General features: G+C 42.2%; 3 protein-coding genes across 4 annotated transcripts in view; all 3 read left to right on the top strand.

Annotated features, from left to right (window-relative positions):
• The window catches only part of MSANTD3 (Myb/SANT DNA binding domain containing 3), a 24,527-nt gene extending 8,355 nt beyond the window's left edge, over nucleotides 1–16,172 (top strand). For both annotated transcript variants that reach the window (XM_058672572.1, XM_058672573.1), the window contains exons 2-3: nucleotides 4,892–5,342; nucleotides 15,012–16,172. In XM_058672572.1, coding sequence (XP_058528555.1) covers nucleotides 4,925–5,342; nucleotides 15,012–15,421 — 828 coding nt within the window. In that variant the 5' untranslated portion in view covers nucleotides 4,892–4,924 and the 3' untranslated portion in view covers nucleotides 15,422–16,172. The remainder of the gene's footprint in view (nucleotides 1–4,891; nucleotides 5,343–15,011) is intronic.
• Nucleotides 16,173–43,771: 27,599 nt separating this feature from the next.
• Nucleotides 43,772–128,018, top strand: TMEFF1 (transmembrane protein with EGF like and two follistatin like domains 1). The gene is made up of 10 exons (XM_004580951.3): nucleotides 43,772–44,389; nucleotides 69,873–69,982; nucleotides 78,640–78,769; nucleotides 83,487–83,513; nucleotides 85,566–85,662; nucleotides 105,694–105,842; nucleotides 107,514–107,579; nucleotides 115,078–115,201; nucleotides 123,323–123,481; nucleotides 127,858–128,018. The coding sequence occupies exons 1-10, from the start codon at nucleotides 44,185–44,187 to the stop codon at nucleotides 127,940–127,942; spliced, it is 1,152 nt and encodes a 383-aa protein (XP_004581008.1). The 5' UTR covers nucleotides 43,772–44,184; the 3' UTR covers nucleotides 127,943–128,018.
• Nucleotides 128,019–129,223: 1,205 nt separating this feature from the next.
• CAVIN4 (caveolae associated protein 4) lies at nucleotides 129,224–136,882 on the top strand. Its single transcript, XM_004580949.3, has 2 exons — nucleotides 129,224–129,858; nucleotides 135,838–136,882. The coding sequence occupies exons 1-2, from the start codon at nucleotides 129,451–129,453 to the stop codon at nucleotides 136,516–136,518; spliced, it is 1,089 nt and encodes a 362-aa protein (XP_004581006.2). The 5' UTR covers nucleotides 129,224–129,450; the 3' UTR covers nucleotides 136,519–136,882.
• The last annotated feature ends 7,297 nt before the right edge of the window (nucleotides 136,883–144,179 follow it).

Raw genomic sequence — 144,179 nt, 5'->3', positions numbered from 1 at the left:
TTCTGTGCATTTTTACCCCTACGTTATAAAGTGTGTGTTTTCATGACACGTTTGCTCGGGGACCCACCTGTGAGAGTCACTGGACTGCCTGTTGGACCACAGCTGTCCTGAAGAATGTATGTAGCCACTGTGTGGCAGGACGGTGTACCAGGAGGACAGGCGCTGTGGAGCAGAGCTGGGGAAGCGGCTCGTGCGGCAGGGAAGGCTTGTTCTGTTGTTGCCTGTCAGCGCTTACGGACACTGCGGAATGGTTTTCAGCTCAAAGATGCCTGCTAGCCTCCAAGTGTTGGTTAGGAAGCTTTGCCCAGGAGGTCTTTTCGTTGGGTTAAGGAACTGAAGGTGCTGAAACAGACTGGCAACACTGCCCTGGGATGTGGCCCATTTGAAGGCTCCCGGCTCTCACCAAAGTTAACTTCCCAAGCATTCCTTGCTAGCAGATCTGCGGCTGAACTCATTTCAGAGCTCTGATGAGGGTGAGAGAGGCCCACCTTTTGTGGAGCTATGGGCTGTAGGTTTGCGGAGAGAAGGTGATGGAGGCAAGGGGAAGCAGGAAGAGAGGAGGAGCACGTGGAGCAGGCACAGCACCTCCTCAGCCGTTCCAACCCCAGGACCTTCCCTGGCTGACAGCTGGAGTACTCCTTAACTGACGTGACAGCAGCATTGGTGCAGAGGCGCCCACCAGGTCTGAAATCAGAGAGCTAGACAGAGTGGAGGTCACAGGCATTGGAGTCAAGATCTGAGCCTGAATCCTGGTTCTGCTGCTTTGTGTTTTGTGACCACAGCAAGTTGCTGAGCCTCAGTGTTCCTGTCTGAGAAATGGGAATTAAACAGCGTGCATCCTGAGCCTGTTGAGAACCCTTAGGGAGCGCCTGAAGTCCCTTGGCTGATGCCAGAATCACTTTATAGCCCTGCAGATGCAGCCACATGGCCCAGGGAGGCCTGCTGTTCTACGAAATTAAGCAGAGTAAATTGGTAACTGTGGATTTACTTAGCTAGTGATTAAATAACCGTTTAGTTAATAGGCAATTAATGGTCCCCCAGGTGTTGGTAATTTTGAATATTTGCTTTTGAAAGTAGTTGTATAATTTCTTCTGGTAATTTTTTTTTTAACAGAAAATATTGCAGGGAAGCTAATGGTGCTCTCAGGGGCTTCCTTTGGGAGGATTAAATGATGTAGTGCATATTAAGCATGTGGCATAGTGTCTAACTCACAATAAGGGCTCCATAAAAGTTATTTGCTGTTTCATTATTGCTATTACTACTTTGAGCTTCAACTGGCCTGTTTTAGCGCAGGTTCCTTGGTGGAATTCAGGCTCCCCACCAAGTCCACCACCATCTGGTGGCAGCTAGAGGCACTGCACATGTTGTGAAGGAGAATCACTAAATAGTTAGGAATTAATTCCACGAGGTTTTGACCCCACTCGAGCACACAGGGACTTTGTTCTTTACAGAACATCCTATTTGCCTGAGCACTGGAATTCATGTATCATTAGACAAGGAGGTGACTTTTTTTTGTTTTAACCTCCGTAACTGACATAGAATAAAGAAGTGTCTTTAGCAGCAAGAGTAAAGCAGGTGAGGAATGGACATGCTCGGGTGCTGTTGTAGAAATGTAAATGTGACACTTTCTTATACCAGAGGGATTGGTGATATAACCTAAGTCTTGAGTGTTTGCGACAACCATTCTGCTTCTAGGAACTTCTCTTAAATAATCAACATACAGTTATAAAGTAGCACTGCATATAAATGAAAAAAATAGGACATAATTAGTTTTTGATCTTTGAATCAAAATTCTGAATCCTTATAGCAGTGGTTCCAGGCAAGAATCGGGGCACAGGGAAAGTGTGTGCATTGTCATCTTGTGGGGGCAGGGGTGTTGGGCTGGACCAGTTGGGGCATCATCTATTTTGGGAGTTTGTGCAGTTTCAGGAGATTCAGTGCACCTGTTGTGCACTGAAGAAATGAAAGTTGGGCATGGATACTTGGGCAAAGATAGCGTAGACGTAATTAGAATGTACCGTGTTTGTGTATGTGTGTGTGCATGAATTTCAATTTGGGGAACCCCAACTTCAGGGAACAGAGGTCTTGATGATGGTGAGTATTTCTGGAGTGAGTATGATTACTGGTCTTTTATCGCAAGCAGATCAAAGCACAGGCCTGGGAATATAGGCATGCAGGGACACAACTCCAAAGGTAAACGTCTCTTCATTTAGCTTGGCTGAGGGTCTGCTGGCTGAATCATCTTGACGAAATGTGTCAAGCTCTGGGAACTTGATGGTGCTGTATGAATGTGAAGTGGGGTAGCTAGTCTGTGGAGATGGTGCTCACACTAGGACTTTGATCTAACCATAACTTTCAGGATGAGGCAGTGCATAGTGGATGACTGAATAGTTTCTATTGCCCTCCTGGAAAGCTGGTACTCTGTGACTTCAGTTTCGAGGCCCTTGGGTCTGTCTAGGCTCCCTCAGCCCTGGTAGGTGTATTTCAGCCATTATGTATAACAGAAACCCGTCACTTACCCCTCACGCCTTCCCCAGGTATAGGATCTGAATAGCTGACTTGTAATGGTGTGCTTTTTAAATAAATGTACCATACATTTCAAAGTCACAGCCTCTTTTCTCCCAAACTTGTAATGATGAACATTTTCAAGTGTACACAAAAATTATGAAAGTAATCTGCTGAAATGTTATAAACCCATCCCACGTGATATTTGGCTACTTAAACCCTTCTCAAGTTGGTTCCTGATTCTTTTGTCAAGTGGACTTCTTTGGCATCATCATTATCTGTATGCCTGCCTGTTGGCTTTTGCAACTCTGAGAGGCCATTTCCGATAAGGGGTAGGTGGTATGCTCACTTCATTGCTGCGTCAGTGTTAGTCACGTGTCTGAGAGATGCCTTTTACAGGAAGCCTCCTGTGATTGGACGATGTCAAGTTCCAAATGCAAGTGGATTTCAGACACTTCCATTGAGTAAGACTTTTTTTTTTTTAAAGATTTTATTATTATTGGAAAGCCGGACATACAGAGAGGAGGAGAGACAGAGAGGAAGATCTTCCATCCGATGATTCACTCCCCATGTGAGCCGCAACGGGTTGGTGCGAGCCGAACCGATGCCGGGAACCTGGAACCTCTTCCAGGTCTCCCACACGGGTGCAGGGTCCCAATGCATTGGGCCATCCTCGACTGCTTTCCCAGGCCACAAGCAGGGAGCTGGATGGGAAGTGGAGCAGCCGGGACTAGAACCGGCACCCATATGGGACCCCGGGGCATTCAAGGCGAGGACCTCAGCCGCTAGGCCACGCCGCCAGGCCCCATGGAGTAAGACTTTTATTGTGCCCCTAATGTGGACTGGGAACAGAGGGGCATGATCCCAGTGACTTAGGGGAATCATAGTTGAGTAGTGCAGAGCCACCCCAAGGTGAGAGCCCAAGAGATAGTTGTGGAATGGTGTTAACCCCAGACGCTGCTAGAGTACTGCAGGTTGTGGACTTGTAAGTTGCCATCTGGGAGATTTTGGGCAGTCAACTTTATTTGTCCTTCTGGCCTTTGGGATCCCTCAAGAGTAAAGAGGAGTGTAGGACTGGAGTTCTGAGTGCCCAAGACTCTTTACTTCTTTTTTTTTTTTTAAAGATTTATTTATTTTTATTACAAAGTCAGACATACAGAGAGGAGGAGAGACAGAGAGGAAGATCCTCCATCCGATGCTTCACTCCCCAAGTGAGCCGCAACGGCCAGTACTGCACCGGTCTGAAGCCAGGAACCAGGAACCTTTTCCAGGAGGAACCAGGAACCTCCTCCAGGTCTCCCACGTGGGTGCAGGGTCCCAACGCCTTGGGCCATCCTCAACTGCTTTCCCAGGCCACAAGCAGGGAGCTGGATGGGAAGTGGAGCTGCCGGGATTAGAACCGGCACCCATATGGGATCCCAGCATGTTCAAGGCGAGGACTTTAGCCGCTAGGCCACGCTGCCGGGCCCCCCTTTACTTCTGAAATTATGTAGTTTGTATACTTTTAAAAATGGCCATGGGACGGATGTCATGGTGCAGTGAGTTGAGCCACTGTCCACAGCGTTTGCATCCTACATGGGTGCCTGCTCAAGTGCCAGCTGCTCCATGTCTGATCCAGCTCCCTACTGATGCATCTAGAAAAGCAGCAGAAAATGGCCCAAATACTTGTACTGCTGCACCGATGTGGGAGACCTGGATTAAGCTCCTGGCTCCTGCTTCAGCCTGGCCCAGGCCTGACTGTTGACATTGGGAGAGTAAACTAGTGGATGGAGAGTGTCCTCTGACTCTCTCTAACTCTTGTGGGGAAAAAATTGGCCCTAATACCTGAGGGATCACAGATTGCAACCCCTCACTTTATGAAGCAGCTGTGGTTGTTGCAGGAGCCTGACCTATTCAAGGTCATAGGCATTGTGATGGAAATGTTGGTGGTGTTTGCATCATCTGTTCTATTTGATGACCCAATGCCAAGAGTGCTTCTCTTGTCTTCAGCTGTGACAAAAATGTGAGAAGACTATTTGGCTCCAAAGCTGTGTAACATTATGCTTATGGGAATAACTAATTCCCCAACATTAAGTGGAAAGAAAGTAAAAAATGAGAGTTCCACATACATATTCAACTTTTTTTTTCTGTTACATGCTAGGTAGTCACAATATGGCCGAGACAAAGGATGTACTGAAAGTCTACTTTGGAGTAAAACCTCATTCCTAGCAGAGTTCAAGATCTTTTCCTGAGACTGTTCTAACTCAGCATGAATGGAAGAGCAAGTACCATACCAGAGGAAAGACTCAAGTCAGGAATCAGACCTCTGGGACTCACTAACCTTTTTTTTTTTTTTTTTTTTTTTGGCTAGGACTTGGTAATGATTATTTCAAACTTCTTTTTACAGGATAGCAAAGGGCCAGGAGAAATCTAGTGGAAAATGCAAAACAACGAAATCATAAAACCTGCCAAATACTTCTCCGAATTGGAAAAGAGCATCTTGTTGGCTTTGGTAGAAAAGTACAAATATGTGCTGGAGTGTAAGAAGAGCGACGCGCGCACTATCGCCCTCAAGCAGCGCACCTGGCAGGCGCTGGCCCATGAGTACAACTCCCAGCCCAGCGTGTCCCTGCGGGATTTCAAACAGCTGAAGAAGTGCTGGGAGAACATCAAGGCTCGGACCAAAAAAATTATGGCCCACGAAAGGAGGGAGAAGGTGAAACGGAGTGTGAGCCCGCTGTTAGGCGCCCACGTCCTGGGAAAGGAGAAGATGGCTAGCATGTTGCCGGAGCAGCTCTACTTCCTGCAGAGCCCTCCTGAGGAGGAGCTAGAGTACCGTGCAGATGCTGCAGCTCCAGGTACAGGGACCCCAGGTCCTACGCATGTGCCCCTTGGGACCTCCTTCATAGGCCCCCGGGCCCTGGGAATGCACCCCTCAGGCACCTTCTTCACATGTGCCCCTCACGGACCTCCTTCCCCATTTCATTGTTTAGATCCCTCATTTAGAGGAGTTTCCCAGAAGAGAAGCTTTCGTATCAGATTTGGTTTTCCTGTTTCAAAATCTCAGGATTATCCAGAACATTCAAAGCCAAATAGCACATAAAAACGAAAGTGCTGGTTTAATTCCTCATGATATCTTGAAATTATAGATTATCATTGAAACAGAAAATATGGAGTTATGTTAGTGGAGTAGTTACTAAGGAGATACTGCTTATCTTGGCCTGGCTCAAATATAGGAAAGAGAGTTTGGTGAGGGTTTATATTCATTCGATCTTTTCCCAAAAACTGCATTTGGAGGGGGCCGTGTTATTGTCTTAAGCCACTTAGAAAACTTTATTGAATGAGTGAAGATGTTCATACTTAAAAAGAAGCAGAGAGATTAGTATAGCAAATACCCGAACAATATTTACACAGATTAAAAAGCAGTATTTTTTACCCATTTCAAACATTGGGATGTACAGTTCTGGCTTGTAGTGTCTCAAGGATCTTGGAAGAACTAACTTGAATGTACTTCTGTTGAAGAGAAGGAAAGATGCCCTATGTAATGTTCAGGGAAGGAACAGACTCAGTTAGCCATGGATGCAGTGATAGGGTGTCCCAGATGCAAACTGAAGAGCTGTTGTAGTATCTGGGCAAAGGGCAGATGGAGGTGCACACCAGAAAAGCTGTGATCATCTCTGCCTCTTGAAACAGGAGGTGGGCAGTTCATGTAAAGAGTCAGTGCAGATTGCAGAGAGTCCCCCTGCTTAGGAGAGGTCTGTCATCACCCAGTTCCTCTCCATCTTTGCTGGCCCTGGAGCCATTGGGTCACTGTATGGCAGTGTAGGGAGGAAGTGGTGGGTGGGTTAGTGGGGCTGCTTTTACCTTGCCTCTGTTCCTGGGAGATGTTGCTGAGGAATATACTCATGTCTGCTGCTTTTAGTTCATTGTGCGTGCGCATCCAGAGTCTGGATTGTTCCATATGGATCTCATTAAGTCTTAGATGACAGATTTAATTTCCCCATTTTCAAATGTTAGGATAGAATCTAGAAAGTTCATCCCACAGGTTTTTTTTAGCTGCTTTCTTTTTGGAAGAAATGATAGCACTCATTTTTTCTCTTACAGCCTACAGATTTCTAGAAAGTAGGGAATCAATTTTGATTCTTGAAGTCCTTCTTGTAGTGACATTAGCTAGCGACTCACTTGTGAGAGGATCTCTTCTCAACAGGGTGTTTCTGTCTGACATAGCAGAGTTCCCTGTCCACAGGTGATCATCAAAACAAACCCAGTGTTGCCTGCTGTCACTTCCAGCTCCAATCTGGAGAGCAGGAGAGAACTTCAGTGCTGTGTTGGTCAGAAAATGTGACCATGGTAATGGGTTAACCCCAGAAGGGAAAGTGTGGAACTCCTTCCAACAAATCAGTACAACTCCAAGACTGTCTTGTCTCACTCATCCTCAATTTCAGCTTTCTTTCAAGAAAAAAAACAAACAAACTGGAATTGTCAAGCATTCCTCCTGGGATTTGATATTTGATGGGGAAATGATTGCAAATCTGCTGTAGGTGAAAGCCCGCACTACATTTACTGTACTTAACGTCTGGACTGTGTGTGCATGCTTGTGTACTTTCGTATTTCTAATAGCATGCTGTCCAGTACAGGAGCCACAGGCCACCTAAAGTTAATAAACACTCAAAGGCATGTAGGTAGACCGGACAGAGGTGTGCTGTTGCACACACCACATTTTGAAGAAAAAAAGCTGTTAAATATCTCATTAACTATTTTATATTGTGTATATGTTTAAATTATAATATTTTGGATATGTTGGATTAAAATTAATTTAACCTGTTCCTTTCATTTTTTTGGTATGGCTATGAGAGCATTTTTTTAAATTTAAGATTCATTTTATTTGAAAGGCCAAGTGACAGAGAGGAAAGGAAAGACAAAGATTGTCCATCTGCTTATTCCCAATGACTGAAACAGCTAGGGTTCGGGCTGGGCCAGGCTGAAGCCAGGAGTCTGAAATTTGGTTGGTTCTGCTACATGATTGGCAGGGAGCCAAGTACTTGGGTCATCTTCCACTGACTTCCCAGGCACGTTAGCAGGAAGCTAGATTGGAAGCAGAGCAGCAAGGGTTCAAACCAGGGTACTTCTATGAGATTCTGGTATCACAAACAGAGGCTTAACCCATTGCACCACAATACTGGTCTCTTCAAGAACATTTTAAATGACTATATGACTTATTATATTTATTTATTAGATTGAAACTTTATTTGAAGGACACAGAGAGACAAGTAAGAGAGTTCTTGCATTTCTTGACATATTCCTATGACAGCTAGGGTGAGGCCACATCAGGCCAATGTAAGGTTGAAGCTGGAAACCAGGCATCCAATCCAGGTTTTCCAGTTGGTAGCAGGGACCCAACTACTTGATCCTTCACCAGGCCTTCCAGGGTGTGCCTTAGCAGGAAGCTGCAATCAGGAGTGGAGTGGGTTTCAAACTCAGGCATCCCAAATGCAGGTGTGCCAAGCAGCATCTTAACTGCGAGGTCAGACTCAGCCCAGGATTTTCTGTTGGGCAGTGGTATTGTTCTAGCAGTCAGAGATATGATTGAGAAATGTTATACAAGGTGGAGTCTGTTGGTATTCTGCTGCTTTCTGGGGTGACCTGGTCTCTACTGGGTCATCTTCATCACCATCCCCTGCGGGTTTCTTATCTTTGTCACTGATGTTCTCAAAACGTGCATTTCAGCACAGGAGTCTGGAAGTTTAAGTTAGGAATGTATTTGCGAACACTCAGTGTTTGCCCTATAAATACACTAAGACAGATCACACCTGGCAGATTTTATGATCTGTGATCATTTGGCTTTGACTCATGTGTTTCATTACCTTTAAGGAATAGGTATGCAGCGCATACAAGGGAAACCATCACGATTTGCCAAGAGGACAGGAAGGTCAAATGCATTTAAGGAAATAAAGCTTGCACATATCACTGAGAACTTACATTTCATTTTGTATTCTGTTATTTCTATACTATAAAGCCATAATTGAATAATATGAACATGTTCTACTAAATTCCATTATTATTGCTGTTTAATTCAGTTCCACTCTTTGGGTTGGTGACTTAGATACCAAAGGGTGAGTTGTATTTCCAGTGGCCTGGCTTTCCTGGGCTCTGAACACCTCCTCATTTGTGCAAGCTATATTATGTGTCCCTGTTTATCCCCAGTTTCATTCTCTTCCCCTATTCCTAAATTATTCCAGCATGCTTGTGTGTTCTCTCACTTTTTCTATGCATGTATTTTTAAGTTACACAGATTAAAATTATGCTATAGATAACCTTTAAAGAAGATTTATTTATGTGAAAGGTAGAATGAGAGAGAGAGAGATCGTCCATCCACTGATTTTTACTCCCAAAATGTCTGCACCGGCTAGAGCTGCACCGCACTGCAGCCAGGAGCCCCATCAGAGGTTTCCACACAGGTAGCAGGAGCCCAGGTATTTGGACCATAATCTGCTGTCTCCCAGGCACATTCCCAGCAAACTGGGTCAAAAGTGGAGTTGAGGGCCCTGCGTGGTACCCTAGTGGCTGAAGTCCTTGGCTTGCACGTGCCGGGATCCATATGGACTCCTGTTCGTATCTTGGCTGCTCCACTCCACATCATTTCCCTGCTTGCAGCCTGGGAAAGCAATCAAGGATGGACCAGAGCCTTGGGACCCTACACCTACATGGGAGACCTGGAAGAGGCTCCTGGCTTTGGATTGACTTAGCTCTGGCCGTTGTGGCCACTTGGGGAGTAAGTCAATGGACAGAAGATCTTTGTCTCTCCTCCTCTCTGTTTATCTCTTTTTCCAATAAAAATAAATAAATCTTTTTTAAAAAATCTTAAAAAAAAAAAGTGGAGTTAAAGGCCTGGCGCGGTAGCCTAGTCGCTAAAGTCCTCACCTTTCATATGCCAGGATCCCATTTGGCTGCTGGTTCCAATTCTGGCTGCTCTGCTTCCCATCCAATTCTCTGCTTGTAGCCTAGGAATGCAGTCAAGGATGGTCCAATACCTTGGGTGCCTGCACCTGTGTGCAGGTGAGACCTGGAGGAAGCTCCTGGCTCTTGGCTTCAGCTCAGTTCTGGCCGCTGCGGCCACTTGGGGAGTGAACCAGCAGATGCTAGATCATTTTGTGTGTCTCTCCTCTCTCTGTAAATCTGACTTTGCAATAAACATAAATAAGTCTTTAAAAAACAAAAACAAAGAAGTAAGTTGAGACTCCATTACAGGCATTCCAACATGGAATGTCGGCATGTTAGACACAGGATCAGCCTACTGCACAATGAGACCTGCCCCTAAATATTTTTTAGAGAAACAACAGAAAGATTTCCCATTTGTGGGTTCACTGGCCGAAATGGCTGCATCAGCCGGAGCTGAGCTAAACCTAAACCAGAAACCAGGAACTTCTGCTGGGTCTCCCATGTGGGCTCATGGACCCAAGGATTTGGGCCGTCCTCTACTGCTTTCCTAGGTCATAAGCATGGAGGTGGATTAGAAGCAGAGCGTCTGGAACACGAAGCAGTGCCCATGTGGGATGCCGGCATTTAAAAGTAGAGGATTTGCCTGTTGAACCACAGCACTGGCTCCCTTAGAAATAATTTTTAGATCAGTTCTCACTGTAGTGTGTAAATCTAATCTGCTTCCTTTATTGCATAATCTTCAATAGTGTGCATCTACCACATCATGTTCATTTCTTCACAGTCCTCTTTCCTGTATTCTACTGAGAAGAGCTGGGGTTTCACCTTTATTTAGTTTACATTCTATTCCTGTCCATGGTTTAGCTGGTTTGCTGTGCCGCTACTGAACTTACTCAAATTGCGCAAGTGAAGCAATGATACCTTGACTGGGTTCTCAGTCCCAGGAAAGCCATGAGGCCTTCCTCCTGTTTTGTATAAAATTGAATTGTTTCTATTTTGAGTGGCTCTGATTGAATGGTGTGTGTATGTGTGCAGGAAGCTGCTGTTCCCATCTGTTTTTTTTCAATTAAGAGAAAGTTCTTTTATCTGAACCCTGGCCTCTTTTCCTTGGAGATAATGTTTGTGTGAAATGTAATTATTAAATCAAGCCTCTCTGGTTTTGAGCACAAACTTCTGCCAGTCTTTGTAACAGGCATGGTTCTTTTTCTTTTAAAATATTTATGTTGATAGGCCCGGTGCAGTAGCCTAACGGCTAAAGTCCTCAGCTTACACATGCTGGGATCCCATATGGGCACTGGTTTGTGTCCTGCCAGCCCTGCTTCCCATCCAGCTCCCTGCTTGTGGCCTGGGAAAGCAATTGAGGATGGCCCAGTGCCTTGGGACCCTGCACCCACTTGGGAGAACCGGAGGAATCTCCTGGCTCCTGGCTTCAGATTTGCTCAGCTCCAACCATTTTGGCCACTTGAGGAATTGAATCAATGGATGGAAGATCTTCTTCTCTGTCTCTCTTCCTCTCTGCAAATCTGACTTTCCAGTAAAAATCTTTAAAAAAGAAAAAAATTTGGAGCATACATCCCTTCTTTTGTAAAAAAAAAAACAACAACAACTTGTTTTTAATGTGTGAGTAAGTAGAGCTCCCATATGCTGGTTTTATTCCCCAGTGCCTGTTACAGAGCTGGCAACTCAATGCAGGTCCCCCATGTTGGTAGGAACCAGCTGCCTGAGCTATCACTTGCTGCCTCCCAGGGGGCTAGAATGGAGCTAGAACTGAAACCCATGCCCTCCTATAGGGAATGTGGCATCTCAACCTTTGTACCAGATGCCCACTTCAGAATATACAGCCATATACAGCCATATTCTTTTTTTTTTTAATTTAATTTTTTTTAAAGATTTATTTTATTTTTATTACAAAGTCAGATATGCTGAGAGGAGGAGAGATAGAGAGGAAGTGGAGCTGCCGGGATTAGAACCAGCGGCCATATGGGATCAAGGCAAGGACCTTAGCCACTAGGCCACGCCACTAAGCCCTACAGCCATATTCTTAATATTTGTTTGTGTGGTGGAGTCAGCTTCAAGGCTGCATTTTCAGGTGTATAAGTGATTAGCTAAACAAGTGGAATCATGGGAGGTGAGACTAATTGAGCTTTGATCTTGGAGTCACGAAAGCCTGGGATTAGAATTCTGTTTCAGTTAGCTAAATGACCTTAGCTATTAAATTGGAGTTTCTGTAATAATATCTCCTTCAAAGGTGTTTTCAGTTTTTATTTGGCAGGCAGAGTTAGAGAGAGAGAGAGATTGAGGGATAGAGATCTCTCTGCTGGTTTATTCCCAAGTGGTTGCAATGACTGGGAGTAGACTAGACAAAGCCAGGAGCCAGGAGCTTCTAGGTCTCCCACATGGGTGCCGGGGCTCAAACGTTTGTGCCATCTGCTGCTGTTTTCCAAGTAGTATTAACAGGAAGATGGATGGAAAGTGAAGCAGTTGGGACTCAACTAGAGACTGGGATTTTTTAATGCAGTTTAACCTGCTTCACCACAGTGCTGGCCCTCAAAAGGTGATTGTAACTATTGGATGAGGTAATTTTTTTTAAAGAAAGCATTAGCCTCGTCATTGGTTAACTTATCAGAACACGATGACCATCAGCAGCATCGGTAAAGCCAGGGATTATTGAGAAATTGGGGGAGAGAGCAGCATTGGGAGGAGATAAATTTTAAAGGCACAAAGGAATTTCCAGAACTATTTCCTGGAACGAAATCAGAGAAAAGAGATCCAGAAATAACTGAAACATATCCAGTCTTCCAAAGAGACATTGTTCAGATGGAAAGCCAGACAGGAAGCAGGTGAGGTAATGCTCTTTGCAACTGGCCTCACTGCTGAGTGTCCACATTCCCATGCCATCCCTTCCCCGTGCCATTGTTGTGCACCTGGGTTCCACATGCAAAACTGTGCTTCCTCCAGAGTTGGGCTATGTTGGGAGGGATGTAACCCACTGCAGCCAGGTCATTCCCGGTGTGTTTTTTGCATGCCTAGAGCTCTCCTGACCTCAGTGCTGGGTTCAGCAGCAGGCTGCCCCTGTCTATAGGGAACTCAGACACTTGAGCAAGGAGCAGCTTAACTGGCAGATTTTTTTTTGTTTTTGTTTTTAAAGATTTATTTATTTTTATTGAAAAGTCAGATATACAGAGAGGAGGAGAGACAGAGAGGAAGATCTTCCATCTGCTGATTCACTCCCCAAGCGGCCGCATTGGCTGGAGGTGTGCTGATCCAAAGCCAGGAGCCAGGAGCTCTTCCAGGTCTCCCTTGCGGGTGCAGGGTCCCAAGGCTTTGGGCCATCCTTGACTGCTTTCCCAGGCCACAAGCAGGGAGCTGGATGGGAAGCAGGGCTGCTGGGATTAGAACTGGTGCCCATATGGGATCCTAGTGCATGCAAGGCAAGGACTTTAGCTGCTAAGTCACCGTGCCAGATCCTTTTCGTTTCATATACATATGAAAGCATGAGTTAGAGAGAGGAAAAGATGGAACCTTTCATCTGCTGGTACAGTCTTCACCTGGCTGTAAGAGCCAGCACTGAGCAGGACTGAAGCCAGCAGTCAGGACCCTCATTCACTTCTCCCACTTGGTTAACAGGGACCCAAGCACATGGACTGTCTTCTGCTTTTCCCAGGCACATTAGTAGGGAGTTGGGTTGGAAGTGGGAGCAGCTGGGACATGACTCTGTGCCCACAAAGGATGCTGATATTAAAGGTGGCAGCTTTTTACCAACTTTACCACAGTGTTGGCACTCAAACCACTTGTTTTAACAAGTGCTCTGCTGGAGGTAGGCTCAGGAGGCAATGGGAATGGGAAGGAAAAATAGGGAGTTGAGGCTGGAGCTGTTGAGGTTGGGAAAGATGGTGCTGTGATGTAGATTTGTTTTTTGTTAAGCTTCTATTCCAAAAGAATAGAAGGTTGTGGTTTTTTTTTCCCTAAGTCTTAATTAGGGACTGGTTATGGTTGTTACCTTATAACCCTTGAAGTGAAATTATTTTAACAGTGGCCATTTTCCTTTTATTAACCAGTATTCCGAATTTGGTTCTCCCAGTAGCCATTAACATTCCTGGTATCCCATCTTCCAGAATAATCTAGTGGTCGTAATAATGTAATTAACCCTTTTAATGAATAGGTATTATTTTTCCCTATGGAGAAGATTCTCATTATTGAAAAGTTACAGCTTCTCAAGAAAGCTTGGGAGTCAGCGATAAGACTGTATGTTTCCTTAAGGAAACTCCCTCTTTGACAATAATGTCACTGCCCTGTAAGAATATCAGTGCAAGTGGAGTACCTAGCCAAGGCAGCATCTTTGTGCATCCATATGCTCTCTCCCCTTTATAGTCAAGGACTCAGCAAACACTATCCCCAGGTATCTACTGTGTGCCTGACTAAGTACTTGGTACCCCAGACTTCAGGAGATGGATAAGCCATGGTATGTGTTAAGTGCTATGAGAGAAGATTATGTCCAGAAGCAGAGAGCTGAGCTCTCAGAGCAAGTGGCATCAGTCCTGAAGAGGAGTTAGGTAGGACGTTGAAAAAGGGGGATTAGGATGAGTGGGGAGACCAAGAGCCCAACTTCCAGCTGAGGAACAGTGAGATACAGAATTTCAAAAAGAAGTATGAATTTTCAAAGAATGTGATAGTATTAAGTAGGACTGAACGGCTCATATGGCAGATTTAAGAATAAGATGAGGAAGCTAAAGGAAGATAGGAACCAAGTAATGGGGTGACCTAGGGTGAATTCAGAACAGAGCCAGAGATAGGAACCCAGGGGGGAATATGAAAACTGGACAGGTAGGTGAGGTAGGAGCCTAGGTTCTTCAAGGGAGACTTGAGAAGGAGCAGTCTGAGAGAAAGGCGACAACAGAAACTCAGAAAGCAATGGAGGAAAGAAAAGTCAGGAAGGATTCTGATGAGCCAGAGAGAGGTTAAATAAGGTGGAGAGAGTCCTTGGGGGTCTAGTATTGACCTCAGATGGCAGTAGTGGAGGTAGCAAGGGAAGAGAAATGGCATGTGTGGACGTGAAGCCACAGAGTGCAGTCTCATCTTGCAAGGCAGACTTTTAAGGAGACGGCTGTGCAGGGTAACCGGGAGCCCCGCTGGAACTCTGGCAGAGACTGAGCAGACGTGTTCATCGCTGACCTGAGACGGACACAGGGTGATCAGATGGACCAAGAACTTCCACACTGCCGTCCTTGCAGCTGTGTGGTCTTCAGCTTGTTGGAGGTGCGCACATCTCAAGGGTAGAATTCCTGTCAACATTAACGCGGTCTCGGATTCTTGACACACACAGTCTCTGAACAGTGTTCCCATAGTTTGTGATTCTAGACATGTTACACTGAAACCCTTTCTCATTGTCTCTGACGGGAAAATTGCTTTTGACTTAATGGGATTTTCAAACTCAGGTGTGGCAAGGGTGCCTGGAGACATGAAGCCCAAAGCAGACACTGTCGTGGCTACATCCCATAATGAGGGACCCTGTCATTTAAAGTAGGATTGGTTTTTTTTTTTTTTCTCTGCCTGTAAAGTCTTTGAACATGTTTTCTGCTACTGTTTTTCAGAATCATTTGCTGTTTCAAATAGAGAACTGTGCGATGATGAGAAAGAGTTCATACATTTTCCAGTATGTGAGGGGACCTCTCAACCTGAACCCTCGTGTTCAGCTGTCAGAATAACAGCCAATAAAAACTACAGGAGCAAAACCTCTCAGGAAGGTGCTTTAAAAAAGATGCATGAGGAAGAACACCATCAACAAATGTCCATCTTACAGCTGCAACTGATACAAATGAATGAGGTGCATGTGGCCAAAATCCAACAGATAGAGCGAGAGTGTGAGATGGCAGAGGAGGAGCACAGGATAAAAATGGAAGTTCTCAATAAAAAGAAGATGTATTGGGAAAGAAAACTACAAACTTTTACTAAGGAGTGGCCTGTTTCCTCATTTAACCGGCCCTTTCCCAATTCACCCTGAGACCTTGGGGATGGCTCCCTGGTGGGCAAAGTCTGGAACTGAACTTGTGGTCAGTAACCTGTAACAGAGCTACAACTAGGAAACTTAGATTGGTAGTAGTCACTTATTTAAGAATACATTCAGGTAAACAGCTGCACCCCATGTACCCCTGAAGTGGCCAAGAAACTGTTAGAGTCTTTGAAAAATTATCACTATGAGTGCTATAATTCTGAATGTAATGTCTCTTAATTAGAATTCATAAAAGAACTGTGTGTGAGTTGTTTTTTTTTTTTTTTTTTTTAAGAAAGCAAGTTGATTGTAAAGGAGTGTGGCTGATTTTTTTTTTTTTTTTTTAAAGAAGTAAAAACAGACAAGAGAACTTTTGTATCCAAACGAATGTCCTCCTGTTGAAAGTGGTTGTCCTGGAGTCCACGAGTCTCCCGTGGCGATGGCGTTACTCAGAAATTGCTAGAGGTCTTTAGAAAAACCTCCATGAGTGCTGCAGCATCGTTTTTCATTTTTTTCAGCGTCATTGTCTGAGTGTGAATTTTCTGTTTTCAAACAGCCCAGCAGCATTTGGAAGGATATTTTCTAATGCGGCTCGTAAACTGCCTTTGAAGGTCTGTCCCCAAAGAGGAGTTCCAAATAATGTCCCAACAATGGTTCGTTGTTGGAACCAAGGATGTAACTACTTGGAGGGAGAAATGTTCATTTAGATTTCTACATTCCCTGTTCATTTTATTAAAGAAAAAGAATTGCAATTTTATAGTCACACTGTGTTTTTTTTTAAAGGTGTTGCCTTCCCAACTGTGCTTGTGTTTGCCTTCACTCTGTAGTTCTTCCCAACCTCCTCCTACCGAGTTAATGTGTGATGTAATGTGCGATGTCTGTTTTGTCCTTAGGCACCAAAGGAAAGGCCCTTCCCTTGCTGTGCTCAGGGGACTAGTAGTGCTATCCAGGTGGCGTTACACAGTTCACATTGGCCTTTTTAGGACACCCTCACCAACATGTTTGGATCTGTGTATTGGTGAGTGCATGTTATAATGGAGCTGTGATAGGAGTCCAGCTTCTGCTGTAACCTGGTATTAAAAACGTTCCTGGGAATTGGAACAGCTTTAGCTTGAAGGAGCAATGTGACCCTGATGTGCAAAGACAGACCAGCTGTTTTTTAGACTGAGATTTCAAGGCTGTGTGGTAGGGAAGAAGGAATGGACCAACCTAGGAGGGAGGGCCTGAGTTCAAGCCTGGCATCCCCTCACGTTGTTGTGTGACCTTGGGTCACTTCCTTCAATCCTTGATTGGTGTGTCCTGTCCATAAAGCCAAGGAGTGTGTACCATCTGGATGGGTGCTGCTGGCATCATCATCATCTACATGGCCAACCCGTAGCAACTGCTTACTGCAGCAGCCAAGCAGCCCTCCTCCATAAGTTTGCGTCCTGGAGATTCTGAGTTCTGTATGATACACATAGCCTCATCCTTTATACCTTATATAAAACTTAAACGAATACCTTTTTAATATCCTGAATCATATATATTTAAAAATATTTGTTTTAGTTTTATTTGAATGGCAAGCATAGAGACAGAAAGAGATCTTTCATCCGCTGATTTATACCCAGATGCCTGCAGCATTTATCACCAGGCCCAGCCGATGTTCAGAGCCTCAAACTCAGTCAGGGCTTCCCAGGGGGGCAACAGGGACCCAGATACTTGACCCATTATCTGCTGCCTCTCGAGAGGTACACTGGCGGGAAGCTGGAGCGGAAGTGGAGGAGGCTGGACTGAAGCCAGGTACTCTGGATACAGTATGTGGGTATCTAAAAACAGCTAGATGGCCTACTGTGCCAAATGCCTGCCTCTGGAATCATATTTATACATACAAGAGGAGGAACTAATTCACTGAAGGAAGCCCCAAGAAGATGAATCTTCTTTGGAAGTTTAAGAATCTTTTTTTTTTAATAGGATTTTTATTTTCTAGTTTTTATGAGATGGATCCTTTAGGAAATGAAGCAGTGTATAAGATCCCCTGCTTGAAAAGCTTGTGGAAGAGAGCAGTTGATACTCCATGCACTCCTGCCTCTTCCGGATGAAGACAGGGAAGCAGCAGGTTGTGAGCACATATGTGAACTAAGAAAAACTTGCCTTGCCTCACCTGCTGATCCTCAGGAATCTTGTAAATGGGCAGACTCTGGAGCAGAGCCCAAGAGTCTGTATTTCTTTATTGCCATTCCTTTTTTAAAAAAAGACTTATTTTTATTTGAAAGCAGATTTACAAAGAGAAGGAGACACACACACACACACACACACACACACAGAGTTGACATGTGCTGGTTCACTTCCCAAATGGCCGCAGTGGCCAGAGCTGAGCTGATTTGAAGCCAGGAGCTAGGAGCTTCTTCCAGGTCTTTATGTGGGAGCAGGGTCCTTAGGACCTGAACCATCCTCCACTACCTTCTCAGGCCATAAGCAGGGAGCTGGATCAGAAGTGGAGCAGCTGGGACACAAACTGGTGCCTATATAGGATGCCAGTGTAGCAGGGAGAGGATTAGGCTGCCAAGCTACCACACTGGCCCCAAGATTCTGTATTTCTTGCAAGTTCCTGGATGATGCCAGTTCTGCTTGTTAGGTCAGCACACTTCTGAGGAACAAGGTTTTAGAGGGCCAAATGAAGATTTTATTTATTCTCAAAAATCCAAACAGCCAATCCAAAAAGCAGTGGGAGGATCCAAAAAGCAGTTGTGTATTGCTATGTACAAACATGTTATTATTTTCTTTCTCAAAACTTAATGACTTAAGCACAGAACAATGTAGGGCAAAAAAAATGCTTACACACAATAGTACATTTTAATTGAACTTTAAAAACATGGAACTGATTCCTAACTGAACAAACATAATTAAGCCAGCAGCCTAAAGCACTTGCTCTTCTGTTAATGGTATTTATGAGTTTATAACAGTACTTTTCAACCTTGGCTTTGCCTTAGGAAAAGAATTTTATAAATCATTAATCCCACTGGGTCCCACTTCCAGAGGATTCTAATTCAGTTGACCTAGGTTGAGGCTTGGTACCCTGTGTTTTTACATGTTTTCAGGGTGATTATGATACATAGTTGGGACTGAGACCATTGGTGTACAGATCGATTTTTTTTTGTAAGATTGATTTTAGTTGAGGGAGGAGAGAGAGAGAGAGAGAGAGAGATTGACTTCCATCTGCTGGTTCCTCAAATAGCCATAACAGCCAGGCCTGGGCCAGGCTGAAACCAGAAGCTTCTTCCAGGTCTCCCATATGAGTGCAGGGGCCCAAGTATTTAGCCGTTTTCTGCTGCTTTCCCAGGGGCATTAACAGGGAGCTGAATTGAAAGCAGAGCAGCTAAGACTCTCTACGAGGCATCTCTACGAGACAGACAGTGGCTTTACCTGATATACCACAACACTGCTTCTCCTCCGCCCCCCTGTTAAGAAATATTTATTTGAAAAGCAGTTATATATATATATATAGAGAGAGAGACTGATTTCCATTTGCTAGTTCACTTGCCAGATCACAGCAACAGTCAGAATTGGACCAAACTGAAGCCAGCAGTTGAGTATGCCATACTGATCTCCTGTGTGGGTGACAGGGTCCCAAGTACTTGAGCTGTCTTCTGCTACTTTTCTAGCCACATTAACAGGGAGCTAAGTGAAGCAGCGAGGGCTTGAGCCTGCTGCTCACATGGGATGCTGGTGTTGCAGGTGGCAGCTTAACCCATCGTGTTATGACATTACTAGAGTTTCACAGACTCAGATTTTTGAGTCTGTGAAGCCATTCTATAGTAAGAAAATTCACTGGCTCAGCTGGCTAATCCTCCACCTGTAAATGCCAGGATCCCATAGGGGCACCAGTTTTTGTCCTGGCTGCTCTACTTCCCATCCAGCTCCTTGCTTGCGGTCTGGGAAAGCAGCAGAGGATGGGCCAAAGCCTTGGGACCCTGCACCCACGTGGTAGACCTGGAAGAGGCTTCTGACTTCAGATTGGTTTAGCTCTGGTTATTGTGGCCATTTGGGGAGTGAATCAGCAGATGTAAGATCTTTCTCTCTGTTAATCTGCCTTTCCAATAAAAACAAAGCATCTTTAAAAAAATTAAATGATGTTCAAAACCCCATTGGTGCAAGGCCAGTAGCTTGAGAATGGCACAGTGGCCCTTAATCACAAGTGTAGCTGTACCTCCCTGCCCCTGCTTCATCCCTTGAAATTTTTCTCATGGGGTTGTTTATGCTGGGAGTCAGACCACATTAAAGGGTACTTGTAGTTTCTTCATTCCTGAATTCGCTTTAGAGCAGTTCCTTACACTGCAGTGGAAATGCAGTAGCCATTTCTTGGTTGGTAGATGTGGCAGAGGTTAGGTAGATAAATAACGCAGATCCAGTTCACCATTTACCTTGGGCACAGCCCAGTGGGGGAGGTAAGGCTTTCTGTACAACTCTCAGTGTGTGTCTTCAAGTGCACTTGTAGCAGAAAACAGAGCTAAGCAGCTTGAAGGAAGGCCTTATGGAGGAGGTGGCATTTATGTCCTTAGAGCTGGCATTTTGGCAGGTGGGGGTTCCAAGCAGAGGAGTGTCAGCAGATGCTGGATCTTGTTGAGGATTCATGCTGACTGGAAGGCAGCAAGGATGTGGGGAATTTCCAAATCGGTAACCTGATCAAAGTGGTACTGAGAAGATGGAACTGAGTAAGGAGAAGAGGAGTTGGGGATATCAGATGGGAAGATTGGACTGATTAGAAGAAGATAATCAGGGAACTGAGGATATCGCAAAACTAAAAGAAACCATTATTAAGGTCATGGGCAGCATGAACTCCATAAAACTTGACAGTTGTTTGCTTTCATTGGAAAAGGGGCAAGGTTTTAAAGGCTGATGCCTGAAGATCGATGCTGCTGATTAAAATAAAGGAAGAAGGTGCGTTTCTGGGTTTGACCTATTCTAGGAAGGGTTTAGATACAAGCTAGTGCTACTGCCTTCCTGCCAGATGCTGACACCACTGTACCTAACTCCTCTGGTTGTCAGGTCTTTGTCCTAAACATCTACTTCTTCAGCTGCTTATGCTGCCACTTCTGCCTACTCCTCTTACACGCTAGCCCCTTTGATTACCAGCATTTGGTGCTGCCTGTGCTATCAATAAGCTCCACTGAAGATGGTGGCCTATTGTGTGCCATTCTGTTACACTGGCTTCCCACTAGAAAGATCAGAAAAAGACTTTCTTTTTTTTTTAAAGTGGTTTTTATTTGAAAGAGTGGCAGAGAAAGAGTGAGATGTTCCATCTACTATTTCACTCCCTGAATACCTGTAATAGCCGGACTGAGCTGAAACCAGGTACCAGGAACCAGGAACCAGGGACTTCATCTGAATCTCCCACATGCAGGACAGGCAGGGACTCAAGTACTGAGCCTCTCAGGGTGTGCATTAATAGGAAGCCAGCTTTGAAGAGAAAATGGGACTTCCAATAGGAATGCTGGCATACCAAGCAGCACCTTAACTGGCTATGCCACAATGCCTGCTCCAAGGGATCTTTCAATTCTGCTGCAATGTTTCACTATAAAGTTGGCACCCACAAATTTTAAATTTTCATAATGTATCATGTTGTATAAAGGAGCATTAACTAAAGAGTGTGAATTCCCATGTATACCTAACATGGCAGCTTTAGAAATATCAAATAAGGAATGCTATCCTGTTCTGCATTGATAAGTGAGGTTGTGTTTTAGGATTTTTGCAGAGAAGCTAAAAGTGATTTTTTTAAGTTGTATTTTGGACAAGAGGAGCAGAGAAAGAGAGATGGTATGGTGGGAGAGTGTATTCGAGTTGTCAACAGTCTCTGCAGTGTCAGGTCAATTACATCAGCACTTGGTCTGGACCAGAAGAAAGAAATGATTCTGCCTCCAGGGAATGTCAGAAGGACTTGATAATTATATTTGGCAAAGCAATGAAGAGTGGCTCTGTAATGTCATTGCAGAGAATTAGCCTTTAATAGCATTTCTGGATGTCTGAGCTTCTCAAATGGGTGGCACTTCTTTGCTGCCATGGCATTCTTTGTGTTGGGCTGGTTCCCAGCTTATTCTCTTGTTCTGCCTTTTCCTTGGTATCAGTTGCGTTTTCTCTCCTGTCTTCCTCCTTCCCAGCCATTTCTCTAAGCTCCCCTGCATTAACAACAGCTTCGGCGCTTCCCTGCTTAAGAGAGAGGAGTATGTGAGGCTGCATGCATGGGAGGGAAATGTGGGTCAAAGGACAGTGTGTTTAGCATCTGGCATCCATCCCCAAGGTAAAGCATATCCTTAGAGTCGCCAGAGTATACATGGCCTGTGTCTATGTTGCACCTGCTGCTCTGGGCAGCTGTAGGAATGGTCATTAGTGATCCACAACTACAACATATTCATTTCCTAACTGTGTCAGCTATTATGTGTTTCAGTACAACCTACTCATCTCTGCTTCAGTTTGTTCATCTGTGAATGTGGTGTAATACTTAACTACCTCCCTTGCATATTGTAAAGATTAGTAATGTTGGTAATGCTCTTTTGAAATAAAGGATGATATGAAACATTTTAACCTTGTTGTTGTCATTGGGATGTGGATGCCCTCTTGTGGAGATGCTACCCCAGTAAAAGTATCCCAGGTGTCCCATGATTTAGGAGGACCCAGTACAGAAAATTCGCAGAACAAATACAAAAATGTGATTATTTAAGAGGCATTTCAACATAGCATTTCTTAAAATAGTCCTTTGGTACATTCAGAGTGAGATTCAATTTATAGAAGTGTGATTTGCACAACATTAAAAGCACATCTATTAAAAAAAAACAGCACATCTATTGAACTTTCATCACCAAATGTAACTGTTGGGCTTTCGGACAGTATTAACAAACAGTACAGTTTATCCTCACAGGCTGGAAAACTCCTGCCTCTGTATTATCCTGATGCCCAGTCAGTGTGGATGGCCTCTCATTTGTTGGTATTGATTGAAAAGGACAGAATGCTGATCCTGCTACTTCTGAATGAGAAAGCTCTAGTTTCAGTTGCAAAATGTCCTGTGGCTGGCATGGTGGCCTAGAAGCTAATCCTCAGCCTCTTAGGACCAGCATCCCATGTGGGCACCAGTTCATGTTGCAGCTGCTCTATCCTGATCCAGCTCTCTGCCTTGGCCTGGGAAAGCAGCAGAGGACGGCCTGGGTCCTTGGGGCTCTATATCCACATGGAGGATTAGGACGAGGTTCGTGGCTCTCAGCTCAGCTCTAGCTGTTCCAGCCATTTGGGGAGTGAACCAGCAGAAGGAAAATCTATTTCTCCTAACCTCTGTGTAATAAAAAAAAAAATCTGCCTTTCATATAAAAATCATATATATACATATGTATACACACATATATATGTAAATTTTAAAAATCCCTTATAGCACTTACAGTTTGGGGGAGGGGGTGAAGACTAGCTATGTATGTTCACTAAAGAGCCAAGCATGTTGGGGAGATCTCTATCCAAAAACATGGGCTTCCTTTCTTAATTCTTGGTGACTGCTAAGAGATAAAATTAGGTTCTGCTTCTTGTATGGGTTTGTTGGAGGGGGAAAATCTTATTTAAGGGATTGATTCTTTTTCGTGAAAAGGGTATTTATGATGGAACTACTATAATTAGCAGTTAAAGGTTAGATTCCAGTTTCCCTTTCTGTCCCATCATCTGGTCCAGCTACCAACATAAAACCAAAAAGGAAGTTTGGAGATTGGTGCTCTACTGGTCAAGTGCATGTAGTTCCAGATTTTTATCCGTGAGTCTCTAAGGGAGTTTCCTGGAATGGGCTTGTGTTAGATGTTCTGCAGGCCTGGGAGGCACTCATTTCTGTCACTCAGCTTTTGGAGAATCTTGCGGGGCAGGGTATGAGTGGTGGGGGCTGACCTGCTGTATATGGTTAATGAATCCCAGGCTATAGAGGCAGGAGCTATCCAGGGAAAGCTCTTCTCAGGGCGGAAGTATAAGCGGGCAAGCCCAGCTGTAGGATGTTGCAAGTTTCAGTGTGCCTGGCATGATAGCCTAGCGGTTAAAGTCCTCACTTTGAATGCCCCGGGATCCCATATGGACTCCAGTTCTAATCCCAGCATCCCCGTTTCCCATCTAGCTCCCTGCTTGTAGCGTGGGAAAGCAGTGGAGGATGGCCCAAAGCTTTGGGACCCTGCACCCGCATGGGAGAACCAGAAGAAGCCCCTGGCTCCTGGCTTCTGATTGGTTCAGCTCCAACCATTGCAGCCACTTGGGGAGTGAACCATATTAGAAAGAAGATCTTCCTCTCTGTCTCTCCTCCTCTCTGTATATCTGACTTTGCAATAAAAAATAAATAAATCTTTTTTTAAAAAGTAAGTTTCAGTGTTAGGTTATGTAGCATCTTCTTAGCTAATGCAAGTCACATGGTTGAACCCAAAGTCAAGGGAAAGGAAGGAGGTGAACAGTGGATACCAGTAAGCTGAGATACTGTAAATCAAGGAACAGTGAATCAAGGGAGAATTGCATTCTTTCTTCCTCTCTTTTTCTGGGGGGCAGGATGAAAGCTTAAAATGGTAACAGTAGGTGATGGGCATTTCAGCGTAACACGTTAAGCCACTGCCCATGATGCTGGCATCCCATATGAGCACCAGTTTGAATTTCAGCTGTTCTACTTCCTATTCAGCTCCCTGCTTTTACATCTGGAAAAGCAGCAGAAAAGGTCCCAAGTTCTTCAGTCTCTGCCATTCAATGGGGAAACCCAGATGAAGCCCCCGACTTCTGGCTTTGGCCTTGCCCAGCCCTGGCCATTTGGGGAGTGAGTCAGCAGGTGGAAGTGCTTTCAATCTCTCTCTCTCGCTCTCTGTCTCCTTCTCTCTGCAACTCTGGTTTTCAAATAAATTAAGTAAATCTTTCTTAAAAAGTTGAATTGTTCTTTTTCAAAATATTAAAATGATCATGGCAATAGAATATAATATGCATCATAGAATTATTGAATAACAGGGATAGGGAATTTTTTTAACCATTGGTCATTTTGATATTTATAACATCATTCATGGGCCACACAAAATGAACAATTTAAAAACTAGCTTGCAGGCCCGGTGGCGTGGCCTAGCGGCTAAGGTCCTCGCCTTGAACCCCCGGGATCCCATATGGGTGCCGGTTCTAATCCCGGCAGCTCCACTTCCCATCCAACTCCCTGCTTGTGGCCTGGGAAAGCAGTTGAGGACGGCCCAAAGCCTTGGGACCCTGCACCCGTGTGGGAGACCTGGAAGAGGTTCCTGGTTCCTGGCATCAGATCGGCGCATACCTGCCCGTTGCGGCTCACTTGGGGAACAAAACATCGGATGGAAGATCTTCCTCTCTGTCTCTCCTCCTCTCTGTATATCTGACTTTGTAATAAAATAAAATCTTTAAAAAAAAACTAGCTTGCTACAGATTTATTGAATACCAAGTCCCACCTGTGGTTGCCTTGGCAAGACCAAGCAAATGATTTTGCATGCCTTAGGTGACCCACAGGCTGGACATTTCCTATCCTGGATCGAATAATATATGGATTTAGGACCGTGTCTGGCACATAAAAATATAAATCTTAGTCTCCACCCTCCCCACACCCCAACAAGGGTAAAAAGCATGTATTTGGGAATGGAAAGATGCAAACTGGAGCTGATGCTTTCAAACGTCGGCATGCAGTCTTGCTATGCATGTGATGTCTGAGTTGAAACCTTTGCTTTGCCAAGAATGTTGACCTCCCATGTATTAAGCATTCATCCTTAAAGTACCCACTTTTCAAAATTGCTACACTGGGCACAGGAGAATATAACAGGATTATAATAATAATCACATGAGCATACAGATACAGAAGAGCCGAATTTGAAAATCCCTAAACCTCTTTTTTGATCTTATGTGTCACAACAGTCTCAGGCTATCTCTGATCCTATTGCGAAGCCCCATGGGAATTTCTTCTTCCAGCCTCCTCAGTCTCGATTCTCCCAAATGCAATCATGAGTTTCTCAGTTTCGGAGCCAGGTTCTTGAAATTATACCTGTGGATCTCTCTACTTAAATACTCTGAAGCCTCTCTGAAATCTCTTCCCATTGCACATCCTGCGGAAATGTTAGCCAGTCCTCAAGGCCAATGGCACACCAAGGCACACTCCTGCAAGTTGGGCTCTGGTCCCAGTTTTGCTGGTAACCCTGCATGTGATTATGGGCACTGCATCTTCGTGGTTATTAATTTCCTTATTTGTCAAGTAAGAATGGCAGAGAAGATCTCAAAATTCCTTTTCCATGTTCCAGTTAGTCTAATTCTGCGGCTAAACTTATCTTTTCAATGTGCTGCATGTAAGCCAAGGTATTAATTTAGCATTTCCCTTAAAAGATAATGTGCACGTAAACAAAATACAAATACTGCGTCCATGTAGGTTATCCCCAAGGTTGAAAACATAGTTTATGAATGTTATTGGCATTAGATAATAATTCTCTTAAGCTGTATGTTTATAACACAATCTAAGCACAGGTAATACAAGAATTTCTATTGATATAAAGGGAACCAAAGGGCTAATACTTCTCAAAGTATAACTTCTCCAACAAAATGTAATTGATGGCGCGCACGTTCTCTCTCTCTCTCCTCTTTTAATTTGAAAGGGAGGGTAAGAGGAAGACTGGGGACAATGGAGGGAATGAGGGAGGAGAGAGCGAGCAAGTGAGACAAAGAGATATCTTCCATTGGCTGACCCACTCCCTAATGCCTGCAATAGCAAGAGCTCAAGAAGGCTGCAGCCAGGAGCTGGGAACTCAATACAGGTTTTCCTTGTGGGCCTCAGGACAACTACTTAAGTCTTCATTGCTGCCTCCTCTGCATTAGCAGGAAGCTGAAGTCAGGAGCTTAACTAGGATTTGAAACTGGGTACTTGATATGGGACACAGATATCCCAAACAAAATCTTAACTGCCATACCAAAAGGCCACATAGTTGCTATCTCAAATTGCCCAATTTTCTAAATTATAAGATTATGCCATTTTACAAATTCCCGAGTTCTTAGGCAACAATATGTTCCAAGCATAGAGATTTTATATATTTAATATTCTTACATATTCTATTTTACTCTTGATTTTACTAGGTATGCATTGTAAAACCAGAGCTGTCTGAAAACTTATTTTAAGTGGATGGAAGTATGTCAGCATGCATTGAATATCTTCTATGGGCCATAGGCATGTTATATATTCATTTAATTCTTTAAATACTCTGCAGGCATTGATAATATTATTCGTGTTTTATAAGGAAGTGGAAACTTGGAGAGGTGAAATGACTTCTTCAAAATCATATGCCAAAAGCTCTGGAGACAGACAGTATTGATGATTGTGCAAGAAGGCAGATTTACAGAGAGAAGGAGCAACCAAGAGCAAGAGCTTTTGTGCTCTGGTTCACTCCCCGAGTGCCCACACGACCAGAAGCCAGGAGCCAGGAGATTCTTCTGGGTCTCCCACACGGGTACAGGGTCTCAAAGCCTTGGGCCATTCTCTACTGCTTCCCAGGCCACAAACAGGGAGCTGGAAGGGAAGTGAAGCAGCTGGGACATGACACATGCAAGGCGAGGACTTTAGACACTAGGCCACTGCGCTGTTCCCTCTCAATATGATTTGAGTTGTCTATTTACAACGTGGGAGCTAGTAAGCACTCTGATTGACTGCCCTGTTGATCAAAGACCTGCTGAGAGACTGAGGAGCCAGAAACAGAGATAAGCAGAGAGGAGGGCTAAGTGAAACTAAAGGTGTCTACTATGATGGAAGTGGCTACCCCTATCCTGACAGCAGCAGACTGACAACAGGCGCCTGAGGTCAGAGAGGTCGCCCACCAGTCTTGTCCTTTAGCCCAGTATCTCTCAAATGTTGATGCACCTGGGAATCACCTGAGCATCTTCGTTAAAATGCAGATTGTTATTCCCTTCAGTCAGTCTGGGGGGAGGCTATATTTTGCAGTTCTCAATAACATCCTCAATGATGATGATATTGCTGGCTCCTGGACCAAATCCTGAAGAGCAGGGAGTTAGACCACAGCAGTCTTCTCCATGGTGGTTCTTAAAATGTGGGTTTTAATCACATGTACTGGAGAACCTATGGCCTTTCCACCTAGTAGATTCCAGTCCCCGCTTCCCGGGCCATCTAAATCAGGGTCCCTGATGGACAGAGCTACAATCCATACTTGAAGAAGTTTCCTAGTTGCTTGTTAGGAATGATAGCATGTGAGAACAATGGCTGGTAGGACTTCACAATGTTTTCACTTTGCTTGCATTCCTGCTCCCAGTTTATAAAGTCTTTTTCATGTCCTTTTTGCTTGTGACCCGTACAACAGGCTGATGCAGACGGCTCCTAGCTCACTTTGCAGGTGAGGAAACTGACATCTGTGATCATTAATTAAACACTGCACCCAAAGCCTCTCAATGTACTCTTTTTATTGCTTTGTAGCTCACTTTCCCACTTTGTCATAACCAGACTCAGATTCCTACACAAATCAGAAATTCTTTTATGTCTATCTAAAAGCTTTGCAGAGTGAATCTTTTGCTAAGATGTTTTTAAAGATTTCAATCTAATTGAACACTTTGAGCAGCATGGTTTTATGCTTATAGCAGAAAGCTATCCAAGGTCAATGTAAAAAAATTTTTTGGTGAAGTAATTATAATGTCTTGAATTTTCAAAAATAATTTTTTTTCACCCATTTACCAGTTGTTGATGGTTTGGTTTTCTCTTTCCACCATTTGACAGTTCACCCCTGGATATTTCTGTGTGGTTGTACTAGAAACATGCAAGTCCATTATCACACCCAAGAAAATGAGTGTTAATTCAGCATTATCTTTCAATATGGACTCCATGGTCAAATTTCCCTACTTAATGTATTTTATTGCTGATACTTTTTGCAGACCCAGTTGAGGTTGAATGCATTTGCTTGTTTTATCTCTTTAATCGATCTAATCTAGTGCAAACCTCTCTTTTTTATGACATTAAATTTCTTTTAACATCAAAGGCATTGTAAAGTGGCCCACATTCTGGATTTATTTACACCTCCCTTATGATTAGATTCTGGTTAAATTGTTCTGGCAAGTGTGTCACATAGATAAATGTATGCACCTCTCAGAGCATCATTTTAAGGGACATGTTGTCAAAAATTGTCCCACTCCTGGTGATGCTAAATTTGATCATCTGGTGAAGGTAGTATCTATCTCAACACTCCATTATAAAGTTACGTTCCTTTGTTCATAGATAATAAGTTCTCTGTGGTGTAAGATTCTGTTAAGTATCCTGTTTCCTCATAACCTTTCACCCAAAGGTTCCAGCATCCATGGATGATTCTTACCTGAATAAGTTATTTCGTTGAAGATTTTGCAAAATGGTGATTACGTCAGTCTGAATTGTTTCCAGCATTTATATGGGAAGAAGGTGTGCTGGGTTTAAGAGACTCTGAATGATAGGCCACCTCAAATCGTGTTGACGACTCAAAGGACTCTCTGTGCCCCATATTTTTATTTATTTATTTTTTTCCTGTTTCCTTTTTTTAAAATTAATTTTTAATCATCTTAGTTGATTAGGGTACAAAGGGTCAAGGGCTACAGGGTGAAAGTGGGTAATACCATTTTTCCACACTAATATTATCATCAAAATTTATTATCATAAGATTATTTTTCCTACTCTTTTCAATTTGGACCCCAAATTTCTATGTAGCAGGCACTGGACAGCAATGTGCGTGGAAGGAAGAGACCAAGCATTGTCTTGAAGTGGTGTGTTATCTAGATGGTATGTTACAGACTCCCCCTTTTTAAAAAGATTTATTTATTTGAAAGTCAGTTACACACACACACACACAGAGATCTTCCATCTGCTGTTTTACTCCTCAAATGGGCAGAGATGGGCCAATACCAAGCCAGGAGCTTCTTCTGGGTCTCATGAGTGCAGGGGCCCAAGTATTTGGGCTATCCTCCACTGCTTTCCCAATGCGTTGACAGAGAGTCGAACCAGAAGTGGAGCAGCTGGGCTTGAATCAGCACCCTTGTGGGATGCCAGCGCTATAGGTGGAAGCTTTACTTGCTATGCCACAGTGCTGACCACATTATAGCTATTTGTCTTGTTTTTGCTTCATTTTTAAGAGAAAATGTGATTGACTTCATCAAAGATGGTGATGAGGATTGAGTTAGGGAGCCTGAGAGACCTGATGAAGATTATAATGGGGCTAAAGCTGCCTTCCACTTTCAATACAGCCATTCCAAGTCTTACAACCACCTCACCCTACCAATTCTTCCTTCGTAGACAACAGACACCACAATCCAAGAAATTCTTCAGTATCCTTGTACATATCAACCCACTTGCATTAGCCCAGTGCTTCCTGTTTTCCTTCTTAATAGAAAACATATCAAACGTTAATCTTTCCTTCTGTGCTTTGAATTCCATTCCCTCTTGTCTTCTTCTCAAGAATCTTATGCAATTGGATAGGCATTTGGCCCAGGGGTTAAGATGCTGCTTGGGACACCTGCGACCCCCCATTGTAGTGCCTGTGTTCAAGTTTTAGCTTCACTCGGGATTCTAGGTTCCTGTTGCTATGCACCCTGGGAAGCAGCAGTAATCTTTAAAAAAATAGGAAAAAAAACCCTTCAAACAGTAATGTCACAATGACGAACCATACAGCTACTAAAAGCTGTCAGTGATATTAACAGGAACCATTGGTGGAGTGGTAGGGGCAAACTCCTGAGTTTATTAAGACATGAGTATGAAGTAAAATTGAAGGCAGACCATTTAGAGAACTCAGCTGTGAAGGGCAAAGAAGAAACACAGGTACCTATTGGCAGAAGAACTTGTTAAGATGAGCCTGTCAAATATTTAAGTCATCTTGATAAAGATCGAATGTGTGAAATTATATAATTTTTAAAAGATTTATTCTATTTTTAAATTGGAGAGCCAGATATACAGAGAGGAGGAGAGACAGAGAGTAAGATCTTCCATCCATTGAATCATTCCCCAAGTGGTCACAATGGCAGGGCTGAGCCGATCTGAAGCCAGGAGCCAGGAGCTTCTTTAGGGTCTCCCCCGTGGGTGCAGGGTCCCAAGGCTTTGGGCCATCATTGACGGTTTTTTCCAGGCCACAAGCAGGGAGCTGGTTGGGAAGTGGGGCCGCCGGGATTAGAACCGGTGACCATTTGGGATCCTGGCACATGCAAAGGGAAGACTAGCTGCCACGCTGGGCCCCCCTTTTTTATTTTGATGACAGTTCCTTCCATTAGAATTCTTCAGCCTTATGTTAAGCCCTCTTCTATTTCATAGCATCCCATTGTCATCATACTCACTTCTATGACTTCAATTAATTTTATCCTCCAATGCCTCATATGTTTATATTAGCAGTGTAAATCTTTCTTAGGAACACCAGATTCATAAATCCAGCTGTTGCTGGGTGCTTCTATTCCAATGCCTCATTGACCCCTCAGACTCAGTGTGCCTAGAATTGCACTCATTAGGCCGAGAACTCTGAGGTCACCCAGCCCCATTTGGATCTACCACATGGGATGGAAGAAGCCCAAATCCTTCCTTGCAAGATCCAAGGTCATCGGAACAACAGCCAGGAGCCCTGAGTGGTCCACAAAACAGAAGAACAGTAAACTTCCTTCAGGACTAGGGAGAGGAGCCTTTTCTGGTTCTTACTTAGTTCCAACTTTGGATCCCCACCCTCTCTTGCAATGACCATCAGGGTTGCTCCGGGGTGCTCCCCTCAAAAAAATTAGAATAGATAGAGAACAACAAGGAAAGCTTAGAACCAGACAGGAAACGGTCAGCGTGGATCCACATATACCTTACTAGGTAGGACACAAAGATTAGTTACGCCTTGCTAGGGTATTGAAGATTTTTCTGCATACCCCTCCTAAAACTGTTCTGCACCTCAACTGTTGACAAATGCCTTGTTAGATTTATAAGCCAGCTTAGACTATCCTAAAATCTGCCAAGTTCAGCAAAATTATGCTTCAACACTATAAACTGCTAAATATTAAAATGAAAATAGACATGAGATAGCTGAATAGTACCCCATAGCCACTATAAGGTGCATAGTAGCTGGTTCTGTGTATAAACAAAAAATGAAATGTCAATGAAGTAGTCACAGGATATGGTTAAGAACTTGCATGGTTTTAACATATTGATTATTCAATACCATGTCAATTAATTCCATAATGTTGTAAATTGTTGTTGATGATGTGCTGGGGTTTTTAATTGATCGGGATGATATTCTGCCAGCTCTAACTTTAGACCAGAGATGGTCTCCCCAAGAAACTGTTGAATTCATCTGGACAATAAGATGCTGGACTCTATGTTTGGTATATGTTTGCAAAGAAAGAACCTGAACTTAATTTGATCTGTAATACTACAACAAGGTGGAGGAATCCACCATGGGGGGAGGGCATGGGGAGGGGTTGGGGGAATCCCAGAGCCTATGAAACTGTGTCACATAATGCAACGTAACTAATAAAAAAAAGAGAGAGAGAGAGAAAAAGAATTGCACTCATTATACTCTCGCCAAGTCCACTCTTCCCCCCATCCCAGCATTGGCTATTTCAGTAAATGCCACTGAACCTGTGGATAACCTTTGCTTGACATTTTCTCCCCATCACCTCCCGCATGTAGTCAGTCACCAATTTATATACTTGTTCCCCTTCCCTAGGCCGAGCTGCCATCACCACTCAGTTGGATTCTGCAGTAGCCCCCCAGGGGTTTTGCTGCATGCATTTCCCTCTTCCATCCATTCTGCACACTGCAGCTGAAGCAATTATTTTTAATGGCTGCATTGAGATGCTATTAACATAATTTAGAGTTTATTCATTTAACCAAGTGATCTTTTTACATTTTATTTGAAATTTAATTTTTTTAGAGACAGACACAGACAGACAGAGCAGCTCATGTGCTCTGTCCCTTGCTTCCCATAGTCTCCAACTTGACTCTTTGTTATTGGCTTCCTGGATCTTACCAAGAGCTGCCTTTCTGTCTGCTTCTTGTTTACAAATGGCAGATAAAATTTTGTGGTTTTATCTTGTACAACATGATATTTTTTGAAGCATATATACATTGTAGACTGTCTAAATCTAGCAAATTAATGAACACATTATCTCATATAGTTATCATTTTTGTGGTTTGAGAACACTTAAGGTCCACTCTGTATTTTTCAAGAATGTGAATATAATGTCATTGTTGACTAGAATCACTCTGCTGTGCAATAGACCTCTTAAATATATTTCTTCTACTTGTAATTATGTGTCCTTGATCAACATTTTCGCTCAGCCACCACCGCCTCTGGTAGCCATCCTTTATTCTGTGAGATCATGAGGTATTTGTTTTTTTTTTAATGAATTTATTTTTTCATTATATTTTTGACAATCTTTACATAGTTAATTAGGGTAAAAAGGTTCAAGGGCTATAGGAAAATGGGTAAGACTATTATTTCCATATTGTTTCCTTTATGTTTAAAAGGGGGTATTAAGGGAGAATGGGTAAGACTATTATTTCCATATTGTTTTCTTTATGTTTAAAAGGGGGTATTAAGGGAGAAGGCCCACCCAGTCTCCCACCCACCCCAGGTCCCAGATGTAGGGCATGCTCCAAGGTTCTTGCTCAGGTGGTTTTGATAGTTCACCAGTTATGAATCGCTGCCAATCTTGCCACTCCAAGCACGATGAGGTCTTTGAAGAATCCGCTGATTGACATAGTCCATCATAGAGTCTCCGTTTGCCCAGTATTTCGCTGCCAACATATAGCTGAGAGGGTTGATTGACCTGTTCTGTCTTCTGTCTTTTCTTGGTTAGGGTTCTGAGTCCAGCATTTCAGTTGGGGAGATCACCAAAAAAACTTTGTCTGAGGTGTTCTCAGACCAGATTCTTGTATGTACTAGCAAGCACAGGGCCCGGCACAGTCCATCACCCCATTCAGCTGGTGGTTGCAATTGCTGGGTTGGTTCTGTTTTCAGGCCTGACTTCCACTGGAACCAATGGGTGTTGCAGTCCAGCCTGGTTCTGCCCAGCACATACTCGGCCCTCACATAAACCAGTGGGAGCTGGAGGCTAGTTGGAGCGACCCACAATAACCCCCACTAGGCCCGCCCCCTACCCTGGTTTGCCAGTATGTGTAGCAGTAGTCTAGTCTGTCCCGCACCCCATTTGGCTTTCGTACATGTCAATGGGTATTAAAGCTTAGTTCCATCTAACCAGCTCCACTATGCAGCCCACAGATGCTGTTGGGTATCTGTCTAGCCACCCCAGCCCCTGTCCTAGTTTTCGTGCCCTCCATGGAAGTGGTAACCCAAGAGGGAGGAGTCCACTATTTCCCTCCCAGGCCTTTCACACTCCCGGATTATGCACTCTCCAGGTAGTTCTGTGGTTTGACTTGACAGAATTAGACCCCAGTGCCAGCTTCTGCCAGCTGATGCTGTGGCTAAGCCCAAACAACCCTCACCCACTCTAATTTTGTTTGCACCAGTAGGAATAATCAGCCCAGCCTTGCTTTTCCCTAATCTGGTCTACAGGAGGCGCACAGGTGTTGTAGCCCTGCCCAGTCTGGTCTATCCCCATCCCAGCTCATGCTCTCCAGTGGGAGTAGCTGTTCAAAGGGAACCACCCTTTATTCCCCTGCCGGCTCTGCCCCCTCCTTTCCTGGCTCTCACGTGTGCTGTTTGGGTGCTGCAGTCACATCCGGTACAGGCAACCTCACCTTGGCATTCCGTATTGTGCAGTAGTTTTTGTTGCGACCAAACCCAGCTCGACCCACGCTGTTCTGGTGCTTGGATTTGCCAGTGGATGATGTGAACTGATTCAGCCTGGTCTTCCCCCAACCCATGCCAAATATATGCCAGTGGGTAACTTTCCATGGCCTGTTCTGGGCTGTTTCCTATCATGTTTCTTGTGCTTACCTGCAGGGTCTGTCCTGCCAGAGGAGTTGCCCAGGCTCCTCCATCAGAACCTCTCCCAATGCCAGATTTTGCACATACCAGTGGGTCCATGAGCTGGCTGTACTCAGTTTACCTCCTGTCCTAGCAGGAACAGTGGCTTTTCCTTACTGGCCTTCAACCCAAACTGGTCCTTGCTGTTGGATGTTTCAGCCCAGCCATGGCTCGTCCATACCTACATATGGCTCACACATGGCTCAGTAGGGATTGAGACCTTGTCTAGTCCATCCCACATTTACCCTGGTCCTCCAGGACACCAAAGGGTGTTGGAATCTGACCCGGCTCAGTGCATCCAATCCCAGCCCACACTTGTGCCAAGGGAGACTACAACCGTTTCCTGGTTAGAACACAGCCCCCATTCCAGCACACGCACCCCTTAGTGGGAACCTCAACCCAGCTAGGGTTGTCCCCTTAGCTCCCCAACTGGGCCTGTTCCCCAGCCGTAGATCACGCACCTGCCAGTGGTTGCTCTGACTCAGCTTGGCTCAGCCCCTCACCTGTCCCGACCTCTGCCTTAGACACTGTGGCTTAGCGTTCCTGGCTCATGCAGACCAGTTGGTGCAAGAGCCTAGCTTGGCATGACCTGTGCTCTATCCTGGTCTCTAGTTTCGCTTGTGGGCTAAGGTTTGCTCAGTCCTGCCCGGTCTACCCTGTTCCATGACCAACTGACACATTACCCAGCTGTTGAAGCTACTTTGCCCAGCTTGTCTGACCCCCAGGTCTGGACCACATGTTCACCAGCGGGAGCTATGATTTTCCAAGGGAGTTTCCCAAGTTCCTCCACTTAATCCACTCCCAGACCCAGTTCTCATACCTGGGTTTAAGCCAGGTTCTGGTGAAGTCTGGCCTTCCATTTGGCCTTGTATGAGCTGGTGAATGTTGTAGCCTGGCCCACCCCACATCCTATTCAGGATGCACATTTGGGTGCTGCCACCTTGACTAGTCCATACTGTTATGGGTTCCTTTACCTGTAATTAATGGCAGGCTTCTCGGTCACACCTAGCTTCGTCCATCACCATCCCAACCCTCGAGTTAACCAGTGGGGCTAGAATTTCCACAGGGTTTGGCCCACATGGTCTTCACAGAATCTACCCCCGCATATGGTCCTCGAGTGCTAGTTATTGTAATGGCCCTGCTTAATGTGACACTTCTCCTGATCCATCATCATGTCAAGTAACAGGATATGATTCTGCTGGACAAGCCCCGAGCCATAGCTTTTCCATGGACTGTTATTTGGTGGTCAGCATTGTTCAGTGATTATAAGTTTTTCAAAGGAAGAGTTACTGTCCTTGGGAATCTTTACCATTGATTCACGTCCTAGAAGCTCAGTGGGTTCAACCTGGGGCTACCTAAGCAGCGATTCAAAAAACCAAAGTCCCAGAGCTGCTGGCCGGCCGGCCGGCCAGCAGGCAGAGCATGGCAGCAAATGGTGCACTGGCCTGGGGACAGCTCACCACGTGCATGTGGTGGCTGTCGTCTGGGATCCAGGCATGAGATGCCCCGTCCTGAGACCCACCGGTATTTGTTTTTCATTATTTCTTTAACTTGTCATATTTATTATTTTTACACCCTGGACTTTCTTCATAGAAAATTGCTCTTTTCTCTTTTAAAAAAATATTTTTATTTCAAAAAGTTGCAGAGAAAGAGGAAGGGGGAGAAGGAGGGAGGGGGAGGGAGAGAGAGAGACAGAGAGAGAGAGAGAAATCTTTCATTTGCTGATTACTCAAATGGTTCCAAGAACTCCTAGAGCTAGGCCATTCAGAAGCCAGGAACCAGGAGCTATATTGGATCTCCCATATGGGATCAGGGGCCCAAGCACTTGGATCATCTTCTGCTGCTTTCCCGGGCACATTAGCAGAGAGCTGAATTGGACAGGGAGCAGTCAGACATGAACTAGTGCCCATATGGTATGCTGGTGCCATAGGCAGAGGCTTAGCCTGATATGCTATGGTGTCAGTTCCCAACTCTTTGCCTTTTCCTAACTCACTAGTCTTCTAGTCCCAGCTTAAATATCACTTCCTTTGGGTAGCTTTCCCGAAAAGTTTAGGCATCTGATGCTTCTACAGTCTTTTAAAAAACTCTTTACAATTGTAATTAATTGTTTAAATATTTGTCTTTCCTGTTAGACTGTAAGACAGGAATCATGTCTGTCTGTTCATGTCTGATTATGCGTTGCCTGATACGGATGCCTGGCACATATAGGGTACTCGCTCAATACTGCTGGATGAATGAGTGAAACCTTTGTCATCATGCTCCATGCCCTGTCCTCATCCCTGTTCTCACTGTTGCTGACGTCACCACTGCCAAAGTTGCCTTATGTTTTAACACTGTGTTTCATGATGAGAGAAACAACTTCAGAACATGGCTTGCTGTTTCACCTTTACAATTTTCTTAAGTAAAAGTACAAGCTGAGTGCCGAGTCCAAATGTTTGACTTCGAAGCCAAGCCCTCAGACCATTAGACTTTAGGGAGTAATTTTGATCTGAGAGCTAAGGGAAAAGAATTTTTTAAAAAGTTGATTTAATTTTAGTTCAAGTGTACATATACAGATAGCATATAAAGTAGTGCATGCATGAGCACATGCAAATGTGTATGTGAAAACATAGGGTCCAGTTTTCACAGTCAAATATGCATACATATGCATGCTCACACTGGCTACATGACATATTCTCATTCTTTTTTTTAAAGATTTTATTTTTATTGCAAAGTCAAATATACAGAGAGGAAGATCCTCCGTCCGCTGATTCACTCCCCAAGTGATCGCAATGGCCGGTGCTGCACCGATCCAAAGCCAGGAGCTTTTCTGGGTCTCCCCATGGGTGCAGGGTCCCAAGGCTCCAGGCCATCCTCGACTGCTTTCTCAGGCCACAGGCAGGGAGCTGGATGGGAAGTGGAGCTGCCGGGATTAGAACCAGCACCCATATGGGATCCCAGCACGTTCAGGGCGAGGACTTTAGCTGCTAGGCCATGGCACCGGGCCCAACATATTCCCATTCTTTACATAGTGAGTAAAATGACATATGTCTGGCACTTATGCATATGTACAGAAATACGCTGATGCACTTATTACATATGTGCACACACAGGCAAATGACATATGCTCAATACATATGTATACATACAGAGACAAGCTGACATATTTAAACACATACAGTGGTAAAACAGAATTATTTAGTTCCCTTTGACTCACTAGAATTTCTGTATGATCCCAGCTCTTTGCTTTCTCTCTGATGATTGTTCCCTCAGTAGATAAACCTCAGTTCCCAGAGTCTTACCAGTGAGCTGTCATTATCGCCTTTGACCCACATGGATATTTGTCCCAACTTGGACTCAGCCAATCACTGGGCTGCCTTCCTGCAGGGCTTTCTATCAGCCACCAGCCCAGATGAGCTGTTTTGGACTGTTGTTTTTAACCTTTTAGGTTTTAAATCACACTAATGGCTACTGCGTTACACTGGGTCTCAGCCCTAGCGCCTGTTGTGTAACTTTGCATCAATTACATAACCTCTCCAAACTTCATTTTTCGCCCCACTGTAGAATGAATATAATTGCGGCACCTTTTCTGTAAGCCATTTGGTAGTGTCTCATTAAACATTCCATGTGGCGCTCTTAGCCTAGTATATAAATGCAGATAATGACAACTGCCACTAACAATAGTGCTTATCAATGCTCAGTATGCCACTGCCACTTCTAGCCAGTTACTGTATACTGTGATATATTAAGAATGCTTCTAATGAACTTATGTGTGAGTCCCTTTTATCTTTTTAACAACCACATGAAGTACACAGAATATTTACCTCCTTGCTATTATCTCTCAGGGTCATAGACGTAGTAAATGGCAGAGTTAAGATGCCAACCTAGAGTGCCAGACCCTATACTCTTTAAAACTATTTTAACAACTATTTTATGCCTCCTCCTCCTACTTATATATGATAGTTTTTGTCAGAGAAGCTATTTCTGTGGCATAATCATTTCTCAGTGAAAACCCTTGGAGAAATTTTTGGATTGCAGCTGAAAATTTCTACCTGCTGAAAGATCAAAGCCAATGTTAATTCTGTACTCAGTGTAGAGTTGAATAGCTGAATGACAAGAAAACCTGCAGGAAAAACCCAGAGATGCCTCCTCAGTCTCTCCACCTACTCACAGGGACTGTTTGGGTGGGAAGCCTTTCCAAATGCTGGGATTACAGTCGGCAAAGCCTGTTCTCCTCCGGGAAGAGTTGGGCTTTCTGGAATCTCACAGTGCTTTGCGCAGATGGCAGTAACCTTTGCTTCATTGGTTTCTGCCCTGTCTATATCATTAGAACCACAAAGGGACATATGTAATAATAATAACAATGCTGGGCCTGGTGCAGTAGTCTAGTGGCTAAAGTCCTCATCTTGTATGCACCAGGCGCTTGTTCTAATCTCAGCTGTTCCACTACCCATCCAGCTCCCTGCTCTTGGCTTGAGAAAGCAATTGAGGATGGCCCAAAGCCTTGGGACCCTGCACCCGTATGGGAGACCTGGAAGAAGCTCCTGGCTTCGGATCTGCTCAGCCCTGGCTGTTGTGGCCACTTGGGGAGTGAATCAGTGGATGGAAAACCTTTCCTCTCTGTAAATCTGACTTACCAATAAAGATAATTAAATCTTAAAAAGAATAACAATGTTTTCTATGAATTCCCGGCCAATGTAATTACAGCAGTCCCTACATCTCTGCCATCATGAGAAGCCCTGAGGACATCTCCAGACACCCTTGCAGATGCTCCAGGTGACTTATGTGTGCTCTCTGGTGGCTGCAGTTTCAATAAGGTGCTCCCTATAAGGAATACAAGTGTTCCAACTGGTGATTTCACTGCTGTGCCAGATGCCTGCCCCAAACCATTGTTATTATTGGAAGCCTCTACCTAGACTGTAAGCTCTGTGAGCATTGGGGACTTTGTTTTGCTTGGGGATATTTCCCTCCATCTAGAGCAATGCGTCCATCAAAGTAGGTGCTCAGTGAGTGTTGGTACGGTCCATGAATGAAGTTCTGAACGAACTTGTTCTTGTAGGTCCTTACCATGCTGGCTGGTATTGGGACCGTCTCCCTCACAGGCTGTTTTGCCAGGACAGTTCCTCTGCAGGGCACACTTCTCCTTCACCTGCCTAATTCTTCTCTCCTTCTGTTCTTAGTATAAGCATCACTCCCTTCAGGGCAACCTTTCTGCCCTTCTTCACAACATTTGCTAACAATGTTGCAACTTTGCTTTTATTTGTATAACTATATTATTTGACTGTAAACTTCATGAGGGCAGGGACCTAGGCTATTGTAAATCACTACTATATTCCACAAGGAGTAGACCTTTTGTACAAATGTGCTGATTAAATGAATGTCTTTATCCATTCACTATTATTTAAAACACTCCCTCTTTAGGAAGTGGCGTCCAGCTTGTTAAATTGGAAGAGTGGCCAATCCTACGCTTGTGCCAGGGCTGACCCATCCATCATCTCATCTCCCCAGCTTTGGCCCAAGCACTGTGACCTGCTCCTTAGGAGGACCAATTTGTCTGTCCCAAAGTGTCTCATTACTGTGTTATCAGGACTTCATTATGCAGCAAGACTCTCCAGCAGGAGGCCTAGGGTAGCCATGATTTTGGCAGGGCTGGGAATTTGCTACTTAAACCTCCCAACCCTTGTTCCACTTACATTTAGTATTTGTCACACTGAGCTGTAATCGTTGGTGTTCAGATGTTTCCCCCCTATTCTACACAGCGGGGGCAAGATTATCTCTTGCCCCTGGAGGCAACTGGAGGGCCTGGCATGCAACAAAGGCTCCTAAAGGTTTCTTACAGGATGGACAGCGCTGTTTTCCAGATGTGAACAGCAATCAGCTCTTAGGAGAGAGCACCACTTCTGGCTTCTGTAGTTTTTTAAACCTGAGCCAGGTAATCCTTTTTTATTTAAGTTAATTTGGTTTGGCATTCATTCTCTCTCTCTTTTAAAATTTATTTAAAAGGTGAAATTACAGATACACTTGGGGCATGTTTAGGGTGGAATAGGTCAGGAGAGGAAAGGTGGAAAAGAAGAAAATGTTTCTGCCTTCTATTCGGTGTCCATGGGCAGAGAGAGAGAGAGAGAGCTTGGTGTCCGTGGGAAGAGAGATGGTCCCTCAGCAATGTATTTTGGTGTATCTGTTATTTAGAACTGAAAACATTCTGATAGAGCATAACTGGTCATGTTCAAGTATAGAATCTTAAGATAGATTGATGTTCAAAAACATTCGTTCCTGAGGCAGGCATTGTGGCGCTGAGCTTGGGTCACTGCCTGAGACACCTGTCTTCTGTATTGCAATGTTGGGTCATGTCTTTTTCTGCCTCTTCTGTGTCTGACCCAGCTTCCTGCCGGTGTTTTCTGGTAGGCAGCAGATGATTTGCTTGGGTCACTGCCAAACAAGTGGGAGACCTGAATGGAATTCTGTGCTCCTGACACTTGCTTCCTCCAGCCTTTGCTATTGCAAGCACGTGGACAGTAACCAGCAGATGGAAGTATCTCTCTGCTTTTCAATAAGATGAAAAAAATAATAGGGGTCCTGTGCAGTAGCCTAGCGGCTAAAGTCTTCACCTTCTACACACCAGGATCCCACATGGCCTCACTTCCCATCCAGCTCCCTGCTTGTGGCCTGGGAAAGCAGCGGAGGATGGAACAAAGCCTTGGGACCCAGAAGAAGTTGCTGGCTCCTGGCTTCGGATTAAAACAGCTCTGGGTGTTGCGGCCACTTGGGGAGTGAATCTCTGTCTCTCCTCCTCTCTGTATATCTGACTTTCCAATAATAATAAAATAAATCTGAAGAAGAAATAATCATAGGATAAATTTAACCTGTGTAAGAACAACAGCTTTCACTACCTGTTTGTTGTTGGTGGGTCAGCTATGGCACTGGCTTTAGCCTGTGGCTATTGTTAGACATGTTCCCCCTTGCTCAGTATGCCCCCTTGCATCACAGCTGTGAGAAGACTTCCTCCTGGGTAACCGCTGCCCCTTCAGTCAGAGCTGCAAGATGCCTACTGGTGGAGTGGACCAGAGCTTAACCTATACATAGAAGTCAAGTTTAGCTGCACCTGCAGCTCGAAGCAGAGTCATACAGCCAAGTCTGTCCTAGATGATCCAACTCCTAACTAACAAATGATGAGTGTGCTGAGATGTCCTGGTGATGGCTGACTGACCAAGTCACTGATTTCTAAGCTTGGATGTGCATCTGAGAAGAAGGTCAGGTGAAAAACACGGATGGGGTCAAGCTTAGCAGAAACATTACTGAGAGAGCGGCCTGGAAGGAGCCTTTGGCGGGGATCACACCTGATCAAGTGAGTAGTTTAGTTATAGTTGTTAACAACTGCATGCCACTGCTAACAGTTTAAAGCAAATCTCAACATTGGAAATATGCAAATTTATTTAGATGAGAAGCATGCAGAAAGTCTAACTTGAAAGGAACTAGCTTTTAAAAATTTTAAGTTAAGGCCCTGGCATGGTAGCATAGTGGCTAAAGTCCTCGTCTTGCACGTGCTGGGATCCCACATAGGTGTAGGTTTGTGTCCCTGTGGCCCTGCTTCCCATCCAGCTCCCTGCTTGTGGCCTGGGAAAGCAGTCCAGGATGAAACATAGCCTTGGGACCCTGTACCTGTGTGGGAGACTAAGAAGACGACCCATAGCCTCGGGACCCTGCACCAGCATGGGAGACCCGGAGGAGGCTCCTGGCTCCTAGCTTCAAATCTGCTCATCTCTGGCCGTTGTGGCTGCTTCTGGGGTGAATCAATGGATGGAAGATCTTCCTCTCTGTCTCTCCTCCTCTCTGTATGTCTGCCTTTCCAATAAAAATAATTAAAAAGTTTTTAAAGTTAAAAGTTGGCACTGAAAATGTAGACTGTACTGAAAAATACAGGAGCCTATCTTTCCAGAGATGATATGTTAATGCATGTTTTTTCCCTATGGTTGTATATACATGTGGATTTTACAAAAATGGGATTATCTTATATATACTCATCAGTGCCCTGCTTTTTGCCAAGTCAGTGGCCTGTCATCATTGAAAGATGCATGGTACTCCACGGTATCTGTCATCCTTTAACTAGTCCCCACTGATAGGCATGTAGGCTCTGCCTTATTAGAAGAAGGCTGTGATAAATCTCTCTCTCTCTCCATATATCTTTGTATGGTTGTCCAATTATTTCTTTAAAATAAATTCCAGTAAGTGGAACTGCTAAAGAGCCAATATATTTCAAGATCTTGACACATAATCCAGTCATTTCCTAAAATGTATAGACACACAGTGCCAGGTTTGGTCACTTCTTTTAATTCTTATTGATCATCCAAAGAGAGGAAAAATTTTATGTTTTATCTTAGTTTTATTGCTAAAGGGTTTGAATCTCTCTGAGCACATTTATTGTACTTGTGAATTAAGCCCTGTCAGCTTTCCATTATTCTGGGCAACTTCTTCCTGACATATATTATCTGTTTATGTTATTGCCCCATATTTGCATCGAAGACATCCCCCACCCCCCCATTTTGGCTTTGCTGGTGGTGGCCTATCATACATTTCTTAATTTGATGAGTCAAATTTGTCAGTTTTTCAATGCAATGTTAAAATTCTTTCTGAGGTGACAGGCAGTGTAATAAAAGCGAAATCGGTAGAAGACGACGATGTTAGAGCCTGTGTTGGGGGATGTCTGAGAGTCAGCTCATTTTTCTTTTCAGGGATCCCAATGTCCTCATTTATCGAATGGAGGTTAAGAGGAAAACTCCATGGAGGGCAGTAAAAAAGAATCTCGGCAAAAAGCAACCCTTTTCGCATCTCAGCTTTTATTAGAGAGGGCAATACAATAAAGACTGTTAAAAACAAAGAAACAAACCAGTATTTTAAAATTTGGTTTACGTGTGTGGAGTACTTCCGGGAACAGGGGGCGAGGTCCTGGCAATATAGTCATTCATCCCCAAAAGATCCGGCACAGATGGGCAGACAGAACTCTAGTTTCAACCCTGGTCCAGCCCGTCTTTTTGTTTTGTTTTGTTTTCCCGTACGTGACCTTGGGCAAGTCACCTCTACTTCTCCGCGGCTCAGTTTGTTCACCTAGAAAACGGATAGCTCACCTAGACCACCTGCTCCGCTTTCCCCAGTCCGGCTGCTGAGCGGAGGAAAACCGATCAACCTGGCTGACAAAGGGCGGCAAAAACGTCTATTGCCAGAACGCACACGGAGCGTCCTCGGCGCCGCGCGGTCCGGGGTTGCTGGAGCTAGGGGCGGCCGCGACCCCCGGCCCGCGCTCCCGCCCCGCCGCAGGAACAATAGCTCCCCCGGAGGCGGCGCGGGCGGCGGGCGGGGACGGGGCTGTGGGCGCGGGCGCCGGGGGTGTGCGCGGGGCGGGGTCGCAGGCACCCCTCCCACCCGCAGCTCCGTCACGCGCCCCCTCGCCAGGCCGGGCTGGGGTCTTTGTGACGCGGCGGCGGCGACGACCGCGGACACAAAGGGAAAGGCGAGGAGGCGAACGAGGGGCTGGGCCTGTCCCCGCCCCGCGACCCCCGCCCACCGTGTGCGCGTGCCCGGTCGCTCGCTCCCCTCGTCCCCATCTCCCCCACGCGGGCTCGCACCCTCGCGCGCACCCTTCGCGCTCCCGCGAACGTCGCACGCGCCCGGACCCACCGACTTCGTCCCGAGCGCGGCGAGCCGGGGGCCTGACGGGTGCTGCGGGTGGGGCGGGGGATGCTGAAGGGTTTTTCCTGACAGGCGCGGCGGCGCGGCTGCTAGGAGGCGCCCGGGGAGCGGCGGGGCTCTCGGCGCGCGGCTGGATGCCCCGGGCCTGCGGCTCCCTGCACTTCCCGCCGTCCAGGGGCGCCAGTCATGGGCGCCGCGACCGCTGAGGCGCCGCTCCGGCTGCCTGCCGCGCCCCCACTCGCCTTCTGCTGCTACACGTCGGTGCTGCTGCTCTTCGCCTTCTCTCTGCCCGGGAGCCGCGCGTCCAACCAGCCCCCGGGTAGCGGCGGCGGCGGCGGCGGCAGCGGCGGGGACTGTCCCGGCGGCAAAGGCAAGAGCATCAACTGCTCAGGTGAGACCGGCCGGAGCCCGCCCCTGGGGCTCCTCCCTCCGCCGCTGCCCGAGTCCGGGCTCCGGCGGAGCAGCTGGGAAAGCTCCCGGCACCGGAGTCCTGGGGAGTGGGGCCCGAGGGTGAGCGAAGGCGGAGGACAGGGCGCGAGCGGGCCGCGCGGGGCTCGGGAAGCGGCGTTGGCGACGGGGAGTGGCAGTGCGTGCGTCCGTGTGTGTCGAGTGGCTGGGCGAGGGCGGCCCCGCGCGTTAGTGAGGAGGTGAGGGCCGGGAGCCGGTGAGGCGGAGCTGCCGGCCCGGGCTCCCAGTGGGGTGCGCTGGCGGGAGCGCCGGTTTGTGTTAGGGCTCGGTGGTGGTGGTGAGGTCGGGAGGCGGGGTGTGAGGACTGGGATCTCCGTGTGTTTGTGGGGAGTGCTGTGGGTGGGAGATGGTCATGAGGGGCTGAGGAGCACGGGTTGATGGTCAGAGCGATGGCCGTGTACTGAGGGAGGTTCTTTCTTAGGACATCGGGGGTCTCCGAGTGGTTGGGTGGGTAAAGGGAACGGGTGGCCCTGAGGACCAGAGAGAGAGATAGAGATAGAGATAGAGCTAGATGAGGATGTGTGTGTGTGTGTGTGTGTGTGTGTGTGTGTGTACACGCGCGCGCACGCGCACGGGTGTATCCTTTGGGTTCCGAGGTGGGATGTGGGGAGCCTGGAGTGACCCGGGGTCAGTGGATACGGGCAGGTGAAATATGCCGGGATCTTTTTGTGTGTTATGTGTGACTGAAGCCTGGGGTATCCATGGAGGAGGAGGAGGAAGGAGGGGTATCCCAGAATGAACCCCGTTTGGTAGAGGAAGGGGTAGTGTTTGGGCATAAAACGAGGGAATTAGGTCTCAGGGAAAGCCGCTGTGTGTCAAGGTGCAAGCCTGAACTGCAGAGAAAACTGGTTCTGGAGGAGCTAAATTGTGGGGTGTGTGTGTGTGTGTGTGTGTGTTGTGGCAGGACCTGGAGATTGGCAGCAAAGGGAGCAAGGGAGTGACCTCTCCCCTCTGGCTGCCCCGTCCCCGCTCCCCACTGCGGTTGGAAACAAAGAGCTTGCTGGGGTGGATGGTACTGGGGGTTGGGGGAAGGGGTCGGGTACCCAGCTGTAAAGTTTCCTCCTGCCTTCTGAAGGAGTCCCAGGGGAGCCCCAGGATTCTGGCCCTGGGGTTCAGAGAGGTACCCAGGTCTCCACTGGGGTGGTCAGGTGGGTCCTCCTGGCACCGGCTGGACAGATGCTGGTGACCTCTGTCTTGCTAACTTGCCCTTTTGTCAGTCAGTTTCAGACCTCCACTTGTGTTGAGGGTGAGTGGGGAGGAGAATGGGAGGATTGAGATGGAGCCTCTGGCCTCTGCTCTCCCTCCTGGGGGACAGCCTTTCTGCCTTTGAGCTCTTGAAGGGGCATTGTTTGTGGAGACTCTGGAAGGAGTGGGAGGGTGGCCTGGCACTGGCACCTGGGTGGAACCTTTGACCCTCTGGGATTGAAGGCCTAATATCTTTTTAAAGTTTTAACATGGTATGTTTTATGTGAAAGGGGTTTTGAATATAGTTAACAATGGCATGTCCATTGAAAGCTTTTCCATTAATATGAGATAATGTTTTAATATGTAATTTTTTTTAAAGATTTATTCAGTTTATTACAAAGTCAGATATACAGAGAGAAGGAGCTGCCGGGATTAGAACCAGCGCCCATATGGGATCCCGGGGTGTTCAAGGCGAGGACTTTAGCCGCTAGGCCACGCCGCCGGGCCCTAATATGTAATCTTTAAGACTGAAAACCATTTGTGTTTTCTGTAGCAAATATTGTTTAACCAACCTGTGAGAGATCACATCATCAAAGCATTTTAGCTACCAGCATGCTGTGATTGTGCGTTCTTGCTAAGCTGATTTGTTCTTAGTGAAATATAGAGTGCGCTGATGGGTGTTGTTATGTGTGGTGCATTGTACACATTTTCAGAATGGAAATGAAGGATTGAAATGCAAAAACTTCCTTGGCAATGTGCAGGAATTTCAGATACTTTTGCACCAAAAACAAAAACAAAAACAAACCACCACAGACCACGTTGTAATTCATGATTCTGCCAACTTTTTTGAAGTCCCCTCCTATGTGTAAGGTTTAATATCTGTTTGTCCCCTCCTATGTGTAAGGTTTAATATCTGTTTGTTTTTCACTGTTGGTTTAGGACTACCCTGTCCGTCCACTGTGACTTTTCTGGAGCCTGATTTTGTCAGGCTGTGTGTGTTGGGTCCCTCATAGCTTTGTAACACTTGCAAATGGGAATATCAGGTTTGTGGCTCTATTAAATTAATGGTAGTTGTTTAGATAGCAGAAAAGGATGGAGCTTTGTGATATTTTACCCACCAAGCTGGGTGATGTTGGTGTGTCAGTCAACCAGATGCTGAACTCGCTATGAACGAGCCTGATTGTGGTGAATAGATATGGAGTTTAACAGATTTTTCAAGCTTTTGCTCTTGACCGTTTTCTCCTTTTGTTCACTAGCCCATCATTTAAAGATCTGTCAGTCCATCTTGTGAGGATCAGTGGTGTCTGTCTGTGCCATTCCCCCTTTTTCCTGGTTAGTAATCTGATCCAAAAGCTGTTGTGTAGCCTTTCTTAATGTGCAACTCTTGCTGGCTTTCTCTTTTTACTGCATTACTGTATTAACTTACTGTAGAAATTTATTTGGTCGTTCTAGAATTTTCAGCTGATATGTGGATGGCTTGCTCATAGATTAAAAAAAAAAAAGTTTTTGATCTCCCTGTATTCTGTTTTGAAAATTCAGTGTGTGTTCATTATTTCTGACTTTCTGGCACTTTGCCCTGATCGCTTGGTTCATCAGCAATAGTTTTTAAAGTCAGATGTGAAGTTTTTCCAGAGTTTCTTTTGGATCACGAAGCCAGTTATTTTGAATTCTCTTATTCTGTTAGTTACTCTTCTGCACTGTCCTACCCACTTATCTTAGAAGGTGGCGCTATTCCTGCATCGAAGGACGTGCTCTATAGTGGCGATTAAGGAGCGGGATGAATCTGCCTTGTTCTTGTCATCTCTTGCTATAACATCATCTCCCCTAAGCACTGGGCCCTTTGTTTCACCCGTTCTTGTTCTGAACAAGCTCTTTTTGTTGTTCTTTTGCCCCAATTTCTCCTTCTGCATGTTAGAGTTATTGTTGTTTTATGAGCCTTTGTCTTCATGTCTTTTTATTTGTTCTTTTTAAGCTTAACTGAGAAGTTCTCCGGTTATTCACAGTTTGGAAATAAATGATGTTTGTGAGGAAAAATGGACTTTGAACTTGGGAGACCAGATCAACTTAGACGTGACATCCCCCGACATCCCCCTCCCCACCAATTGTCACATGAACATGATGATGATAGTCTTTTTGGTGTTTGGGGATGTGAGGACAACAAAAGTTCAACCTGTGCCGTTTCTGTCTTAGGAGTATGGTTGTAGAGGCAGGGAAACATGTTGAGAGGTCAGTGAATGGTATTTCCTCACAGACTTCAGTGGATAATTTGAACTGTTTTGAAACTGTCACGGAAGCTAGAATTGGGTCCTATGAAGAATGTATAAATGGAAAGAATGAAGATGAGATTAAGAGAGATGGTAGGGCCCGGTGGCGTGGCCTAGCAGCCAAAGTCCTCGCCTTGCACACACTGGGAATCCCATATGGGTGCCAGTTCTAATCCCAGTAGCTCCACTTCCCATCCAGCTCCCTGCCTGTGGCCTGGGAGAGCAGTCGAGGATGGCCCAAAGCCTTCGGAGTCTGCACCTGTGTGGGAGACCCAGAAGAAGTTCATGGCTCCTGGCTTTGGATCGGCTTAGCCCTGACCATTGCAGTCTCTTGGGGAGTGAATCATCAGACAGAAGATCCTCTTCTCTGTCTCTGCTCCTCTCTGTGTATGTGACTTTGAAATAAATAAATAAATAAACAAATAAATAAATAAGTATCTTTAAAAAAAAAAAAGAGATGGTAATTCAGGATTCCATGGACAAAAAGTGAGCTTTCCAGTAAGTGGGGGATCCTGGCTAGCACACTTTTCTCTTAATCCCTGATGTGAAGCATGTGAATATATATTTTTAAGTAAACCTTTATTCAGTAGTTTCTGGATGTTAAGGGAGCTATAGGAGGGGCCATCTCTGCCGTGAAGGGCTTTGTCTCCGAGTATTGGTTAGCCTCTTACAAACAATACGGTGGACATTTCTGTGTTACAGATCTAGACTTGCTCTTCTTGCCACCCCCAGCATTTATTGAACATTAACCCAGCATTGGAAAATTTATGCAGCTGTACAGTTCAGTGCCTTTTAATATATCCACAAAGTCGTACGACCATCTCCATTATCCCATTTCAGAACATTTTCATTAGATCAGAAAGAACCTGTACCTAATAGCAGTCACTCCATGTTCAGCTCTTGTCTACTACTGAGCTATTGTCTGTCTCTGTGGAGTTGTCTGTTCTGGATATGAATGCAAATGAGCTCACCAGGTGTGGTCTTTGTGTCCAGCTTCTTTCACCTAGCTTAATGTTTTTGGTGTTCATCCCTGTTGAAATTCCTTTTTGTGGTCCAGTAATATTCCCTTCTATAAATAGACCACATATTATATGTCCGTTCCTCCACTAGTGGGTATTTGGGGTTTCCACTCTGGCTGTTGTGAGCCAGGTTGCAGTAACTTTCATCTACTAGTGATTGTGAAGATGTTTGTTCTTCATTCTCTGGGATATACAGGTGGTCCTCAATTTATGATAGCTTCCCTTATGAAATTGTCAACTTTATAAATGTGTGAAAGTGATATATGTTCAGTAGGGGTGGTACATTGGATTTTGAATTTTGATTATTTTCCCAGGCTAGTGATATTTGATACGATACTTTCTCATGTTACACAACAGCATCAAGCCACAGCTCCCAGTCAGTCCCAAGACCAGGAGGGGAGGTACCCCTCCTCCCAGTGCGCTGCATTGCTAACCTGTGATATTCAGCGAGCGACTTGTAGGAGATGTCAGTGTTTTCTGCTTCTCTTGGGTTTGTTGGATATGAGACCGGTGTTAGTCCAGGAGCATCTGTATATCCAAGAATGGAAATGCCAGGTCACATGGTAACTATGTTTAGCATTTTGAGGAACTGACAAACTGTTTTCTAAAGTGACTGTATCATTTTATATTTTCTGTGGCGTTGTTTGAGGAAGAGATGCAGGTTCTTCACCTGCAGCACTTGTCATTGCGTCTTTAATTTTTAAATTTCTATTCTTTATTTATTTGGAGACTGGAAGGGGAGAGAGAGATAGCAAGAGCAAAAGAAAGTGCTCTCCTTACCTGTTGTTTCACTCCCCAAACGCTCACAGTGTCTGAAGGTAGAAGCTCGGTCCAGGTTGAAGGTGGGAGCTGCAGCTGGGAGAAGCCCAGTCACTTAAGCATCGCCACGCTTACTAGGGTCTGCACTGGCAGGTGGCTGGGATCAGGAGCTGGGCTGGGAATTGAACTGAGGTACTTTGCTGTGGGATGCAGGTGTCTTTGTTGCTTAAGAGCAAATGCCTGTCCCTCTGCCTGCCTTTTTGATTGATTATGTTGTGTATTAATGTGGTTTTGGCTCTCCCTAACTAATACTAAATATATTTCCATGTACTTTTTTAAAGATTTATTTATTTACTTGAAAGGTAGAGTTAGAGAGATAGAGGAAGCGATGGAAAGAAATCTTCCATCTGCTGGTTCACTCCCAGATGGCCACAGTGAACTGGGCCGAAGCCAGGAGCCTAGAATTTCATCTAGGTCTTCCATGTGGATGGCAGGGTCCCAAGCCTTGGGGTCTTCTGCTGCTGCTTTTCCTGCCTGGTTCAGTAGCAGGTAACACCTGGAAATAGAGTATCCGAGACTTGAACCAGCACTTCTATGGGATGCTGGTGTTCCATGTGTCCGCTTAAGCTGCTGAGACACAATATTGACCCCAGTGTACTTCTTGTTGGGAGAAATGTTTGTTCAGATCCTTTGATTTTGACGTATTGACTCTACTACTCCCTTTAGTAAACCACATTAACCAATTTCTTCTTCTTTTTTTAAAAAAAATATTTATTTGTTTTTCTTGGAAAGGCAGATAATTTATGGAAAGAAGGAGAGTCAGAGAGTAAGGTCCTCCGTCTGCACTCCCCAAATGGCCACGATGGTCAGAGCTGAGCTGATCCGAATCCAGCAGCCAGGAGCCTCCTGTAGGTCTCCGGCATGGATTTAGGATCCCAAAGGCTTTGGACCATCCTCCACTGTTTCCCCAGGCCACAACCAGGGAGCTTGATGGGAAGTGGATCAGCCAGGATACAAACTGGCGTCCATATGGGATCCTGATGCTTGCAAGGTGAGGATTCAGCCATTGAGCCATTGCACAGGGGCCATTAACCAATTTCTGCAGCAGGCACACAGATGCTCATACTGGTAGATTTATGCATTGTTTGATTTCTGTCTACTAAGAAAGGGTCAGTTGTGGTTCTTTTCAAACTTATGAGTGTACCAGTGGTACTTGGCAGTGTAATTTAATAGACATTACTCAAATTAATGAACTGTGAATGTAGAAAGAGTTGTTTCCATGAAATGCTTTGGGGGGGGGGGGTTGTTAAAGGCTGAAAGATAGGCCAGCACTGCGTAGCAGTGGGTTAAGTCCCCGCCTGGGAGGCCAGCATTCGTATGAGTCCTGGCTGTTGTGTTTCTCATCCAGCTCCCGGGTAATACACCTGAGAAAACACTGGAGGATGACTCAAATACTTGGGTCCTTGTCACCCATTTGGGAGACACAGGTGGAGTTCCTTGGCCCAGCTCTATCCCTTGGAGCAATTTGGGGAACAAACCAGCAGATTCCTGTCTCTGTTTTTGTCTCTTTCTGTCCATAACTCTGCCTTTCAAATAAATCTTTCAAAAGTTGTAAGAATCACCTCTGAATGAAATTGTGGTCAAGACAACTGAAAACAGAGTGAGGGAAATCCTATAACGTTTTGGGAGAATTCTAAGTTCCTGTTCTATTTCAAAGGAAAATGGACTTCATAGTTAATAAATTACCCTTGTGGTTTATCCAGGAACGTGGGGATTACATTCAGCAGATTTGTACTCACAGAAGAGATCTTTGGCAAATGCATGTATACTTGCATATCATATGTTAAAATGCAAATGTGTCACTTAAAAATAATTCCCTCTTAGCATTTGGAATTTGTTTATTGAGAGAAAGGCAAAGGGCCCCCATGTGCTGATTCACCCCTTCAGATGCCTACAAAGAGTGGGTTTGGACCAAGCTAAAGCCACGAGCCAAGAGCTTCATCCAGGTGTCCCAGGTGGGTGACGGGGACCCGACTACCTGAGCTATTCTCTGCTGTTTCCCTGGATGGGCATTAACGGGAAGCGGACATTAAGAGTGGAGCTGGGACAGGCAGCCCACGTGGGCTGTAGCTGCTGGGATAAACACCTGGCCCCACCTGATTTTTTTGAGTAATCGATCAATGTTAACTTCTTGAAAATGCTCAAAAGAAGGGTTTCCACTGTACAGAGTGCCCCAAGGAAGATTCAGGTATAGTGTAGGTTAAGGGAATGAATAACAAGTACCACTGGAATCGGGTTTTAGGGAAGAGGAGAATAACCCGACACATTTTTGCCTGAGGCCTTTGGTGTTGATCTTCTGTTTGCTGGAAACCTTCTTGTCACACACAGTCCTTTGTCACCTCTGCTCCTTTAGGTCTTTGCTATAATGTCACCTTCAAAATGATGGTTTAGGATTGTAGCCCTGTGTCTCTACCTCCTTACTTCTTTCCCCATCTTCACCATTCTTCGTATGTTTTTCCCACCTGATTTTCTTCTTAAACATTTTACTCTCTGTGTCCTTTGTGTCGCTCCATGAAGGTTTTTTCCTGTTATGCTGCTGTATCATAGTGTCTTGAGAGGTGTCTAACATAAAATTGGGTGCCCATTAAATACTTGTTTGTGGAATGAATTAATGATACTTTGGAAAGGACATGGAAATCATGAGAAGGGTCTGCTAGACTAAGGTGAGAAATTGAAGGGAGTATTTTGGGAAGGCTTAGTTCTGAGGGTTAGATCAGGAGGAGAGTTACGTGTTGCTGCCGTGTTAATGAGGGCTTTAGAGCATTTGTTCTAAAGGCTAAGGGTTTGTGCGACTTTGCTTTAGAAAGCAAAGTCTGGAGTTGGAGAAGATAATGTGGTAGGAGAGAGACTGACAGTCTGATGGAAAATAGCAGTGGAAATAGAATTAAAGTACTTCTTTGGCACGTGTAGTGTTTTAAAAAGTTACATTGTGGGCTGACTTTGTGGTTTAATGGGTTAAGCTACCACTTGTAATGCCAGCGTTCTATATGGGCCTTGATTCAAGCCCCAGCTGTTCCACTTTTGGTCCAGCCTCCTGCTTATTCACCTGGAAAAGCAGTGGAAGATGGGCTCCTGTACCCACATGGAAGACTTGGAAGAAGCTTCTGGCTCCTGGTTTTGGTCTGGCGCAGCTACCAGACACAGCGAGTGAACCACATGAGAGGCCTTTATTTCTGCGAGGGAGTTTGTGTGGGGCGGGGAGAAAGAGCAGAGCAGAGCAGAGCAGCAAGGAGCAAAGTAGTGAGAGAGACTGACAGCATGAGGAAAAGAGAGACAAAGAGCAGAGCAGAGGACGAGGAGAGAGAGAGAGAGAGAGAGAGAGAGAGAGAGCGCGCGAGAGAGAGAGCTCGAGCGAGAAGGAGGAAGAAGGAGAACAAAGAGAAGAGGCATTTTTATAACCTCAAGGTGGGTATGGGGAGTGCCAGGTTAGGGATTGGCAGATGCAGCTGTAGGGGATACCAGGGATAAATGCCTCAGGGGACTGGTGGAGTGCACAGTTTAAGCCTGAAGGTCACTAAGCTTAATTAGGCAAGTGGGCCTTAAGGGGGTTGATATTTAGGAGATTTACGGTAGTGCTGGTTAACCAGGTATTCGAGGGGACCTAGACCTAGGGGACTTAAGGCAGTACTGGGTAAACACCTATTCAAGGCACTCAAGGTGGCACCTAATCCAGAATGGTGGGGTCAGTCTTGGGGTCACTGTTTGAGTCACTCCTTACAGACCCAGTAGCTGGACTGACGATCTTTCTAGCTCTGTCTCTGTACTACTCTTCCCTTCAAATAAATAAAATATTTTCTTGTTAAAGTTACATTGTCTATTAACTATTTAAAAATGTGGAGGTTTCACCTAGAGATCTGAATTTCTACCTTCTCTCCTGAAGTCTGAGGTTCTAGTGATACTGGGCTCTCATTTCTGCTGAGGCGGGAACTCTTCCCTTTGCTGGTCCCTGTCTAGCCAGTCTCTTCGTCCTGCCTTGGCCTCCATCTTCCACTGTTAGAGCTGGGGTGAATTATGAGGCTTCTCTTGATTATGGGTGGAGTGCCTGATTTGGAGGGGAGGAGGGTCAAATGAGTGTGCATTTCTTCCTCATTCCTGTTACGTCAGCTAAATGATGGTAAAGCCTTCTTTCTATAGTGCTTAGTCTTTTTAGCCTGAAACCCAGTTCTTGAAATTTCCACTGCGTTCTCTTTTCTTTTTACACCTTTCTCTTAAATCCATCTTGAACTGTTTATGTTTGAAAGTTCTATCTTGCCTTCTCTTGTCATTATACCATTTTCTTTGAGTTTTTCTAATGAATGCTTTCCATGATACACCCATTTTCCCTTTTATTTTCTTAATTTTCTCTTAGCTTTCCTTTTTTTCTTTATGATTATTTTTAGGAGGAAACACATTCTTTTCCTGTACACTATAAACATTTATGTTGAAAGTCTTCTTGTTGTATAACACATAATTTAGTTCCATTATATATGGTTTGTTTCATGATTTTGCATTGTGGTTGGATAATGTTTTGTGAAAGTTTCTTGTATTCTGGAAAGGTTATTGTCTACGCTCCTCAGGCTGTGTATTTTTTAATTATTATTTATTTTTATTACAAAGTCAGATATACAGAGAGGAGGAGAGACAGAGAGGAAGATCTTCCGTCCGATGATTCACTCCCCAAGTGACCACAACAGCCGGTACTGCGCCGATCAGAAGCCAGGAACCAGGAACCTCTTCCGGGTCTCCCACGCGGGTGCAGGGTCCCAAAGCTTTGGGACTGCTGTCCTCGACTGCTTTCCTAGGCCATAAGCAGGGAGCTGGATGGGAAGTGGAGCTGCCGGGATTAGAACCGGCACCCATATGGGATCCTGGCGCATTCAAGGCGAGGACTTTAGCTGCTAGGCCATGCCGCCGGGCCCTGTGTATTATTTTTAACTATTAATTTTACTTAAATTTTTAAAAAATTAAAATAATTTCAGACTTAAGTAACAATCACAGTGGTCCACATGGACTCTCTAGTTGTTAGAGTTGTCCACATTTGCCTACATAGTCTTTCTGCAAGTACTCTGGGTCTGTCTTTTCCTGAATATGCTAAACTGGCTCTCTACTGGGGTAGGAGAGGGTCTCAAGGCTTTGGGCCATCCTCTGCTGCTTTTCCAGGCCACAAGCAGGGTGCTGAATGGGAAATGGAGCAGCCAGGACAGGAACCGGTGCCCATCTGGGATCCTGGTGCGTGCAAAGTGAGGATTTAGCCACTAGGTACCTCACTTTGAGAGTCTTGGATTATGGAGCAGACATGGGCAAGTCTGAGTCCCACACCACACACAATCAGTTTTGAAAAATAGCACAGAAATAGCACAGAGAAACCCCCCTCTTCAGGGGGTGGGTGCCAGCTTCAGGAGGAGCACGCAGTTCACCCAGAAGCACGGCAAGAAGGCCTGAGGAAGGTGCAGGTCAGAGCCACGAAGGCTGTGAATGTATGCGTCGAAGCTACCAAGGCTTTTGTTAACCCTGGAACCCCAAAGGGGGTCAGCCACAAGCCTGGTTAATTTGCCTTTGTTGCCCATGTCAAGTCTGGCAAGTATACTTGTGCCTGTATTGCCATGAAGTTTTAAACTGTCCCAGCCAAAGACCAAGGTTAAGATCAACACTGTGCCTCAAACCAAGCCCAAGGCCCAGGCCTAAACCAAGCCCATGGCTTGAGAACCAGTCTGCACCTACTGTTGCAGTCCCAGTTTTGACCCAGGCTCCTTTCCAAGGCACCTAGGCTGCCACGAAGGCTAAGGGCCCTGGAGTAACAGCTTTTGTCTGCCAGTGCAAGATGGAAGGACTGACGTGGCCCAGTGGCCCCGGAGCTGCTGTCTGCATGCGTCTAGAATTCTCCTCGCTGTTTGTGCAAATAAACCGAAGACAGAGTCTCTTCAAAATATGTAACTGATACAGGTTTACTTTTAATAGGTTTGTTTTTTTATATTTTGTTGCTCATTTTAGGGCATTTAAATTGAATATAATTCTGTTAATCTTTTGTGCTTTTTTTTTTAAGCCTACGTTTAGGGTAATTTAAAGATTTAAAGTCATAAAAGTAACCATTCTTTTCTGAGTTTATTTTGTCTTTTAAGCTTTTTAAGAAGCTTATTTTTCCTTCTTCTACTTAGTTGGCTTTTTTCCCCCTCCTATTTAGTTTACTTCCCAGGTGTTTATCGTAGCCAGGACTGGCCAGACCTGAAACTGTGAGCCAGAAACTCAATTTGGGTCTTCCACCTGGGAAGTAGGAACCTAGTTACTTAAACTATTGCAGCAGCTCCTTAGGGGCTACATAAGCAGAAAACTGGAGTTGGGAGCTGGGGCTGGGTATAAGACCTGGCTACCCTGATGTTGCTGGGCATAAGACCTGGGCACCCTGATGTGGGGCTGGGTATCAAGCCTGGATACCCTGATGTGGGGCTGGGCATAAGACCTGTGTACCCTGATGTGCGGTTGGGTATCAGACCTATGTGCCCTGCTGTGGGATGTAGGTGTCCTTAATGGCATCTTTAAGGCCAAATGGCCGCCCTGCGTTTTAGTTCCCAGGTGTTGAAATTTGTTTCCCAATTGATACATTCTTGTGCTTTATCTGCACTACTGCTATCATCTTTTTTAAAATGTATACAAGCCGATGTTTTTAGTGTAATCACCACAATTTTAGATTTTCAGCTCCAAAAGAGACTTCATATTCCTTAACAGTCATTCCCTAATCTGCACCCCCACTCTCTCAGCCCGAGCAACCATTAATCTACTGTCTTTACTATAGATTTACTTGTTTCAAATATTTTGTATAAATGGAATTATACAATATAAAACTTATGTTAATTTTCTCCTTTTACTTAGTGTAATTTGTAAAAATCTGATGTGTATTGTGGAATATATCAGAATTGCATTGATTTTTGATTGCATAATATTCCATTCTCTGGATAATATCATATCTTGTTCATTCGTTTCTTTTCCACTCATCTGTTGACAGACATTGAGTTGTTTTCCCTTTTGGCAGTGATGAATAATGCTACTGCCACATCTCGGCACAAACTTTTGTGTAGACATCTACATCTATGTTTTATTCTCACAGGTATATAACTGGGAGTTGAATTGCTGGATCACATGGTAATTCTGTGTTTAAACTTTTTGGGGAATCGGCCATCTGTTTTCCACGTCCTCACCAATGCTTGTCATTTTAAAAAAATTATGACCAGCCATCTTCATTTAAGTTAGTATTTGTCTCTCCCCTTCCCTCTATATGTGGTTTCTTTAATGACATTTAAATTCCAGCTGGACTGAAAGATAAGTTTGACTCATTTTATTCTCCCGCTCTCCCCTTTTTTTACATTGTTAGAGAGGTTGTTTTCAAAGAAGTATGTTCATTATTCCTATTGTTAGTTCAATAATTAGCTTTTCTCATGGGAGAAGTTAGTCTTGAGGAGCCTGACATACTTCTGTACTTTGAAATCCCGTGTTTAAGTCTTAGACTTCTCTTGGTATTCTCATGGTTTATTAGGTGACTTGATTTATTGCCAACCCTTTGTCACTGCTCAAACCCATGTCTTTTCAAAAAATGTCATGTGTTTTCCTTGGCTTGGTTGTCTCATCATTTTTTTCAAAAGTCAGTTAAAGTTCTAAAGTTATTAACATATTCTTCTGTCTTGAAAATAGGAAGACATTGTTTTTTCAATCACAGTTCCATTTCTCTCATTTTTTTGTGCAAATATTCTTAATTTCTTTTCCATGGTTAAAGAAAAAGGAAAAAAAAAACCTGACGCTTTTTTTTCTGTTATAAAAGCGATTTGTGATTTATGTAGAAGATGTGAACAATATGGAAAAAATATAAAGAGATAGTCTGTGGTGACTGCTGTCACTTTTTAAAAAAAAACGGTTTATTTTAATTTTATTACAAAGTCAGATATACAGAGAGGAGGAGAGACAGAGAGGAAGATCTTTGTCTGTTGATTCACTCCCCAAATGGCCACAACAGCTGGAGCTGTGCTGATGTGAAACCAGGAGCCTGGGGCCTCTTCTGGGTCTCCCACGCAGGTGCAGGGTCCCAAGGTTCTGGGTGGTCCTCAACTGCTTTCCCAGGCCACAAGCAGGGAGTTGGATGGGAAGCGGAGCCGCTGGGACTAGAACTGGTGCCCATGTGGGATCCTAGCATGTGCAAGGCAAGGACGTTAGGCACTGGACTACTGCTCCCGGCCCATGTTCTCTTCTGTCTTAATGTTTATGATGATGTCGTTGTTTATCAGTTTTTGAACTTTTGTTTTTATATTAGTGTTTGTGCTGGAATTTTCTGTTAATATTGGAGTCACTGTTGGTGGTTCATATCTACTTCTGGGATTTTAATATTCAGCCTATCTAACACTGTTTTGCAAGTGAAACTAAACTGCTGATATTGCTCTATTCTGTTGTTTGTAGCCTGAGTTAGATTCTCTAGTCACGGTCAGTTTTTGGTCTTTACTTTTCATATTTTTCCCCTGTTCTTTAAGCATATATCTTTTAAGTTGTTTAGCTGTGTTTGCCTTTTCTTTTTTTACATCTTTTTTTTCTCCCCATTTTTCTTTGATCAGTAACTCCATGAGATAGATAATCACGCATGGCTTTTTTTTCCCTCTATTTTTAAGATTTATATGCTAATTTGAAAGGCAGAGTGACATAGAGAGAGAATAGATTGTCTGTTCTCTGGTTCACTCCCCAGATGGCTGGAATAGCTGGGGCTGGTCCAGGTGGAGCCTTGAGCCCAGAGTACCACCCAGGTCTCCCAGGTGGTTGCAGGGGTCCAAGTTCTTGGGTCATCTTCCAGTGCGTTTGCAGGAGCCTAGTAGGGAGCTGCATAGGAAACCCAACAACGGGGACTTGAATTAGCCTGTGATATGGAACACTGTTGTCCCAAGGAGTAGCTTAATCTACGACACCATAGCCGTGTCCCCCCCTCCCCCCACTTCCCTGGTTTACTTATTCAAGTTTATACAATAAACATTTTCTGATTCCCATTAGATTAAAGCTAGTTTACTTTTGTCTTCTGTCTGCTAATTCACTCGTCGGATGTCCACTCTGGCTGGGTTGGGCCAGGTTGAAGGCAGAAACCGTTCTCCCATGTGGGTGCAGGGCCCAAGCACTTGGGCCATCCTCCACTGCTTTCCCAGGTGTTTTAGCAGGGAGCCGAACTGAAAGTGGAGCAGCTAGAGCCCATGTGGGATGACTGCGCTGCAGCAGGAACTCACCACACCACAGTGCGGGCTCCAAAAGTAGCTTACTTTTTCCAAAAATTCTTCACTACTTTACAGTAGTTTGTAAGAGTTTGAGGTTATGATTGTATTGTTTTATTTATTTATTTATTTATTTATTTAGAGACTTGAGCCAAATGGAGAGAGATCATCTCTGCTGTTCTTTTGTAAGCATCTCAATCTTTGCAGTTCTATGAGTAATTATTATATGCATTTTTCACTGCAAAAACTGAGGTGTTTCAGATTTACTGCTTGACTAAGATCTTGTAGTTTACTTAAGTCAAATACTTGGAACTTCAGCCCTGGAACTAATACCAGAATTCTGTGAAGTCTTCTTAAAATTCTCTTTTAAAATAGCTTATATCTGTAGTATAATTTGCAGGTTTGGTAAGTTTTTGTTTTTATGGGTTATTTCTTGGGCTCTGATGTTTTTCATTTCCCTTATTGTTTCGGATAAATATCTTAAAATGTGTGTGCAAGCATGAATGTATTTCAAAGTGTAAATGGGATCATAACCTGCTTTTTTATGATCTCACAGTGTGTTTTGGTCCTCTTTTCCATATTCATATGTGTGTTTCTTCTATCTGCATGCTATTTTAGCAATAATTTTACTATTTTCCAAGATGGACACTTAGATGCTATCCCTCCTTACTGCTTTAAAAATAGTGATGTTAATCAATCGTGTACTTACATTTTTGTATTTTTAAAGATTTCTAATTTTGTGGAAATAGACTATTGAATAAAAGGATAAAGAGAAGTAAAATTTTGTTGAATATGGTTACATCTCGAGAGCTTGTGCCAAAATGTATACTGACAGTAGATTTGATTGTTAACCTCTCTACATCTTAGTGGCTAGTACTTAATAGCACCCGTCTGTCTCACACTGCTCTGAATGTTTTTTATATCTTTGTTTACTCCTCTATCATTATTTTGATTTGGGTACTGTTACTGTCTCCCATTTTACAAATGAGATGGAGGCATGGTTATCAAATCATCTGGTGCTAGGACTAGGACACTGGCCAAGGTGGTCTAGTGCCAGGTTATATCTTTTAAAATATGAGTAACATGATTGTTTTTATCATTTATTGATTTAATTCATGTAAAATTTGCCAGTTGAAAATACACATGTTAGGGGCAGATGTTTGGTGCAGTGTGTAAGACAATACTTAGGATGGGTTGCTTCACTGTGTCAGAGTACCTGGGCTAAAATCCCTGCTCTGCTTTGGATCCAGCTTCCTACCAAGGCATACCTTGGAATGCCACAGTGATGGCTCAAGTAATTGAATCCCTGGGTGATTTGGATAGAGTTCTTAGCTGTTTGATTCAACCTGGCCAAATCAGCTGTTGCTAGCGTTTGGTAAGTGAACTAGCGGTTGGAAGATCTGTCTCTGCTTGTCTGTCTCTTTGTCTCTTCCTTTCAAATAAATAAAGTAAAAAATAATAATTAATTTGTGCAATTCAGTGGTTTTTGCACATTCATCATAATGTACAATCTTCACTTCTAATTACAGAACATTTTCATCATCCATCTTGCTACCCTCTGCCCTTGTCCCTTGGCAGCTATATAGAGGCACTATTCTGCCCATTTTATCTAAACAGAGCCATACAGTTTGTGAGCTGGCTTCTTTCTGTAAGTTTGGTATTTTAAAGCTTTTTTTAAATAATTTTTTTGAATTGGAAAGAGGAGGAGAGACAGAAAGATCTTCTGTCCGCTAATTCACTCCCCAAGTGGCCTCAACAGCCAGAGCTGAGCCCATCCGAAGCCAGGAGCCAGGAGCTTCTCTGGGTCTCCCACACAGGTGCAGGGTCCCAAGGCTTTGGGCCATCCTCCACTGCTTTCCCAGGCCACAAGCAGGGAGCTGGATGGGAAGTGGAGTAGCCAGGACATGAACTGGCGCCCTTATGGCATCTCGGTGCAAGCAAGGCAAGGACTTTAGCCAGTAGGGCCCTATTTGAAAGGGTCTGATGTGATACTGCTTGTAATTGTTTTGATTTAAAGTAATGCAAGTTCGTTGCAAAACTCACTTTTGTAGAATGATGAAGGAAGTTCAGAATCTACCAAGAGATACCTATGATTCATGTTTTCCAGGTTTTTTTGTTTGTTTATAGGCATTAAAAAGTTTGTGAGTTTTAGAAGCCCATCTTTTAGAAAAATACTCAATGTGTCATGTCAATAAATTTGTAGAGGTTTTTCACCTGTATTTAATTTTTATTTTATTTTTTTTGGAAGGGAGATCCAGAGAGGCAGAAGTCTTCCATCTCCTGGTCCGTACTACAGAGGCCTGCGATAGATGTGACTGGGCCAGGCGGAGAGAGCCAGAACCCAATGCAGGTCTCCCACATGGGTGGCAGGACTGCACTTCAGCCATCACCAAGCAGGAGACTGGATCCAGCAGCACAGCCATGACTACACCCCTGGCTCTCCAGTGTGGGATGCCCCCAAGCTCACTGTGTTCATTATTTTTCAGAATGCCCTGATAGATCCCGTTTATGGATCTGTGAGAGGGGAACACACCGGTTTGGCAGGCTGGTGTCAAAACTGCAGAATTTAGAAATAGGTGTGAGCAAGAGCGTATCCCAGCGAGGGGTCTCTGGATAGCTCTGGCACCTCTTCATCCTCGGTTCCGGATCCAGGTCTGTTCTTACATTTGATCCTGCAGGAGCTGTGCTCGCTGTCACCTTGCCTGAAGCGCCTGACACAGCCATTTAGAGCTCAAATAGACAACTGGCAAAGATCGCAGGTGTGGGGGTGGAGGATTGACAGGTTCAAAGTGTTATTTAACAAAGGATAGCTTGGCAGGAAAATGCAGGATGGAATGAAAAATATCATTGGAGTCAGATGATTTTGTGGCATATGTGAAATTTTTCTTGTTAAATATAGTGTAGAGAAGTTTAGTCATCTTTGCTGTTAATATTAATAAACTGCTTTCAGTTTTGTTTCAGAATATCAGGTGATATTTTATTCTCCCATATATTTTTCTTTAAACTTTATTTATTTGAATGGTGATTACGTAAGCAGAGAGAGAGAGAAAGGAGAGAGAAGTGTTCCATCCACTGTTTCACTTTCAAATGGCCAGGGAGAGAGAGAGAGAGAGAGAGAGAGAGAGAGAGAGGAGAGAGATGTTCCATCCACTGTTTCACTTCCAAATGGCCAGCAGGCTAGGGGATGCAGGGCCTAAAGAGTTGAGGCATGCTCTACTTCCTTCCCAGACACATTAACAGAGAGCTGGATTGGCAGTGGAGGAGTTAGAGTTTGAACTGTGCCCATGTGGAATACCAGCATTGCAGGCAACAGCTTTTTACCCACTATGCCACAGTGCCTTCTTCTATTTTTATGGTACAAGTTAAGTAGTGAAATATAGTTTATTTAGTAAACAAACTGAAGAGAACTGAATTTGTGATTGTTCTGATTTACTGGGACTTGAAGTCAACATTCACCGTTCCGTTATTTGATGTTGAGATATAATTTCAGTGATTGCTATCATTAATAGTGTCCTTCAGATGGGGAGTTGAGTTCTTATCTAAGGAGAGAAAGAAAATGAGTACTTGTTGTATTCTATCCTAGGCACTGCTACTTTTGAATACTCGCCTGTCTAATTATTACAACATCAAGGTAAAATATAATTCTGAAAGGTAAACAACTAGCATGTGACTCTGACCATGCCTGACTCCCAAAGACAAGGCTTTGTTCGAAATCTAACAAGTCTCCTTGGGTTGCCTGTGAACTTACACTGAGCTGGACCATTCTCATGTTTAATAATATATAAGCAAAAAAGAGAAAACGGTCACCCATTTTTCAACTGATGGAATGAAATTCATACTGCCATGTTTGTTTCTTCCTGGTTGGATTTTTCTGTTTTACTTTTTTTTTTTTTAAAGCTTTCTTTATGTGGAAGAGTTACAGGGAGAGAGACGAGGAGAGACAGAGACCTTTGATTTGCTGCATCACTCCCTCGGTGGCTACAGTGACCAGTGGTGAGTCTGGCTAAAGCCAGGAACCAGGAAGTTTATCCATGTGGATGGCAGGGATCCAAACATGTGGGTCAGCTTTCACTGTTTCCCACAGTGCATTAATGGGAATCTGGATCAGAAATGGGGCAGCTGGGAAATGATCTGGTGCCATTTGCGATGCTGACGTTTTAGGCAGTGGCTCTATGCCACCTTATGTTTGGTTATTTCATTTTAATATTCATAAGCATGTTTCTATGTTGTATTAAAAAGACTTATGTATTTGAAAGGCAAAGTGGCAGTGAGAGACATCTTCTGTTTGCTGGTTCACTCCTCGTATGCTTTGTAATAGAGGGTGTTAGACTGAGCTGAAACCAGGAGCCAAGAATTGCAGCTGGGTCTCCCACTTGGGTGGCAGGTACTCGGGTTTGGAGCCATCTTTTGGCTGTCTCCCCCGGTGCTCAAAAGCAAGAAAGCCAGATTGAGAGTGGAGCAGTCAGGACTCGAACCAGGCACTCTAATGTGGGATGCAAGTGTTACATGCTGTACTTCAACGCCTGCACCAGTGTACATCTTTAAGTACCTGAATAGTATTTCATGACCATGCCATGCCATTTCCTTGTGGGATATTTTAAGTTTTTAACTATTGGAAAAGTTTGCACTGTTTTCAGTCTAAAGGTCCTTTGAATGCTGTCATAGGATGTGGGGAGTTCACGATGACCTGGGCTTGGTTTAGAAGTGATATCATCCAACAGAAATCCTGTCAGATTGGAACTGTGTCCTTTACTGAGAAAGAAGGTTTTTCTGGAATACTGCTAGCATTTAGACAATGAGTATAAACTCATTAAAATTAGAGTTTCACTTTTAAGACAGAAGTTGAAAATGTGAACATGTCCTGCGGAGTGTCAGGGAGGAATCAACTGGTGATGAGCCAAAGATTTTCACTTGGCTTCGGAGAGCACTTGCTTTCAGGTGTTTTGGTAGCAGTGCTCTGAAGAGTGGGAGTCACCGGGCAAAGCAGTTGACATGGCTTTATTAAGATTGGGAAAATCAAGTCCGAAGGCTTGAGAATAAACAAGATGGCACTGAGGGTTGGCTGAGGCAGAACGCTGCCTTGAGCTCCCGTAAGATTCTAATAGTAGGCTAATTGAGAAACATTTTTGAAATGGGGAGTTGCATGTGTGTACTGTATTACTTTACATTGAAACGTACATGTATTTAGCATTTGGTAAATAACAGCTTTTGGATTTTTTTTTTGAGAATTAGTTTTCTCTTTCTTGAATAAACCAAATTCTTGGTGTATTGATTATAAATTCCAGTTTTAATGCCTTTAAGGAGGAACTTAAAAGATTTGTAGATGCAAAATTGTAGATGTGGAGGCAGCTGTTGGAGCAGCTCACTGCTTTCAGGTGTTTCAGTTTAGTTTTCATCTTCACTCATATAAAAGCAGTGCCCTCACTGTAACAGACGCTGTGGATGCACATAGGCTGGGTTATATAGTCAGGTAAGTATCCTGAGATCTTAGAGCTTGCTTGGCTTCCTTTTCCTTACAGAGATTGTATCAGAGAATTAAATGTAAAGGTCTTTGGTTTCATGTTTCTCCACCAGAGGCCAATTTTGTCCCAGGGCGTGGGGTTGGGAGTTTTGTAGTTGGAAGGATATTTGTTAATGTCTAGAGAAAGTTTTTGTTTGTTGCAGATTGAGTTGTGGATAGAGGCAGTGGTGTTGCTGAACATGCGGAAGCCCACAAGGTAGTCCTGTCACCAAGCACTTTGTGGCTCTGCATGTCAGCAGTGTCCAGGTTGAGAAGCCTTCAGTTTGCCCCTGAGAGCTCCAGAGTTACCGTCTGTGTAATGGAAGGGTGGGAGTGTGTAGTGGAAGGGCGGATGCTGGGGCTCGAGTGTCGGCCATAACCTACTTAGTGGTGCCAAAAGTTAGGAATTTTGGTCGGTTAGGTAACTGTGAGTGCCAGCTTTGTAATGTTAATAACATCTGAGACATATTTTACTGTTACACACTTGTGTGATAGGCAGATACATAACCAGAGCAAAGTATTTTTTGTTTAGAGTACTGCTGTACTGCTTGCTGATATGTATACACTCTTCCTACCCTCATGGAAGCCCTGGATTGACTTTCTGACTTCCAGCTTTGGGACCTGACTCAGTCATGCTGTTTTTGCCAATTAGGCTGGGAATCAGTGGATAAGAATTGCTGTATTTCTAACTCTGTCTGTGTCTCTGCCCCTCAAATGAATAAAATTTTAAAAGCATTCTTTTTTTAAAAAAAGATTTATTTTTATTGAAAGGCGGATATACAGAGAGGAGGAGAGACAGAGAGGAAGATCTTCTGTCCAGTGGTTCACTCCCCAAGTGGCTACAACAGCTGGAGCTCAGCTGATCTGAAGCCAGGTGCCTGGAGCCTCTTCCGGGTCTCCCACGCGGGTGCAGGGTCCCAAAGCTTTGGGCCGTCCTCGACTGCTTTCTCAGGTCACAAGCAGGGAGCTGGATGGGAAGAGGGGCTGCCAGGATTAGAACTGGCAACCATATAGGATCCTGGGCATGCAAGGCAAGGACTTTAACCACTATGCTATTGCGCCGGGCCCTAAAACATTCTTTAAAGTATCTTCTAAATTCTTTATAATGCTGCAATACTGATTTTGATATTAGAATAGAAGCTTTATTAAGCTTTCAACGTCCATACACGTTTTCCTCTTAACATTGCAACCTATGTTTCAAACAGATTGCTTTTCATCTTAATTTTAAAAAGTTTTACTTACTTGCTTACTTGTGGGCATCCCAAGTGGTGGTTTAACCTAACTGTGCCACAATGCCGCCCCCTCTTTTTAAGACAAAACTGTCATGTTCATTTCCTCTTGTTTTTTTTAAATATTTATTTATTTTTATTACAAAGTCAGATATATAGAGAGGAAGATCTTCTGTCCTCGACTGCCTTCCCAGGCCACAAGCAGGGAGCTAGATGGGAAGCGGAGCTGCCGGGACTAGAACCGGCACCCATGTGGGATCCCTGCAAGTTCAAGGAGAGGCTAGAGTAATCAATGATAAACTGTATAAAAGGTTATCCCCTTGTAGATTATGTTGCATTCACCACTGATTGTTCCATATGCAAAATCCTAAACTCCGTGTAAGGTGTTTTTTTTGTCCTGAATTCTTAGTGTCATAATAGGTGCCTAGTAGCTGGTGAATAAGTCTATTATAATCAACCAAATAATCACATTTAACACATTAGCAGCATAAAGGTTTTTAGCAAGATAGGCATAAAATAAAATATGACTAAGAGCCAGAGAAATCAGAATTTCATGACTTTCACCCCTTACCTATTAATATAGAACTTCTAGCTCCCTCATACATGCCTCCCTCCCAAGTTCATTCCAGGAGTCACCAAAGAGTGTTTCTCGTGGGCTCACTAATATATTCCGTCCACTCTCATATGGTTCTTGTTCCTCTCTTCCTGTGCTGTTTGCTGCAGGTGTGCCTTGGTCCCTCTCGGCGTATATCAGAGGTGTAGCTCCTTGCCTGACCTTGGGCTTCCCTGCCAGGTGTGCTGCTGCTGCGGAGGGGCTGTGGAGGTGCCCAGGCCCTTTCATCCCCTTCTCTTACATCTTGTCATGAGAGCATCAGAGCAGAGTCCTTTCTGAATCTTGTCGACATACAGAATTTTTTTTTTTTCGTGAAAGCCTTCCTTCAGTGTCTTGTCATAGCCCTTCTGTCTGTTCATGGTGAATTCTTGGGAGGTGAGCTGGGGGCCAGTTCACGGAGGAGACGTTGTGTTGCACTTGAGGTCATGCCTCGTAAACGTATCGGACCAAGCTTTTCTGCCTCACTTTGATGAGTATGATTTTTCTCCTAAAAAATGGCATAGTCCCTCATGCATATAGATATCTAGATAACGTGAACACCAAACATGGGAGTCCTAGTGGCAGGAATGGTTTAGGTTCTAACATCCCCTGCACTGTAGTATAAAACACAATAGTCGAGACGTCTTACAACTCAAAAGAATCTCAAGCCAAAAAGACTCTGATCAGGATCTGAATTTTACTGTGTCTAAACTTTTTTTTTTAGTGAGTGTGTAATATTTGTATGCTTTCATGGTGCACAGCTCAACATGTCAGTGCTAGACACAGTATAAACTTAACACATCAGTCAGCATCCACATCTCCTCATCTTTCCTTCATGTTTGGAGCTTACCAGATCCTCTCCTCAAGTTCTTCATGTTATTCTGAGCTGTAGTCACCCCACTGTGCTGTGGAACACTGGAGCCCGTTGCTTCTGTCCTGCTGTATTAAATTACTCAATTCCCTTTCCTCCCTTTCCAGTTTGTTAATTGCTATTGAGAGCACAATGTTGACCCACAGACAAAATAAAATGTTTACTTATTTTATTATAGTATGGATTGTAATGGAATCCGGTATGAACTTTAATAAGCCTGCAAAGAAAATCAGGAAGAGAAATGCTCTAAATGTCATGAACCAATATGCAAGTCTGTCTTCTGTGGCCCTTAAGCTGATGAGGCCTGTAGTTGAGCAAAGATACTATAGACAGCCGCCTCTGTAGAGAAAATTTTTATTAATGTTATTTTCCTTGGGTCTGAAGATGCATGCTTGCAGGGTGTGGAACTGGACCTTGACTTGAGTTTCTAGCAGAAGTGTAAATAGAACAAAAAATATGCAAAAATCTAACTGAAAAAACCCTATACTCCTAGGATTGAGCCTTAAGCCAAAGCAAATGGTCAAGGGGGTAAATTAAAGAGTGAGCAAAAATTGGGAATAAAGAAAAACCAGGAACATCAAGGCATATGCAGGATTACAAGGAATTAGAAAGATGGACTTCTATACCTGAAATAGTTTGTGAACAGAGCAATGAAATGGCTGTGTTAGTTTGCTCATTTCAAGTCTCTCTTTATGTTTTTCTCATATATATACATATGGAGAGAGAGAGAAAGAGAGAGAGAGAGAGAGAGAGAGAGATATTTGTTCATTTGAAGGGGCAGGGAGGAGAGAGAAAAAGCGAGTGTGCAAGAAAGACTGAAATCTCTCTTCCATCTACTGGTTCTCTGCAACTGCCCTTAACAGCCAGGTCCTGGCCAGGAAGAAGCCAGGAGCCAGGAACTCTTAGCAGAGTTTCCCACTAGGTGGCAGGGCCCCAGCCGTGTTAGCAGGAATCTGGGTTGGAAGCACAGAATCCAGGACTTGAACTCTAGTACTCTTATGTAGGATGCCTGCATTGCAAGTGCCTGTGCTAAAACAGCTGTCTCCTAAGCCCCCCCCCTTTTTGTTAAGATTTTAATTATTTAGCTGAGAGACAGAAAAGAAAGATCTTCTGTCTGCAGGTTGACTCCCTAAATGTCAGCAACAGCCGGTGCTGAGCTAGGTTGAAACCAGGAGCCTGGGACTCAGCCGTTCAGGTCTGTCATGTGGGTGGAAGGGACCCAGGTGCGTGGACCATCATCTGCTGCCTCCCAGGTGGGTTAGCAGGAAACAGGACTGGAAGCAGAGCAGTTGGGACTTGAAGCAGTAGCACCCTGAGATGGGATGGAAACGTCCCATGTGCCAGCTTCCCACACTGTGCCACAATGCCTGCTTCTCTTTTTATGTGAAGGTTTTTTTTTTCAACTTTAGTATAATCCAGCTGTTTGTACCTGAGATCTGTTTGAGAAAAGGAAGAATTGTGTAACCTGTAGTCACACAGATGTATGCTTGCTTTAGTGCAGTGTTCAGAGCCGTTACTCAATAAACACTGCTGATGATTAACTCTTTGGGTTTTCAGGTACTTTGACTGCCAGCTCAAGCCACCACCACAAAACCATGAGGCCACGTGGGCCAGAGAGGACAGTGAGATGCCTTAGGATAGATGTCACTAGAAATAGAACCTTCTTGATTTAGTCCTCTGGGTCTTGTGTGCTTTGTAATTTAGAAAGAAACTGGGGATGGGGGTTGCTGACGAGGTGTGCTCCCTGAGATCTGTCACGACCCTGTGATCTGGGGGTGTAGGAGATCCCGAGCTCTTCCCAGAACCATGCTGCTGCTGGGAATGTAGGCTCTCTGCTCCCACACTCCATGTTCAGTGCATCACTGGAATCTTCTTCTTTTCTTTAAACACAGTCATTTGCTTGTTGTTTGCAAAGTGCATTTGTTGTTGAGTTTTCCTTCCCAGTTGGGTATTTGTAAAAATTGCATTGCTGTGGTTTTCATCCCATTTCATAGGATTGGAAGCTTTACTTACCTTCAAACAATTTATTTGGTTCCTGCGAAAGCCCAAAGTGATGGCTTCCAAAGCAAGGCTGGCAGTCTAACAGCAGGAAGAAAGTAAATACTGGTATTAATTAGCTAGACTGAAGTGGTAGAGAAAATAAATCAGTCTTACATGTTTCAAGTCTAGTAAAATGTTGAGTTTAATTCTGTATGTGTACATGTTCCACATGCATCTGTTGACCGAGACTCAAGTTCATATTATAATTATTTTGTAATTAAAATATATATGTTTAATGGATAATCACCTAAAATTTATTCTTAGTGCCTTCAAAATTCTGATTTCTTCATAGTTATTTTTGCTACCCTTCAAAATAAGTTACTCAGAAAAATAACCTAAAGTTAAGAGAACAGATAGAAAATTCTCTTAAGGTCTTGACAGGCTAAAACAGAAAAATTCCATGTGTGTTCAGCTTTGGGAATTATGTTAGGTCCTGAGATTTTGAGTTGTATTGTGGTGAGGGTTATTTCAGGCTTCTTATTATGTAGGATTCTCTTTGGGGGAATACAGAACATGTTATGTCCTATAGAACTTAGTTTTTGTGTAATGTCTAATTATTATGCTTGTGAATGGGATGCTCACATTGTAAGGATTTTTCTTATATGTCTCACACATATGTACACACTCACTGAGTAAAAGGCCATATATGTATTTGGAATGATTTTTTCTCTTTTGCAGAACTAAATGTGAGGGAGTCTGATGTCAGAGCCTGCGATGAATCCTCGTGTAAATATGGAGGAGTGTGTAAAGAAGATGGAGATGGTTTGAAATGTGCATGCCAATTTCAGGTGAGGAAACGAAACCTTTTTTTTTCTGTAAAAATTTCGTATTCGTCTAATTTCTGAATTCTTCAAATTACACAGCCTCAAATACCTCAAATTTTTTAAAGGAAGTTGAATTTGCAGCCCACCAATTCCTTTTTTTTTTTTTGTCAGATGGCGTCCTTTCAATGTTTCTTTCCTGGAGTTAGGATAAATTGGCAATAGTAGATATAAAAATATTTGAAAAAAATATTAATATTGCATACAAATGTTAAATGATGATAATAGTGACAGAAACAAAATACAGTACTGGTTGGAGTAGAGCCCTCCTGTAAAATGTTGGCATCTTTTTCCCTTTTCTTGGGTTAGTCTGCCAGTTTCCCTTGGGTCTCATGTCTTCAGGCCAGGGTTGATGGAGCAGGTAAGCCTCAGTCATTCTCGTTTCTCAGCTGTTAGAGCTCCCAGACTGTAAACAGATCCACTCCCCCCAGAGACTCTTGCCCCTACGTTCAGTTCAGTTAACCAGTCTAACCCCTGCCTTGAACTGTGCCCCACCCCACGCCCTGCCTTCCTTTCCAACTCCCTGGCCTGCTGAGGGGAAGGTGCACTGAGTCTGAAAAGCTTTCTCAGCTCTGCCCACCCCTCCAAACTCCCCCAACCCCCTAAGCTGCTAAAGTACTTGGCCTGCTGAAGGACCAGGCTGCTGCCATCTGCTTGCTGACAGTTGGCCACCTCTACAAGTTCATTTCTCTTAATCAGTTTGTTCTGGGTGCAGGTTGGTACCCTGTCCCCTCCCTATGCTACTTTGTTCACAAAAGTACATGGCTGACTTGAAGCCTAAAGGTGGCAGTCATTGTTAGCCGGGGACCAGGAGATGGACTTTCAGACTAAGAGTGTGAATGTTCTTGCTTTTCAGCGAGTCCATAAGCTAAAAAAGTTGGGAAGGAAGTGTGCTTCCATCCTGTACTTCAATTTTTTTGTTTTTAGAATTTTTTTTAAAGATTTATTTATTTTTATTGGAAAGGCAGATATGCAGAGAGGAGCAGAGTAAGAGGATCTTCCATCTGATGATTCACTCCTCAAGCAGCTGCAATGGTTGAAGCTGTGCTGATCTGAAGCCAGGAGCTCTGGGTCTCCCACACAGGTGCAGGGTCCCAAGGCTTTGGGCCGTCCTCGACTGCTTTCCCAGGCCACAAACAGGGAGCTGGATGGGAAGCTGGGCTGCCAGGGTTAGAACCGGCACCCATATGGGAGGGATCCTGGTGCGTGCAGGGTGAGGACCTTAGCTGCTAGGCTACCGCCCTGTGCCCTGTTTTTAGAATTTGTAATTTGTATCTGTCAGCTGAGTTTTCCTGTTTTTGTTATTGTTCAGTCATAACAAGAATATTTTTCTTGAGCACAGATATTGATGGTTTAAAACCTTTACCAGTGTCATGGCATAGGCCATGTCAAGAATTCTCCCTATTCTTCATTTGTGTTTTTACATTTCTTCAATAGCAGAATAATTTTGATTCATGTAAGTTGTTGTGAATGATATGTTTTACAGTACCTGCATTCTGTTTTATTCCTTTGAAGGGAATAGTTATTTTTGATATAGTTCAGTTGACTGAACTCAGATTGTAGATTCTCTGTTTACTATTGTGGCAGCCATACGACCAGCAGTTTCTTTGTTTTAGCCTTAGTGGGACTACTCAGAGCCCGCCTCATGTGTGGTTCACGGGTCAGCTTGAAATTAGCTTGGTTTACATTTGTAACCTGGTACTCCTCGTGATGCTTTCTGTCTGGGATTTCCCTCTCCCTCTCTGGTGGCTTACTCTATGTTCAACCCTCTTATTTGCCAGCCCGGAAGAATGGCGAGTTTTCTCTTTCCTTCCTTCCTTCCTTCCTTCCTTCCTTCCTTCCTTCCTTCCTTCCTTCCTTCCTTCCTTCCTTCCTTTTTTCTTTCTTCTTTTTAATAGGCGACTTAGCCACCCAGAAAGAGCCAGCCTTCCAACTGTCTTCAGTATTGCATAGGGAATAATCGGGCAGACCGACATTCTCACCAACAGCCCTGTGTTTACCGGACTCCGCATCTCTGTGAAAGATTTTGTCAATCTTTCTAAATTTTGTAAATCTGAAAAGCAGAGATGTTTTTATCTGCTCTTTATTATTTGTCTGATTGAAAATGTACTGTATATTTATTGACCATTTCTCATGTTTCTGCTTATTTTTTGAGTCCTTTCTCGGTTATGTTGATATGTAAAGGCATATTTGTATGTACACACTATATTCAGTATCATGTTTGAGTACTTTTCTATTGCTCACTGTGCTGAGCATTCCATATCCATTAATTCATCAACCCTCATGAGAGCCTACTGTTCCAATGTGTTTTTAAGAAGAGATATGCCTCCAGTAAACAACTTGACCTGTACAGGAAGATATATGTGCGACAGAAAGCTGTCTTCCTTCCAGTCCAGACTACAAATGGCTTTTCTCAGAGGCAACATCTGTTACCTCATATATTTTCTGCTAGAAATGTTCTGTGCAGTTACAAACACATGTGTTTTAATTCCCTTCTTAAGTACATATTCTATTAATAGTACTTACCTTAGAGATTGTTCTGTTTATTTTTAAAGTTTTATTATTTTTTATTTATTTTTTAAAGATTTATTTTTTATTTTTATTACAAAGTCAGATATACTGAGAGGAGGAGAGATAGAGAAGAAGTGGAGCTGCCGGATTAGAACCAGCGGCCATATGGGATCAAGGCAAGGACCTTAGCCACTAGGCCATGCTGCCGAGCCCGATTGTTCTGTTTTAAGTTACATAGATTACACAAAAGCAAGAGTTCTGTATTTTAAAGAGTTCTGTATTTCTGGTTTCTTTTTCTTTCTTTAAAGATGTATTTATTTGAATGATAGAATTACAGAGAGAAGGAGAGGAGAGACAAAGAGAACTTCCTTCCGTTAGTTAACTCTCCAGTTGGTCACAATGACTGGGGCTGGGCCACCCTGAAACTAGGAGCCAGAGCTTCTTTCTGGCCTCCCATGTTGGTGTTGGGGGTTCAGAGACATGGGACCATCTGCTGCCTTCCCAGGCACTTCAGCAAGAACTGGATTGCAAGTGGAGCAGTTGGGTGACCATACAGGATGTTGGTGTGACAGGCTGAGGCATAAGCTGCTGCACCAAAGTGCTAACCCTGATCCTGGTTTCTTTAAAAAAATTTTTTTTTCAATTTAGTTTTGTTTACTTGAAAGAGAGGGAAAGAGAGAGAGAGAGGAGATAGATGCAGCTAGATCATCCATTCACTAGTTCATTTTTTATATGTCTGTAGCAGCTAGGATCGAGCCATGCCGAAGCTCGATTGGATCTCCCATATTGGTATCAGGCACCCACGCCATCACCTGGTGCTTCCTGACTGTGTGTTAGCAGGAAGCTGGAATTGTGAACAGACGGAGACAGAAGTCCAAGAACTCTAGTATGGGATGCTGGTTTTCTCAGTGGCTTCTGGGTCTGTAGGCCAAATACGTGCATCCCCTAGGTTCGTTTTTTTTTTTCTCCTTTTAAATTATTTTTTGTTGATTTTTTAAAGATTTGTTTGTTTTTATTGGAAAGGCAGAGATGGAGAGAGAGAGAGAGAGAGAGAGAGAATGAGAGAGGAAGATCTTTCATCTGCTGTTTCACTGGTGTAAGTGGTGGCCCGAGCTGAGTCTGTCCGAAGCCAGGAGCCAGGAGCCAGGAGCTTCCTCTGGGTCTCCCATGTGGATGCAGGGTCCCAAGTCTTTGGGCCGTCCTCGACTACTTTCCCAGGCCACAAGCAGGGAGATGGATGGGAAGTGGAGCAGCTGGGACTCGAACTTGCGCCCATATGGAATCCCGGCACTTGAAGTAGGAGGATTAAACAATTGAGTGATTGGACCTAGTGCCATAGCGCAGTGGTTAAGGTCCTCGCCTTGAACGCGCCGGGATCCCATGTGGGCACCGGTTCTAATCCCAGCGGCCCTGCCTCCTGTCCAGCTCTCTGCTTGTGGCCTGGTAAAGTGGTCAAGAATGGCCCGGGGCCTTGGGACCCTGCACCCACATGGGAGACCCGGAAGAGGCTCCTGGCTTCGGATTGGCTCAGCTCCAGCCATTGCGATCACTTGGGGAGTGAACCATCGGATGGAAGATCTTCCTCTTTCTCTGCTCCTCTTTGTATATCCGCCTTTCCGATAAAAATACATAAATCTTTAAAAAAAAAAACAATTGGGTGATTCCTTCAGGCCCAATAATGGAATTTTAAATAAGAGTCAAGGGGCCGTCATCCTATTGTAGTAGCTTAAGCATGCACCTATGGCACTGGCATCCCACAGGGGTGCAGTTTGTGTTTCCTTTTTTTTAATATTTCATATTTTATAATGGTTCTATGGTTGATCAGGGATGGAAGGATCGAGAGTTAGGAAAAATTGGGTGAACTCATTGATTCCAAATTTGCTGTTTCTTTTTGTTGTTTCTGGGGGAAGGGGAGAGACAAAGGGGAAAGCCAGTCATGACTTTCCACATGTCCCAGTACGCAGGGATGAGGAACCACCACCTCATATTGAGGTCATCAGTGGATTGGGCAGCGCTCTTATACTTTGGAGAGGGTAATATGCTTTCCTTGGTTGGCTGAATCAAAGTCTCGTCTCAGATGCTGCACACACACACACACACACACACACACAGAATTGATGGTTCATCCAGGAATGTGGGTATTCAAGAATCAAGCTGACAGACAGCTGATGGTAGCCACCATACCTTCATTGTTGTTATATATTGTATTCAGCCTAGTTCCCCACATGCACAAGTGCATGGCAAGAGTGTGAATGGATTTGACTGCAGAATTGTACACTACTGCATCATCCCAAACAGCTTAAATACCTGGAAGTATCTTTAGGTTCTTCTGATTAAAGAAAAGCTGTATGAGAGAATTATTTCTCCTAACAAGGGTGGCTGTGCAGAAGTGGTCCTTAGGTTAGAGTTAGGTTTCAACACCAATGTCAGAGTCAAAATTGCATTATGTTAAAATTGTCTTAAACCCCTCAGTTTAACCAGTAGTATCCAAGGGGTTTTGAAGAGAATCCCCTGGAAACATAATGGCCAAGAAACAACAGGACTGTGTCTGCCCTCTCAGGCTCATTCCTTCCTATGTGCTTGTGAGGTTGTAGTTCAGGCACAGAAGTGCAGTGTTCCTTGGTGCCAGATGGCATAGGCTAAGGCTTTCTTGTGTGATTTAAAGGTGCAGCACTTTAAATATATCACTGGGAAGGAATTGTGGCTATTAGCTGTGATTTTGGCCGAATCCTGAAGACCCGAAAGTGATAGTAGCAACAGCAAAAACAGGTAATGTTCATTGAAAAACCTATCATGGCCAGATGTAGATGGTAACTGCGGATTTCTCTTGTTTAGTCGTCGTGACAGCGTTGTTAGGGGTGGGTGTTATTGCAAGTACCGTTGGGCAGATGCAGAAAATTCTGCTGCTGCCACCTAATGCCAGCCGCGGTGGACCCAGGACTCTTGGTTCTGGATGTTAAGCCCTGTGCCTGTCATGATTGTGAGGTATTTAAGTTAGACAGCACATGCAAAGTTATAGTCTAGTGCCTACTGTTAGCCTCATCAGACTTAATGTTCTCTTTCAAAACTGAGAGAGGAGAGAGAGAGAGAGAGAGAGAGAGAGAGAGATAGTGATAGCAGTTATTTGTATCCTGTACTTACTCCGCTTGTACCCTTATAGCTGGGCTGGGATGTGAACTCATTTCAGATTTCCTACGTGGGCGGCATGAATCCAAGTACTGTCACTGATGCTTGTTAGGGTTTTCACTAACAAGAGGCTGGAGTCATGAATCCAACCCAGTCACAGAAATCTTACCTACTGGGTTATATTACCTGCTCACTTAATTCTCCTTTTTAAGAAGCAGAATTTTATAGGCGATTTCTTTTACTACCCTTAAGTGAAATTCATAGATAATACAACAGTCTATACAAACATATAATTAAAGAGATTAATACAATGGCAGTGTAAAGCAGAAAGTGAAATAATTTACAATAAATATTTCAGAGTATAAATGCTTGGGCATGATCTTATTAATTGTTATTTTATTAAAAACATAGTGATAAGATGTTTATATGCACTTAAAATGAAGGTTTGAATTAAAACAAAAGCAATTGAATGCCAGAAGCACATGAAAACAAAAATGTAGAGGTATGGTAGATATTAGAATGACAACTGATATTAGGACAACTTATAATAGACTTGAGTTATTTGTAAATGTTAGGTTTTTTAAAAAAGTTTATTTCTTTTTATTAGACACGCAATTGATGTAGAAAAGGAGAGAGAGAGAAAAATCTTCCTGCTGGTTCATTTCCCACATAACCACAAGGGCCAGAGTTGAGCTTATCCAAAGTCAGGAGCTAAGAGATTCTTCTGGGTCTTCCACGCAGGTACAGAGCCTGAAGGCTTTGGATCATCCTCCACTGCTTTCCCAAGCCTTAACAAGGGAGTTGGATGGGAAGTAGAACAGCAGGGACATGAACTGATGTCCATATGGGATGCGGGTGCTTGGAAGTAGAGGATTAGCCACTTGAGCCATTGTGCTGGGTCCATTGTGTATGTTAGGTCTTACCCTGGTTGTTATATGAATGGCCAGAGAGATTCAGGAATTGTGTACACCTGCGTAGGTTGAACTGTGCTTTCTTCCGTAATAGATGCAGTGACCTTGGAATCCACTTGCTGAGTTTTGGTAACATCATTCTATCATTATGACAACAAATATTGCCTCTGAAAGGGATTGTACTTCTGGCGGTGGTATTGACTCCTCTCCTTTTTGAGTTATTTACTTGAAATGCAGAGTGACAGCTGGTTCACGGCAGCCAGGGCTAGGCAAGGCCAAAGTCAGAAGCCTGGCAATTCCTGTTGGTCTCCTATGTGAGTGACAAGAATGCAGTTATGTAAGCCTTCATCTGCGCCCTCCCGGGCCGTGTTCGTAGGCAGCTGGACAGTAGGTAGAACTCCAGCCAGGCGCTGTGCTGTGGGAAGGGTGGGCTTCCAGAGATGTCTTGACCTGCAGTTTTACAACCCCCACCTTAATGTGAGTTTCCTGTGAGAATAACACTAGGAAGTTATTAAACATTTGTTCAGGGAAGAGATTTGGGTTGGAAAGTTGATAAACTTAGCATTTGACATGCTGGGATACAGGGTCTCGTTTGCTAGTTGACTGGTGCAGGCATCAAGAAGTTACTGTGTACGCTTGGGGAGTGTAAAGGACTTTGTGATCCCTGAAGAACTGGAGGAATATGGAAAAGCTTCTTTAATAAAATTAATGTAGGATTGTGTTGATGATATAGAGCAAATGAGCTGTTTTTACTAGTGTGTTGCCTGTGGTAGTGTGTCATTTAAATGTGCTTCATCAAGTAAGCCTGACCATTGTTCATTGAAGAAAAATTGAGAAATATGCAAAATCATGAACATGGAAATGACCAAACATGAAGGTAAGTGATATGAATGGATTTCTTGGAATTTATTTTAGACCTTTTTCTAAATTGAGCTGTAAATATAGTTTATTTCCTTGTGTAGTAACATGTTCCCTGGGTTTTAAAACTTGAGTCATTTGTGATATATATTTTTTTACCAGTAGAAACTTTAAAGAGTTTTAAATGTATCGGTTCTGAAATCTGTATTGCCTGTTTCTTCTTCATGTATTTTACACATTGTTCACATCCTGATTCATACTCCCAGCAGGCTTTTCTTAAATACTCCAGTTTACAATGCTGGATGATAGATACTATGTTTATTCCTGAACTGTAGATTGTAATAAGAGATAATAGGTAATGTACTTATTGCCTATGGTATTGATTGGTATATGATATAGTTTTTGAAGTATTGGCTTTTATTATATTTTAGGACTCTTACAAGATTATACAATATCTGAAATAGAACTTACATTTATTTGTATTTTCAATAGTGTTTATCTTAGAGGTATTGAATAAATGAATTTTCATGATGGTGACAGTACCTAAGTAACAGTCTTTACAAACTTTATCAGGGGGCCTGGTGTGATAGCCTTGCGGCCAAAGTTCTCACCTTGCATGTGCCGGGATCCCATATGGGTGCAAGTTCATGTCCTGGCTGCACCACTTGCCATCCAGCTCCTTGCCTGTGGCCTGGGAAAGCAGTAGAGGACGGCCCAAAGCCTTGGGACCTTGTACCTGCTTGGAAGACCTGGAAGAAGCTCCTAGCTCCTGGCTTCAGATCAGCTCAGCTTTGACCGTTACAGCCGCTTGGGGAGTGACCCAGTAGACGAAAGATCTTTCTCTCTCTCCTTCTCTCTATATATCTGCCTTTCCAATAAAAATAAATAAATCTTAAAAAAGAAAAAGAAAACCTTATCAGGAATTTCCTGTTATGCCAATGGGTTATTTTAGTGAGCAAATTAAGTAGGGACTTTCATTCTTATTTTTAATGGATAGTTGGTGTTATTTCCATTATGCATGTGAAAACAAGGTGTGAAGAAGTAGAATAATTCTTTTTTTAAACCAAATGAAAGAACAAGCTATGCAGTAGTAGAACTGTGTCTTAATACTGTTATTTTATTCATGAATGTAAAATAAAGTTAATATTCATGCCTAGATGTGAAATTTCTTTTTTCACATTTATTTATTTATTCATTTATTTATTTTTCCATTTACAGTGCCATACAAATTATATTCCTGTGTGTGGATCAAATGGGGACACTTACCAGAATGAGTGTTTTCTCAGAAGGGCTGCTTGTAAGCACCAGAAAGAGATAACAGTAGTGGCCAGAGGACCATGCTACTCCGGTATGTATGATATTCCAGACAAAGGTTTTTCTGAAAGGAGCTTTCCAGTTAGGAGTGGGACACGTGGCCTAAACTGTTGCATGGGTTGGTGATGATTATGTGGAGGAGTTAGTGTCTTTCATTGCTGTTTACTGTTGTCTTTCTAACCCTGGGTTTGAACATTATGCAGGGTAGGATTTGGGGTAGGAAATGACAGGCGATGCGTTATGAACTGTTTTGGTGTGGAGAGGAATGTGGTCAAGAATATCTGCAGAAAGTCTTTGCTAGCGTTTTAGGTTGTGTTTCTTCCCAGGCTCTTCTGTTCTCCCTGCTACCTGATTCTGCATGCCTGCTTGCCCCACCTCCACCCCAGCTGCTTGTATTTTCTTCCTTTAAGCTCTTGAATTGATAATGATTGATTTTTGGAAGCATTGCTGTTAGTTGGTTAGTTTGGAGATTTGCATTGGGAGGGTAGGGATGCAGATAAAATTACTGTATGGGGATTAGTGGAGGCTATTCTTACTTGATTTCCATTTCCTTTCTTTCCCTGTATTTGAATTTTATGGTGCTAAAAGTTCTCCCTGTTACTAGAGCTGAAGGCTATGGAACCAACTCTCAAGTTAGAGGGAATGGTGCCCAAGGCTGCCCTTACTGCTGGCACTTGAGTTCAGGAGGTATCTTCAGACCCCCTCTCAGGGCTAGGTGGTCTGCCACAAGGTGTCCAGGTTGTGGTTCATTATGGGAAAGGATACATGTTAGTTATTTAAAAAGATGGTAGAGTTCTAGTTCATACGATATTACGATATTATTACGCGCAGCTAATTCCCACAACATGGTTCTTTACCGTGAGCTGAAACACCAGACGCAACGAGGTATCTTAGGAGGTTTATTTCAACGGGGCAGGAACGGGTAGAGGTGGTGAAAACCAGGAGAAAAAGGGGAGAGGAGAGAGAGGAGAGCAGGGTAAGAGTGGGGTAAGAAAGGGGTAAGAGCGGGAGGGATAAGAGCGGGACCAGAGAGGGATAAGAGAGGGAGGGATAAGAGAGGTAAGAGAGGTAAGACAGCGAGCCGCACCTGGGGGGGCCTTTTGTAGGCCAGGTATAGGGGGTGGGGATTGGGAGGGATTGAGGGCAGGCCCCCAGGGGATTGGCGCCTACAGGTGAATGCCTAGGGATGATTGGCAAGTGGGTGGATTTGGGGAGGGGGCTGGAAGATTGGGAGGTGGGATTCAGGTGGAAAGCCAGGTTACATCTGATTGGTGGATAGCTAGGCCAGCACGAACTTCATGAGCTGTGAGGAAGAAGGAATGGCACCGGGTCCAGGGAAGGCTATTGGAATAACTCCTTACAATACATGTTAGAGACAGCCAGCCGGAGAGGTGAATGCAGCAGATTCTAGGAGCCACCTAGTCATGGAGTTTGATTTTCTTCTCCAGATATCGTGCATCGCCAGTCATGGATGGGATTATGTCCTCCTGGTCATGGTGTGTGAACAGTATATCTACATCACTGCCCACTAGGAAAGCTCACCTGAACCTTTGAGATCTGAGTTTTTATTGGTGTTGAATTGCATAAGTATCTCTTGTAAAAATGTTTGTTTATTTTCATCTCCTTGGCAGAATAAAAGAGAAGGAGAGAGAGAGAGAGAGAGAGAGAGAGAGAGAAAGAGAGAGAAAAGAGGGAAAGAGACAATCTTCTATCTTTGGTTTGTTTCCCCCCCCCCCCCGCCCCAAATTCTCACAATAGCCTGGGATGGCTGAAGCCAAGATCTTGAAAACTCCATCCCGGTCCCACTTGTGGGTAGCAGAGGCCCATGCCGTTAATGAGAGATGGGGAACATTCAGCCCACAGGCAGTATAAGGCTTGCAGAATTATTTGGTCTGGACCTACCAAGGCAACCTCAGGCAGGACTCAAAATTCAGTAAGCCTATAGCAAACTGATTTTTAGATTGATAATTGTTTGTAGCCTGTGGATGATATTAAAAACATCCAAATGGCTCTTAGTAGAAATCAGGTTTTCCATCCCTGAAAGCCATCATCTGCTGCCTCTCAGGATGAATTTGTAGGCAGGTTGTTTGGAAGTGAGGTAGCCAGAAAGCAAACCCACACCATGACAATGGAATGCAGGCATCCTGAGTGGTTACTTAACGCAAGTGTCACAATGCTTGATCCCATACCAAATTAATGTCCGTGTATTTATTTCTAATCCTAGTTCTGCCAATATCATATGACTTAAAGCCCCAACTCTAAATGTATGATTGGTCTCTAGTGTTGTAAGCCTACCCTGGTAAGCCTACCCTGAGGCAACGGTATGTGGCTGTTTCTATTCTATTCTTTTGTGGTCAACACACTTTCCCTAATGAAAACACTGCTGCTGGGCGTGATTTAGATTATCTTCCTGAAACTGAGGACTAAGGCCAGACCTCTTTTTGGGCAAGGATGAATATTTACTGCACATTAAAAATCAGACGCTTATATATTCTTAAGAGTATTAGACTACCATGTGGTGTGGTTCTTACATGCTTCTCTATGTTATATTTCACATACTTGGTATAGAAACTAAAGAGAAGTATGGGGTTCTTTCCAATCCCAGATTAATTATGCATCATTCATGAGGAGCATGGGCTTGCTTAAGGCACCAAGTGCTTTACTAGTGAATTTTTAAAAAGTTTGAGAGGCAAAGTTAGAGAAAGTCTTTCGTTTGTTGATTAATTCCCCAAATGGGTGCAAAGCCACGAGCTTCTTCAGGGTCTTAGATGTGAGTGTAGGGGCTAAAGGACTTGTACCAGCTGCTGCTGCTTTCCCAGGCTGATTAGCAGGAAGCAGGGTTTTCAAGTAGATGGGACACAACCAGTGCCCACATAGGATTCTTGTGTTGCAGGCTGCGACAGCTCAACCTGCTCGTGCCACAATGCTGGTTGGTAGGCTGGATAGAGCGTTGCACTAGAGTTAGAAGGGCTGACTTTGAAGGAATCCCAATTCTTGTTTATTCTACCGTATGACTTCTTCTCTAAGCCCCAGTTTTTCCGTGATCATAAAGTAGATATCATCTCCTGGAAGTTAAATAAAGTTTGAATGACCTAAGCAGTGGAGTGCTTACTGGTTTTGTTATTTGCTGAGTGGGCCATGTTTTGGTACCATCTGATCTCTATATACGTCCAATTCTGTGAGTTGGAAACACTCTCTTTTCCTTACTTGCAAACTGCCCTTTTATGCTTTAAGATTGGGTTTTCAGGCTTTTATCGTATGAAATCTCTCTTTTGTGACACCAGGAGACTTTTTTCATGCCTTGTATGTGAGCATATACTGTATTTCATTTGTCTACCTCTAATCAGATCAGCGATTTCTCAATAGGAATGCAGCTTGTTCTGATAGGGTTTTATGAATTGTGGAAGGTGTGAGTATGACCTACAAAATAAAATATTTTGGAAAAACTCTATCCCATTATCAGAGTAGTTATAGTGTTTAATTTTCTTCAGAATCTCACATGCAAAAGGAAATGTGAGATATTCATGTTAAAATTGGATATGGGTTGAAGGAAAGGTTGGAGTATGTTTGCCTTAGGAATGCATCTTATTTAGTATTTTATACTAGCGTTTACCGTAGTGCCTGGCACATAATATGTACTTAGTATATGTGGGATGGAAGGGAGGAATGTTTTCCTAAGAAAAATTTGGTGTATATTGAGTGCTTTGCTTGCTGCTTTTCCCTGCCGCTTCACACTGTTTTTTTCCATTATCAGTGAAAATGTCATTTTATGGTTAATCAAAATTGAATACGATTTTAGGGTTCTCATAAAAGTCTATGAAGAGTTTGTAGTTGCTGCTACATGCAATATGCATATCTTTTTTTTGTAGTAGTTCCTGTTTCTACTGAAACTATGAATTTGTTCATTGTCTGAAGGAATCTGGTGGGAAAGGAGCAGCATAGTTGCGTGTAGAGCTCTACACTGGAGAACCTGAAGAACTGGAGTAGGTGCTCCAGATGAGGAAAGAGCTGGATGATGTGTCAGGTCCTTCCCCTGGCCTGTCTGCCTTTCTTATTTTCCCACCTGCTCCATCCTGATGATATTGTAGCATTACTGTGTTTTCAACATATTTTGTGCTATGATGCTTTTAGAATTGTAAAATAAATGTTTTACGTTCATTACATTTTAGGCCAACTCCTTTATGAGATTCCTTCTGATTTGATTTCTTCTGGGAAGTTAATTTCATTAGTAATGTGAGAAACTCCAATCTGAGGTTCTTTTCCTACCAAAACCTTGGGGCTTTCTTACCTTTTGGTCTTTGATCTTTATCAGATTTTATAAAGAAGATTTTAATGTAAGACTCAAAGCTCCTTTTCTGACTTTGTAATGAAAGCAGCTTAATCATTATTCCTCTAACTCTTGAATAAAATTAAAATTTTCTTTTACCTTTTAAATGAGGGAGTTAAAATAAATTCTTTTTACTTAGCCATTTATAATATTTATTGGTCTTTACTCCACAAGCTTCCTGGATATTTCTTGACTAGACTACAAAGTTGTTTGAGTTATAGGTGATTATGAATCTAAGTAATATAAATTTCAAAAAAGCTATAATGAAATAGTTTATATGAATAAGCAAGTAGATATTAAAGTTATGAGGAAAAATCTATAATGATGATGTATATTATAGCTTTATTTTTTATATGAATTTTACTATTTGAGAAGGTGAAGTTTTTCCAGGGGAAATATTCATATTTGTTGTTTTTCTTCTCAGATAATGGCTCAGGATCTGGAGAAGGAGGTAAGTTTTAAATATTAAAGGTCTTTTTCCCACTTTTTTTAAAAACAATTTTGAGATTGTGTACAATCAATAAGTTAAGTATATTCACAGAATGGCATATTCATCACTGCGTAGCCGTCATCCCTAGCTTGTCTGTCTGAGGTGTTCTTTGTTTTTAGACATCTTTCACTAAAGGTTTATTCTCAAAGTAAGGGGAAAATGTAGCTCCTTTTTAATTGAGGTTACACCAGATGACTTCTCCTTAGGTTCATCTCCAAACTGATTTTAGTTTGAACTAGAGTATTTGTAACTCTCCCCATCCCTTCCTTTCAATGTTTTCATTGTGTAAAAATTTCAAGGTACAAGGTTGAAGAACTCCAGAATTCTTTAAATCTGTAAAAATTTCCTGCTTTATTAAAAAAAAAATTTTTTGCTGTACAAATCTGAGAGTTATTTTTGATAGTTAAAAAAATTTAATCTGATATTAGCTTATGGCAACGTGTAGATGATCAGAGTTGATAATGACTAATCTATTTCATGACCTAATGAAGCTATGCTTCTTAGTGATTATCTAATGTTTGAGATATTGAAAGGATACATGATGTAGGAACAGTGTGTGGCCAAGAACACTCATTCTGTTAAAACTAAACGTTTGCACAAAAGCAAGTTAGAGTTACGTTCCCATCATCACCACAGAAAACTGTACCCTCAGCCTCCTGTACCCTCCTTCTAGCATTTGGTATAATTTAAAAATTTCAGAGTTGGAAGCACCTTTGAAGGTCAGCTGGAAAGTAGAATTTTCACAAAGAAGAAGTTTAAGGATGACCACGTCAGCTAAAAAGAAAATCATCAAAGAATCTAGTTTTAAATGGATATGTTTGAGCAGAAGTTTGTAATCATAAATGAAGCGTCAAATTGTAAATTCTGGATCTTAGCTAGAAAGGAATGTAAGGGACTTTGGGGCTTAGCCCCATTGGTCACATATGCAGTTAGGAATCTGTGAGAGTTGACTGCTGTGATTTGCTTTTGTAATCTAGTAGTCTCCTAAGGATGTAAATAGAGTTTTATTTGGGAGCATGAATTAGAAAGGCTTAGTTGTTTATTCAACTCATCTATAAATGCTGGCTTTTTTTGGTGCCACAATTATTCACAATTAGTGTTAGGATCCCTGGCATCTGTTTGGGAGACTGTGAGTTAGAGCAATGGCCGACTGGAGAATAGATTACCCCGAAGGTGTGGTAGATCTGTGCATTTCGTTCCTATTGCCTCCTTCACTGATTGGCACCCCGTGACTAAGTAGTCTTTACCAGACAGCATTGGGAAATTCCTTGAATAAACAAATTCCTTAAATTGGCCCCAGAAATGATCTCCCTACCCAGGTTGAGTTTTTTAGAATAAGGTCCAGTCTAGCTGATACCCACAGATCTAGATATGGAGTGCAAACTGGGGACCTGTGAAGTATACTGCTTTTGACTCATAGATCATGGGAAACCCATACACTTCTGCATTTAGGTATTTCTGATTATGTTAAGTGGTCAAGTATAAAAGAGGGGGTAAGTCCTTTATAAGAGGCCCCCTTTTTATAAATTGGGGGAGAAATATTTCCTCTAACTCTGGAATTTGTTTTGATGTCATTAGAAAGGCAGGTATAAAACCATGTGAGGAAAGGTGATAGTCAAAGAGCTATTTACTAACAGGTATTATTCAGGCTTCTTCCAGTAAGATGGAACTCACAGGATTAAATCTGTTTCTTCCTCTCTCTTACTCAATGTTACAGTTCTTTTGGGCAGAATTAATTTTTAAAATAATTGTTTAAAATTCCATCCTGTTCCAAGGTTCTTAGTTCATTGCATTATTTTTACTAGCAAAAATTACTTATTTTTCTCAAAGAATATGCTGTATTCGGTATTGGCAGCATTTTTGGATTCTCACATTAATAGATTGTAGAAGTGACTATTTTCGGAAGCTTGGTACGTTTTCCCCAGAAAGCTGATGGTACTTAGTGAAAACATGAAGCTGATCGATACAGAATCCCAATTCTCAGTTGCAAATTTCCCTTGTCTTTCCTAACAGAAGAGGAAGGGTCTGGGGCAGAAGCTCACAGAAAACACTCCAAGTGTGGACCCTGCAAATACAAAGCCGAATGTGATGAAGATGCAGAAAATGTTGGGTGAGTTGATGGAAGGAGAGGCAGAAACTTGTGCAGAGGTTCATCATTGACAAGACTATAGAAAACTATCGTTTGCCCCAGTCTGGTACCTTTAGTGTGAGCTTTCTGTATTTTTTTGTGTGTAAGTACGTTGAATTTTCTTTGGTTGATATGACGGTGGCGTTTAAATCAATGTAAATGTTACGGTTTTAGAATGCGATTTCATTCATATATTTTGTTTGTTTTATCTGTACATTTTTCTCCTTGATAATTTTCTGTTTTTATACCAGGTATTAATTATATTAGCCTATACTTTTATTTCAATTTATTTTACAGTTGTACTTTGATTCTGTACTAAACTGCTTATTTTATTTCATTATTTTTTTTAAAGGTTTGTTTTATTTTTATTTGAAAGGCAGAGTTGAAGAGAGAAGGAGACACAGAGATCTTCCATCCACTGGTTCACTCTGCAGATGTCATCAATAACTGGAGCTGGGCCAGGCTGAAGCTAGGAGCCAGGAGCTTTTTCCAGGTCTCCCACATAGGTGCAGAGGTTCAAGGCCTTGGGCCATCCCCCATGGCTTTCTTAGGACATCAGCAGGGAGCTGGATCAGAAGTGGAACAGTCAGGATGCTGGTGCTGCAGGTGGAAACCTTCTGTGCCACAGTGTCTGCTCTAGCTTATTATCATTTTTTAGATTTGTTTATTTGTTTATAAGTGTGAGAGAGAGAGAAAGAGGAGAGAAAGCGAAATCTTCTATCTGTTGGTTCACCTCCTTAGATGGCCGCAGTGACTGGGGCTAGACCAGGCAGAAGACAGGAGCTTCTTCCGGGTTTACCAGTTGGGTGGCAGGAGCTCAAGCACTTGCATCATCTTCCATTGCTTTTCCTGGGCCATTGGGAATGCCAGGATGGCAGGCAGTGGCTTTACTTGTTATGTCACAATGCTAGACCCAACTGTTTTTTTTTTTTTTCTTGCAGCTATACTTAAAAAAATTTCAGAATATATTTCATATTAAGAATAATCCAGAAATATTTGTTTGGATGCAGTCATAAATGTGTAATTTAAAATTGTTTCTAGAGAGCAGTGTTTAGATCAACGGTTAGGACCTCTATGCTGTAAACCATCAGATAGGAGCTCTTTGTCTTTATGCCTATGAAATTCAGTAATTATTTAAAAACATTATTCATAGCAATTTTACCTGTAGAGGCCGGTAAGTTTTTTTTTTCTTTCTCTCATGTTCAGTCTTTTAAGGTGAACCTTGAGTTTTCAGCATTGTCTGTCCAATTTCCCATTCACTGTCCGTGAAGTGGTGTTCTTTGATATAATTGTAACAACAGAGACATTTATCAACATGGTTATGTTTGCTTTTTTCTTCCACTGATACTCTGTTCCTGGTCTTATCCTTTCATTATTTTTCTGTGGCGCTGCTGTTTTGCGTACTTGATTGTAAAGCTTTATTGTTGACTTCAGGACCTGATAACATAAATGGATTTTCTCCATGTCTTCAGTTGGTCTTAACACATATTTAAAACATTTATTTTATAGAGAATTGTATTCTTCCTTACTCATAAAGATTTTTTTATTCATTTTCCAGTTCCTGTGTTATTCAGACTGTAAAGGCATATTGGGGCCTTTTTTTTTGAGTAAATAACAATATAACCTAATCCAAATTAATGCCCCAAGTGAGGTTTATAAATTAAAATTGCTTCATTTTTAACATCACATCACAAAATCACCTTTTTGGATAGTAAATGGCAGACTTAAGTACCTGATAGTTTATGTGTTGTGTTTTTTTTTTGAGGTAGATAAAATTGTCAAAAGACAGGTTCAGTAAAAATTGCTGCAACAGCTGAATTTATTTAATCTCTTTCTGCATATCATCATTTGCATTTTCCTGTGTCCACCTACTTTACTCAGAGTGATTTGATTTGGAGAACATGTTTTCCAAAGTAGATATTGGCCATTCTTTACAATAAGAGAGGATAGATACTAGGCCATACGAACTTACAGAAAGAACACGTAATGGATATATCATGCCATGTCTTCCTCTCATCTTGTACTGTGATGCCGCCTGATGAGAGACCATGTGTGCATGTATATGTGTGTGTGTAGATAATTTAGTTCTTAAAATTTTAAAATTAATTTCATTTATTTGAAAGGCAGAAAGAATTTTCCTTGGGATAGTTTTGTAAGTGTTCTGAGTCAAAAAGCTGTCAGTGCTTGATTAGTTGGACCTGTTTTTATTCCTTGTGATGGTACGTCTCTTCAGATGTATTTCTTTGCTTTATTTTCCATGCTTAAATGGGAAGAGGTACAGGTGTTTTGCTTAGAAGTGAGAAAGATTCCATGTAATCCCAGAGGTGATCTCAAATACGGCATCGTTATTTGAATGCTTTCCTCGTCAAATAATATATAGCTTCTTTTTAATTAGAGAATCTGTTATGTATACTAAATGAATAGTGTGTCAGTGTATCTGAGAGAGTGCAACCCTATTCTTCCAGGTGTGTGCTCCAAGTGTAAGGAAGTGGTTACAGGCCAGGGGAGGGTCTGTTACAATGTGGATCCCCATGTGGACAGGGACAAAAGGAAATTTTGAGAATATCTTATCTTTTGGCCTATACAATGCTTATTGTTGATTGAAGCTGTTTTAGCAGTATAAACCTATCTCACTGTTATTGTTTGCTTATTTTTGACCTTTAAATGAGCCATGGTACCAATACGAGTTTATGCCCATGAGGCACTTGCTGTATACTGTTTACAGTTAGACAACAGGGTACTTGTCTAAGGAATTTTTACCTGGTCACCTAAGACCTTTTGGGTATGAAACCTCAGACATACAGAAATAAGCCAGCAACAAAACCTTAATTTTTATATAAAAATTCATTACTAAGGTATTGTATACATTTCATATGAAAGGATAAACTGTTACTGAAAATGAAAGCTCTCAGTTATTAACCAAGTACTCAGTTCATGGCCAAAGTTTTGTAAAGTCCATCAGGAACAGTGTGCTAAGAATGGGATATTACTATATTTTCTTGCCTAATCCTTTCATTTTACAGATGACAATGAGGAGTAAAGTCAGAATGTTTGATGTCAGTTCTCCTAAGTCCCAGTACATCGCTTTTCTTACACCTGCCTCTGTAAATAATGTTTTTACATTATTAAAAGGGGTGTTGTTACTTTTTTCCCACTTCAAGTATTCTACTGATATTTTTTCTCACTTAAAGTATTGCTACTGTGTGATGATTGCCTTGAGAAATCACTTTACTTTTTTTTCAGTGTGGTCACAGCTGATTTCTTTACTTCCTTAATTTATCTCCTGGTCACTCTGATCACCAGCTGCTTTTCAAGTCTTTCCGTTGGTCCTTGGTTGCCGTCTAGAAACCAAATGGCTGCTTCAGTGGGTTTTTTTCCCAGAGATTTTCTGACCTTTCTGACTACATTCCCTGAGAGACACCCAATTACTCACCCAGCGCTCCTGTTCATACACGCACAGTACTGGTACCTGTTATGTTAAAGCAGTTCTGTAGAGTAAGTGCAATAAACTCATATTTTACATCCTCCTTTAAAAAATGTTTTTGGTAGTGACCCACTAAATTGACTTCATAATCCGCTGGTGATTATGACCTGGAGCTCTGGAAGTAGCACTCCAGAGTGTAACTGTAATAGTCACATATATATTTCTTGCTGTATTTTCAAGTATGAGTATTCATTTAGAAATATTTTATCTTTGCTCATTTGGAAATGTCTTTCCTGTCAGGAGAAATGCTTTATAACTGATGTAGTTTCCAAAGAGCAGCTGAAATCTTTCTGTAAATCTGTTTCTCTTACTTACTAAAGAGTTACATTTTTAAAAGATCTGACATTTTTGAGGAGGGCATAAATTGGTACTATGTAAGTTAATTTTCTGTTTGTAGAGTAGTGTTTTTTTTTACATAGCCATGTAAAATGAAATGGGCTAAAATATATTACATGCTTCATTCTCTTTATACAAAAAGCATGGAATATGTTTTTAGTACAGTGTTCAAGCTAGGTATCGTAAACTGTCAGGATTTTCAGAGCTTGTTTAGATACTTTCCCTCTACCCCAATTCTTGTGATTTCTGTCTGAGAGGTGGGATAGGAAGGTTTATCTCGACCCCACAGGGAATAGGGAACTTGGAAGGGACCACATGCTTCCTAAACAGCGATCCTTTAGCACAGGTCTTGGGACATCATGAGATGCAAACATGGTGTTCGTTCAGATCACTGATGTGAGTGGTTTTTTTCACCAGTGCACTTACCATTCCATCTGCTTTGTGTTCTTATATTTGATTTTCAAAAATAATTTTGGGGAGCAGTGTTGTGGGGTACTAGGTGAAGCTGCTACCTGACATCCCATTTGGGCCCTTGTTTGAGCCCTGGTTGTTCTGCTTCCAGTCCAGCTCCCTGAGAATGCGCCTGAGAACCTAATGGAAGGTGGCTCAAGTGCTTGGACCCCTATACCCACTGTGGAGACCTGGAAGAAGCTTTTGGCTCCTTTCTTTGGACTGGTCCAGCTCTGGCTGTTGCAGTCATTTAGGGAGAGGACCACTGGATGGAAGACCTTTCTTTCTGTCTCTTTCTCTTTCTGTTCTCTGTCTGTAATTCTTTCTTTCAAGTAAATTAATAAATCTGTACAAAGTATAATTTTTTGAGACTGGCCAATTGGTGCAAGTTAAGCTGCTGTCTACAATGCCAGTATCCCACTTCAGAATGCTAGGGCAAGCAAGTCCCAGCTGCCCTGCTTCCAATCCTGCTAACTGCTAATGCACCTGGGAATGCAGCAAAGATGGCTCAAGTTCTTGGACCCTTGCCAGCCGTGTGGGAGACCTGGATGGAATTCTAATCTCCTGGCTTCAGCGATGCCCAGCTCCAACAATTTTGGCCATCTGGGAAATTAACCAGCAGATGGTTTCTTTGTCTTTCTGTAATTGTACCTTTCAAATAAAGAAAAATAAATCACTAAGAAAAATACGAATACTTTTTTCTTTTCCCTTATCAGGTTTTTAGCGGCTATGTGTACCAACATGCCTTGTCAATGAGTCTAACTATAGATGCCTCCCAGCTTGTAATTTGCTTTCCTGGAATAGGAAATATTACACTCGGGGGAACTATATCTCATACAGGGATAAATTCTACATGTTAAGTATATGGGTTCTTCTGCTGATTGAGGTGCACTGATTTTATGTATTGTGTGTATCTTCTCTCTCGTCTGCTCAGTGGTTGTTTTGTTCATTGATTGTTTACCTTGTTTGTGCTTCTGGAGGCTTTTGCCCCTCACTTGCTGAAGCCTGCTGTGTGTCTACACTGGTTTCATGTGCTGTACCTGGTTTCTGATGGTTGTTTTCATTACTGCTTACCTCACACGTGCACCTGGAGGTGGACAGTTGAGGTTCCATGTTAAAGGGGTTTCAGTGTCCCACCCTCGCCATTTGTGCAGCTCAGGAGTAGGCGTCGTACTTTGGGATGCTAGCATTACAGTGTTATATTAGCTGGTACGTCACAGTGCCAACTCCCAGTTATTTTCTTTCGAAAACAAGGAACAAACGATTAATCATTGTTCTATCTGAAGTATAATCTAGGTGTTAGCAGTAGCAGGCTCCTTTTATTCTTTTTAAAAGATGCTTAATTTTTAGCTACTTAAAAGACAAGGGTGACCAAGAGAGATAGAGGGGGAAGGGAAAGACAGATTTTGCATCCACTGGCTCACTTGCAACAGCCAGAGCTGGGCCAGGCTGAAGCTAGAAGTCTGGAACTCCACCCGTCCCTCCCATGTGGGTAGTAGGGGCCCAACCCCTTGAGCAATCATCAGCCTTCCAGGATTCTCTAGCAAAAAGCTGGATCAGAAGCAGAGCAGTTGGGACTTAAATGGCCTGCTAATCCAGGTACATGCTTCCCAAGTGGCAGCTCATCCCTCTGCATTGGGCTGACCCAAAGGCAGGTTCCTTTGTCAGGAAGTTTCATGTTTGACAGTTGACAGTGAAGGTTTCTTTTTCCATGTTTTCTTGTTTTGTTTTGTTTTGAGATAGAGAGAGAAAGAAAGAGAGAATGAGAATTCTCCTACCTGGTGCTTAACTCCCCAAATGCCTAAGTGATCAAATCTGTGTAGAGGTAAAAGCCTGGGAGTTTGGAATTCCATCTGGGTCTGCTGGAGGCCAGCCTAGAACGCAGAATATGGGCATGTTCATCACCAGGCTAAATCCCTGCTGCAAGAGGCTTGCTTTTAAAGTACAAAGCTCCAGTATTCCTGCAACTTCTTGCAACTTTTCAAATGTGTTGTTACTCTGACACTTTCTTGTTCACTCTGTCTCTGTTACTCCCTCTTACTGGAATCCCAACCCTGTCTATCTGCTTGTTTAATTTCATCTCCTCCTTGGAGCCCTAGATAAAGCTTGATCTAGGTCAGACGTCACCACCTCTTCTTGGAAGCCTACCTTACTCTCTTCCACAACTCGTGTGAGTTAGGTGATTGGACTCTGTGCTCCACCACAGTCTTGAAAAAATCTGAGGCCAGGAACTTTGTCTTGCTGGTGTCTGTATGGGTTGGGTTTTCCTTAAGGTTGGGTATTTCAAGGTAGGTACCAGTACTGGTCTTTTGTGAATAAGTGGCAGTTAACACTAGGGCATTAGATTCACTTAGAGTGGTTTAGAGGGTTGTTATGATGATTTAATGTGTGTGTGTAATACTAGTATTGATTTTCTTGTGGGTTTGATTAGGTATTTCTTGAGTAACTTTGCATGAATTAGTTTAAGCCAGTGTTTTTTCTAACTTCTAAATAAACTTACTGTATTGAGAAGAAATGTCAATTTCTAAGTAGAGTAAGAAAGAGAAAGGATGGATGTTTTTCAGTAATAATAGCAATAATAATACCTTTCAGAAGTGCACAATATTTGATATATTATCTTGAAGAGTTTTGTACAAATTTTACTTGATTCTCTCAGCAGTGTTATTTTAAAGGTGTGGAGTTGTGATTTGCTACGATCACAAAGGTAAATCACATAAGTCATTTTATTTATTCATTTATTTCTGTGTGAATTCATGCTTTTGAAATTCACAGTGTTTGGAATTCAAAAGCTTTAGAAGGCTGCACAGTGAAAAGTCTCCCTCCCACCACTGTTTCCAGCCACTCGATTGTCTTCACTAGAGGCAAGCCCTGTGATCTGTTTCTTGTTCCATCTCTCAGTGGTATTTTATGCAAGCAAATACGTACAGGTATTCCTTTTTTTTTTCTCTTTGAAGACGATTGACAGCATGCTATACACACAGTTCTGTACCTTATTTAAAGTTTTTATTGTAAGATTTACATTGCATAAAACATACACAGGAGTTGGTACATGGCACAGTGTTTAAGTCACCACTTGAGACACCCACATCATCTGTCGGACTGTCTGATTCCAGTCCTGACCACTCAATTTCTGATTCAGCTTCCTGCTAATGCACACCCTGAGGAGTAACGTTAGGATGATTCAAGCACTTGGGTCCCTATCATTCATGTGGGAGACCCATTTGGGGAGTAAACTAGTAGAGGGAAGATCTCTCTTTGTCTCTCAAATAAAGAAAAAGTCCTTTAAGCAACTTTAAGTGAATAATAAATCCCTAGTGTTGACCGCTACTCATTCACAAAAGACTTACACTGGTACCTACCTTGAAATACTCAACCTTAAGCAAAACCAAGCCCATACAGAAATCAGCAAGACCAAGTAAAAACAAATGAAATGCATACGTATAATTTAAGGGCTACTAATTATAAATCGTCTACATAGCTAATGGCTAACAGCTATGGTATCAAGTAGAATATTGCCGTATTTTTAGTGCCAAATGTGAACTTAGCCTTGGAAAAGAAAAAGCACTATTGTGCCACTATTGAATGAAGGCTTGCAGAAGATGCACTGTCCAAAGAGCTTGCAGGGTTCCCTTTTCAAAAATCCAGTGGCCATGGCATTGAGTCTCAGAGACATGGAGTTGGGAAGTATCAGACAGGTTTGCAATGTGTAGATGACTGACAGAAATGATCTTCTCTTTTAATACTGACATTGCCTCTCTGCAGCTCTCGGGAGTATATCAACTAATTGAATGTGCTGAATTCAGGCCACAGGATGTGGGAAGAAGAGCAGGTACTTTATCACCTTTGGTCAGAGAGAGCCAAGTACAGATAAGTCTCCAGGCCAGGTTTAAACTGGGTCTTTTGGCTAGGAGGATACAGGACAAGGCACCTTGGTAATGATGACTGTCAGTGCAGGAGGTATCAACTATGTTAACCTGTTTGATTATGCACAGATTGCCCTCTGCATCTTGTCCATTGCTATCCTCCTGGGATTTTCCTTCAGTGTTGTAGCTCTTCTAACAGCAGTCAGTTCTCTAATACCTGCTGGGTGTCAAAAAATTAAGGTTAAAATCTTGGAGTTTGTGCCAGTCTCATTTTCTGCTCCCACTTTAGAACCAGCTGGACATAAGGTCCTTAGGCTTCTTTCACTTCTCTCCAACGCCCCACAAGTTTTAGGGTTGTCATAATTTGTTGAAGTGCCTTACAGAATTCATAAAAAGCACTACTCTTGTCACTGTTTGAAAAAGATACAAATGACCCACCAAATGCAGAGAAGCATAGAGTGAGACAGCCAGAGAAGTCCTGAACCCAGGAGCCTCTCTTGCTGTGGAGCCAGGACACATCACCCTCCCAGCAGGTTGCCCAGAGGCTACCAAATCCTCCTTGTTCACATTTTTTTTTAGGATTTATTTCATTTTTATTTGAAAATCAGATATATGAAGATGAGGAGAGAGAGAGGAAGATCTGCCATTCATTGATTCACTCCCCAAATGACTGCAATGGCCAGAGCTCAGCCAGTCCGAAGCCAGGAGCCAGGAGTTTCTTCCGGGTCTCCCACACGGGTGCAGGGTCACAAAGCTTTGGACCATCCTTGACTACTTTCCCAGGCCACAAGCAGGGAGCTGGATGGGAAGTGGACCTGCCGGGATTAGAACCGGCACCCATATGGGATCCCGGGGCTTTCAAGGCGAGGACTTTAGCCGCTAGGCCACGCCGCCGGGCCCTATATGGTTTTTCTAAGTGAGATTGGGAATATTCTTTTTAGTCTTTATTTGAAAGCTACCTTCTGGGCCTGGCGCCAGCTAAAGTTCTCACCTTGCACACGCCAGGATCCTATATGGGCGCCGGTTCTAATCACAGCAGCCCCACTTCCCATCCAGCTCCCTGCTTGTGGCCTGGGAAAGCAGTTGAGGACGGCCCAATGCATTGGGACACTGCACCTGCGTGGGAGACCCGGAAGAGGTTCCAGGTTCCCGGCATCGGATCGGCGCGCATCGGCCCGTTGCGGCTCACTTGGGGAGTGAATCATCGGAGGGAAGATCTTCCTCTCTGTCTCTCCTCCTCTGTGTATATCTGGCTGTAATAAAAAATGAATAAATCTTAAAAAAAAAAAAAAAGAAAAACCATATAGCGTTAACAAAAACAACAAATTATAATTCACTGACAGAAAATGAATGGAAGATGAACTTGTAAACCCTGATAACCAGTGAAGATTTCATTCTTAATGACAGAATACCAACAAATAATGAATAGATAGGTACAAAATGATACTGAGATCATAAAATAAAAATAGGAAGCAAAAAAAAAATGAGCACTCTAGGGCTGGCCTGGTGGCATAACACATTAAGCTGCCACCTGCAGCTCAGTCACCAAACTGATTCACTTCGAATCAGTTACCAGATAACGCTCCCAGGAAAGCAGTAGAAGATGGCCCAAGTTCTTGGGCCCCTTTCATCCACCTAAGAGACCTAGATGAAGCTTTTAGCTCCAGGCTTCGCTGGGCCCAACCCCAAGCCATTTGGGAGTGAACCACTGGACAGAAGATTCTCTCCCCCTCTCTGTATGTATTTCTAACTCTCAGATATTTTTTTTAAATGAACCCTTAGAATAAAGTTGAGCCCTTAGGAATTCAAAAGTATACACACACAAAGAAAATGTCCAAGGAGTAAAAAATAACATTAAATCTCCCAAAAGTACAACAACAACAAAAATTTTAAATAGAGAAGCATAAAGGTACAGACTAGTCCAACATGTTCAACCTCTGAATAAAAGAGATGTCAGTAACAGAAAAAGAGAGGAAAGGAAGCCATCAAGGGAAATTTTTCATAACACAAGCTAGTAAACATCATGAAAGGGCGTAATGTTGTCAAATTTCACTATACTGGGGACCAAAAGAAGATCCTGCATGTTTCATGGGAGAAAAATGCAAACACAGAAAGGATCGGGACTTGTGACGGTTTCAGATTTCAACAGCAACTATTGACTAATGCTCACTAAATTCTAAGGGGAAAATATACATTTAGAATTACGCACTTGCTAAGTTATGTCTTGATCACTGGGTAACAAAATAAAAACATTTTCAGCAGCAAGTTAGAACTTCAGCCTCCCCAGTCCATTCAAGTATGTCTTTTCTGGGGAAGGGAATTGGGCTGGAAATTGAGTTCAGTTAATGTCAAATTGACCTGGGAAAGCAGTCGAGAATGGTCCAAAGCCTTGGGACCCTGCACCTGTGTGGGAGACCCAGTAGAGACTCTGGGCTCCTGGCTTCAGATTGGCTGAGCTGTGGCTGTTGTGGCTACTTGGGGAATGAATCAACAGATGGAAGATATTCCTCTCTGTCTCCTCCTGCTCTCTGTGTGTCTGACTTTCCAAACTAGATAAATAATTAAATCTTAAAAAAAAAAGAAAGTTAGCTTCTGATGAGTGATTGAAATGTTCATGATTTGTCTTTAAAAAAATGCCCGTGTCTCACAGCTGGCTGAATTTGTGGCGCAGCACATGAAGTCGCTGCTTGTGCTGGCATCCTACATGATTATGTCCCAACTGTTCTACTTCCGGACTAGCTTCCCTGCTAATTCACCTGGGAAAGCAACAGAGGATGACCTAAGTTCCTAGGTCCCTCTATGCATGGGAGAGACCCAGAAGAAATTTCTAGCTCCTGGCTTAGGCCTGACGCAGCCCACCAGTTGTAGCCATTTGGGGATTGAACCAGAGGATGGAAACATCTTTTTTTCTCCACTTCTCTCTATAATTCTGCTTTTCAAATAAAGCAAAAACTGAAGAATAAAAGCTTGAATCTGATGTTATTTTAAGGGACTTAAAGACTTATTTGATTTTTTTAATGATTGTAGTTATCTTTTAGCTTCTCTTTCTGTTTTTTAGTCAAGTATAATAGTTAATATTAAACAGTTTTTTTTTCTAATATGAGAAAAAGGAAAAGAAAGATCTGATCCACTCGTTCACTTCTCAAATGCCCGTAGCAGTTGGTCCAAGATCCAGGGATGCACTCCACGTCTTCCAAATGGGCAGCAGAAACCCAGTTTTCTGGGAGGGAGGAGAGACACAGAAAGAGGTCTTCCATCTGCTGGCTTACTTCCCACAAGCCATAACGGCTAGAGCTGAGCTGAGCTGAAACTGGGAAGCAGGAAATCCCTTTGGTTCTCCCACACGGGTGCAGGGGTTCAAAGGTTTGGTCTATCCTCTACTGATTTCCTGGGCCATAGCAGAGAGCTGAATTGGAAGTGGAGCCACTGGGATACAAACAGGTGCTCAAATGGGATGCTGGAGCTTGCAAGCAGAGGGTTAGCCTTCTATGCCACTGTGCTGACCCAGCAATTAGTATGTTTTAAAAGTTGTTCCTTTTTCCTAGGCTTTTAAACTTGCTAGTGTGAAATTGTTTTTAACTTTTTATATAATATTGAATTTTTGATTTTTTCCCTTGAGATATTCTTTCTTGTTCTTCCAGAAAGAAATTTTCAAAGGCTCCCCTCTTGTTGATTTGAAAGTCTTTTTAAATAATTGACTTTTGACTTTATTGATCATCTCTGTTTTAACTTTATTTCTGATTCATATTTCCATGTTTGCTTTTTATTTTACACTTTTTAAAATTTATATAAGCAGAATAAATTTCACAGATAGAGTGCTAAAAATGTGGTGATGCTTTTCACCCCGCCCGCCCTCCCTCCCTCCCTTTCTTTTTGTTTTCATGCAGTTTTTTTAAACAACTCCTGTTGCATTTATTTATTTAATCTATGGTTTTATTGTATTTAAAAATTTTATGGTACAGTTGCATAGGGTCTGGAATTTCCCTGCCCCTTCCCCAGATCCCAAGCCCCTTCTGATTTTCCCCCTATTATTACAAGAGTATAGTCCTTCGTTCAGTTTTTTTTTTCCCAGTTGCTTTTCCTCTTACTTATTATGTGGCTGGTTAGTGATTTACTTTCTGGCCTTTCTTGCTAGAAGCAACTTGGAGGTGAGGGATTGAACTGGGTGGCTATCTGGAGAAGAGAGCTGCAGGAGAGAAAGCCTTTAGGCAGGGGTCTTCTGGCATGTTAGAGAAAAATCAGGTGATGTCCGTTTGTTAAATAACTTTCTTATCCCTTCTCATTTGAGATGTTTCTTGAATGAAACAGAGAAAACACTGCCTCCTTTTCTCTTTGGCTTTCAAGCTCTCGTATTCCATTTTCCTACTGATAATGCGTAGTCCTTAGGATTAAATGAAGGAAATGTGTCTATAGCTACTCAGTAGGTAGCATATTGGTGATTGTTGGAATGTTGGGAATTTCATTGTGATCAGCAGCACTTGTGGCCTCTAGAGAGCTGAGCTTTTTTCCACACATGCCATCGGAGGCAGTACTGATGGGTGATTCTTACAGTTCCTAGTCTTAACTGCAATGAGGAGCATCTCATGGAGGAGTGCTGTTTTCTGCTTGCACTTGACTGTGGCATTTCCTTGTTGAGCTGCACTGTGCACTATTAAACAGTGCATCTTGTTAATCAAGCAATTACTGGATTCTCCTTGCTGGATTGGTATAGTACCTCTCCTCGGTTGCTGAATCTTTTCTTGTTTCAGAAACAGTTTGAAATAATCTCTTGTGTAAATTGCTGTTCTACCACCTGGCCCACCCCATCTGAAATTTTCTCACTCTATTCACTTAAAACCAAAGGTGGGTGTCATTTTTTTATTTCTGAAAAGGGGTAAATAGTAAATACTCAGGCCTCTTGTGGTCTCTGTCCAACATACATCTTTAAAAGTTGTAAAACCCAGTCTTAGGCTCATGAGTGTATAAAATCAGTCCTTAGTCTGAGTTGATCTTCTGTAGCTTGCCAACCGTTGCTTTAAACTGAAACTGTCCGTCGTTTTGTGTGTGTGTATTTTATATATATATATATATATATATATATATATATATATATATATATATATAAAGTGGCAGCATATAGTACCTTTAGTCCAAGTTGAACTGTGCTCTTTCTCCCCCCATTTCTTGCTTTGTTCTATTTTCATTTTTTTTCTCCTTCTTCTTTGCCTTTTGTTTTCCATCCATGATCTATCTGCATTAAACATTTGTACAAACAAGAAATCTGTTTTGCTAGTGAAGCCTTGAGCCACAGCACCCAACCTGATGAGACCCAGGGGAGGAGGGGGCAAACCTGGTAGAGGGACTGTGTGGGCTCCTCTGTTGGACCACCAGTCCCACTGGAGAGTGTGAGTTGGGATGGGGGCAGACCAAGCTGGGCAGGGCTACAACACTTGTTGGCCTCATGTGAGCTAGATCAGGGGAAAGCCAGGCTGGGTTGACAGTTCCTACTGGTGCATGCATAAATCGAGTGGGTTAGGATTGCTTGGGCTTTGCTGCAGCATCAGCTAGCAGATGCTGGTACAGGGGGCAAATTCTGTCAAGTTAAACTGCAGAACCACATGGAAAGTACAAGATCTGGGAGTGAGCCCAGAAGGGAAACAGTGGGCACCTCCCTCTTGGGTTGCCACTCTGACTGGTGAGCAAGAAAACCAGGACTGGGGCCGGCATGGTTAGACAGAGAGTGGCCCCTGCTGGCATGTATGTGGGCTGAGTAGTGGGATTGGTTGGGTTGAACTAGGCTTCAGTGCCACTGATGTGTATGAGAGCTGAATGGGATGTGGGACAGACTGGACCAGTCTGCTGTACATATGGACAAGCATGGGAACCATGGCAGTTGGTGGACCTGGTGTGGGTTCTTACAGGTTGCTCTGACTAGGCTGCAGCTCCCACTGGTTTATGTGAGGACCGAGTATGTGGTGGGCAGGATCGGACTGGGTTGCAGCACCCATCGGTTTGTGTAGAAGACAGGACTGGAGACAGAACTGACCGAACCACCAGCATATACATAAACTGATTGGGGTGGCCAACTATGCCAGACCCTGTATTGGCATGCACACACAAGAATCAGGTCTGGCATCACCTCAGATGAAGTTTCTTTGGGGATCCCCCTAACTGAATCAGTGGACTCAGAACCCTAACCATGAAGAGAAGTGTAGGTTCCATGGTCTGAGCGTGGAGTGCAAGAATCTTAGCATGAATTCACACTTTAAGGTAGCTACTGGAAACATTAATGCAATCCTGACTGTAAGTTTAAGCTCAATATTATTATTTTAATAGTTTCTCAGTACTGTAGTCTGTTTTGTTTTGTGTCATATATTATGAGATATATAAATCTAGGGCGTGATCAGGAAGATGAGGCAATTTTGGGCACTACAACAAATGAAGCAGTTGTTGAAAAACTTGGCAGATCTACTCCTGATCAACAAAAAAACTGACTTGCAATATGAGGATTGTGCTTGCATGTTTAAAGAAAAATTCTGAATGATAGTTTGGGTTTATTGCATATAGATTCACAGGCTAGGGATCAGAGTCAGTGGGTGGAATGTGATCAGACTTACTGAATGCAGATATGGGGCTCAATCCAGAGAACCTAGTCTTCATGAAATGTACTACAGTGGGGTGGTATCAAGTAGTCCTTTATTGTAGTAGCTCTGGCAAGAGCTATGAGGCAAGAGCTATGAGACAACAAAGTCACAAACAGCACCAAAGGGAGCCTTGCATTGCCCGGAAGATTGTAATGGCGTCTTTCGCAAGTGCTTTTCAGTGATAGGCACTCTTTGGGTTGTTTGTTGAGATGTAGAGGTACCATGACTAAAGATGTGCATCCTTGTTTTCACCCACACACAATAGATTGTCATTGTCCGTCTTCATCTATGTTCCCTTCTCTTAACCAACCTCTTATCTGAACTCATCTTCTCAGCTTAGCTCACTTCCCAACTCTCTCTGGTTTTTGTTTTCCAGTAACTAAATGTTTTTAGTACATTTTATTTAACTTGTGTTAGTAAATAATCTTACGAATTTTGAGGATTTTTTTTTGAGGGGTGGTGGCTTGATTTTAAAATTGTGAATTATAGCATATGTTTTGTAAAGTGTGTAAAAACTTGCATGTTTGATTTAATGCTCAAAAATAAAATAAGCATTCGTGAGTCTTGCCTCCCATGCCAAGAAATAGAGTTTTCTCAGCATTGCAGGGTCCCTCTTTTCCGTCTCCAGCTGCATCTTTCTCCCATCTACGTGTCCTACTGTGTTTTGTGCAAATCACTGTCTGCTGTTCTTTACAGCTTCACGATATAAATCCCTTGGTGTAGTATATGTTTGGACTTTTGGCTGATTTTGAATCTTTTTAAAAATCTTGTTTATTTTCAATTTTTATTTAAAAGACAGAGATTCAGACAGAAAGAAAGTTCTATTGGCTTACTGCAGAAATGTGTGCAGTGGCTAAAGGTGGGTGAGGCCAATGCCTGGAAGCTGGAATTCCTTCTGGGTCTCTCAGGTGGGTGTTAGGAATCCAGATACTTCATTCATTATCTGCCTCCCAGGCACTTTAGTAGGAAATGGGATCAGAAAGAAAGGTGGGACTCAACCTCAGGCATTTCAAGATGATACGTGGGCGTCCCAATATGGGCTTAGCCTGCTGTGCTTAGCCAGCCCCTTATTTCATATATATATGATATACTTATGTGTGTGTATGTATATGTATAAATATATAAAATCACTTTTATATCTGGGTGTTTATTCTTTATATTGATTATATGAGTTGCAATTATCCTTTTGTTAATAGTTTCTCTTAGTCCTTTTATGGGACACTGTTGATTTCAAAGTTCAATTTATCCAGTTTTTCTGTTTGATCTTCTAAATTGTTAGAGTTGTGCCATACACATTTATATCTTTAACTCATCAAGGATTAAGGAACTCTTGAAACAGAAGGGAAAGAGAAAAGTTTAAAGTTGATGCCTCCCATGTACTCATCACTCAACTTCAAAAAGTCCAATTTTGTTTCATCCTTTCTCCTTTTTCTGGGAGGTTTTTAAAACAAGTCTTGGCATCAAGTAATTTTGTCTATAAAGATTTCAGCCTTGCACTTTATCTGCTTTGTTTATCTAAGTTACTAAGAAAGATATGTCATTACAGTTTTTCATCAGCTTTTGCTTTGTAGATTTTTTGGGTAAAGTTTCTTTCTAGGTAGGCCATATTCTAGGTAGGTATAGAATGGGCAGGGAGGGGAAATGTGGGAGAGGGATTTTTTTTTTTACTTTCATCTTGTGTCTTCAGGAAGAGAGAGGGCACCCCTTCCTGCTACCTGGCTTCTTAAGAGCCTGGAAAAGGTGGTAGTTACATGATACAACCCCAAGTCCTGGGTGAGAGATAATAAATATATCCTGGGGAAAGAGTCATTTGATTGACAGGAAGTTAGGCTGTATTACATAGGGTGGGGGATGTATAGCTACCAGTCTGGGACTCAAAGCCAGCTACCTGTCTGTCCCATTTCATTCCCTGCTCAGATTTCCGACCCTTATTCATAAGAGTTACTGAAGGACGTAGGTTCATTTTGTCTTCTGTAGCTACTTCCCGCTAGTTAGGGGTATGGGGCTTGCAGGTCCTGGGTTTGAAAATCTCTCCCTATATCATCTGATGGGTCCATCTCACTAGCCAGAGAAATCCTAGCTAGTGCTATGTCATGTGTATTATTGTTGCCACTCCAAAAAGTCATTGCCCTCTACAATAGGCAAGTTCATAAATCAGCATGCACAAAACTGGAAAGAGACAAATTGCTGATAGAGTGCTCCCTAGAAAAGCAAGGTTGTGTTCTGTTGTTTCCTAGACATTGGGCGATGCCAGACTGCCCCTGTGCAGATTGAAAAATCATCCAGCTTGAGTCCAAAGGCTGATATTATTGTCCTTTATTGGGAGCACATCTCCATGCGAGTGGAGATGACAGACTCCATCAATCGCCTCACAGGCTGCACAAATCAACAGTTAGGCTTCTTTCTATACTTGGGTCCATATGCCACATCAGTGTCTGATATCATTATATTACAGGTAGTCTAAATGGAGATCTTCCACCTTTAATGGTTTCCAGAGAGGATTGAAAGAAGAGGTAGGAAAAAACACGTCTGCGAAAGCAAAGGCCCCATTTTATCTATCTATCTATCTATCTATCTATCTATATATTTTACTTCAGCGTTCAGAAGATGCTGATTGTATTTTTATTTTTTTAAGATTTATTTATTTTTATTACAAAGCCAGATATACAGAGAGGAGGAGAGACATAGAGGAAGATCTTCCATCCAATGATTCACTCCCCAAGTGAGCACAATGGCCGGTGCTGCGCTGATCCAAAGCCAGGAGCCAGGAACCTCTTCCAGGTCTTCCACGCGGGTGCAGGGTCCCAAAGCACTGGGCCGTCCTCGACTGCTTTCCCAGGCTACAAGCAGGGAGCTGGATGGGAAGTGGAGCTGCCAGGATTAGAACCAGCGCCCATATGGGATCCCGGCGCATTCAAGGCGAGGACTTTAGCCGGTAGGCCACGCAGCTGGGCCCAGCCCCATTGTATTTTTGTGTTTTTTGAAGCATCATCTGCAGTCCTTGACTTGTTCACAGGAGCAGGCTGACTCATCATTTGTACGCACCTGGGCATGATGCTCTCCTCTTCATAGGAGGCAGGTGGCACAACAAGCACTGTGTGCTCTGATGCCAGAACACATACCCCCAAGTTCTGGTTCCTGAGACTGAAGATTGTGTTGTGTCGGAGACATTTTGTGGTGACACCACAGGCCATCAGTACCCTCCGTGCCCCACCTCCTGCCCGGGATCCCAGCCTTATATGTGGTGGGAATTTGTACAGGAAGAAGAACCTACTTGGAAATAGGAAGCCAGAGGCAGGGAGGTGGGATGGGCAGGTTCAAGCTTCAAAAGCATATTGCCTGGGAGAGAGCCTCTCTCTTCTCAGGTCTGTGCCTCCAGGGACCCAAGGACCTCTCAATGAGGCCCCACCTCTTAAAGGTTCTGTCACCTCTCCCAAGACGACTCCCCTGGGAAACAGGCTCCCAGCACCAGAACCTTTGAGGGGACAAATGACATCTAAACAATAACAGTAATTTTGGTCTTCTGTCTGCTTACTTAAAAAATATTCTCCTTTTTGTTGCACAAGTTTATTGATGGTGATGGTGGCAGGGGGCCTGTTGTGGGGGGTGGTGGTCATTCTTCAAATACCATTTGGGCTTCTTCAAAGTTTTGTGGGTTTTTTTTTTTTAAGTTTTAGAAAATTCCAGGGGAAATTTTGGAGAATATTGGCCTGCTTCATTCTCTTAGCCCTTTGGAATATCATTGCAATTTTAATTACATTTTCTGATTCTGTTTCTCTTGTCTCATAATCCGGTCCTTTTTTCTTGAGGCTATGGTCTATGCAACTTCTCACTCCTCCACTTCCCTGCATCTCCTTTAGTCTAATCTGCTATGAAATCTGTCTGTTGAATTATTTTTTTTTTTTCTGGTGATAGTCATGGTGTGCATTCATGAAAATTCTGTGTGGTTCCTCTGTGTGTGTGTGAAAGAGAAGAAAGTGTGTGTATATGTGAGAGAGAAGAGTGAGCAAGCTGCTCAGAACTGTGTCTGTAGAAATCATTGAGCTCTGAGAGAAAGATAAGTTTTTTTAGAAAAGGTTGTGTTTTCTTCTATCAGTTGCCTTGGGTCCCTTCTAGTTCTTGACCTGTTAAAATGAATCTCAGCCTTGATGTTTAACTGAACAACCAAGTAGTATTTTAACTTGTCATTACCTATTGAGGGTTGGCTTGTGACTTTGAATTCTCACGGGAGGTGATTTTTTTTCCTTCCGTAGCTCAGAGCAGCCATTTTCTTTTTAAGACAGCCCCTTTGGAAGATGGCCACTCATTCCTATTTACCCTCATGTTGACGGCTGTGGCTTTTTGTGGTTCCCCTCCTCTGGACCCTCCTGCCTTCACACTGTAGATGGCTTGGTGTTTGTGGTCCCCTGTTCCTAGAGACCTGCAAGGGGATAGGTTTAATATTTGAATCTACCTGGCTTGGCATATGCCTTTTAGGTGAATATTAGAGGCCGAAGAGAGCTCAATTGTCCTGTCTTAGTTCCTGTTTCATTTGGTTTTGTTCTGAGTATTCTTGGCTGTCTTACTGGTTATGAACACATGTAAGAGGGTGATTTATCTGGTATTTTCTGCTGTTCTTAGAGTTTTGGGGCTGGAAACAGGGGAGTCTTTTTCTGAATTGCTTTTATTTTCCCATTCCCAGTTAGATTTTACTATTTCTTAAAGAAATGACCATGACCATGCCTTATGCTTTCTTGGCTGTCTCTGTACTATTGAAAGTAGATTTGTAGCTTGAGAATACATTTAGCATTTCCATTCCACATATTTAGTATTCACAATATTTTTCAGTTTTCCCAGCCATTTGCTGAGGTATGTTGTTGTTGTTATTATTATTGTTATTATTTGATTTAGAAGAAAAATGTGGATTGGTGAATCTGGAAATTTAATAGTGCTAGAATAGAATTTAAACTCATGACCGTTGACCCATAATTCTGCTTTTTCATTAATGCTGTTGATGTTTGAGCAGATCCTGATTCTTTTATCTAGATAAAAAAAATTCTAGAGAAACCACTGGAATAATAATATCTAACTAAAATTATCTCCAAATCCTCACTTGAAAGAAAATTTTAATTTAATGTTCACTTTTGTTAAGCTTTCTTCAGTGACTTAAAACAACGCATTGTCTGCTGTTACAGAAAGCAGAAAAATAGGAATAGTTGCTTTTTTTCTGCTGCCACAGTATTATAAAGATGTGGGTAATTGTTGTCTTTCTCAACAGGTGTGTATGTAATATTGATTGCAGTGGATACAGTCTTAATCCTGTGTGTGCTTCTGATGGGAGTTCATATAACAATCCCTGTTTTGTTCGAGAGGCATCTTGTATAAAGCAAGAACAAATTGACATAAGGCATCTTGGCTATTGCAAAGGTAAAAACTATTCTGTCCATCCAGGATGTATCTTTAATTTATTTCTGTGGTCTTGTTTGGCAGTCATCCAAAAGTATAAAACAAATCTCTGAATGTTTATTTTCTGTTGTTACCACGAATTTCATAATTTCTTCTGTTACTAATTTGAATATATTTTTCATTTATTTTCATCTTCTCAAGACATAAAACATGCTTCTTGATCATTAATTTAGTTACAGATATAGTAGCTACTATATGTAGATAGAGTTCCAAGGTGATCTCAAGTTTTTGATGATTATAGATATTTAATCCTTAGCTTATTTAAATTGTAATAAAACTGTGTTGCCTTCTATTTCTGAATTTATTTTTGTTTTAAAAATACAGCATAGTGATCTATTTTCACACTACCTCTGTGTAGTTTTTCCCATATATAATAATCATAGATTTTGATGTGAAGTTACAGAATAAAATGAAAAAAATGCTGCCTTCACCTGAAGCATGTTAGACCTTCTTGCTTTTTCTTACAGTTAAGAACCCATGATCCCCTAAAAGTTTTTGTTTTTCCCTGTTACTAGAAATATCCAGTCATTAAAGTTAGCTCTCAGTCTTTTCTCCTCACCAGTTTCAAGGTTGACTGGAATATTGGATTAGTTCTTTGGTGACACAGGAGGACCAGGGATATTCTCATGGATTGGAATTTTAAATCTTTATAACTTTCCTGCTAAATACTTCTACCTGTCCCCACACCTATTCCCTCCATCTTTTGAAAATTTTGAATAGATGATTTTTCTTTTTGTCTGAGATCAGGGAAAAAGATAGTAAGGCCAAGTTTGGTATTATGTGTTGGTAACTGGACAGCTGACAACATTACCTGTGGTTTGAACTACCAAACAGTCCTGGAGAAGTTTGTCAGAGGCTTTCCAGGTGGGAGCTGGGTGTCAGTGCCTGCAGAGGTCCCTTGTAGGGAGATACTCAGCCCAGCTTTGATGTTGAAGAAGTGTGGCTTGTTTTTCTTTCGTGGTGTGATATTGAAACTTAGGTGTGAAGAACAGCTGAGAGGAAGAATATCTTTTCTGAGGAGCTTGTGCATGTCTGAATGATACTTGCTGTCATTTTAAGTTCAGAGTAATTTTCCAAGTGTGAGAATTTTAATGGAAATTCATGCAGATTTAGTCTCCTTTGAAGTGGTTGGTTCTCAAGTTTTATCTTAGTTTTCATACACCTGACTCTTCCTTCTCTTATTCTCTTTTCACTGTGCTGAGAAACTAAAGCCAAAGATGAAACGCACTTATGGCTCAGGTGTGATTCACAAATCAAGGATCCTTTTATAAATAGTGAATGTTCAGTAATACAACTGTGATCTTGCATTTCTCAGGCAGATGTTTCCAAGCAAACATTGATAGGAAAAAAGATCAATCTTGAGGCCACTGTTGGAGAAGGGGTCAACCTTTTCTCCACAGGGCATGTTTTATCCTGGTTTGCACAAATAAGACTTCTAAAGGAGGTGAACTTGAGCTGAAGTCTTAGGGAAATTAAACTGTTAATCATACAAAGAGCTTATATACCGAGGATGCATTGAGGTTTTAGTGGACAGGGAAATAAAAGACCTGGAGCATGTGGAATAATTGGAAGCTTCATTATATGACTTTAACATTGTCTGTGTCTTAATTTGAGAACTGTTTTCTTTTATAGAGACAGATGATACTAGTTTGTTGGGAAAGAAAGATGATGGACTACAGTATCGACCAGATGTGAAAGGTACTCGATTTTCTCAATTTTGGCTAACTAGTCCTTACTGACTATACTTCATTCTTCTGTTTCCATTCTAACAGCTTCTCCAGGTTTGGTCTCTGTAGTAATGTATGTTATGCAGTTGATTATGACTGAAACAGCTAAGATGCTTCCTTTTACAGTGTTGTCATATAGGCTTTTTTTTAGAATTAAAAAAATGTATTGAGTAATTTTAGGTTCTCATATGTTAATAAAGATTCTGTGGAAGCACTGCTCATAAGAGGTGTCTTCAAAAATGTCATGGAAGGGCTGGCGTTTGGCTTGACAATTAAGATACCACTTAATGAGGAGGGGAGGCGGTTTTATGGTACAATGGGTAAAGTCACCATCTGCAGTACCAACATTCCTGTGGGTACTATTCAAGTCCCAGCTGCTCCAGTTCAAGCCAGATTTCTGCTACTGGTACTTGGGAAAGCAGCAGATGACTGTGGGCCTTGGGGCCCTGCACTGACACAGGAGACCTGGTTGAAGCTTCTGACTCCTGACTCCTCCTGGCTCTAGCCATTGTGGCCATTTGGGAGATGAACCAGTGGATGGAAAATCTCTCTCACACTCTCTGTCTCTCCCCTTCCCCTTAACTCCACCTTTCAAATGAAATAAAATACATCTGAAAAGAAAAAAAGGAAGACACTAAGTTGTGTTTGTCATACACGGGAGTGTATGCTCGGAGTCCAACTCTAGCTTTCTGTGAGGTGAACCTTGGGGAGCTCTACTGATGCTGGAGTGGCTGGATTGAATTCTCAGCTCACAGCTCTTGGAAACTTCACGTAGCAAACCAGTGCATGGGAGCTCTTTTTCTGTCTCTCTGTCAAATAGTTTAAAAATCAGAAAATGTGTTTTGAAGAACTGTATGTGGATTTTGAAATTTTTAGGCACTAAAATACTTTTAATCTTTCAGTTTCATTTCTGTGAAAACTCTGAGGTGGCCTCATATGCTTTTAAAAGCATCCCTTTTCTAAAATCTACTGTTAGCCTTTAACGTCTGTTGCCTTGTTTGAACAGTGTTTGCTCTGTCTCACTAACTCCTGCTCATCCTTTTGGTCTCAACTGAGAAGTCATTTAGTTTCAAGAAATGTTCCTTGACCCTTAAATCTAGATAGGGTTCCTCTAACACTTCCATGTCCGGGCACTTACCTTGCTTTATTATGGTTGCCTTTTTACTCCGTGTGTATCCCCTCTGATTTATTCGTTTTGTGGGGACAGAAGAGAGCGTCTCTGTCCTACTTACATGCTAGACATAATGCCAGGCAAAATGTCTAGCACGTAGGCAGGTGCTCTGTTCTTTGTCAAAAGAATCAGTGGAGCTCAAAGAAGCTGTGGGATTTATTTGCACAAAATCTCATTTCTAGTAAAATTCAGAGCATAGGCTGTATTTCAGTTCCAGTGCTGGTTCACACTTGTTTTTCCTACACATTGTTGTATTTGATTTTTTGTAGCTTCTCTGGTAAGAAGAGTACTCGACCAGAGGGAATGTTGAGGCTCAGTAAGACAAAGTCTAGCCAACTGAAGCAGATCTAGGTCTTTGTTCTGTTAGATAAGGACTTGTATATAATTGCTCTATCACATTTTGTGTTGATACCAATGAATATTTTAAAAATGATGCATGATCTACTTTTTATGCCAATTTCCAAAAGAATATGTAAAACAGATAATTAAATGTGGGTTGGGTGTTTGATGTAGCAATTAAAGTTGCTGCTATGGATGCCTGCATCCGTTGTCAAGGTGCTCAATTTGAAACCTAGTTTGCATGCCTGTGATCTAACTTCCTGCTAATGGACTACCTGGGATGTAGCAGGCGATGATTCAGTACTTGGGTCCCTGCAGTCTGTGTGGGAGGCCCTGAGTTAAGTCTCTGGCTCCTGGTTTTGGCCCGGCATGGTCCTGCCTGTTGCAGGCATTTTAGGCATGAACCACCAGGTGGAACATCTGTTTTCTTTCTGTTTCTTTCTGCCTTTTAAATAAAATGAAATAAAAGAAAGCCATGCTGTTTAAAAAAAGTTTTTTTTTTAATCAGGTAATAGATACCTCTTCTTGGACAAGTGTCTGACATGAAGGACATGAAGGACGATTTGGTTAATTGGTTTCTTCCTTTATTTGAATTATATGAAACCTGAATTAATTATAATCAGAGTCCCTGACATGCCAGTTTCCTTTGTTATTACAAAGTTGTCTGTTTAAAATAGGAAGCCTTCTTTGTTCTATAGGAATCTTCATAGACGGGCACAGTTTTATTCTCTGTACTGGCAGGATCTGACTAGACAGACCATTTTTCAGTTATTTCCATGTTCAGTTCTTAAGACAATTAAGGAAATTGTATATGCTCTAAACACTTGTGTGCTGTTTATTAAATTTCAGGAACTAATACAATTATATGTTGATAATTGGTGCTCAGGCCATTTATGAGATACTGAATTCTCTTTACCCATAAAAATTGATTGGCAGCTTAAATGAAATTATCCTAATCAGAAGATGTAATTTATTTTGTGACTAATTTAGACTAGTTGGTTTACCAGGCACCATTTGTGAGTGGGGAGCTATCAAATGCATGATGTGCATCTTGAGTTTTTGATATAATAATAAAGGGATATAATTTTCTGATCTAAATCATAAATGGACTAAGTTTATTATTGTCATGCATGTCATACCAATAAAAATGTAATGGTGATTTGTTAGAATGAGATTCCTCTTTGTTGGAGGACAGTGAGGATCTGAAAAATACCATGGAAGAAGTAGATATGGAGAGAAGCTTGACTTGAACCCAGAGTTCAGATAATGTTTAGGGAGGGTAGAAGAGCCTGACCAGCTCCCTAGCTATCAGGGAAATACAAATAAAAACCACATGTAGGTTCCACCTAACTCCAGGTGAGATTGGCCTACATTCAGAACTCTGCTAACAACACTTGCTAGTGTGGATGTGGGGAGAAAGGTACCCTCCTTCACTGTCTGTGGGAGTGTAAGCTAGTACAACCACCATGGAAATCAGCATGGAGAGTGCTAAGAGAACTGAAAATTGATCTGCTGTATGACCCAAGTATTTCACTTCTGGGGATATATCCAAAGGAAATCAAATATTTATATGAGAAATTGACCTGTATTCTTATATTTACTGCAGCACAGTTTACAATAACAAAGAAATGGAAGCAATCCAAATGCCCATGAAGAAGAATGGGTAAAGAAACTGTGGTACATTTACTGCATGGAATACTACTCAGTCATTCAAAAGAATGAAATTCTACCATTTGCAACCAAATGGTCCCAACTAGAGACCATTATGCTCAGTAAAATATGTCAATTGCAAAAGGGCAAATATCATATGTTCTGATATAAGGCAACCTTTATGCAAAAAATAAGATCAATAGATATATATGTAAGCATGCATATACATAGAGTCATTTAGAGTTGTGAGCATACATGCAGTATGCACCTCTATTTCCAAATCAAAGAGGGACACCCAATGAAACTGTTAAATATATCTTTACAATAGGATGCTAGATTCTGCCCATTCTCCATACCTACAATGTCAATACACTTAAATAGCAGAATGGTGAACTTATGACTGTTATTGAAGGACTGTACTATTGTAATAATATTGGGGAAATCAGTGGAGGGAGCAGATTTGAAGAGAAGAGCCTATGGAATTGTATCATAAAATAAATTTTAAAAATTAAAAGAACCTGAGCAGAGGTATGAACACAAAAGTTGTGATGCGGGAGTGATTAGGTGTATTGTTTGGTGGAGAGAAGGGGCAGTAGGCAGTGAAGTAGAAGACAAGACTTGAATGGTAGCTTGGGGTTAGACTGTGTGCTACTTGGGACACTGCCCTCTCCCAGGAAATTTAGACATCCTTTGTGGATAGTACTTACAAATATGTCAAGTCGTGCTTCTTGTATCTGCTAAAAAGGCAAGGATGCAAAGTTAGCCATTGACTAAGTGGTACCTGGAAAGAACATTGTGCTTATTATATACATTGGAATGGAGCCAGGGAGATCAGTTAGGTCAGTTCATAACAAATAGACATCTGCTTAGATATGAGAGGTGGAGAATTAAAAATGACTAAGACTTAAGCTCAGATGACTTGAGTGGTAGATTTTATTTATAGAACTAAGCTTGTTGGCAGTGAAGTGGAAGGAGTGTCTGAGGGTGAGGTAAGGTAAGAATTGATGGGTTAGGGTTCTGCTGATTTTGGTTAGCGTAAGTTTGAGAGCCAGGCTGTCTTTGTATGTGGATTATTAAAGGTATGAGCATGAATAAGAATTGTAAAGCTGCCCTGTCTTGCTTAGAAGCCACTGGTCACATGTGAGTATTTGAATATCAATTCATTACAGTGAAGTCCGACTAGTCCTATTTAAATTTAGTCGCCTTATGTGACCAGTGGCTACCATTATAGATAGCACATTTGTAGAACCCTTTGTGGGTAAGCCATCTGGCACTGGATTTTCTTCTCACGTCATCATTTCGAACCATGCAACCCTTTGTATTTGAAAACTCTGCGGCTGCTGGCGCATGCTTCTGAAAGCTTCTGTGTCTGGCAGGAGCCACTGGGTAACCAAGTGCACTTTGTGTCACACACACACTCAGGCGTTGTTCAGACCGGTAGTGCAGTTGCTGCTCTTGGAGCCTGTCACCACTTGGACAAGGACATTGTTAACTGGGGATTGTTTTGTGCTTAGTTCTTAACTGTGTGGAGGCTACCTCTGCCGTTCTTTCAGAAGCTGTGCTGTGTGACAGCTTTAAAGCCCTTTCGTCTCTTTTTTTGGGTGTTGTCTAACTTCCTTGATCCAGGAAGTGATGCTTGGGCATTGTGATTTTGCTCATTCCGTGCACATCTGCCAGGGTAGCTTGATGTGATCATTGAGTAAGAGCTTTCACTCTGGAGTCAGACTTGGTCTGTATGCAAAAGCTGCAAGGCATGATTTCTCTGAGTCACATTGATCACATCAATGGAGGCAGGTGGTGTCTACTGTTTGAATATCAAACAGTATTACTGAACTCAGTATACATGTTATTATACCAATTGTTATTACTATAACAATTATTATTAAAATTAATAATACTTTTTAAAGTTTATTTGTTTATTTGAAAGAGAGAGGTGGGGGAAGTGTATTCATTCTCCAAAAGGCCTTAGTGGCTGGGGAATGAGCCAGGCCCAAACCAGGAGCCAGGAACTCCATCCAAGTCTCCCACATGGAAAGGGGACAGTTCTGTCCTACTCAACTTACATGGACTGGGGTTGGTATTGTACCATATTCTTTTTTTAAAATTTGTTTTTATTTTTTTTTTAAGATTTATCTTCATTGGAAATTCAGGTTTATAGAGATAAGGAGGTACAGAGAAAAATATGTTCTGTCTGATGATTCATCTCCTAAGTAGCCGTAATGGATGGAGCTGAACCGATCCGAAGTCAGGAGCCAGGAGCTAGGAGCTTTCTCTGGGTCTCCCACATGGATGTGGGATCCCAAGGCTTTGAGTCATCCTTGACTGCTTTCCCAGGCCACAAGCAGGGAGCTGGATGGGAAGTAGAGCTGCCGGGATTAGAACTGGCGCCCATATGGGATCCCAGGGTGTTCAAGGCGAGGACTTTAGCCGCTAGGCCACGCCGCCAGGCCCTCATATTTATTTTTATTAGGATTGGTACTATGGCACAGTGGGTAAAATTGCCTGGTTGCCAGCATCCCATGTGGTTGCTGGTTTGAGTCCTTGCTACTCCTAATTCAATCCAGTTCCTTGCTTACATGCCTGGGAAAGCAGTAAAGATGGCTCAAGTGGGCCCCTGCACCCACATAGGAGTTCCAGGAGAAGTTTCTGGCTCGTGGCTTTCAACGGGTCCAGCTTCAGCTGTTGTGGCCATTTGGGGAGTGAACTAGTAAATGGAAGATCTCTCTATATATGTCTGTATCTCACTTTGTGTCTCTATAACTCTGGCTTTCAAATAAATGTCTTTTTTATAAATAAATTTTTATTTGAAAGGAAGAGTTACACAGAGAGAGTAAGAGACAGAGATCATCCATCCACTGCCTCATTCCCCAAATGACCATAATGGCCAGATTGTGCCATGCTGAAGGCAGGAGCCTGAATCTTTTTCCTGTTTTCCCACGAGGGTGCAGGGGCTCAAACACTTGGCCAGTCTTTTGCTGCTTTCCCAGGTGCATCTAGGTCTCGAACCAGCATCCTTTTGGGATTTCAGTTGAAGGCAGCAGTTTAACCCACTACACCACACCATAGGTCCCGGTCTTCAAATTTGATTAACAGTTTTATTTGTATTGGGGAGAGGGAAGATAATGTACTACATGGATAGCAGTTACTTTGGTGGTATTGACATGTATCACATTTCTTGCAGAACCCTATTGAAACCAAATGAAGTATAGGGTCTGTGATCCTGACTGTGCAGTTATGAAACCTCAGGTTTAAGAAGGTAGACTACTCGAGATCACATAACTGATCATGCACAGAATCTGTCGGTTCGAATTGCAGAGTTGAAATGGCAGGAACCCTGGGAATTTTTTCATGAGTGTACATGGCTGTAAATATTCAGTCCACAGGGCTGAGGACTGACTGTTTATGCCAAAGAAAGAAGTCTGGAAATACATCATGTGGGAATGTCTGTGGATAGGTCTGTATGGCTCTGGATGGGAGCAGGGATAGGGAGAGAACAAATGACTGATTTTGAAGACTGAGTCCCGGTATCTTTCTTACATACCCCATTCTGTTTCTGCTTCCTGAAGCACTTATTTCTGTCAGTGGTATTAGTCACCATACTTCCGTTTTCTTCAAGTTAGATCTGTTCAGATCCTGATACCTTAGTCTGAACAGGTGTTGTTCAACATATTTATTTATAGTGTTTTTTTCTTTGGATAGAACTCTCAGGTGACTTAAAATTTCTCGTTTTTTTTCTATGAACATATACCAAGAAAAACCTCAAAGAGAGGAACAGCAAAGCTACTTTTATTTGGGAAAAAATATGTGCTTGGTGATTTTCATTCAAAAAAGTAAACCATTCTTCCTAAAATTTCTGAGTCCCATAACTTGTTCTCTGCCATTCCAGTGTGCTTTGTTCCAAACTTCATAACACAAGGTAAATAGTAAAGCTTATTTTCTATAAGCCTATTCTTAGCAGATGCCATCTCTGTGTGACAGAGAGGAACTTTCTTCTAACCTAACATTTATTTACTTAGCAGAGATGCTAAATTTTTTTTTTAAAGCATATTGTTTTTAAACAACAGTGGCACATGGTAGCCACATCCTACAAATATTTCTAAATGTTGTGAAATTAAAGCTGCTGTTTTATGCTAAGATGGGAATTAGAGGTGATCTTGGATCTTATACAACCCCCTGGCTGGTACATTCACTCTTCAGATCGCCCCACAGGTGGTTGACAAAGAGAAAATTTATTTACTGTCTCAAAACTTTTAGAAATCCTTAACTTTCTGTTTCTTATAATTTAGTGAATTGTTTTATCTTCTTTAAGATGCTAGTGATCAAAGAGAAGATGTTTATCTTGGGAACCACATGCCTTGCCCTGAAAACTTGAATGGTTTCTGCATCCATGGGAAATGTGAATTCATTTATTCTACTCAGAAGGCTTCTTGTAGGTAAGTCTGTATGTCCATTTCAGTGGTGAATGTCTTTTTCATTGCTGGTCACTGCCTTACACTTTAATGTAGACTAAATGTTACCAAAAAGTAGTGTTTATCTGCAGTAGGTGATTAAAAAATAAATGCAATATTTGGAAAAAAATTGGCAAGTAATATACAAAACAAAAACAGATGTCTGTTAGGATTTTAAGATTATGGGCTTAACATTTTTGCTGAAATGTTGATGTTTTTATTACAAAAATCAAATTTTTGCAACACTTGTTTTTCGGACATTCTATCAAAAGGCAGTTGAGAGACAGAACAATCTGTTAGAGAACATGTATAACTCAATAAAACATATACTAAAATAGATTTATCAGATAAGGAGTTAGAGGTGAAACACCAGGTGTGTGTGAAGAGATGGAAATGGGAAGGGTGTGAATGTTCAACTTTGTGATTCCAGAGAGGTGAACTAGCTTGATCAAGGTCAGCAACATTAGAAATAGAGCTGGGGAAAAGCTGGGTCTCTCATGTCTGAATAGTTAACCAAATGTTCTGAGTGCTTTTTGCGGCCCGGGACGTGTGCGTTTGGATTGTTCCTTGCTGCTGCTAGGAGCCCTTCCTCTGCCGCCAGTTAGTGTGTTAGCCAGGTCATGTAGTCAAGAGGCGATTGCTGGCATTCTTCTCCATCCTACCTCCTCCAGCTTGGCCAGTTTCCCTTTGCATTCCCTTTCTTTGTCAACAACATCAAAACATGGAGAAAAGCACTCTATTTGCTGTTTGTTTGGTCAGCCTGAAAGCCAGCGAATCCCTGCTTCCCAAGAAATCAGAAGGAAACTGTTGGGAGTCAGAGCCTTTGGGTCCTCCTACTTGTTTAGCTGCCAGCTTTGGACTCTTTCTTCATCCCTTGTCGCCTGAGTAAAACAGCAAAGCAAAAGATCGAACAGTCTTTGTTAAACCTTTTGCTTTTTTCTGATTGAAAATTCTCCTTGTCTTTAAAGAAGCTAACTTCCCCACCTTTCCCCCCCCTAAATATTTGTGATTATGCATCACTTTCTGTTATTTTATTAGTTGACAGTATAAGGATACACTGACTTGACTAGTTACAGTCTTGAGGAGTTACTGAAAATATCAAGGTCTCATTTTCCTCTTTCATGAAATTACAATAGCACCTGTCTTATGATGTTAAAATTAAATGAGATGATATGCACAAAGTGCTTAGGGCAGTAGCTGGCACGTTGTATATATTTAGTAAATAACAATTTGTTATCAGACAGTAAATTCATTATGACGGAGATTCTTGGCTTTGCTAACTGCTGTCTTCTCAGTGCCTGTTGTAGGACATCACCCTTGGTACTCAGCAAATATTTTTGAGTGACATGTGATGGTGATAAATTTCCCTCTTGTCTAGAGCAGAGATGTAATTGCTGGCAGTTCACTTTTCTGCACATTTACAACTTCTGAAAAGCAGTGTGTGTTTCTTCTTTTGTCTTGAGTATTTACAATGTCTTCAAAAGTAGAGCTATAATATCATGTACCTGCAATAACCAGGAAGGCGTGGACAGGTATCTCATAATTGATTTATCTATCTGTTAATTTCTTATTTTGAACTAAATTTTTCTGGAACTAGAGTATAGAATATGAGTATGGCGGGAACCCAGGGATCTCACCTTCAGAAAGTATGTAGTATATTGGAAGAGGCTAACAATAAGTCTTGAAATAAAATAGAACATGAGAGATACAGTCATGTCTATACATGTTTTAGATGATTTGGGACTTTAGAAAAAGGCACCTCAACCTGAAAAGAGGTTGGGAGGATTGCTGATGGAGGAGGCATACAAGTCTTGGGAGGAAGCATTTGTGCTGTTTCAGGAGCTTGGCCTGATTAACGACTACAAGAAACCATGAAAAGGACTTTAAGTAGCAGTGGATATAATCAGATCCGAAAGCCATTCGGATGGCATTGTGGAAGACAGATAAGAAGACAACGTTAGAGTTAGTAAGAAGTGATGCCTGAATTCAGTAAAGGAGTCACTGTCAGGTTGAGATAAATGGGTGGATTACAAAGGTAATTGAATCCAGCAGCATTGGTGACTGCCTGGATGAAGATGAGAACATTGGCACTGGTGGAGGGAAGACAGGATAAAAAGTTGAGAGTTTCCAGATTTCTGGTCAGGGAAAAATTAAGTAGGAAATACCTTGGCTAGTGTGAAGCAGTTGGTGGTGGAGGGGTGAGAGTACTCAGTTTAACATGGTTAAGCTGCCTATGGGACACTCACTCATCTGTAGGAGGCTGTGAACATTCTTTCGTTAAAGAACTTCTGAGAGATGTAGATTGAAGATGTACATTTCTCCTTCTTTTCTGACATATCCCATCTGGTGTCTTCCTAGAAATCCTTTTACTCTAGAAAGAAGACCTCTCATTTGTTGATTCTCTCATTTTGTCAGTTTTCTTCATTACTTTGACATCTTCATACCATGCTTACTCATCTTAAATTATTTGGTCATTCATTGTGGATAATCCCTTGCAAATGCATTTGTCCCTCTCCTGGTTCATACCGCTTCCCACTTACTACATACCTGTACTCAGGTAGCTGAGCGTGGCTGCAGCTGGAAAGTGCACACCAGCTTCACCTGTCTCACTCACTTGACCTGAAGGCCAAGGTCGCATGCTCTGCTGCTCTGTCTATCCTTTCTCCTTATCTTGTTGGTGACTACCCTATACCTTCATCGCTCTCTGATTGGACCTCCTCTCTCATCCTCAGTCTTGGCTGGTGGTCTTCTTTCTGAGTTCATCCACAAAACTGAAGCGGAAAGAATTTCCATAGACTTTCACTATTTTGCCCACTGTCAGTTCTCTGCTGTTTTCTCCAAGTCACATCTGGATTTAGTAAGCTCATATTTATATTTATGAGTATTTTTAAATTTGTCCATCTAGGTAGTCTCCCTCTAATTCTTACCACCCCATCAGCTTCTGACCTGTGTGTTTAATTTACAGAAGAACTCAAAGGGTTGTGCACAGTCTGATTACGCCATTCAGTGGTCCCTTTCAGTGTTAATTACTTTCAAATGATCATTCGCATTTGTCGATACAATTACTCCCTCTTGTGTGCTCTGCCTTCTCTTGGCTGCAGAGATAACCCTCTCAGTTTTCCACCATGCCAGACATTCTGGTCTTCATGGATGGTTCAGGGTTCAGTCCCAACCCTGTTCCTGGTGATTGCAGCTCTTCTTAGGCCCTTACATGGCATATGTTAAGGATTCCTGATTTACATAAATCGCAGACCTCTCTCCTGAATTTGGGTCTCAGTTCCATCTGCTTCTTTGTCTTTCACTTGGATGTCTGACACCCAAATTCTTACAGTTTGATCTCTTCCCACAACCCTGCTGAACCTGCAACTTCCACCTTTTCAGTTATTCAGAAAAAACACCCCTGATGTATCTAACATACTTCTCCGTCTCCTACCCCGTATCCAGTCAGTCGGGAAATCCCATGAGTGCTTTTGTTTAAGAATATTTCCAGAATGTGATTACTTCTCACATTGCCACTGTTCCTAGCCCAGGGGCAACATTTCCCCTTGTTAGAGTTACTGCAGTCCCCTCCTTCATGGTAACCTTACAGTCCACATCCAGCCGTGCAGCTGGAGTAAACCTTTATGAAGATAAATTCAGATTTTTCCTCTGCTCACATGTTTCCAGTGACTCCATTGCATGAAATCCAGACATTTCTATGTGGTTTAGTTTTTCATCTCTCCATCGTACTGTCCTTTTTTGTTGCCTCCTACCCTCCACTCCAGCTCAACTTGTGTTCTTGGGCATATTGTACATGGATTCTCCTTCTTAAAGGGACTTGCACCGACTCTTCCTTTGATCCTCCAAGTTGTCTTTGTGGCAGACTCTGTCACCTACTTTACACCTTTATTCACTTATCCCCTTTTTAGTAATACTTCCTCTGACTGCTGTATTTGAAGTGGAAAGTCTCATTTTCTACTGTTTTCTTGGCTCACACACATCACTCATAATTTTTCATAGCACAGATCTCTCCTCTGTACTGAATATCACCTTGTAATATACCCATTTAGTTTAGTTCTTTGTTCCTTTTGTTCATTGATAAATCCCAAATACTCATGTTGGCACATGGCAGGGACTCAAACATGCTGCCTGAGTGAGTGAATTAATCAACTCATGAGGCTGCAGAACCGAGAGATTACCTATAGAGGGAATGAGGGATGAAAGAAGTTGAGAGTAGAGAAGTAAACCCCTGGTTCTGACTTTGGTTGGTAACAGAAGAAGGTCTAATAACAGAAGTAAAACTCTAGGTATTTGGAGAATATAACCAACAGTCATTTGCAGAAAATAATTCAGGGAGGATAGCTTGCATGATAAATGACGTAAAAATTCTTTCTGATATTCTGATTCTGATCTTTGGATTAAGCCAGACTGTCAGAGTGCTGCATATCTAGGACATGGTTATAGCTCCCTGTGGAGCTGCTTGGGTTTTACTGAGCTTTGACTTTGGATCATTAACTTACCATGAAGGATGTTGTTTTTAAAAAGCTACATGGCTTTATTATTGGATTTACTGCAGCTGTGTTGTTGCAGGTGATGTTTTCTGATTTAGAAGGTCCTACTTTACGTGAGATTCCATTGAATTTAATATTAGCTGTGTTTATTGGAAATGGTGTTTTCTTTTATGCAGGGTTTTTGTTTTGTTTATGTGTATATATATTTTTTTTCTTCCCCCAACTCCCTACCCTTTCGTTCCCTTCCAGTTGTTTTCTTGATCCCTCTCCTCCACTTCCTTTCCCTGTTTTTTTATGTCAGTCATATTAATACGTTTTTATAATTTAGTATCCTTTAGTATACAAGGAGACTTTAAAAAGTTAATGGAAATGCATTTTATTAAAAAAATATACATGAATTTTATACCCAAACAAATTTATCTTTTTAAATTTTTTTCACTTACTTTAAAAAATATTATTTTTATTTGAAAGGCAGATTTACAGAAAGAGGAAGATACTCTATTCACTGGGTTACTTCCCAAATGGGCCCAATGACCAGAGCTGAGCCAGTCCAAAGCCAGGATCCAATAGTTTCTTCCAGGTCTCTTACATGGGTGTATAGTCCCAAGGCTTTATGCCATTCTCCACTGCTCTTCCAGACCATAAGTGAGGAGCTGGATGGAAAGTATAGCAGCTGAGACATGAATGGTCCTGATATGGGATACCGTGCTTGGAGGTGGAAAATTAGCCTGTTGAACCATTGTGCCAGCCCCGGATTATTTCATTTATTTGAAAGGCAGAGATGGAAATATAGAAAGAGATCTTTCACCTCCTTGTTTAGCTGCACAGTAGCAATGGCAAGACCAGGCAAAAGCCAAGCATTTCGAATTCCATCTGGGTCTCCCATGTGAATGGCATAGGCCCAAGCACTTGGGTCATCTTGCTCTGTTTTTCCGAGTGCTTTAATGGGGTGCTGAATCAGAAGCAAAATAACTAGGATTCCAAGTGGCACTCCAGCACAGGATGGCAGCGAAGCAAGCATAGCATAGGCTGCACCATGATGCTGGTCCACAAAACAAACTTGTCTTTTAATTAGGTTTTTCCACCAGCCTTTTCAAGTGTCCTTACATTCACAGAATTGTACAACTACCAGCAGAGTCAGTCACAGAACATTTTCTTCAGCGTAGGAAGAAGTCCCACACCCTTTACCACCCACATCTCTCCTATACAATTTCCCCAACCTCTGGGCAGGTACTGATGGATTTTCCCATCTCTATTCTAGACATTTCACATAAATGGAAACCTGAACTGTGTGTGTGTTTCTTTGTCTAGCTTCTTTCACTTAGCATGTTCTTTTCAAGGCCCATCTATATTGTTAACAAGTCTAAATACTTGTACTGTTATGACTAGATGACATTGCCAGTACTCTTTCTTTATAGTGTCTCTAGGCACGTAAGATTTTGACTTCATTTTTAATGCAAATCATTTTTCTCATTGCTTTGGATGTTATATATAAGAGATTACCACCTAATCTAAGGGCACAGTGATTCACTCCTGAGTTTCTTCTTGGGGGCTTTATGGGTTTTGCTTATATTTTCGGACCTGTGATCCATTTTGAGTTAATTTTTGGTAAGCTTCCTTCTTTTGTGTGTACATATTCTGTTGTCTCAGTGGTGTTTCTTGAAGAGATGGTTGTTTCTGCTTCAAATTTTCTTAATAGTCATGTTAGAAATCATTTAGCCATCTGTGTATGACTCTTAGTTTTGTTCTATGAGCTGTATCTGCTTTGCTAGTTTTTGGAAAGTTTAGAGCCCAGTATGAAACCTGGCCCGGGGCCGTAGGAGCCCCAGGGATTTGACTGCTAAAGTCACATTTCCCTCTTTCATTATATAATATAACAAATAATACATCATTGTTATGTATGCTTTATTATAAGATATTTGAAGGCCTTCTTGTAGCTAAGGTATAGGACATTCATGAACACACACGCCATCCATGTACATTTGATGTCTTATTAATTAGTTCGAACTGAAAGGTGGCTAAATTATACATTCCATGTCTCTCAGCTTAAAAAAATATGTGAGTTTTCTGTTAAATATCTTAAATGTTTCCCCCTGTCAGATTAGTACTGGCTGATGATGTTACCCTTTCATTTACGTTTAATTGGAGTTCGGTTAATTTATAAGATTAACACCCACTTGACTGCATGGCTCCATTTCTGTCATTAACATAAACTTGTTTTCGTCTCTCTCCTCTATCTTAAATACCCATATTTTGTACACTGAAAAATGTCTTGAATATAATTTGGCACTCTGTTTAGAGAACTGTAATTTTTTTAAAGATTAATTTATTTTTATTGCAAAGTTTGATATACAGAGAGGAGGAGAGACAGAGAGGATCTTCTGTCCGATGATTCACTCCCCAAGAGGCCGCAATGGCTGGAGCTAAGCCGTTCTGAAGCCAGGAGTCTCTTCTGAGTCTCCCACATGTGTGCAGGATCCCAAGGCTTTGGGCCATTTTGACTGCTTTCCTAGGCCACAAGTAGGGAGCTGGATGGGAAGTGGGGCCTCTCGAATTGGAACCAGCACCCATATGGGATCCTGGACATTAATGGTGAAGACTTTAGCCACTAGGCCCAAGAATTGTAAATTTTTATTCCAGTTTATTCAATACCTTAATTTCTAAATATGTAGCCCAAGAAAAATCATTAAATGTAATAGTTCCTCATTTATCCATGGAGTATTTCTTCCTGGACTCCCGTGGATGTCAGAAACTATAGACAGTGAGGGTCCTATGCTGTGTGCTATGTTTTATTTTTCTATATATGCCCACCTGTGCTAAAGTTTAATTTATAAATTAAGCACAATAAGAGATCAGCAGCAATAAATAATGAAACACAGCAGTTACAACAATATACTATAATAAAATCACCAGCATTTTTACTCTAGTGCTTTGGAACCATCAGTAAGTAAACGTTGCCCGAACATGAGCACCATGGTGCTAGAACAGTCAGTCTGAATGCTGAGCTGGCTCCTGATGGACCAACAGGCAGGTATGTAGTATATATTGCACGGATACACTAGACAAAGGAGTGAGTCGTATCTAAGGTAGAGAGAATGGGGAGACATGAAATCTCATCGTGTTAACTCTAAATAATACACCATTAAAATGTATGAATTGCTTATTTCTAGAATTCTATGTTTAATATTTTAAACAGCAAAACACAAAAACTGTTGATAAGGGAAGGTATAGAAAAATACATATCCATCAAGAAGTTTGCCACAGCTGATTTATAGCCTTGAAAAAAACTTGATGTATCTTGGAATGGAAAGCAAATAAATTAGCTATAAAATAGTCACTAGATGACTTTTTTTAGTATTTTGAAATGATGGTGATAAAGACTATCTAGCTGCTATAAAATTATGATGCATCATAGGTTAAAAAGAAGCACTGAAATAAGCTTACCAAAAATACTGTAGGGAATTATACAAATGATAACTTGTTTTTCAGATGGTAAGAAAGTACCTTCTTTATACTGCTGTTTTATTTCTCTCATTCTTTTGTGTCATTTAATTTGAAAACTTAGAAATGTCAGCATTTATAATTCTCCTGACAGTACTTTCTCCGCACTTTTCAGATGTGAATCTGGTTACACTGGACAGCACTGTGACAAGACAGACTTTAGTATCCTCTATGTGGTGCCAAGTAGACAAAAGCTCACTCATGTTCTCATTGCAGCAATTATTGGAGCTGTACAGATCGCCATTATAGTAGCAATTGTCATGTGCATAACAAGGTAGGTAATGACTTCAGAAGTGATGGACTTTTCCTTGGGAGGTAGGGAAGGGCTACTGGGATCTTGGGGAAAACCCTGGGATCGGCGTCCTGAGGTCTGCACCTTAATTTGGTTTTGTAGAATATGGGCAAGAACTCATTGCCAGTGTTACAGGTGTGTATGGACTGTAGGCAGAGGAAGAATGAGAATAGTGAATAGCATAAAAGAATTTAGGGCTTTTAGAGCTATGTACTATTTTTGACAATATACGTTCATGGACAACAGTGGCAGCGGAATCTCTGTAAGGATCTGTAGAAAGAACCATGCCAAAATGTTTAATTCTGATAGAACTGCAAGACATTTAAGCTCTAAGAATATAGTCTGTGCCACAATAAATATAGTAAAGGAAGAAATCAGATGGTGAAGATAAGTGCTTTTATTATTATATTATTCTACTAACATTATTGTGTTTTCTGGATTACACTGATAATAAGCAAAACTATTCAACATATATTAAAAGATTTACTACACATTCAACTGCCGTAGTATTTTTTGCCCCAACCTGAATAGAAGCATGTATCAAACTAAACCAGACCTCTGAAAAGTCAGGGAAAATGAGTTTCTTATGCTGTTTGTGCCTCTTTGTCCCATATCCTTTGTTTTTGATATCTCCTCCTACCTCCTTAAAGTTTTGGTTCACAATACTCATAAGCCTCATCTCTGCATGATTTGGGGAAGGGATGGAGCATATCAACTGTGGATATTGGAGGGCTGTAAAGCATTTATCGTTCTTCCACCCAAGGTCTGGGTAGATGCCAGACCTTCGCCATCTGGAGCTAAGTGATAAATCTAGGAATGATGAAAAACGTCCTCTGAGCAACATATTTCTCATAAAATTCAGGCATTAAAGTCATAGTGCTTTATTCCATAGAACAGATGATCTGCTGGTAGGCAAGCCTACCGAGTACTGGACAGCAGATCAAATAGGGGCAAAAATGATAAAACAAATAATGCCAACAAGAAAGAGAAGATAGGAAAAAAAAATCATTTAATAGCAGAGCTGGCTGTGGTCAATTAATAACAGTCCCAGAGTTTAAATAATTTGCCTGGGGTCCTCCCGCCTGTGAGTGGAATGCCTGATCTGGGTTCAGTGTTGTCTTGATTTTCAAATAATTCCTTTGGCTGCCTCATTAAGGGGACAGTCCTTGTTGAATCATGTGTCCAAATATGGCCATCGGGAGCAGGGCTCAAACTTGATATTGTGAAAACTTAGGATTTTGTGCAAGGAAGAGTCTTGTTGTTAATCCAATTTTAAAATTTGTTTTTAAAATTTTTAATTTTATAATTTTTATTTATTTTTTAGAGATTTATTTTTATTGCAAAGTCAGGTATATATATAGAGAGGAGGAGAGACAGGAAGATCTTCTGTCTGATGATTCACTCCCTAAGTGACGGCAACGGCCGGTGCTGCGCCCATCTGAAGCCGGGAGTTAGGAGCTCTTCCAGGTCTCCCATGCAGGTACAGGGTCCCCAAGGCTTTGGGCTGTCCTGCATGGAGCTGGATGGGAAGCACGGCTGCCGGGATTAGAACCAGCGCACATATGGGATCCTGCGCATTCAAGGTGAGGATCCAGCCGCTAGGCCATGGCGCTAGGCCCAGTTTTAAATTTTTTAAAAAAAGAATATTACTCTGAGAGTCATCTGCAAACTCCATTGGGGTAGGGAAAATGTACAGTAAGGTAGAGACCATATGGTCAAATGTTGTTAGAATTAAACACAACTGGAGTAATGCATGCTTTGTAAGATGAAAGGACAAAAAGAAGAGACAAAGTTTTTCAGGCCTAGTTGTGTGTCATTTAAGGATATCAAAGGATATTAGAGTAGAAGTGACCTTTAATTCAACCCCTTCCTGTACAGAAGTGAGGACACTGAAGCTCTGAGATAGGAACTGCCTTGCCCAAGGTCACAGTGCTGGTTAACCCACTTTGCCAATCCTGATTGAGCTTTTTGCACAACTCTGTGCTTCTGTTCTCTGTGAACTGTGACTCTCAACCTGTAAGGTAAAGTTACCTGTCAGGTATTTAAATTGATTGCCTCTGGTTTGTACTCCAAACTCCTTTGCACCCCTCACAATCTCCTGGATATCAGAATATGTTTCATTTGTATATTTACTTTGTAAATAAGGCAAAGAGACAGAGGCAGCAAAGAGATCTATCTGTTCAGTCAAAATGCCCACAACAAGTGGTACTGGGCCAGGCCAAAGCTAGGTGCTAGGAACTCAGTTCATGTCACCCATATGGGTAGCATAGAGCCAATCCCCCATCACCTGCTGCCTCCCAGGCTGTGCAGTAGCAGAAATCTTGAAGCTCAGAGCTGGGACTTGAACGCAGGCACTACAAGATACTATGCAAGCATCTCATGCAGCACCTTTTTTTTTTTTAAGGCTTATTTATTTCTTTGAAAGGCGCATTACAGAGAGAAAGGGAGAAATGCAGAGAAATAATCTACTGATTCATTTCGCAAATGGCCACAATGGCCAGGGCTGGGTAAGCCCAAAACAGGGAGCCAGAAGTATCTTCCTTATCCCCCATGCAGGTGCACAGACCCAAGCACCTCAGCCATCCTCTGCTGCTTTCCTAAGTGTTTTAATAAGGAACTGAATCAGAAAGTGGGACAGCCGGGGACTTGAACTAACATCCATAAGTGTTGTCATTGTCCCAGGTGGCAGCTTAACCACTTATGCCATGATACCTGTCACATCCCAACCAAGCAGCATCTTAACCACTGTGTCAAATGCCCAGCCCCACAGATTATTTTAAATTGTGGCATGTTGTCACAACTTACGCCTGCATAACTTAGGATAACCTCTCTAAATTTATCATAGCTTTCTCTTGGGACCTGTTTTTGTTGTGGTATTTCCTCTCCTACAATGTCTTGCTGTGAGTGGATTCAGAACATTTTAATTATGTACTCAAACTTTTCTCCTTTGCAGTTTAACGAGTGCCTCTCCCACACAGTTCATAATCGGGCAGCTGTTCACTGATCCCATGGTGGCTGTTGTGTGTGAGGAATTTTCCTTTAAATGGTGTTTCCACTCACCCGTGTATCGAGACCCCATGAGTCACATTTTCTTTTTTATATGCATGAGGGTAATGATACTTCCTTCATGTTTTTAGACTCATATAATGAGATTGGCAGGGCCCTTGACCATCACCCCAACCAAACTCCACTATTTTGTAGATGAGAAAATCATGACCCAGGAGATTGAATCTTCTTCAGGATGTTGGTGAATTAGTGATGGTTTGTGATGGTTGCTTTACTTCTCAGCTAAGTTTCCTCATCTGGGAAATGGAGATAGATGGCTCTCACTCTGTTTACTCAGATCCTTTTCATGAGGATCAGCACAATAAAATTTTCATACTGCAAATGGAAATGTCATCAAGGCTTTAAGTTAAGGCAAAGCAGTGTTTTTGAAATGGAATGAAAAGAAAAGAATACTATAGTAAGGAACATTCATTATTACAAGACATCTTTCCATTAGATTGTAAATTCCTTGCTGGCAGAGATTTCAGAGATTACTCTCTCAATTTAGTATTTTACCTATAGGAAAATGGAAGCTCGCACAGCTACTTATTAGTGGAGTAGAAATTCAAAATGACCAGATTCTGCCTAGCCCCTCTATTGTGCATTGTGTAGCGCAACACCACGCACATCATTAGAGCTTAGGTGTTTGCAGCCTGAGACACAAGGGCAATCAGGGACAGATTTCATCTCACTGTTGACAACCAGCGGAGGAATGAGACAGAGTCAAGAAAAATCCCTTATCCTTGGCATAGTAGTTCCATCTGGAGTTCTGTGGTTCACCCCAGCAGATGGTGGAAGAACTTGTTAGGAGTCATTGTGTCAGCTCAGCAAGCATGCTTCTGTGTTCTTGTCTGAGGTTTTCTGCTTCTTCTCTTTGTCTCTCAGCTGTTGTTTCAAGGCTATCAGGGTGCTGCTGAGGCCAAGGGCCTTTCTATGCTCACAGGTGTCCTGGATTTTCTGTCACTGGCTGTGACAGGGTGGAGGGCGGGACGGTATTTGCCAGGCCAAAGGAAGGACAGAGATTTTCTGGGGTATAGAAACTGCCGGTACAGACACTGGGAGCATGTTTTGCTTGTATATGTGCCCAAATTTTTAACCAGTCCTCTCAAACTCCCACCTCTATTTTCATCTTTAGCTTGTCTTATACCAAATCACATCTGTTTTGCCACTTTATGTATAAGATGCTTTTATTTTGTGAAAATTTGAAATATCCTCCACTTTATGTATAAGATGCTACTATTTTGTAAAAATTTGAAATATCCTACACATAATAAAACATCTTTTTCTTCCTTTCTTTCTTTTACTCACAACAGAAAATGTCCCAAAAATAATAGAGGACGCCGGCAGAAGCAAAACCTAGGTCATTTTACTTCAGATACGTCATCCAGGATGGTTTAAACTGATGACTTTTATATGTACACTGACCATGTGATATACATTTATTATGTCTTTTTTTAAAGAATGGAGATATTTATTTCAGAGGCCTTATTTTTGGACATTTTTAGTGTAGTCCTGTTGGCTTGTATGTAGAATATTCTGCTATAACAGTTTTTGGACTGTTTAGTAGTCTTTGTTTTATGTTTTTAAATATGAAAATTGATTTCACAAATTTGTACCACATGGTAATTCTAAGACTTGTTCCTCCCCCATGGAATGTAATATTTTTGCAAAAATGGACCACTTCACAAATGGTATAAAGTCATACACTTCTCCCACAGTGACCACAGCCAATGACCAAGCATGAACTAAAGGTAAAGATGTTTACAGATTACTTTTCTTACAAAGAAAAAATCTAGAGGACACTGTGTTTAAATAGAGATTTAAATGTTTTTGAGATTTAGTAACTGATTTTTTAGACACTGCCTATTGCATGAATTAAGGAGCTGTGTGTGTTAGATGTAAAATATTTATAAGATGTATGGACTGGAATTTGATTATGCTCTTTGAAAAAATAATTCTAATAATCTAAAAGTATCTGGGAGTAATGATGGAACCGATCATTGAATGGTAGATTTAGATATGGAAATGGGCTGTTTGAATAGCAGACGGGCGTAAAACTTACTATTTCAGTTGGAATACTTTCATACACATTCATTTTTAAAGAAAATCTTTGTTTAACATGAACAAATTGTATTAGTGTTTGTGAATAAAATGCAAAAATGATTATTCATGATTGGTGCTCTTAAAGTGAGCTTAACAATTACTGAAGACCTCTATCCAAATTTGTCTTGTAGTAATAGTTCTATTAATAGATTGTTGGTGTTTAAAATCTGAAGTGTGAGTAGAATGTAATCAGCTGTTTAACTTGTAATTTGTATATTTAAAAGAATGCATGTAGAATTTAAGTAATATGTCTAAAATATTAATTTTAATATTTGATTTCAGAAAAGCATGTTATAATATAATGTTTTCACTATATGGCTTTGTTTTGGTGTTTTCTTAACTACATTCTTTGATAGTGATGTATCAGTACATTTCATTTGTGAAATTAATAGAAAAACAGATGTCAGCTCCAGATTCCTCTGTGCTCTTATAAATACTAGTTGACACTAAGGCAAAAGCTTCATCCAATATTTGGAGTTGGCTCTTTTAGTCACTTGGCTATTAGACAAAGTGGCTTTAGTGAACTTCTTTTAGAGAAAGATTTTCTCTTCTGCCCACACAGCCTTATTTGAGTCCCTTAGTCAGTCAGCAAGCATGCTTGGGACGTGGCCCAGTGCTCTGCAAAGGCTCATGTTGCAGAACAGTCACAGATGGACATTTGTAGTTATAAATACTTGACCATTCTCCAGGGGTGGGGTTTTCAGCCCTTTATAAACAACCCGGGTGCTGTGATCAAGCCGATGTTCTGCTCTCAGTGCCAGAATCTATTGTGGTAGGGCATCTTTTGCTGAGAAATAAGCAAAATGGAACAAAATGGATCTACTTCAAACACTGATAAAATCCACCAGAACCGTCTGTCAAATGTCTCAGAAGATGAAGACCAAGATGCCGCACTCACCATCGTGACTGTGCTGGACAAAGTAGCCTCCATCGTGGACAGTGTGCAGGCAAGCCAGAAGAGAATAGAGGAGAGACACAGGGACATGGAAAATGCCATCAAGTCTGTCCAGATCGACCTGTTGAAGTTTTCACAGTCACACAGCAACACGGGTTATATCATCAACAAGTTGTTTGAGAAAACCCGCAAAGTCAGTGCTCACATTAAAGATATGAAGGCCCGGGTGGAGAGGCAGCAAGTTCATGTTACAAAAGTTGAAGCCAAACAAGAAGAAATAATGAAGAAGAACAAATTCCGTGTGGTAATATTCCAGGTGAGCTTGGGCTTGTGTTCAGCTTGATTACCATAATGTCTTGAATTCTTTGTCAACAAACTCATACCAGGAGTTTCCAGTCTTGCTTCTTAACTGTTGTACACATTAATGGAAAGAAATTCTGTATCAGCAGAGATCTCAGGATGAAAAACACTTTTGTGTTAACTGTTGCACTATCTCATGTTGGTATTCTGAGCTTTCCAACCGTTTTATGTAATATGAGCTGTGTCTCATGGCTTAGGCTATTTCTTGCTGTTGAAACTCAATATTAATAAGGCTCTTTCAGCCCCATTGGCCTTATTTTAGCACGTTGTCCTCTGATAGACTTTGGGAATGTCAGAACCCAAGGGAATCTAAGAAACCTCTTATTTAAAGCACATCTTTGTTATCTAAAACAGGAAGTTAAGGGACCAGGCCTTTACAGTTAAGAGCCACGCTGTGAGCGCTATGGTTTTGAGCCAAGTTCCCATATTATTTGTACTTGACACTCAGAGTTTCTTGAAATAGGAACATGTCAGTGGCAAATGCATCATATCATATATTTTTAAAATTTACAAATTGAAAGTATAAAAGCTGAATTCTCCTCTCCTAGTGAAAAATAACAAGAAAGGAAAGTCACTATCAGGCAGTTCACAAAGACAAAACATTTCAATTTTATCTATTTCCGTATTGACAGCTACTAAAATGTGGACTAAGAATTTTTTTTAAAGATTTGTTTACTTTTATTACAAAGTCAGATATACAGAGAGGAGGAGAGATAGAGAGGAAGATCTTCCGTCCGATGATTCACTCCCAAAGTGAGCACAATGGCCAGTGCTGCGCCAATCCAAAGCCGGGAACCAGGGACCGAAGCCAGGTCTCCCACATGGGTGCAGGGTCCCAAAGCATTGGGCCGTCCTTGACTGCTTTTCCACGCTGCAAGCAGGGAGTTGGATGGGAAGTGGAGCTGCCAGGATTAGAACCGGCGCCCATATGGGATCCCGGGGCGTTCAAGGCGAGGACTTTAGCCCCTAGGCCCGTGGACTAAGAATTTAAGGGCAGGAAAAAACAATACTGTTGCATTCTGCTCATGAGAGTATTCATTGGTACACTCTTTTGGAGGGTGGTTTTGATACTGTGTATTAAGAACTTTACAGATCTGTAAATGGTCTGAATGCTAAATTTCATGGCAAAAAATCTGGTCTGGGTATAAAAATCAGGAATATGTGTAGAGATGTTCACTGATGCTAAGGATAGTATTGTCATATTGTATTTTTAAAACAAATGTTCATGTGCATTAGGGGAAAAAAACCGTAGGATAATAACAAAATTAAATAGCAACACGGTTGGGAGGTGTGGGCAGATATTTGTAAGATACTAGGGATGTAGCCAACAATTCACTCCCAGCATTCCTTACATGTTAGTCAACTCTAACTGCAGGAGTATTGTATTGTGAAGGCAAAGTGGAGTTTCCTATCTCTTTTTATGAATTTACATAGGTTATTCCGGAAAAAAGAATAGGAAAGAGAGAGAAGTTGCTTATTACAAAGGTAGAAAGGCAGGACTATGCTGTTGGAAATCCTTTACCTCCTGCTGTGGATTCCTGGAAGTCATTCCCTCTAACCTTACAACACTTGAAAATAAAATCAATTGCTGTAGTTTCAAATACTGAATATGTAATCTTTGTATGTAGTTCTTTATGTATTAGAGATGTGGATTTGGTTTTGCAGAATATAGTATCCATTTTTCAGTTCACCTTCTAAGGCATAAGCAGTGGTGAGTATATTTCAACTTGCACTTGTGTACAGCCGGCCAGGAAACATTTGGCGTCCAGCACTTTTCCTTACAACCTTTGTGCAAAGCAGTACACCAAGCCAATCAAGAGTTTCAAGGTCTGGTCCTAGCACGATAGCCTAGCTGATTTTGTTTGTCCTTTGATATTATTATTTTAATAAAATTAAAATGTTTCTGTATTCACCTGCTTAGGCTCTGTAAGTTATGGCTAATTTTTTTTTCAACCCCCTACATTTAGTTAAAGCAACTTGGGGTGCCACTTTCCTGTGAAATTAAATTGTTCTCTGTAAGCAGCAGTTTACCAAAAAGCAATTGTTATTCTTTGTAAACTTAAAAAGGTAAAACAAAACAAATTGTCATAGAAGTCGAATTCAGAGACTTACTAAATGTTAAAATGGTGCATATAATATTCACATGATTATTTTTGAATTCATGTTAAAAATGGTTAACCCTAAAATTAACTTCAAATCGAAGAATTTCATTTCTACTCGAGTTTTTCCTCAAAGTCCTTGATACATATGTTGGCTATTATATTTAATGACACTGTATCTCCCACAGTTATGTATGTGTAAGCTGTCACCAAACCCTGGATATTGCCACTGAAAACTCACCTCTTATTTCATCTACAGTTATGATTTTTTGTTTGAACACACTTTGATCTTGATGACTCTTCTCATTATGTAATCCAGGATATTAGCATATTTTCTTGTAATTTTATTTACTAACCATATTCCTGTCCAAATGATATATTTGGTCATACCCTACACTTGAGGCCCAGCCCTCTAAATATTCAGTTTCCCTAGTCATATTTCTTTGCTTCTGTTACAAAAAAAGTTCTTTCTACTTATATTTTGAAATCAATTATAATGCAGTACTTTAATCTTCAATGATTATGACAGTATGTTCACTGTTAACTCGTAATATCTCTGACCTATAAGAGTTGAAACCAATAGCTCAATGTAGCGAGTACTTTTCCAGCTCTAGCTCTGTTCTGTTAGCCTTTAAGGTTGACTCTTTTTATTGTATAGTTGAAGTGTGTGTGTGTGTGTGTGTGTGTGTGTGTGTGTGTGAAGTCTGTGATCTCTTCACAGAGAGACTGTGAGTGTTTTTTTCCCCCCACCAGGCAGTAATTACTCTTTGGCTTCTTCCTATTCTAATTATACCTTCTCAAGCCATGCCAACCCACATTGCACTGCTGAAGCTACTCCCTGCAGCAGGTGTCAGGAAGGGAGACGAAGAATTTTGCCACTTCGAACTGATTCACCAAGGAGTTATGAGACGCCTACTTCAGCCTTTTTTAGGCTCGTAGACACTCCAATCCTGTAGCCAGACTTTAATTTTAAAGAAATATCCAAAGAAATAATGTTGACTGTTGACTATCAGGCTGATAAGTTTTAAAATGTGCCTTAATGTTTGTTACATATTTCTCATATTTTTGAGTGAGTAGATTTAATCTGAATATGGAGTTGGAACATGATTCCTTTTGGAAGTTTTAACTTCCAAAAAAATCTCATAATGTTTAAAGTTTTGCTTGCTAAGTTTTAGAAATAATCTAAATAGTGACTTGGGTTCCCTTGAATGGCTATAGTCATGGATGACTGTTGGTCTCCAGTTTCTATCATGTTTCAGAATCCAATCTCATCCTTCTTCTCTAGAAACATTTTACACAGGTCGTCCTTCCCCTTCCTTCTGCAGCTGTTTTTGTTACTTGTGTCTCAGGCTGCAGTTCTGTTCTTCATTTCCTCTTGTCTTCACAGGCTAGATTCCATCTTTTAATTTCTTTTTCATTTCACCCTTCCTGTCAGTCGGTCTAGAACCCAAGATCTATAGTACCAAACACACACACACACACACACACACACACACACACACACAACAACAGCAAAAAAATAAACACTCCTAAAAATAAAAACATAAGAGTAGCCTAATTTGACTGTAACTCCTTTGATGCTGAAACCTCACCCGAACTAGCATTCAGCTTTTTTTAATCTTTACATCTTCCCTTAATGTGAATGTTTATATTTTTTAGCCACAAATGTTTTTTCTCTAGATTTCTTAGGGAATATTATAGATCTGTTTTCAAAATCTGAAATATTCTGAATAAACACACTTGGGTCACAAGGAGTTTTGAGTACTAGAGTATTGCCGATTCAGTTTTTCTGGTTTGATTTCTTTTATCTGGTCTTATGCCTCCTAATTTCATCTTTACATTATTGACTTTTAAGTTTCTGTGCCTTGCCCAGACTTGTCTTCAAAATACCAGACTCACCTACTCAGCTGCCTGCTCCGCATCCCTGCTGGCTTGCATTAATGGTCATTTCAAAGATGGCCTTTGTGGTCCTACCCTTTCCCTCCAGTCTCTTCCTCCTGCTGTCTTCCCTTTCTCAATCACTGCAACTCTGCCCTTCAGACCTTGTACTCAAGAACCATCGCTGACACCCTCTACCAGCTGCATCCAAACCTCAGCAAACACTGCTCAATCAGACCTTTTCTCACCCTACTTCTGCCAACATCCTGATCCATCCCACACCTGCCTGTTATCGGTGCTGTCCATCTGTTCTCTCTGCCTTTTATTTTGCCTCTGTAGCTTGTTCTCAGGAGAGTAATTCATTTTTCTCTAAAAGGTTTCTCTCTCACTTGAAAAACAGCCTCTGTCTGTGTTACTGCATATTGAGTGTAGGGGCTAGACTGCCTGCTGTCTCTTATTCTCGCTCTCCTCTTTTTACCTCTTGGTCACTCTGCTGTAGCCACATGGCCCTGCCTGGCTGTTTCTCTGTCTTCCTTTGTTGTTTTGCACAGCATATGTTTGGGTCTAGGCTCAGATGTTTCCTTACTGTTCGTGAGGCTTTTCTGACCCATGTTGTTATGATTAGAGTCCTTCCTAGGTGCTGTGTATCCCCCTTCCCTGCTTTATTTTCACCTTTGCCCATATCACCTTCTGATATGCTATACATGTTAAATGTTAGTTTCTAGAGTGTAAGTTCTTTCATGCTCCTTTTTTTCTTGAAGGTTTCTCAGTTTCTGCAACACTGAACATGGTGTGTGCTCAATAACTCTTTGCTGAATGAGGATGTGAGCCTGTTATTTGATCCAACAATCATTTATTGAATCTACCTACTATGTAGAACACATAGATATTATGCATAAAGCGAGAATAAGGAAGCTATCATCTTGTGCAGACTCCAAGGAGTCATAAATCAATGAGTGGAGTTCCGATTCTATTTAAACTGTCATGTCATAAATAGTAGGATCATTGTCAGTCAGAGACAAAATAAGCTTCTTGAGGAAATTGGGATATTTTAATTGATTGTGGAAGAATGACAGTTACCTTCACAAGATTGATGAGGTGGAGAGACATTTTAAAGTATCAGAACTCAGATACAGAAAGGCATCAAGGGATGATAGCATAGAATGGGTGGCTAGGCTGGAGGAATGGGAAGGTAAGCGCAGCCCAAATGGAGAAAGAAGCTTCTAAGCCTACTGAAGGATTTTGCCTTTATCCTTTGAGTTCCCTGAAGCTGGAGGACAGATGAAGGATGGAGTCAGAGCTGTGCTTTACAAATTCTTATCAGGGAATACTTTCTTGACATTTTGGAGGTAGAGGGATCAGTGAGTAGAACTGACGAGGTTCAAGGGTAGTGAGGGTCTGGATGAAAGACATTGATAGAAGGCAAGAAGTGTGAGGGACCAGATGAATGATGAAGCAGCATCACCAACAGGATTGGGGACCAGTTGGACTTTGGATGAGAGGGAGAGGAAGTGTTTGGGCTGATGACGCTGAGGTTTCTATGCTATGTGGCTGCTAGAAGGATTGAGAGGGGCAGGGAAAGAAATTGGATTGAAGAAGGTGGTGAACGGACCTTGCTAAGTTTGAGATATCTGCCCATCATTTAGATTTGTGTCTTCCCCTTAGGAGGTGGTTGGTGGGAGGAGGTGGTTGGTGGGAGGAGGTGCAGGTAAAATATTTGTGAATTTGCTTAGAATTGGATCTGAAGGCACCGAGTGGATAGATGAGGTTGCTCAGGGGAACCTTGGGATTTGAAGAAGAGAAAAGGATGAATGAAAGAGAACCCCCTGAGAATCACCACGTCATGATCAATAGCTCCTGGGAGAGATCTACAGGGTGTTCCCTACAAGGTAGGGTGAACGTGGGTTCATCTGTAATGCAAAGGAAATGCTAACGTGTTTTGTTCCTCTGTCCTTTAGGAGAAGACTCGTTGTCCGACCTCCTTGTCTATCGTTAAAGACACAAACCTAACTGAGAATCCGGAGGAGGAGGACATCTTTGATCCCCCAATAGACCTCTCTTCGGATGAAGAATATTATGTTGAAGAAAGCAGATCTGCCAGGCTTAGAAAGTCAGGCAAGGAGCACATCGATAATATCAAAAAGGCATTTTCCAAGGAAAGCATGCAGAAGACCCGACAGAATTTGGACAAGAAAGTGAATAGAATCAGAACCAGAATAGTGACGCCGGAGAGGAGAGAGAGGCTGAGGCAGTCTGGGGAGAGGCTGAGACAGTCTGGAGAGAGGTTAAGGCAGTCAGGGGAGAGATTTAAAAAATCCATTTCCAACGCAGCTCCCTCAAAGGAAGCTTTTAAGATGCGGAGCTTGAGAAAGGCTAAAGACCGAATTGCGGCTGACAGTCGGGAAGATGGCCCGGAGCTGGCCGTGGACATCCTTGCCAGGAGCGAACCTCTTAGCCCCATTCACGAGCTATACAGTGATGAGCTCAGTGAAACAGAGCAGGAGGCGGCCAGGACTGCATTTCCTCCCAGCGATGGAGGGGAGACTGCAACCCCTGAGCCTTTAAAAGTTACTTTTAAACCTCAGGTCAGAGTAGAAGATGACGAATCGCTTTTATTGGATTTAAAGAAGTCATCGTAAAGATGAGTTAAATCTATAACAGATATAAATCCCCCTAGTCAGCAGTTTGGGTGTGAATAGGATAGTTATTTCCATTTATATGCCATTTAGGGAAGCATACCATTTCTTAGGATTAAAACCTTCAATGTAGTATAAATATTATGTATGTTTTCTTATGATTTCCCTGTGAATTCTTTCCCTCTGAGCACAGATGATTCTAACAGCCTTTTTCCCTTTATGTCAACCTTTCTAATGGCAGCTGGGATTTTTAAGTTCCTTTCTTTTGCCCATCAAAAACCAGTTTCCTAGCTCAGCCTAATTAGGTATTTGGTCATCTGAAACAAATGAGGGACAAATCTGTGGCTGTTGTTTGCAAGTGAACTTTCTAGATTAACTTCAAAAGAAAATAACATGTGGACTTCATCCAGATGTTCACCTCAACAAATGCATTAATAAATTAGCATTTACACCCCTCCTTTGATACTTTTGCATTAAAATAATTGAAGTTTGGGGACTTAAGCAGTTGGCTATAGCATCATAGCTTTACTTCTTGCAAAAGCAACTGGCCAACTCATCTGCTGTTCTCAGCTATAAAAATGGAGGTTAGCCTGTTCTGCCCTCTCCGAAGCCTGCTGTGAAGATCAAAGGAAATATTATGCATCCTGGAGAACAAGAAAATAAACGTTAGAAAAAAAAAAGTCTGACATAATTTCACTTGCTGAAAAAGCCCTGAGCACTGAGGTCCAAGGTTGGACAGAAACAGAAGTTGGTCTGCTGAAGCCCTCCCACAGGATCAGGAGTGAAAAAAAATAAACGTTTAGGTAACTTTTCATCAGATTGGAGCTAAGTCATGGGTCTCTGTTGGGTCTTGAAATGTTCCCTGGAACAAACCTTTTCGTTTGAGATCTGTGCTAGGTTACAGCTCTGTTTCTTTGACTAGCATGAGGTATAAAGCTGGCCATGGTGTCAGGTGGCTTCTATCAATTCAACCCTGATGCAGTGGGCTTAGAAACGACCTCAGATGTGTTTGTTTCCAGAGTGAACCCTTCAGAGGAATTTATCAGTGCTACTTTGGGACAAAGTCAGATTCCACTGTTCTGTTAGCTTTAAATCAGTGGAATCAGAAAATAGATGTTGTTGCAATGAAATGTTCCTGTTGATTCTATATGGCTAGCATGTTTAGATCGTCTGGTTTTGTAATAAGGAAGACATGAAGAATTTAATTTGAGGAGTTTGTGTAACAATCAGATATCTCATTTTCTCACTCACATTCTGATAAGTTTTAAAGATTTGTTTATTTTAAAGGCAGATTTAGAGACAGAAGGGGGAGAGAGTGAAAGATAACTCTCATCCACTATTTCACTCCCCACGTGGCTGCATGGCTGGAGCTGAGGAGATATGAAGTGAGCAGCCAGGAGCTTCTTACTGGGCTCTCTCTAGGGTATAGGGACCCAAAGACTCAAGCCATCCTCTGCTGCTTTCCCAGGCATAAGCAGGGAGCTGGATGGGAAGTGGAGTAGCTAGCACACAAACTGGCTTCCATATGGGATGCCAGAGCCGAGATGGAGGCTTAGCCTACTATGCCATGGCTGGCCTCCAGATAAATTTTGAATAGCCATGTCACACTTAAAAATAAAAAAAAATGTATCCATATACTCATAGGTTCAGACATTTTAGAATTTTTGACTCAGTTACCCAGATAGTAGGACCTAAGAGTTTTATTATCATTTCCTCTTTACTCTGTGTGCATACATAATAAAGTCATAAATTGTTCATTTCATTATCTTTTTACATTGAAAATGAAGGTTATGCAACATTGAATAAACCTTTGAAAAAAATAACTTAAAATACTTTATTGTAGTTTAGAAATAGCTTTAATACTCAATCACATATTTTATTAGCAGCCATAATACCTTTGAACTTAAAGACATTATTCTAAAGTTTAATGCCAGTGTTTCAGTTATAAATATTTTACTAATGCATGCAAAGGACAACGTACAAAGTTTAATATAAACATCCTTCTCGAATTAGGTGTTTATAGGTTAGGAGGAATATAGAGTTTGAAGCTTTTTCTTTTCTCCAGCCTGATGTAAAATAATTAATTTAGCTAAAGTATTTTCCTGCAAAATACCAAGGAAGCTGCATAAAATCAGTTTACTTACTGACCCATTGTATAAACTGAACTTGAACATTTGCTGTATAAATACAACTGAATTTTGCTGAGGAAGGAATGAGAACCCAGTTGGCTTTTTGTTCTGGTAGACTCTGTGCTACCCCCAATACAGAAACAAGTTTATGTCTGGAGGTTCATTGTAGCCCTATACTGCTTTCTTGGTACTAGGATTTTTCTCTCAGTTTTGTTTCTGTTTGATTTTTTTGTTTGTTTGGTTGGGTTTTTTTGTTTTTGTTTTTGTTATTTCTTTCAGTATTTAGGGCATTTCTCAACTCCACATTTATCATCTTTTTTTTACCCTGTTTACATGGCATTAAGATAATGGGCTGCAGAATCACATGTGCCTTTTAATGTAAGGCATTTTCTTTGTTTCTAGCATTTCAGACAACACAGAAAAAATTACTTATTATTTTGTTAGAAGTTTCACATGCCAGATTTTAAATATTTTACCCGGATGAAAACATCAGCAGACCTTATCCCCTTTCTTGCTGGGAAGCACCACAGTGCAGCAGCCACAGCCGCCTGGGGTCTGGAGCCCATCGTCAGCACTTCTGCAGAGCAGAGTGGAGCAGGGAAGTGCAAGTCTGTCTGACACCTCACAGTCTGTATGTGAGTGGGTGATGGCCTGATTCTGGCTTATCTGTTAGAGAAACGGCAATGTGGAGCAACGATAATGTGCATGAAATTTCAGCTTGCTCAGAGTGTGCCTGGTGTATGTGTGTGTGTGTGTATTTTCCCTTGAGAAAGCTTTCATAAATTAAAAACACAGATTATTTGGACTTCATTTTTTTGCCTTCCCTGTGCATTAAAGGATTTGATTTAGAACAAAGTCTGAAATGTCACTGTGCTTCTGTCATCTTAATAGTATGGATCATCTCATGTAAAGTATTCCATAGAACGGTTGTTAACTGTACAAATCAACAACATGAAACCGATTCGTCCCTTTCTCTCTCTCTCTCACTCTTTTTTTTTTTTTTTGCAGTGGGAGGGACATATGTTCTACAGCTTCTATGCTTTGCTGAATCCCACTAAAAATTGCACATCACAATACCAAACAAAGGGAGAGAGGTGTTGATAAGTCTTATGGTCACAGATTCAACACTATTTGAATTTGAGCATGCTAGTCTGGGGTCTATAGAGAAGGCAAAAGGCCTCATGCTGAATTTTGTGTGTTGTTGTGATCCCCTCTGAGGAATGTCCTGTCTGAGGATTTATAACTTTTTGTCCCAGGTCAGAATCCATCAGTGTATTTAAGTCACGTATAAGAGATCAATGATAATTGCTCTTTGAGACTGAAACTATTAGGGCATTCAGGGATCCCTGAGACTAAGGGATGAGACAACAGAATATCCTTAGGCTTTGAGTTTACACTGGGTAGCATCCTAAATTCAGCTGTGCGTGGCAGGACAGCCCTCCCCAGGCTGCTCTGCCCCTTGATGCCTTTGCTCGTGCTGAACAGCTCCTGGGAAGACCATCTTTCTTTCTGGAAGAAGACCTCCAAGTTCAATGATAATTGTAGTGTCCTCGTTTATACTTTCTCTGTTCATTTCTCTACTAGGAAGGGCATGGTTATTGACTGCAAGCACTCAGTACATGACAACTTCTTGTACTACAGTCCATGTGAAGCAGTGACAGGTTAAAGATGAACTGGATCTCCAACCATATCTTAAAAAGTGTTCTGTGAGACAGTCAAGGAAAAACCCAGCCCTGTGACTAGTGTTAAGACACTGAAACTGTAGAGATGGAAGTTTATATAACATTTTGCTCCTGTATCTGTCCTAGCACTTAGGTTGTATTGTGGTTCTTTGTGTACCTATCTTCTAGGTTAGACTGTCTTTCTTGTACTTATTACTTCATCTCCAACCCTTGGAGAGCCTCCCCTATGATGTCTGTGTTATGAATTCGGAGATACATTTCAGAAACATTTACCCTAGTGGAGCAATACACATTTACCCCCACATAAAATAAAGAATGAGCAGTAATCTGGGCAATGGCTCTCAAGAGAAGTTATGAAAGTGTTGATCATTGTAGCAATTGAAGGCAAATCAAGTCAGCTCAATAACAGACTCCAAGGCTAGATGCTGTTGGAGAGGTGGTATGAAAGCACTTTGAGTTTTATGTCAAATTCTGTAGAGAGCCATGCAGAGAGAGCTGATAAATGATATGTGCTTGAGGAAGAATTCTTTGTTAACAGACCAAATGCCAAGGCACCAGTTAGTCGGACCCTTGCATTGTTTTTTTTTTCAAATTTGAGGTTAACCATGTAATGTTTGTGCAGTGTTTCAATATACATATACGACATAAACTGGTCATGCCAGGCATGATTTTCCACTTGCTTCCTTACCATTTCTTTGTGTTTCGTGCCTACCAGCCTCTCTCAGTTCCTTATACAGAATATCTAATACCTTATTGTGAGCTGTATCACCCCACCTTGAGAGAGGAGTACCAAACACAAAAAAGCAGTAAATAAGCCATGGAGGGGTAAGTTTGGATGTGGGTGGTGATGGGGAGCAAACAGGTGCCAGGTTTCTGATTTGGTTGTGCTAGCCCTTCAGACAGGAAGCACAACCCATGTGGAAGATGCGCCTTTGGTGGTGACTACACACCGCTTCTTGCCGTGTGAGGAACAGGGAGCTATGCCTCGATTCCAAACGCTCCCATGCCAGAAATATGCTTCTACCAGCCAGTGAGGCACTCACGTCTGTTTAAAGAGTTTGCTTTGAAGGGATACTTTCCTGGCTATAGTAAGCACCTTGTCTTCTCCACCAGGACTGAATGTAGAGTTCCTGCGAAACAGAACTGCCTTGCAAGCTTTTCTCCCATTTTTGTCTTTGTCCAAGGCCATTGTGTGCTCTGAAGAAAAGCTGCTTTTAATGCTGAGATAGGGTTTTGCTTTTCACACTTGAATTGTTGCTGTTTGGCACCTGAGGATTCTAGCCAAACCTGCGCTTTGTTCCAGCTGACACCACAATGAACGCTGCTGTCATCTGCACGATGGCCAAGGCCAAGGGCTCAATTCATGCAGCTGTTCACACTGGCTGCTGCCATGTTTGCAGCAAGAGCCTCCATCTCATTATGGGTGCTCTGGCTTCAAATCCAGTCCTGTAGGGTCTGTCATTAGAGCTAAATCATGACATCACAAATGTGTTAGGGGTTCAAGACGGTTTTGATGGTAGCCCACTTTTTCCCCTCAAGATTGTGGCTGAAGGATTTGCCAGCACAATGGAAGCTAAGGTATCATGGGCACATTGTTCAGTAAACCCCTCAAATGTCAGGCATCTGGTAAATTCCATTGGCAAATGTGATTTAGACTCAAGACAGGAAATAGAGGCTCCTGTTGCCTTGGGAACCTGCATGTTGTGTTGTGGGAGAGCATAGGTTTAGAGGGGAGCAGTCTGTTTTATCTGCTGCCAGTGAACCCTTTTTGCCTATTTCTGTACTCAGGGAGTGCTGCAGAAAGGGAGGGCCTCCTGCCTAGGTAGCCCTCAACTTAAGGGTGCAGGTAGCAGGAGGCCAAGATGCTGGGGCCCGGGAGCCAGAGAACCTACCACACCTGAGCTGTAGGCACTGGGTTGCGCCCGCAGCCTTACATGTGCTTTTGAGGCCTCTTGCAGTTATACCCAGCCCAGTGAGCTCAGGTGAAGCTGCATGTGGGGTCCGTTTGGGACACCGAGTTGAGCGGCCCACATATTCAGTGAGGACCAAGTGGGAAGGTAGGCCAGCTGGCCAGAGGAGAGCACTGGATCTTGAGATAAAGTACAGAGATGAAATTGTGGGTTTTCATGATAAAAATGAGGCAGTTTGACTTTGAAGGCAGGACTGGATAAAGATCTTGGCAGTTGCAGAACTTCTAAATTAAGTGATTTTTCTGAAGCCTTTGAAAGGACGCAAGCTCTCTACCAAGAGATACATGGTCTTGTCAAGCCTCCTGATAAAATTCACATAGGAGAAACACTTACCAAGCTCAAATGTAGGATTCCCTTGAGTACCACAGCTCCCAGGGGTTGGCTCACTTTCTTGCCCCAAGTCTATTGGGGTATTGATTCCTGGCGGAGGCTTGCCCTTAGCACAGTCTTGTACAGCAGCCAAATTATCCTGAGAATCTCATGGGCCAATATAATTTATCAGGATCTCATTAAACCTTTTATCCAAATAAGCTTTAAATTCTCAAGCCATAGTTATGTAGATGTGTTGCTGTAGAATAAAAATCCAATGAAGTGAGTGTAACAATTTAATTGTATTAGTACCTTTCAAGTAGCCACATCTATTTGGTAATTTTCTATAAGGAGAAGAAACAGAATTATGCACGGATGTGCTTGATTTCACTTCAAAGCAATTGCGAACATTTCAGAGGAAAACATTCATGTGCTTGTCAACTGTCCAAAAATAGGATTAAACTTTCTTTCACAGGAGGGAAAATATCTACAAAAATGGGCAAATCCATGTGAAAAATGAACCAAAATTCCATCTCCTTGAAACCTTTGCATCTTTCTTACATAAAAAGAATTGCCAGCATTTCAAGGAAGTCTATGTTATAGAGTAAAATCACTGAAGATTTACTGCATTTCTCCCATATTTAAAAAAATGTCATTTTGCAGTGACACTCTGCTTTAGCATATCCCAGTTTTCCTGTGCAGAATGATCGCACCTGTGAGGGTGAGGGTACAAGAGAGACTCAAGTTGGTCAGTTGCCAAAACAACACTGAGATTGATGCTTGTGATTTAGGGGAGCCCTGTCGTGTGCATGGGATACACTACTTTCCTTGGCCTTAAAAATGTCAGAGCAAAACAACAACAATCTTTATATCTTTTTTTTTTCAGTGGCAGGGGGTGTAAGAATGGACAAGGAACAGACATTATGGGTATCTTAGTGTGAGTTTAGGGTCCAAACTGAGAACACTATACATTGTATACCATGAGTAAACTGGTCTGAGTGGTCTCTGATGTGACTGAGGGCGACTGAGGGTTGAGTTCCCAGATACTGCCTTTAACTGGTCCAGTCCCAACTGTTGGAGGCATCGGGGGGAGTGAGAAGGTAGATTGGAGCTCTATCTACCTGTCTGATAAACTGGGAAACATAAGGTCTCCTATTATCCATAGTTTAACAACTACTTACTGAATGGAAACAAGAAAATTCCTCTTTGGAGTTTAGTGCTTTCTCCAAATGTCTTTAAATTGAGTTCATTTGTTTATTACATATTTATTAAGCACCCTTAACAAATCTGACACTGTTCTAGGCCTGGGAATGAAGCAAGGGGCAAGGCAGAGCTAACATGAACAGAGACTACACAAATAATGTAACATGAGGAAGAGATGAGTGTTAGGAGATGGAGTCAGGATGGGGGTGGCAGTGTACGCCAGTGTAGGCCAGTGCTGTTTTCAAAAGCTGCTCTGGAAGGCCGCTAATAAGGTGCCCCAAGTTGGGACTCTGTGAGCCAGCCACACAACATTTCTGGAAAGTGTCGTGTTTTTAGGAGACAGCGTGGCTAATGGATAAAGATGGAGAAGT

The sequence above is a fragment of the Ochotona princeps genome, chromosome 14 (genome assembly GCF_030435755.1).
Source record: "Ochotona princeps isolate mOchPri1 chromosome 14, mOchPri1.hap1, whole genome shotgun sequence".
Lineage (NCBI taxonomy): Eukaryota > Metazoa > Chordata > Mammalia > Lagomorpha > Ochotonidae > Ochotona > Ochotona princeps.
This window is presented reverse-complemented; position numbering and strand designations above follow the sequence as displayed.

Bases quoted from the DNA above. Each gene is read 5' to 3' on its own strand.
- TMEFF1 (XM_004580951.3), top strand. From the start codon at position 44,185: ATGGGCGCCGCGACCGCTGAGGCGCCGCTCCGGCTGCCTGCCGCGCCC. The intron at 69,983-78,639 runs GTGAGGAAACGA...TTCCATTTACAG, and splicing joins AATGTGCATGCCAATTTCAG to TGCCATACAAATTATATTCC. The intron at 78,770-83,486 runs GTATGTATGATA...TTTTCTTCTCAG, and splicing joins CAGAGGACCATGCTACTCCG to ATAATGGCTCAGGATCTGGA.
- CAVIN4 (XM_004580949.3), top strand. From the start codon at position 129,451: ATGGAACAAAATGGATCTACTTCAAACACTGATAAAATCCACCAGAAC. The intron at 129,859-135,837 runs GTGAGCTTGGGC...TCTGTCCTTTAG, and splicing joins TCCGTGTGGTAATATTCCAG to GAGAAGACTCGTTGTCCGAC.